Source organism: Misgurnus anguillicaudatus, chromosome 6 (genome assembly GCF_027580225.2).
Source record: "Misgurnus anguillicaudatus chromosome 6, ASM2758022v2, whole genome shotgun sequence".
Lineage (NCBI taxonomy): Eukaryota > Metazoa > Chordata > Actinopteri > Cypriniformes > Cobitidae > Misgurnus > Misgurnus anguillicaudatus.
In genome coordinates this window covers 16,248,036-16,364,000 of record NC_073342.2, presented here as the reverse complement: position 1 = coordinate 16,364,000, position 115,965 = coordinate 16,248,036, and the positions used below count along the sequence as shown (strand labels likewise).

General features: G+C 37.5%; 4 protein-coding genes across 5 annotated transcripts; 2 read left to right on the top strand and 2 right to left on the bottom strand.

Moving 5' to 3' along the window:
* The first annotated feature begins 5,044 nt into the window (after positions 1 to 5,044).
* ano10b (anoctamin 10b) lies at positions 5,045 to 23,960 on the top strand. The gene is made up of 13 exons (XM_073868583.1): positions 5,045 to 5,234; positions 5,729 to 5,937; positions 6,089 to 6,262; positions 7,528 to 7,668; positions 12,214 to 12,333; positions 13,643 to 14,269; positions 15,246 to 15,301; positions 15,980 to 16,054; positions 17,499 to 17,664; positions 18,114 to 18,304; positions 19,901 to 20,038; positions 20,111 to 20,227; positions 21,083 to 23,960. Exons 2-13 carry the CDS (start codon positions 5,736 to 5,738, stop codon positions 21,140 to 21,142), a joined length of 2,067 nt encoding a protein of 688 aa, XP_073724684.1. The 5' UTR covers positions 5,045 to 5,234; positions 5,729 to 5,735; the 3' UTR covers positions 21,143 to 23,960.
* On the bottom strand, positions 23,951 to 64,183 carry snrkb (SNF related kinase b). 2 transcript variants are annotated; one of them, XM_055192386.2, is made up of 6 exons: positions 64,041 to 64,183; positions 47,182 to 47,859; positions 32,266 to 32,407; positions 28,546 to 28,758; positions 28,152 to 28,262; positions 23,951 to 27,784 (listed from the first exon to the last, which is right to left on the bottom strand). In XM_055192386.2, the coding sequence occupies exons 2-6, from the start codon at positions 47,768 to 47,770 to the stop codon at positions 26,647 to 26,649; spliced, it is 2,193 nt and encodes a 730-aa protein (XP_055048361.2). In that variant the 5' UTR covers positions 47,771 to 47,859; positions 64,041 to 64,183; the 3' UTR covers positions 23,951 to 26,646. The 2 variants fall into 2 exon arrangements, with proteins under 2 accessions (XP_055048361.2, XP_055048360.2); XM_055192385.2 differs by lacking the exon at positions 64,041 to 64,183 and adding an exon at positions 58,042 to 58,380.
* On the top strand, positions 63,660 to 74,055 carry ldhd (lactate dehydrogenase D). Its single transcript, XM_073868584.1, has 11 exons — positions 63,660 to 63,849; positions 64,110 to 64,222; positions 65,858 to 66,005; positions 66,093 to 66,228; positions 66,354 to 66,513; positions 66,590 to 66,789; positions 68,541 to 68,669; positions 68,739 to 68,866; positions 69,338 to 69,428; positions 69,518 to 69,629; positions 71,927 to 74,055. The coding sequence occupies exons 1-11, from the start codon at positions 63,721 to 63,723 to the stop codon at positions 72,090 to 72,092; spliced, it is 1,512 nt and encodes a 503-aa protein (XP_073724685.1). The 5' UTR covers positions 63,660 to 63,720; the 3' UTR covers positions 72,093 to 74,055.
* znrf1 (zinc and ring finger 1) lies at positions 73,825 to 115,753 on the bottom strand. Its single transcript, XM_055192396.2, has 5 exons — positions 114,629 to 115,753; positions 91,642 to 91,737; positions 80,291 to 80,396; positions 77,140 to 77,231; positions 73,825 to 75,382 (listed from the first exon to the last, which is right to left on the bottom strand). The coding sequence occupies exons 1-4, from the start codon at positions 115,014 to 115,016 to the stop codon at positions 77,174 to 77,176; spliced, it is 648 nt and encodes a 215-aa protein (XP_055048371.1). The 5' UTR covers positions 115,017 to 115,753; the 3' UTR covers positions 73,825 to 75,382; positions 77,140 to 77,173.
* Between the last annotated feature and the right edge of the window lie 212 nt (positions 115,754 to 115,965).

Sequence of the window (115,965 nt, the reverse complement as noted above, 5' to 3'; positions counted from 1 at the left end):
CATATAAAAACTATTATATATATATATATATATATATATATATATATATATATATATATATATATATATATATATATATATATATATATATATATATTAGTCTACAAACCCCGGTTAAAATTGCAGGTTTTTGTGGTTTATAAAACAAAAACCAAGATGAATCATGTCAGAACCTGTTCCATCTTTATTGTGAAATTGCAACCTATTTATTAAAGTGAATAACGATAGGAATAATTTACATGATAAAATGAAAAAAATTTACAATAACCTGAGTGCATAAGTGTGCACACCCTTTTACAATAATGATTATGGCAGTGTTCAGAAGCAACCAATCACATTTAGACTTAAGTTAAATATAAAGTAGTACATATCTGTCCTCAATTAAAATTACTTTTTAAGTTTTAATGAAGTGTGTCTGGTCCTAAAGGAGTTTTTCTGAGTATCATCCAACTGAAAAAGGCATTGGCTGTATAGAGCTTACTCAACAGGTACATGGTCCCATTGTTGAAAAATATCAATTAACAGAGGGTTACAACTCATTTCCAAGACACTGAATATACCATGGAGTACTGTAAAAACAATTATCAACAAGTGGAGAAAATATGGCACAACATTGACATTACTAAGACCAGGGCATCCACCTAAAATTGATGAGAAAACCAGGAAAAAAATGGTAAGGGAGACTGCCAAAAGGCCTACAGCACCATTAATATAATTGTAACAATATCTGGCAAGTACTGGTTGCTCCATACATGTGACACAAATCTCCTGAATTATTCATGTTTGGGCTATTAGCATTTTTACCCAAAAATACCATCAAGTCCATCTAAAGTTTGTAAAAACAAATATTTCTATCCCAAATCCATGTGGAATAATGTATTATAGTCCATTGAGACCAAAGGTAAACTTGGGCTGTTTTACCATATATATATATATATATATATAGAGCAGGCACGTGCACACATAGACATCAAAGGGGGCTTGAGCACCTGCCCTTTTTATTCCTGGAGAGAAAGTGCCCTTTTTCTGGGGTGCTTTTTAAAAAATATATATATATGCTCTTTATTCATATAACAACTGATCTCTGTCTGTTTCTTGTGTTTTTTACTTGTTGCTTATAATTTAACATGAATTTATTCAGGAATCATTTAAATGAGATTTATACTCTTATAAAGAAAAATAGCGCTATTTGTGGCACACAAACGGTTAACAGATGAGTCCCGCCTCCAAAATTCACATCGCTAATATGATTGGCTTTACCTTTCCTTAGTCCCGCCTCTCTAACTTACTTCACTTTATGATTGGTTTGTCTACACTTGTGCTGCATCATTCGTGCTTCAAGCGCCAAAGCTCAGCCTGCCCTGTACTAGACGCGATCATGTGCATGATTATGCAGGCAGCTACCGGTAAGTGTGTGAGGAAGAAAGCATTCTTATAATAACAGTTTTATGCACAAAAATGGGACACGTTGTTACACATAACGATTCAGGGACATTGTTTTCCATGGCAATCCCATATTAGCCTGAAGAGTTGCAAACTTGTAACAGTGTACGTGGTTATAAAATAATAAAGCACAAATAATAAAATAATTGCTAACTACAGTAGTAAACGTCTTGGTTTGCGTTTTTTGTAATGGCTGTTAAATAAGTATAATGTGTTATACTGGAGTGCTGGAGTAGATTGGGAAGAAATCTGATGGTTCAGTATTTTACTTGCCCAGTCTGAATTTTCACTGACATCTCAAAAAAGTCAAATATAAAATACAAATAAAATAGGCCTAATCTATATTTGTTGTTTCTGACATGTGTAACCCTAATAAATATGAAACCTAAGATTAAAGGTGCCATAGGATGTGTTGTCATAATATCTTAAATTGTTCTTTGACAATTTCATAGAAGGTATGTTGCTTTATTAAGTGCAAAAATTATCCAGAAACGTTTTTACATGTCTATTTACAACCCTAGAATTTGTCATTTTAATTAAATGGTCTATTTTTGCCCTATTTGAAAGGGTCATGAATAATAATGTTGAGCTCTGCTCTGATTGCTCTGCTCTGAGGCTCATGCCAGAAGCTCACATTAGTAAACAGACCTTATATTTTGAGCCCTTATCAGACAAAAATACATTTTGAGTAACAACTAATCAGCTAAACGCTATGATAAGATATAGCATTTTTTGGCATGTAGCGCTAACTCAGCAGTCACAACTTTGTTTTTAGCATTTTAACAAATTGGCTTCCTTTTGCTGCTCTATAAACCTAGAATACTAAGGAGTCCATGGTGTCTGTGTGAACTGATTATTTTGTAGACATCTTTTGAAAATTAAACAATTGCGTGAGTTTGAGGAAGATAAAATTAATTCACTTTTGTAATAATTTTTTCAAAAAGGAAGTCAGAATTGTGTTAATAAATATACTTTTTGTTTAAGAAAAAAAGAAAAAAATATACATAATTATACATATGCCCTTTATTTCACTTGAGCCCCTGCCCCTCAAAATGTCTGTGCACGTCCCTGATATAGAGAGAGAGAAATTTGCACTAAATATGAAACACAACACGTGTAACATAAGTAAGTAGCCATTTGCAATAACGTTAAGTAAACCCTTCCACTTCCATTAATTTGCATAATGGTATTTCAAAAGGCCAAGCCAAATCCTCCACCCACAAGTGGTTACAGTATTCATGGACATGAGAAAAAAATCGTGGAAACAGGAAACATTTTATAAGGTCATAAACGCTATTATAACAACAATAACATTAAAGTTTTTGAATATTATACGTGATTACAGTGTTACATTAAAAAAAAAGTATTAAATATTGCATTTGGTCCAAAATTGACTAACGGTGCAATACAAACCAAATCCAATAGAGGGCGCCAAACGACTGCTGCCTTGTAAAATCAGTGAAAATGAGCGCGGAAAACTTTGTAAACTCTGCATAAAATGTCGCGTATTTAACGGTTACAGAATATATACTGCAAAATACTTCAACAGCATCAAGCCGGTATGTGTGGTTTACCAAGAAAGCATCGGTCTTTTTAAGGAACATGCTTTACTCGTTTGTTTTACATTTTTTATGGTGACACATAGGCTATGAAGTAATAATATTAGCAATGCACTTTATTCAGATAATTTGCTTCTACGAAAATGAACCATGATGTATAGTTTTCTATTTAATTTACCACAGTTAACACAAATTTATTATGGTCTCACCACAACAGTTAAACCATATTGTATTTTTAGTAAAACTATAACGTTACAAATGGTAATCAATCGGCTAAACATGGTAACGTTAACACTGTCTGTTGCAAATCATGGCCATAAATATCTTTTTAAATACATTTCAAAATATACAATAAATGGCTAAAAAATATATTTGCTGAAATATATTTTAAAAGTAAATAAATTGTAAGGCATTAAAAATATATTTAGCCCTCCATATAGACGGGTTGCACGGCGACGTCACTAACTGGTTGCACGCGCAACTGAGAGGCAGAAAGAAGAGAAGTGGATTGTGTTGTATGCTAGTAGCGGTGTCTGTAAGTCAAAATGCCAAGGAATTGTTGCGTGGAAAATAGTACCAACAGAGTCAGTGCTGGGTGCCTGATGTTAACATACCAATAGATGCGATTATTACGTTAGTAGCATTATAATTATAACATTATAATTCATACATGTATCACCGTAACACTGCAAAAATAAAGACAGAAAAACAGATCCAACTAAAATCAAGTCTTATTTATATACAAACATTAAAGAACGCTTCAATAATTAAGGTTGTTGCAGTAGCGGATCAGCTCACCAATCGGGCTTTCTGCCTCCTGGATGCGCGCGCACCCTGCAATGTTTGTAAACTTGCAACCCCTCTATATTTCAATCCAAGGAAATATATTCACGTGACGTCGTATTGGAAGAAAAACTTGTAACGAACCTAACAGTTTTAAAAAGGTTAAATTAAAGTTTTAAACTTCAAAAATATACTTTATAAAAATAATTTGTATTTAGCATATATTTAAAACATATTCAGGCAAAAAATACATTTTTGCCATATGGGATGTAAAATTAGAAATGTATTTGCTTCCCCTTGAAATCCCTGCTGAAAAAAACAATAAAACCATTACAGAAAATTCTAATGGTTTTATTGGTTTTATTGGCAATTTTATTGGTTCTAAAGGAATATGGCCCAAAACACACTACAGTTTAAAAAGGTTAAAATTAAAGTTTTAATCTTCAAAAATATACTTTATAAAAATAATTTGTATTTAGCATATATTTAAAACATATTCAGGCAAAAAAATACATTTGTTGCCATATGGGATGTAAAATTCGAAATGTATTTGCTTCCCCTTGAAATCCCTGCTGAAAAAAACAATAAAACCATTACAGAAAATTCTAATGGTTTTATTGGTTTTATTGGCAATTTTATTGGTTCTAATGGAATATGGCCCAAAACACACTACAGTGTATTGGTTTTTGTTGGTATCTGATGGTATGTATTGGTTCTATTGGTTCTATGAATTGGTTCTTATGGAATATGGCCCAAAACACGCTACAGTGTAGTGGTTTTAATGGTAAAAGCTAATGGTTCCTATTAGTATTTTAATGGAAACCATTAGAATTTTCTGTAATGGTTTTATTGTTTTTTTCAGCAGGGATACATTTTGAAATATATGTTCATATATTATGAAGGGTAAAACTAAATATATTTTCAAATTCAAAAATATATTCAATTAAGCATTACAAAATGTATTTAGCATATATTTAAAATATATTTTGGGGCCCCAGTTTTATGACATTTTATGAAATACATTAATTTATCATGAATTCTGTGTAATTAAACCTAAAAAAATAAGGCTACTAACCAAAAGCACTACTTTTTTGTATAATTTAATGTTTTTTTTTTTAATATTGAGTTTTAGAACAGTTTTTTGTCACAAATTGTCTTTGGGGGGGCCGCGAAGGAATGCACCGTACACAAGGGGGGCCGTACGCTGAAAAAGTTTGGGAACCACTGTCCTACAGGCTCTTTTCAGAGACAAACACGGCAGGCAGTAGGACCCAGATCTGCACAGACTGCAGAAGAGCTTTCACTTGTAAGAAAAAAATGAAAATGTGCCTCCACACCCTAAAGCCTGGGAGGAGAGATGTTTAACTGCATTCCTGTCCTCTAACAACAAACCAGCCAATGCGTCTGAACCCTGGATCGGCTCTGAAGAGTGATTCGTAACGTCTCTGTGTAAGTTTGAACATTTTGTTGCATTGTAACATCTGTGTGTCATTGTCAACAACACCAGGGCTCCAAGAGAAGATCTTCAGATTTTTTACATTCTGTTTATGTTTTTGCGAACGTACGCTCTCAAACTCTATACGCGAGTCTCTTCCAGTTTGTTTCAAGGTTAGACTACACTTTGAGCTGTATGTAAAAGTCTCTACGGTTTAGTCTACGAACTAAGTTGCATGTTGTGGTTTAGTGGTGATATCTATGCAGCATGTGTGTGAGAAGAACACGAGTGGGTGTTTGCTTGTCAACTGCCTTTTAGACTTGCAAATACACTAATAGCAAAGAGTCACGTGGGTTATAAGCGTGTATTTACGCTGGAATCGTAATCAAATACCATTTGTTTCCATAGCCTCTTTATTTTCATGTTTTATAACCGTTGTTAAGGGAAGAAGATACTGTACTGCAAAATAAAAATAAAGTTTGACACTCACATGTTTCTGTTTTTTCAGGGTCAACATGACGACCCAGAAAGAACCACAGAAGGAGCTTTCAGACCCGGGCAAATCGTCCGGGCCCAACTCCTGGTCTCGGGTCACCTGTCCCTGCTGTATTTCCAGTCACATAGAGCCTTTGGTTTTGATCCAACTGGCTGAAAATGTTCAACACATCACCAAACAGTGGATCATGTCAACGATATCGGCACCTGGGAAGAATGGAGGTGAGAAACGTTTTGGATTTCGAGGAATAACATCTACATTTATGCATTTGGCAGATGCTTTTATCCTATGACATTTACATTGCTAACCAAGTATCTATACATCTGAAATTGTTTTACTCAAGTTTTAACTTCAATTTTGTGTTTTCTGCAGGGGCGCAACTTTTAGTCCATCCAGGTGAGGACATGAAAGGGGACATGATAGTTGTGGCGGCCCCTCGCTGCACTCTTCTCAGGGTGACCGAAGACCTTGGGCTCTGTAAAACCTACCAGGATGGCAACATGACAACATTTTCCTATGATGACAAAGACAGCTTTCTTAACATTGGTACGGTTTCCCACGGGTCATTTTTGTGAATCTGGGGGGAAAATTCAAGGCCCAGGGAAGTTTTAGGAAATATACATACATAGATACAGGTCATTGAAAGTGCTTGAATCTATTTTATGCAAGAAGTTTTCTGGAAAAAAAATCCATATTATTCCCTGTATGATCTCATAAAAATTCTAGACTTTTTAAGCACACGTGCTAAACTGTTTGCTTTAAATGCTTATATCTTCTGTATGCGAATGTTAATTCAAACCAAAATGTTTTTTTGCATAGTCGTGTTTGACACATGAAAACATCTCTGGTTACGTATGTAACTGTTGTTTCCTGAGAAGGGAACGAGACGCTGCGTCTCCCTTGCTATACTTCCTGTGTCCCTGTAACGCTGTCTTTGGCAATATTTCAGGTAGCTCCCACGTCACCCTGTCTTTGTCGTTAAGCCTCACCATTGGTTGAATTTGATATACACATTCAGACGCACTTACCCCTGGAGGCGTCCCCAAAGTGTCACCGCAGTGACGCAGCGCAAGTTCCCTCAAAAGGGAACTGTAACAATGTATCTTAAAAGGTTACACGATGTAACCTTGCTCTCACTTGAAATGTCCCCACATTTAGTCCTTGAATTTGAGGGTTTTGGACCTGGAAATTCCTTGAAAGGTCCTTAAATTTGAAGTTAGCTAAGGTGTGGGATACATATGATACATACTGCCCTCCAAAGGCTAAGTGCAGTATCTACGCAAACACTGAAACTGAGAAAAATGGCTTTAAAGTTTTTTACACCAGCCAGTCAAACATGTTACTGCAATTTTGGCACACATGTTTCTCTGAAATGGGACAAAATTGAACCAGGAGACTTTGTCACAAGACTCAACAGATCTCCCAAAGCCCATTTTAACCCTTAACTCAATTTTGACCAAATGCGTAGTTACTGCGCTTTGGCTTTGTAGGGCAGCATACTATATGATGAAAATAATAAAGACAGAAATGTCATTTTGTGCAGGTAACACTTTATTTTGATAGTCCACTATATCCATTATACTAACGTCTTAACATGTAATATAATTGCAAAATTACTAATTAAGTATCTAATTTGGACTATCAAAATAAATTGTAACCTTTGTGGATTTTAAAATCCATATCTCGGCGTAATTCACAGATGCATTGATGCCATTTGTAAAGTGCAAACACTGTAACTCATTCATTATTCATTGTTATTTATACAGTAACAGGCATTTACGAGTATTTGCGTCTGTCCCATGTTTCTCCAGACAACATGCAGAAATTCTTGACGCTGGCAGAAAGGCAGTACATCGTCAAATATGAACTGGATTCAAAGAGAGCCTTGGAGGACCAGCGTATCCCAGGGATCCCGGCACCCAAAGGGAAGTTGAAAGCCAGAGAAAGCATTTGTAAGTGTGTTTACTATAATAATATTTATACTTTTTGCAGTAAGCACTGTGCAAACGGTGCACGATGTGCAAATTGTCTATATGCATAGAACACCCAGATGGCATACTAAAGTAAACAAAATGTATAGCGTGTGTATCTTTTACGGGCATCTTTTCATTTTCATGGTACCCAGTGAGCAGGAAGCTGTTTTAAAGCATCATCATATTCATGTGGCAACATGACAACTTGTTTGCTTGTAGTCATATTAGTTTCTTACATACTTAAATAGCTATAGTTTTACATTTTCTGTGTTCTAAGTTTTGTGCTCCTCTATAGCTCAGTGGTAGAGCATTGCATTAGCAGCGCAAAAGGTCATGGGTTCGAATATGTTAATACAATGTATACCTTGTAATGCACTGTAAGTCGCTTTGGATAAAAGCGTCTTCCAAATGCATAATCTAAGCATGAACACTAAGCACTTCCCTAAAAGTATATAACATATTTTGCAGATGCACTTAATTTAAAAACAATAGCATGCCACTGCTTCAAACCTGTATCACTGCATACTTTGCATGGAAAATAGTATGCTAGAAAGAGTGTGCAGTATGTTAGTATTGCTACTGTCAGAAAAAAAGGTACAATAAAGGTACAAAACTGTACCTTTATTGGGGTGTTACCCCCAAAGGTTCATTTTTGTACCTTTATGTGTATACAACACATTGAAATATAAAATATTTTACCATAAGGACCTATTGTGTACCTTAAGGAACAATTTTGTAACAGGTACATTTTAACTTACACAATAGGTACAATAATGTACGTAAAAGGGTACAATGTTGTATTATGTTTAGTATACCTGTAAAGGTACAAAACTGTACGACACCATATGTGACAATAAAATAGGGAAGTGGTTAACGCATGCAAATCTTGGTTTGAATCTTGCTTGCAATATGTAACAGTAATCTAGTAACCACTGTGTGAAAACTGTGTATCACTAAATATTAAAATTCACTTATGACTATATGACAGAAAAGCTTTTAATGAATTAAAAACTATAATACAGACCTAAAAGTCTATGTTTAAAAATAAAATAGGGTTACGACACCATACGTGACAATAAAATAGGAATGTTGTTAGCAGCTAACACATGCAAATCAGGGCTATGCAGGATTAAATCCTACAATAATGTAGCACACGTGTTTCACTGCAAACTGAAGTTCACTTGTGCTTGTTGTGTGCAAGTTCACAACTACTTCATGACAAACATATTACTTGTGGTAATTGTCAAACATAACAAACACTGTTAGCGATTTCTGTAAATTACACAGCATTTTACTGTAATATGAACTGTATTTTACTGTAGAACAATTATACAGTATTTTACTGTATTTTAAAGTTGCATCGTGAGAAATATCCTCTTTGCACCAATAAAATACAGTATTTTTAACCCTGGAGAACCAAAGGACCTTTTTATTAGCAGCAATTAACATTGGCCAAATTTGGGTTCTCCAAGGTAAAATTTACTGTTTAAAATTTTACAGTAAAAAATAAAATATAATTTTATATTTCTAGACAAATGGTATTAAATCTTCTCTACACTGTAAAAAAATTCAGTAGAAATTTGCAGCTGGGTTGCCGGTAACTTACCGTAGATTTAAATTTATGTTATTACTGGCAACATTTTGTTCAAAGTTAAATGAACATTAAACATTTACAAGTCTTTGTCGTTACAGAATAAAACTAGAAAAACAGCATCAAGCAAAACATTCTGGGAAACAAAATCTGAAGCAAAAAACAGAAAAAGTTTGATGATGATTTCTGGTTCCCAGAATGCTTTGCATGAGGCTGTTATTGTATAGGTTTGTTTTGTAAAGATAAAGACTTGTTAATATTTAAAATGTATTCAACTTTGAACAAACTCTTGCCAGTAAATAACATAAATTTTAATCTACGGTAAGTTACCGGCAACCCAGCTGCAATACCATTGTAATTTCTATGGATTTTTTTTACAGTGTATATTTTAGATTTACAGCAAGTTAAGTGGTGCTGTAAATAAGTAATACACAGTTTTTACTGTACGTTAATTTACAGTAAGTTACCGAAAACTGCCAGTAAGTTACTGTAAATTTTTACAGTTACGACACCATTAATGCCAATGAAATAGAAACATGAGCAGTTAACACATGCAGATGTATAATATGTAAGGAATAATTAACGTTGTGCTGCTTTACCACCTTGGGTGTGCATGTGTATGGTGTTTTTGCAGAATGATATACTACAATACATCTCATTCTTTTTGCAGTAAGCAATGTGCAAACGTTGCACGGTATGCAAATTGTCTATATGCATGGACCACCCAGATGGCATACTAAAGGAAACAAAATGTGTAGCGTGCATATCTTTTACTTGTATCTTTCATTCTCATCGTACCCAGTCAGCAGGAAGCTGTTTTAAAGCATCATCATAGTGGCAACATGACAACTTGTTTGCTTGTAGTCATATTAGTTTCTTACAATAGTTTTAAATTTTTTGCATTTTAAGTTTTGTGCTCCTGCATAGCTTAGTGGTAGAGCATTGCGTTAGCAGCGCAAAAGGTCATGGGTTCAAACATGTTAATAAAATGTATACCTTGTAATGCACTGTAAGTCGCTTAAAGTGTCTGCCGAATGCATAAGTGTATGTGTAGTCTAATCTAAGCATGAACACCAAGCATTAATAACAGGGATACTTGCTTCACTAAAAGTATATAGCATATTTTGCAGACACACTTAATTAAAAAAATAATTGCATGCCACTGCTTCAAACCTGTATCCCTGCATACTGTTCATGGAAAGTAGTATGCTGGAAAGTGTGTGCAGTATGTAAGTATTGCTACTGTCAGAAAGTAAGGTAAAATAAAGGTTCAAAAGGTAAAATAAAGGTACATACAATCACTTAAGTATGTATGTAAGTTATTTTTATTAAATTAAATACACGTATGACACTATATGTGACAATGAAATAGGGAAGTTTAAAGTGGTTAACGCAGCAAATCTTGGTTTGAATCTTGCTTGCAATGTAACAGTAATCTAGTAACCACTGTGTGAATTTCACACACTGTGAAATGTGTATTCACTAACTAATAAAATTCACTAATAACTATATGACAGACATAAAAGTTACTTTTAACAAATTAAATATGCATACAGCGTATTTGTCATATGTGACAATAAAATAGTAATGATGTAAGCAGCTAACACATGCAAATCGGAGCTGTGCACGTTTTAATCCTGCTTGCAACGTAACAATAATGTAGCACACATGTTTCACTTCATACTGAAGTTCACTTTTGCATGACTAGTTCATGACAAACATATTACTTGTGGTAGCTGTCAAACATAAAATACACTGTTAGCGATTTCTGCAAATTACACAGTATTTTACTGTAATATGAACTGTATTTTACCATAGAACAGTTATACAGTATTTTACTGTATTTTAAAGTTGAATCGTGGAGATTATACCCTTTGCATCAATTTAAAAACAGTATTTTTAAATTTACTGTAAAAAGTTTAACAGTAAAACATAAACTATACTGTAATATATTACTGGAAAAAGGGTAATAAAATTACTGTATATTTTACAGTAAACAATATACTATACTGTAAATACAATTACAGCAAGTTAAGTGGTGCTGTAAATAGTAATACACAGTTTTTACTGTAAGTTAATTTACAGTTAGTTACTAGCAAACTGCTGGCAGTAAGTTACTGTAAATCTTACAGGAAATTTTTCACAGTATACAGTTACAACAGCATAAATGCTAATGAAATAGAAACATGAGCGGTTAACACATGCAAATGTATAATATGTAAGGAATAATTAACGTTGTGCCACTTTACCACCTTGGGTGTGCATTATTTTCAAATAATTCAAAGGAGTCAATTTTTCTGCTTATACCACGGTTACCACAAACATTGCTCTGGTGCCTATTTTTAAGACATTTTAAAGGTTAAGTGTGCGGTTTACAGAAAAATTATTAACACCCATGGAACATTTCTTAGCCAATCAGAATAAAGTATTTAACAGGCCCGTGATATAAATATGTATGACTACAGTATATGACAGATATGAAAGTTACTTATTAAAAATAAATAAAGTTACAATACCATACTTGGTAATAAAATAGGATAGTTGCAAGATAACATATGGTTGGCTATGCGGGTTCGAATCCTGCTTGCAGCATGTGACAATAATATAGCAACCCCTGCTTCAAAACTGTAGATGGAAAATAGTATGCTGCACTGATATTCCAAAAATCTCTCTCTCTCTCTCTCTCTCTCTCTCTCTCTCTCTCGCTCTCTCTCTCTCTCTCTCTCTCTCTCTCTCTCTCTCTCTCTCTCTCTCTCTCTCGCTCTCTCTCTCTCTTGGAATTGCTTAGTCACTGCAGCCCCTCTCCACTGTAAACCTAATATGGTTTTGATGTTTTGTCCATCTCTCTCTCTTTCTCTCGCCCTCTCTCTCTCTCTCTCTCTCTCGCTCTCTCTCTCTCTCTCTCTCTCTCTCTCTCTCTCTCTGTGGTGCAGTACAGAGGCTGGAGAAAGTAGGTGTGATTCGGAACATCACACCACTACATGACCAGAAGACGCTGACAGCTTTAGGGAAAGAGTGGTACTCTCACAAGAGTCTCTGGGGTCAACCACTAGGTATACAGTACACGCATAAACTGCATATCCAAATTCACCAATAATACTATGTAAAAACATTATTCAAATATTTAACATTACAATGCACATAACTTGTATGACGTATTCATAACTATATGACTTACATTAAAGTTAATACATTTTTTTAATAATAAAATACAGTTATGACACTATATACGACTATAAAATAGAAACTAACATGGATAAAGGGTCTGCTAAATGTTAATGTTTCAGGTTATGCAGGTATGAAATCTGCTTGCAACATTTGAAGAGTTTGATTCCAAAATGCAATAAATCCATTTTGACTAATTTTGGTAAAAACGTGTTTTCTATACCAAGAAAGTGACAAGATGAAAACAACTATTTTCTGTTACAAACTTTCACATAGCATCTTTAGGTTATAATAACATAAAAAATTCAAATACAAAATTTGATTTTTAAAGATTTATTATAAATATAATATTTTTTTCTGCAAAATGCAATAAATCCACGACAATTTTTTTTTCAAAATGCTATACATCTGTTGACTCAATATAAATGTGCATTCATCTTTGCCATGTTATATTCATTAAGTTGACTAGCGGTATACACCGATTAATAAAAAATAAACATTAATAGCATTAATCAAAACACTTTGTCATATTATGAACACTGTCATTGCTGCTGTCATCTTTGGACGTCGTAGCTGAACTTTTTTGACAGCAATCAGCTGTAAGATGTTTTGGTCCTGCTCGATTTTCGTTGACTTTGAGTAAAATAATGGAAAGTTTTCATAAGATCCCCTGTGGTCAATGTGTTAGCATGACAGAAACTTGATGCTGTCGTTTGAGAACAAGCAACAGACGTGATTTTTCCATTTCCCGAGTGCCTCTTACGTAAATTATTCGAATTTGATGGCTTATGCTTCTTCCCCGCCACAGAAAACCACCACAGGTTTATCAATGCCATTTAAGTATTATTTTGTTTTTGTTTGTTTGTTGATCACGAAGTACAAAGTAGATGAGGAAAACTAGGATTCTGTGTGTATTAAGCGTGCCACCATTGTTGTTTACAATGCGTGGAATGGTGCGCTGTGATTGGTTAAGCAAATTGATTGCATTCTGCAGAGAAGGAGAACTGGCGTTTATTGCGGTTTGGAAAAAAAGGGTGAAAAGATGACAGAATAACACGGCGGATATCGGATTTTGTGTAAAATTAATAATATACTTTTTAATACTGACCAGATACAATACTGATTTTGGCGTTTTGGAACCAAACTCTTAATTTCTTCATAATAACAACAGCATGTAATTTTTATTTTTCTCTACAGATGGCATCCAGGCTTATTTCGGTGGCACTATCGCGTATTACTTCAGCTTCTTGGACTTCTACACATTATCGTTGTTTCCCCCAGCCATCCTTGGCCTGTTCATCACCTTCTTCCTCCCCAGCGCAAACTTTTCAGCTAACAACACGGCAGAGTCTGCGCAGTCAAATTATGATGACGATCCAGTGAGTTCCTACATGGTGCAGGCTGTATTCAGCATGATTTGGTCCACAGTATTTATGGAGCTTTGGAAAAGACGGAGCGCCACCTTAGCATATCGCTGGGGGACTTTTAATTTAGCCGAACAGTTCCAAGATCCCCGGCCGGGTTTTCGCGGAGAACTGGGCACCAATCCGGTCACGGGACGACTGGAGCCGCTGTTTCCCGATTGGAAGAGAAAGCTCAGGATGGGTTTGGTTTCGGTGCCTGTGGTCGGGGTGTTTTTAGGCCTGGTGGTCTTGGGAATGACGGGGTTCTACTTTTTCGAGCGACTGATGTCAGGCTGGCACAAAGCATATAATTCGTACTTCACAGCTGTCTTGTTGTATTTTCCCTCCATTGCCCATATAGTCTACACCAACATGCTGGGGAATGTATATCGTAATGTGGCCTTAAAGCTAACAGAAGCGGGTAAGAATGTTGGAAATTAAATGTGATGTTTGATTTCTTATGCTGGATTCACACCAAACGCTGTAGAGGCGGCAAAAACGAGCTATTCGCACTTAATTGGACGCTTGAACATTTTGAGTTTACCTGCTTCGTTCATGCGTGAAAGCCGCACGTAAAATTCTAGTCATTCGAGACATTCACGCAGAAATTCGCATCATGGGAGGGGCTTCTGTGACTCCGCTCGCTTCCTGTAATCACGTCATTACTAGAGCAAGTTCCTGATTGGTTAACGTAGCGCGATTTTCCGCCAAAGTTCAGATTTTTCAACTTGCGTGTTTTCAACTACGACATAGCTCAATTCGCGTCATTTGTGCGTCAATTCGCGTCATTCGAGCAAACTACATGCGCGAATAAGGCGGATTCGCATCTAATGCGCTGCACTAAACGCCATATTTGCGCAGCGAGACCTCCAGATGCACGTACAGTAAACACATATTTACAATGACTTACTACATACACACCAAACGCGGGGCATTGCGTTACTCGCTCAAGATTACTCGCGGGATTTAACTTCGTGTCATGCAAATTTTTCGCCTGAGTTGAACATTTTCAACTTGGGCGAAGACGCGTTTGAGGTGAATAGTGTGTGTTTTCGTGGCAAAAACACGCCCCCCATATCACGTAATTTGCATCGCCCCACGCGAGGACGCGTCTGATCGCATCTTTGCATTGACTTTGTATGTAATCTACGTTGAATTCACGTCTGGTGTGAACCCACAATAACATTGAAATCATTCGCGCCAGACGCTCTATTTGCATTTATTATCTTTAATATTAGTCAATATTAAAGATAGCAAGGTTATATTTTCACACAATGTTCTTTATATTATATAGGATGATTTTATGTAGAAAATACTAAATCACATAGGCACGGTCACAAATGAAAACCAATGAAATTGATAGAATTATACATTAATGTTTATGCATCTCTTTTCAGAAAATCATAGGGAGGAATCGGCCTTCGATTATCATCATACAACCAAAGTCCTCGTGGTGAGTTTTGTAAATTTCTAACAAGTTTAAATTTGACAAAATGTTAAATGCTCTCTCATTTGTACATGAATTTGCTTTGCTAAGTGTCTGTTAAACAAATAAATATAAACCCATTTGGCAAAAAAATAATAATTTTAAATATATTTCAAAATATACAAAAAAGGCAACAATATATATATACTGACATATATTTTGAAATATGTTTACAAAAATGTATTGTTCACCAAAATATTTGTGTTATATTTTTAAAACATTTATATTCACATTGCATTGGAAGAAAAACGTTGTATGTTACAAGAATGTTACAAGATTCAAATTTAATATATTTTATAATATTTAAAATGATAATTTTATATTTTACAAATACTTAAACATTTTATGCAAACGTTTATATTTTGGCCAGGAAATGTATATTTTTGCCATATGGGTTGTAAAATTAGAAATGTATTTAGCCCCTGAAATACATTTTCGAAATATGTTACCATATGAAAGTTAAAACTAAATATATTTTCAAATTCAAAAATATATTAATTAAGCTGTACTTTCTACATTTCACATATATTTAAAACATATTTTTGGTCAAAGAAATATGTGAATGGACTCATTTGCTTTGTTGAATAAAAATATGTCAGGGTCCTGATCTCTCACTCTCTTTCTCTCTCTCTTTTTCTCACTCAGTTTACCTTTTTTAATAATTTTGCTGTCCTCTTCCACATCGCTTTCTTCAAAGAGGACATTCCTCTACTGCGGAAGGTAAAAACATTTAATGACATATATATATATATATTTATACAACAGTCCTTTCTGGTTCTCGAATCTGAGGCGTGCAATATTCTACTGATAACGGCACAGTAACCGCTTCACCTTTCGTATCATTCCGCCACCTATTGAATGGAGGTCCTCTAAACAGGCTCATCTCTGAATCTCTGAATGGAAAAACTGCAGGCACACACAGACATACACAACCGTGCTGTTTTTAATCACTCTCTGTGTGTCTCATTAGTTCACTAGCTCGTAAATCAGTCTGTGAATCCCCAATCGGAAGTTATTATTCCGTCAAAGATCAGCGCTCTTGGATGTTACGTTAAAGTTAATGGGAGAAATGTCTTGTCACATCGTGTGGACGATTAACACTTGGAAAGAGGAATATAAACACTCGTTTTTTTCTGGAGCTATATCTTTTATCAGAACGCGAAAACACCGTGGAACTGCAGGTAAGCCCCGCAGCTTTTAAATGTGGACATTGATGATTTACTTTATCGTGACGTGACTATTAAAACATATTATGAGATATCGCCACTGGTATATTTATAAGCAGCATGCAAAAACATCTCTCTGACACTTATAAAAAACCGTTTTGTATAGTACTGACAAGAACAAAGTTTAATAATAATAATCGAGTGCTCGTATCACGTTAAGAATAAATGAGAAAGCAATAGTAACGTTTCACAAGTATAGTTTTATTAACTTTTACCTCGCGCCAAAACAATAACAACACAAAAGACACTAAATATGAATAAAAAAACAAGTACAAGTTTGATCATGACACCAAATACTGCTGATTTGATCTCATTTTGACGATCATAAACAAACAAGGCCAACATGAGAGCCAGGGAATCCCTGTCAGAGATGTAGCCCAGAGAGGGCGGTGGTCAGCGGGGCGAGTGAACACTGATGTCCGCTCATGCTTTGGTTCTCATTCGTACCGAATCTCACTAAGCAAACGTTCAAGCAGGTGCTATCTTTACTAATCGACTGTAGATTTAAATATAATACATATATATTCTCGACTGAACTAATCTTAAAACTACACTTTGTGACCAAGAAACGTTAATATAAAGAAACGCCTATCCGTCCATTGAGTTGTTATGAGCTTCAAAGCAGCCGAAAGTGTTACCTGTCATTCTGGCAGCCCTCAAATCCGTGGCGGAAGAAGTAGTTCTCAAACAAAGAGGCTTTTAAAATAACTGTTTTCTAGTTTTCGTTTTTCAAACGTGTGCCGTCGAACTGTTGTATAAAAGCAATATCGCTCTCAGAGTCGTGTGATATATAGCTCTATATCATCACGGCTCTATATCTAATCACAGCCGTGATGATATAGAGCTATATCACACTCCTACTCGAGCGATATTACAATATATATATATTGTAATAAAAAGATTTACATCCTTCACAAACGTCTCATTGTTCTCTACAGAGGTTATCCTCTCTGCTGATAGTGACTCAGCTGGTGGGTCAGTTCACAGAGGTGGTGGTCCCTTTCCTTGTGGACAGATTTGTAACATCTTCAGAGAGGAACCTGAAGGAAGACGATCCAGAAGTCGACCACCTTCAAGCTCAGGGAAATCTACCAACTTTCCCAGTAAGTAGTCATTATTACAGCTATTTAAAGGTGCATTGTGTAACTTTTGGTAGGATATTTGAAACGAAATGCAATATGCATGACTATATTATCAGTGATGAACTTAAATAATGAACTGTATTGTTTTAATTACCTTACAATGAGCCGTTTTTATCTCCATACACACGGGTCACTTTACATAGAAGCGGCTGTCATGTTTCTACAGTAGCCCTTAATGGACAAACTGCTCTATAGACTGCGTTTTGTCACTACGTTGTCTCAGATGACGACATGTTTATCGTGTGACAGCTATGTGTGAGCTGTGGACTGAGCCATTGGTTGCAATTCACAGACTTAACGCTAGATGTCGCTAAAACTCTACACAGTGGACCTTTAAACACAAAAAAACGTGTTGTATTTAACATGCATTAAAAATAAAAATAAATCACTTTTATATATGTTTGTCCCCAGGCCTTTTTGCCGAATACATTGAGCTTCTGGTTCAATTTGGGTATTTGAGTCTTTTCTCCTGTGTCTACCCTCTGACCGCCCCTTTGTTACTGCTCAACAACCTTACAGAGATTCGTACCGATGCCTATAAGCTTTGCAAGCTCTTCAATAAGCCCTTCTCCGCCCCTGTGGCCAACATGGGTGTATGGCAGGTCAGAAATTGTGTGCAACATTTTTCCTGTGGCTGTCAACTTAAAAATAAATTGTTCTTCACTGCAGTGCCATAGTAGAAACCATTTTTCTTTGGTACTCAAAGTACCTTTTATTCAGTCTGAGTTTTTACAGTGAGCCTTTTTTAAAGGAGACATATTATGACTTTTTTCATGTTTAAAGGATTAGTCCATTTTCTTAGATAAGAGATCCGGATGGTTTGCTTACCAGCATGTCATCCAGGATGTTGGTGTCTGTCTTTGTTCAGTCGAGAAGAAGTTGTTTTTTGAGAGAAGCATTTCGGGATTTTTCTCATTTTGATGGACTTTAGTGGACACCAACACTTGGCAGTTTGGTGCGGTTTGAAATTGCAGTTTCAAAGGACTCTAAGCGATCCCAAACGGGGCATGTGGGTTTTGTCTGGCGAAACGATTGTCGTTTTTGGCAGGAAAAATAAAAAATATGCACTTTTAAACCACATCTTCTCGTTTTCTTCCGGTCCTGTGATGCGCCAGCGACCTCACGTAATATGTCATCACGTCAAGAGGTCACGGATGACATATCGGAACTATGCCCCAGTGTTTACAAGTGTTGAGAAAGAGGAGCGTTTCGACGTTGTTGTATGTCGAATGATACTAATTAATGTCTTTGTGTTAGTTTATTGTTCAAAATGGTCCGCAAATGTGTGTTTTATATATGTAACACGTGACCTTTCCACGGCATCACGCAATTACGTGATGTCGCGCTGGCGCGTCACATAGCCGGAGGAGGAAGAGAGGTTGTTTTAAAATGCATATTTTTAATTTTTCTTGCCAAAAATAACAATCGTTTCACTAGATAAGACCCTTATGCCTTGTTTGGGATCGTTAGAGTAATTTGAAACTGCAATTTTGAACTGCATTGAACTGTTGAGTGTTGGGGTCTATTGAGGTCTATTGAAGTGGGGGGAATCCTGGAATGTTTTTCTCAAGGGGCAATTTCTTCTCGACTGAACGGGGAAGGACATCGGCATTTTGGATGGCATGGTGGTGAGTAGATTGTCTGGATTTTATTTTTAAGAAAATTGACTAATCCTTTAAGTGCTATATTTGGGTCCCCAGTGCTTCCATGAACCTTAAAAATGTGAAAAAGTTCAACCCAGTAATTTAGTTTTGGTAAACCATTCTCTGCAAGCACGTGAAAAAATAGGTCATTGAAATTTGGCTCCCCTTGTGATGTCAGAAGGGGATAAAACCACCACTCCATCTGCACTATCCAACCACAGTACTGCCATTTAGTGCAGAGATCAGCTCATTTGCATTTTGAAGGACACACCCAAAAACTGCACATTTTTGCTCACACCTACAAAGTGACAATTTTAACATGTTATAATAAATTATCTATATGGTATTTTGAGCTAAAACTTCACATATGTAAATACAAAGTCTGTTTTTGTTCAGATGTTAAAGTTTCTTTATGAAACCATACATCAACAAAAATGGTTCTTTTATAGGATTGTTTTCATTGTGGGTCTTTTATTTATAATAGAAATCTGAGTGCTACTCTACAGTATATATTGCTTTTATGTCGTTCTAACATGCAGTTGTATTTCTCTGCAGCCTGCGTTTGAGGTGTTAAGCTTCATATCGGTCATGTCTAACTGCTGGCTGTTGCTTCTGTCCCCGCGAGTGAGGGATCTCACACAGGATGCTGGTTTTAGCAGTGGACAAGTTCTTGTTATTGCTGTCATTGTGGAGGTAAGAATGTAGTTTTGCATCTATAGTGTTTAAATTTGGTACGGCTCATTTTTCATTCCCTGATTCCCTCAGCATGCTCTTATCGCACTGAAGATGATTCTGGCCTTCATCATTCCCGATGAACCGGATTGGGTCCAAATCAAGAGGGAACAAATCGAGTATAATTCTATGCAAGCACTCAAGAAGCAGGTACAGCACACTGCACCATCACTTAAAATACTTTCACTTGGGTTCAACTTCATTTTATTTACATATATTAAGTTTTTTAACTCTATATAAAGTTGAGGAAAATAGTCTGGTATAGGCTATGCTGCATGACAAAATAGCAAAAATGTAACCCGCTCATTTGCATTATAAAGGACACACCCCAAAATAGCACATTTTTGCTCACACCTACATAGTGGCAATTTAAACATGTTATAATAAATTATCTATATGGTATTTTGAGCTAAACTTCACATTCGTACTCTGGGGACACCCTACAAGACTTATTTTAAATCTCAAAAGTCTTGTGAAATGTCCCCTTTAATTTAAGCTGTTAGTTTATAGTGGGCAAATAAAGGCATAAAAAAGGAATAATTTAGAGTAATTTTGTTACATGAAAATGTTAACAGAGCACTATCTGTGAGGTCTCAATATGTTTATGCAGGGTGTATAAAATGTTATTTTTGTTACTTAAAGGGACAGTTGACCCAAAAATGAAAATTCTGTCAACATTTACTCACCCTCAAGTTGTTTCAAACCTGCATACATTTTATTGTTTTGCTGAATACAACGAAAGCAATCAAACACTAAACAGGAGCACCATTGGCTTCCATAGTAGGAAAGGAAATACTATGGAAGTCAATGGTGCTCAAAAATGATTTGATTACAAACATTGCTCCAAATATCTTCCTTTGTGTTCAGCAGAATAAAGAATGTTAATATTCTTGATAAATTGCATTTAATCATTTTAATCTGATAGACTTATTAAACAAATCAGCAAAATTGTTTAATTCAGTGTTGTAGACGTTACTGTACATTTAAAATGCTTTCTTTCCACAGAGGATTAAGCGAGTCAATGTGGGTGATGCTCTCCCGCTGAAGACCAAATCTGACCACTAACTTGCCAGAAGAGATGAAGAACGATTGATGTATTGCTGCTTAGCTGTAAAGCTATATGACTTAAACACTACTGTACTGTATATACTGAGCTTGCTGATGCACCTTATGACCTAGTTTACCAAAGACAGATTCGGTACCGTTCACTGGATTTTTAAACCTTGATAATTGTTTTTTCTTTATGGTGCCTTTTTTAAGTCTATGAGATTAAGGCCAAGGAAGATGATAGTGGGTCAACATGGATAATATTGGGGCAGTTACCCAGACAGGGTTAAGTCTAGTCCAAGACTAAAATCGTTGTTTAAAGGTGCCAAAGAATGCATTGGAAAAATCTGTTAAATTGTTCTTTGATATTAAGGTATGTAACTTTATTAAGTGCAAAAAATATCCAGAGACGGTTTTACATGTCCATTTACAACTTTAGGATTTGTCCTTTGAATGAAATGGTCTATTTTTGCCCTATTTGGAAGGGTCATGGATAATAATGTTGAGCTCTGCTCTGATTGCTCTGAGGCTCATTTCAGTAGCTCACATTAGTAAACCGACCTCATACGTTTGAGCCTGTATCAGACGAAAATACAGGTTTTGCGGAACGACTAATTGTTTGGAAATTATTAATAGACTTTTCTGAGTGGTAAGTTTATGTTTTTTTTCAGTATGGACTTGCAAAACGTAACTGTAAAGTCAATAGTAGAACTTTAGCTTAAACGTTAGCATATAGCACTAACTCAGCAGTCATAACTTTATTTTTAGAATTTTAACAACTTAGTACTTTAATTTTAATTTAATGTGTATTTTACTGTTATATATCTCGACTGTGACCTCACGTCTGTTTTATGTTGAGATTTCCCTGTTTTCCAGGGGCCTCATTTATAAAGCGTGCGTACGCACAGATTTGATTGTAAAGTCCCCGGCAAAGTCCATATTTATAAAAACTGTCTTTGACGTGGAAAAGTGCTTAACGCCACGTCAGGGTCTGAGCAGACGTACGCACTTTTGCTTGTCTGATTGCTGCAGGTTTTTGGAAAATAAGCCATTCTTGCTGCTCGAAATTGTGTTTAAACATTGACAAGCGCTCTTTTATATGTCTATGACATTAATTAGCATAGTTTAAAGGCGGAGATCTTAAACTGCTCAGCTGCGCAAAAGTTCAAGATCATTTGCGATTTATAAATTTCACATCTGAAAGAAAGGGGTACGTGCGTTTTCTACGCGTATGTTCGGTTTATGAATCACACATACGCATTTTTGATAAATTATCGTAAGATCAAATGTAGGATGGTTTTTAAGCATTTTATAAATGAGGCCCCAGAAGTCTTTTGCTTGCACGAGGTTTACATAAAAATGAGGAAACAATCGCATTTGAGGCTCAGGATATATCATTACCATGCACAGAGCTCTTATTATTCATCTATGCCTAAGTAAATACAGTTTTTATTCTATGGCACCTTTAAGCTTTCCTAACTGAAAACAGCTTGCACTTATATCTTAAAATATATCAGTGTCATTATTTTGTTTTTTTGTAAGGTTTGTTTGTAAAACCTAAATGTCCGAATAAAACTAATGCCTTGTCCTGGTTTAATCTAAACCCTGTCCAGGAAACTGCCCCATTATACTGCATTTTTAATCTTAAAAGGATTCAAAAATGAATATTGTGTCATTTACTCCTATGCCAAACAGCTATACTTCAAAAATACTGGGTTGTTTTTACCCAATGGATGAGTAAATATGGACACTTTCTACCATGGGTTTACACAACCCAGCACTTTTTGAAATGTAATGACAGTGGATTTTAAATTTTTAATTTACAAAAAAATCTAAATTAAAAATAAAATGCAAAACATATTTCTAGGTTAAAGGAAAACACCACAGATTTTCAATGTTTTGCTGTGTTCTTGCCTCAACTTGGACTGATGGATACATGCCTATCTTTTTTCAATGCGTGCACTTAATCTTTGTACAGCGCGTCGTGAATGTGTTGGCATTTGGCCTGGCCCCATTCATTCCTATGGCTCCAAACAGGGATGAATTTAAAAGCCACCAAACACTTCCATGTTTTCCCTATTTAAAGACTGTTACATGAGTAGTTACACGAGTAAGTATGGTGGCACAAAATCAAATTTAGTTTGGAGCCATGGGAATGAATGGGGCTGGGCTAAATGCTAACACATTCACGCTTTGCAAGGATTAAAAAAAGTGCATGCATTGAAAAGGGATGGGTGTGTGTTGATTGATCTGGGTTGAGGTGGAAACATAGTAAAATATTGAAAAACAGTGGTGTTTTCCTTTAAGGGTTAAGGGTCAGAAAATAAAGCTCTGTTAAAAGCTCTGAAAAGTATAAAATAGGCAGCAAAAAGCACTTTTTGTGCTATTTGATATGTGGAATCAAATGAGATTTCAAAGATAAAGGAGAAAGTGTCGAATTGTGACTTGGTCACTAAAAATGTTTGCTTTTTTGGATTTTGATGTTGTATGAAAGTGTAAATATTCTTGTGCATTCATTGGAGGAAAGAAAATCATACAGGTTGAAATGACATGAGAGAAAATTATACGTTTTTTTTATCCCATGTGGTTTTGTGTGAAATGATTTGATGATGATTTTGTCTTATGTTTTACATTTCATCTAAACTGAACTGTACAACTGTTTTTACCGATGTAAATAACTACCCACATGTGGCTTCAGTAAACATGCTATGCAAATGTCTATTGGTATATAATAGCCCTTGGTGTGCTGTAACATTGAATGCTGTCTATGTCATTGAAAAAGATGTACCAAAGTCTTTCATTAAAAAAAAAACACAATGACACACATTGCAGTTTAATCCGTTTTAATAAATAAATATAAAAATAAATTAATCTCATTGAGACAGTCATAGTTTTAGTTAAGGGTCAATGGGGCTACAGACAAACCCAAATCTGACTCTTGTCATGAAATGTGTACAGCTGTTGGTAAAATAAAGACCCATGTCAAATAAAAAAAAGAATAACAAAATGCTGATTATGAAAACATAAGAAATGCATGAATTTACATCACTCCATTGCTTTAAGTTCGGTCTGTATTAGAACAGTAATGCTGATCTGGGTTCTCAGACCTTTTGTTATTTTTGGCCAATACAGTATCTCGACAGCAATTTACTTACAATATGCATTTGGTCATCAATTTGGGAATATTCAGGTAATACCCGTCCATATTTCACTTATCTGTCCCCAAAGCACCTATACGTTTCGTGTTCTTGTGCTTTTGGTCAAGCTTATATGTGGTCCAACATAAAAATAAACGCACAACGTTTTCACTGACTATGTGACGTAACGTGCTATGTTACAAGCCGACGACATGAAATCTGTGACAGGTAGCTAAAAAAGCTAAATGCATGTGTGAATGTGATAAAACAGTACTGATGTTCTTTGGAGTACCAGATTTACAGTAGCCAGTAACATTTGTTATCTAAAGGTTTATAAGCTGTTCCTACGCTAAAAACGTTATAGCTTTAGTCATGCCATAGCAACATGAAGGCTGGATTTTTTCAATGTCAACTTTAAGCTCTATGTTAGCATACAACTCGGATGTATTTACAACAGCTATGACACTAAAAAAAGTTCATGAGTTTATGACACCGACTCGTTTTATGTAACTGGTGGTGTCAATCTATTCTTTGAGCGATATCTCGGTCGGGTTAAATAAATGCGTTGTATGCGATGTAAGAGTCGAAATACAACAACATACCAATAGCATACCACATTCAAAAGATATATACACACTGTACATGATGGAGCGTACCCCATTACAACGCATGTCGATGATGACGAAAGAAAAATATATGTGATGTCACCATGTTACCGAAAACCCTTTGCTCTCACGCTGATAGTTAAACGCTTCACATTTCTTAGATTTAACAGTTTTAAAACAAACTCTTTTATATCCATTTCTTAAAAAGTCTCTTAGTATAATCTCTGCTCAAGTTATCATCTGGCTTTTAAAATATATCACAGATATATTTAGCATCTTTCCCTGGTCAATCCCCAGCTAATGAAATGTTGACGCTATGCTAAGCTGTTCAGATTTAGCATGCTCCCGAGCCGTTCACTGTATCAAATGTTCTTCTTCTGGGTGTAAAGTTGCTAACATGCTAGCATGAGCTAACGTGCTAGCTGGCACATAAACAACTGTGACAGTGCCAAAACATGCAACCTCTCAAAAATTCGGTGAGTACCACGAACCACCTTGTGTCACGGCCCACAAAGCAACACACTACCAAACTGTATGCGGTGTACACACCAAAAGCATCGCGTTCGATGAGTTAAATATTTTCAATTTGGGCAGAAGCGGATTTGAGGAGATTTGCGCATGTTCGCCCAATTCGCATAACCTAGGGTGACCATACTTGGCATTCCTCCCGGACGCGTCCCGGCCAGGACCTCGGGTGCGTCCTCCGAAAGTCGTAATTGTCGACCGCATATGCCATAGAGGATTATTATTATTATTACAGAAAAGCAACCGTTAAATTTTAAGGTAAGAATAAAACTACGATTGTATGTTTTATGTTTAACTGAATGGCGTATGCGGTCAACAAATACGACTTCCGGACGACGCACCGAAATCCTGGCCAAGACGCGTCCGGGAAGAATGGCACGTATGATCACCCTACATAACCCCCGCGAATTCGCTTCTTTGCATTGACTTTGTATGTAAACTACTCGTGCAAATAATTTAATTCGCTTCTGGTATGTAGGCTACGCAGCATAATTTCAACGTTTAATTAACTATGAATTAATCTAACTTTAAACGCTCTCAGATTTGCTTGTTCACCATTGTTCATCGTTCTTGTGTAAGCTCACCCTGTCACGCTGCAAAAAAAGAATTCAAGGTTTTGCGCGACTAGATTATATCCAAAGTCAATGCAAAGCTGCGAATAAAGGCAAACTTGCGCGTGCAGATGCAAATAACGCGAACTGGGTGGCGCGATTTCCGTGAAAACATGCTATTCACCTCAAATGAGTCTTTGCGCAAGTTCAAAATATTCAACTCAAGCGAAAAATTTTACATCCCGCGAGTAATCTAGCGCAAAGAACGCAATGCTTCAAGTTTGGTGCGTATGCGGCATAAGGGGTGGTCCTCCCAGTTTAAGTAAACTTAAACTTAGTGATATTCAGTGTGATGAAGACATTACAGTGCAAAAATGTTATTGAAAGTTTAAAAGTTATTGAATTAAATCACCTACGGTGGCAAGACATACTCTAGATCTAGAAAGTCTCTGAGATAGCACAGAATATAGTGAGCAGTGTCAGTAGATACAGGTGCTCATATACACAGCATTGCTAGGAGGTTAATCGTCATACAGGGAAGCAGCAAGGAATGCTGGGTTAGGAAAGAAAATAAACATGTACAATTAGTAGATTTTGTCTCGGAGGTTACACTATGGGGTGTCCTTTACCCAACTCAGGGGACTTGAAGGGACCGGAGGGCTTTTGTTGATTTCAGTTTGAATCTCTTCTTCATCGTCTTTTCTCTATAACACATGACAGCAGTTATACTGCGCGAACGGAAGAAGCTTTTCTTTAGACGTAGGCTGGATGTTGAAAGACAAGGCCTTCTCGCAAAGCGGAAACTGCAAGAGACGTTCTCTCAAGTTCACGTTCTTGACCTTGACGGGGTCGGGCCGTATAGTAGGGTCTGTACTCGTTTCCTTAGATCCGTGGAGGCCTTTCTGAGGTTTGGGTTGTTCCTCCTCTGGTTTCTCAACTTCGGCCCCTGTTTTACGCATCTCCACGCCATCTGGACCTAGGTCTACGCAATGGTTCCTAGGTAAGGACCTTGGAGAACCACAAGGGGTTGATACGACCCCAACCTCAAGTAACTTGGATTTGGCTAGGGTGTTGTTGTTGTTTTCTAACATGTCCTTAGAAGGTTCACGCTGTCCCCAGCAGCACTGCACAACATCCAACTTAGGAGATGATGGTGGTGGTCCTTCTGTTTTCACATCTTGATTGTGTTTTTCATCATGTGCATCTAAAGAAACGCTAGGGTGGTCTCTTGCTCTACCAGGTTGCTCTGTGTGGTTGATCTCTTCTGTCTTTGTGGGCTTCTCTATTTCATGTTCGATGGATATTGTAATATAGTTCTTCTGCTTATCTACCTCTTCCGCCCCTTCCTCTTGTTCCTCCACCTCAGATAGTGTTTCGCAGTTTCCCATCACCTTACTTTTTGGCCTACTGGTTCTCCTACGAGTCTCTGATTGTAAAGATGTTCTAGAAGGCTTCGAAGAGAGATCTGTGGAAGGAAGCGGACCAAGCCTACTGGGGGGTACCACTGCAGGCTTCACCTCACCCTTGTTTTTCTCATCCTCCTCATCCTCTTCTTCCTCACAGATCTGCTGTAAGGCTCCGAGGCTCTTGACAGTAGGTTGGTCGGGAGGTAGAGGCCGCAAGCTAAAACTCAAACATGGAGCCGGGCTACAAAAATCACTGAAGGAATTATCATGACGGTTTGCTTTGGGAGCCATAAGGTCTCCGGATTCGCTCACGCCCTTTCGGGTATATCCAGAGGACAGAGAGCCGAGAGGGACCAAGGGACCCAAAGGGGCTCCTCTCAGTGTGTCGGCCCGGGGCATTTGGCTCACCAAGTCCAGGGGTTCCGACATGGGCCTCCTGTAGGGGGAACCAATAACAGTGCTCAGTAAAATATATAAGTCACACCTTGCTGTTGGTCTCAAAGAAGCATTTCTAGGTATTTATCCCAAAAAAAAGACACATATGAACATTAAGAAAGGGAATGTGGGTTCTTGATTGCATTCCCCCCAGTATGGTTTCGATCCCAATATGGGTAACTGGTGTCTCCAACAGGTTTTCTAACTTAATCAGCGATACTTCGCTGGGCCAGCCAGTTTCCCAAAAAGACCAAGCAGTGATGGCTAGTTTTGCTGAAGAAATGCTAAGCTGTGCACCAACCCAGAAGTTAATGCTGATCTCATCAACAGTGATACAAAGAAAGAGTATGCATATCCCAAAAAATTACCGTTTCTGTTCAGGTGTGAGACTGGACTGCTCCTGTTTTTCCCGGAGAAGTCGCTCTCCTAGAAGGTAGTATGTGGCCGTGATGTGGTTGTATCTGTCAGCCTCCAGGGCTCTAACATACACACACACACGCAATATAAATGAGTTAATTTATTTATTTCCACAGAGCATCTAAGCCAGGGGTGCCCAAACTTGGTCATGGAGGGGCAGTGTCCCGCAAAGTTTAGATCCAACTTCACACCTCAGCACACCTGCCTGGAAGTTTGTAGTGTGCTAAGTAAGACCTTAATAAGCTGCTTCAGGTTTGTTTAATTAGGGTTGAAGCTAAACTCCAGGACCAAGCTTGGGGACCACTGATCTAAGCGGATATCCAAAAAGAACAAGCAGGCACTCACTCCTGGATGGCCTCCCGATTGGCGATGTTGCCGCTGGTCATAGCCTGCAGTATGAACTCGTGCTCCTCGGGCAACAAACTGCGGTGAGAGTCGAGCGGGGCGGCCGTGTACCCGGCGGGTGAGGGGTCGACGCCCTGCAACCAAGGATGGCCCTCTATGTTAGTGAGAGACACCCGCTTGGCGGGATCCCTCTGCAGCATACGTGAAATCAAACTGAGAGAAAAATAAAGAGAGATTTTGTTACTGTCAATGTCTTTGTCTCACTCCATTTGCAATTTTCATACTTTCGTTTTTCGTGCAGTCATAAAAATATTCAGTGCCTGGCTGACAGGCGATTATTGCATAGCTGCTTCTTGCCGACAGAAGAGATGGAATGAAAAGGAAGTAGTTATTTTTCTGCTGATTAATATTCATGAGCACCTGCAGAGCATTGATGCCCAGTGAGACAAATGGAAGAACTGTTGCGATTTAAGCTTGTTTGTGTGTGAATGCAAATGCAACTGTAGCATGAAAAAGAAAGATGTCAATATTTAGTGGCTTAAATACCAATGCTAGTTGGAAACTGTTTTCAACGTCACACATTACATTCTGAATTTCATCCTTTATTCAAACAGTTGCCTTATTTGTGTCTTTCTTTTTATTCATAAAAAATGTAATACCTTTTTTGGAGAAAGCTGATACTTACTGTATATGAAACAAAATAAAGAGCTCTATTAAAGGCGGGTGCATGATTTTTGAAAAACGCTTTGGAAAAGGGAGTTGGGACGAGTACCAAAACACACTTGTAGCCAATCAGCAGTAAGGGGCGTGTCTACTAACCGACATCCAATTGCCTGGGTGTGGGGCGGGTCTTTCAAATGAAGGTCCAGATTCTATTGGGGTAGGGGCGTGTTTGTTTAGGTGACTTCAAATGTCAACATTGGCTTTCAGAGATCATGCACCCCGCCTTTAAGTCTTCTGAGCAACAAAAAAAATTCCTTTGTAGACAATATTTATATATATTTATCAGAGATGCACAGGAATATTGGCCAGTAATCGTATCTGTTGACAAAAGCAATTTTTCACACTATAGACAAATAATTTAAAAACAACCGATAGTTATGGCCGATATATCCTGTCAATCAAAAGAGAACAGGAAAATGCAATGAATTTAAGCTCTGTGTACAGAAAATCCAAAAGAAACATCACTCGTTTAATATTAATGGCCATTATATTTAACATAGAATTTAATCTTCAGAATTTAGTTAAGTTAATAATCGGCTATCGGTGGAAAATGTAATATTAGTGCATCTCTAATATTTGGGTCAATCACGTGTAGTTAATTATTTTGTGTCCGTATGGATCAATTTAATGTAAAAAATTTAAATTTCAAAACAAATTTGCAGATTACTTGCATACATTTCTTTTTTGAGAACCAAGTCTAAAATTTCTGGTTTTATTTCATTTTGAAAGAATATTTGGGGGATAATTGCAAAAATGTCAATGTGGTGTAACCGGTCTGTGTCAATTGGTGTAACTAGTTTTTTTAATGAAATATAAATATATTCATAAAAAATGTGGAATAAAATATAATCATCTAGTTTAGTGTAATATGATTTTTTTTAAATACATTTTTACATCATTTGTCAAAGATTATTTAGAAAACAAAGCTGTTTTCAGGAGGACAAATATTACAAAAACACATTAAAATTTACATTTAGAAATAACTAATAAAATTATATTTTAAAATGATTTTTTTATGATTACGCTTACATGCCATCAAGGTGGATAAAATATTTAATATTTCTCATTCTTTGGCACAATTGGTGGTTACACCATTTGACATTTTCAGGTCCATTCAGTCGTAACTTTCATAAAAATGGTGCAAATGTAATTTTTTATTGCATAAAATTAACATAAATACACTGTGCATTGAAATAAACCTGATGCATGCTTTTAAAACAAGTAAAAAAATTATCATCTTGCCAAACCGTTTTTGTCACTGACCCTTTTATCCAAAGTGACTTACGGCGCATTACAAGGTATACATGTTTTGTTAGCATGTGTGTTTTGCACGCAATGCTCATCAAACAATTTTTGCATGCGGCCCCCTTGTGTACCTTTGCGGCCCCCAAAGAAAATGTTTGACAAAACATTCTAAAACTTAAAATTTGAATTTAACAAAAAATATTAATTGATACCACATAGTGCTGTTGGTTAGTAGCCTTATGTTTTCTGAGGTTTAATTAATTCATGATAAAAAAAAATATTTTATAGGACTGTCAAAAGATTAATCGTGATTAATCAAATACAAAATAAAAGTTTGTGCATAATATATATGTGTGTGTACTGTGTGTATTTATTATGTTTATATAAATGTACAGATACATGTATGAATATAATAAAATGTTATTTAGCTATATTTTTTATTTATATTTATGAAATACAATTGATCAAAAATATATAAATATACATGTAAATGTTTTTAAATACAAACATTACTGTGTGTGTCTTTATATATATATATATATATATATATATATATATATATATATATATATATATATATATATATATATATATATATATACAGTGCACAAACATAAATTATGCAAAAAAACTTTTATTTTGTATGTAATCACAATTAATCTTTTGACAGCCCTAGTATTTTATAAAATGTCATAAAACTGGGGCACCATCTAGCGGCCCCTAGGTTGAGAACCACTGATGTAATGTTCCGATAGCAGCAATACGGCCAGCAGGAGGAGATATATCCTCTTGTTCATGCATGTGTAAATATGATCCCATATGCTCCGTTTCCCTGGAACATCAGTGGAATATCTCAGTGCATTTAACCTCAAGACCTTATATAACTGCAAAGAGGAGAAAAAAGCAACAGCTGAACATCCAGATCAACGTCTGCCTGAAGACACGAGCGTTCTGCTCCACCGAGAATAAATTATTCCTATAAAAAGAGGCTTTTCAATGTGATGCAGATCATGTGATCCAGACACTATGTGTCTCATTCGCACAGTCACGCTTGCACAATTGACCGATTCAGACCTAAACTGGAGCCTGTGAGCTGTCGCTTTAGGGACTTTCTAAAAATAACTCAGCTTTCGATTTGAGTCGATTTTATAAAAACTAATTCATCTTGACCTGTTAAACTCAATATGAGTCAAGCATTTGAGTCTGTGTGTCACGACATGCTCCTTAATTCAACCTCCAATAACCTTTCCTCAACCAAGCACCGCCTGATTGGCTTGCAAACTGTCACTCAAAAATCCACAGCATGTGATTGGCCAATGCAAACAAAAAGAGAACAGCATGTTCAGATGGGCTCCTGTCTGCATGTAGATATGAAGTTTAGCATGATAGTGTTAACAGACTGAGGGAGTGGCGTCTATTTTGAAATCGATCCATGAAAACATAATGTTCTGACCGCACACAGTTGTCACCAACAGTTTACACAAGCATGTCGAGTCAGAAAGAAAATGGGATTTGTGGGCATGGTGGTATTACGGCCAACGTAAACATTAGCTCATATCTGTAGCTCAAGTTGTGGAGCATTGCATTAGCAGCGCAAATGTCAAGGTGTTCGATCCCACATACTGATAAAAAATGTAAACCTTGAAAGCACGGGGTCACTTTGGATAAAAGCGTTTGACAAATGCATGAATAAAAAATAAGTTAATATTCATGTATGCAGGTAATGTAATACAGCACAGGTGATATACATACTCTTTGCATTCTGGAGATATGTGGTCGGGTACAGTGTAACAACAGTCCATAATCATGATGAGGGTCTCGCTGTCATTGGCCTCTTGAAAGGGTGGACGTCCACACACCAGCATGTAGAGAATCACACCCAGTGACCAGATATCTGAAACACAAACATATAGGTTTTATAATCAGGAGGATACGTTATTGAATAACAAACATGTGCATGCTCACTTAAAGGCGGGGTGCATGATCTCTAAAAGCCGATGTTGACATTTGAAATCACCTAAATGGACACACCCCTACCTACCCTAATAGAATCTGGACCTTCTTTTGATAGACCCGCCCCACATATACGCAACCCAGGCAACGATGTCGGTTAGTAGACGTGCCCCTTACTGCTGATTGGCTACAAGTGTGTTTTGGTACTTGGCCCGATTCCCTTTTCTAAAGTGTTTTTCAAAAAAAACAAATCATGCACCCTGTCTTGAATGAAATTAAAAAACAGTCCTAAAACGCTTCATCTGTGTTAACCCCTTATTAACCGACTACAGAATCTCACTAACACATCCCTAAGTGTTTCCACACCCAACTCTGAGTCATCTTGGGATCCCAGGAATTCTTGGTAACATCATGATCCAAGAACACAGTGAACGGTTCATACATAAAAAAAATCAAGGGATGTGGGATGAGGGATGTGTTTGACTTGGTGGCGTACTTTTCCATAGTGGCTTACCAACAAGACCGACTTCTTTTTTTTTAAAGTTTAGCGTGTGACACTCTCACCCAGATCTGTGAGGAGTTTTCACATGCTGTAGTCAAGATCTGTTTAGTGCAGGTTGCGTAAGATGCACAATTAAAGAATTGGACACAAGCCATTAGTTTGAATTTGAATTCAAATTGACACGCTACAGGAACTTGGAATAGGAAAAATAGAAAGTGGAAGTTACCGAATCAAAACTCAAAGTTAACAGGCCTTCTAGGCTTATATTTCTAGGTAGCAAGACTTGGAATATGTTTACGTGACAATGTTCCACTGCGTTTTTTTGCGTACGTATAACAACATTATTAAAGCAAACTTTGTTCACACTAATCCATGAAAATAACTAAAACTGTGTATTATGCATGCCAAGCAAGTAGCTGGTTCTGTTACATGATGTCTTTGTGAAAAAAAAAACAATCCAGGGTCGCCAAGTCCATGGTTTTCCCACAGAATTGGGCTACTTTAAAGAGCACCTATTTCATTGCTAAAAACAACGTTATTTGTGTATTTGGTATAATACAATGTGTTTGTGTTGTATATGGTTAAAAACACATTATTTTCCACATACCGTACATTTAGCTTATTCACCGTATCCCCCAGAGTTAGATAAGTCCATACATACCTTTCTCATCTCTGTGTGTGCTGTAACTCTGTCTGAAGCAGCCCCCGCTAGCTTAGCTTGGCACAGGGACTGGAGGTGGATGGCTCCAGCTGGCATGCTGCTCCCAATAAGTTACAAAATAACACAAACATTTTCCTATTTATGGGTTGTGATTTGTATTGTTGCACTGCTACTTGTGCGGAGCCCCCTGGGGAGGAGCAGAGAGTTTGCTAAGAGTTGCGCTACTCACTCCACCAAAGTAGCAGTGCTTCGCCTTCTGAGAATATAGTTCCCAGTATGTATACTGTTAAAAGATGGCTGTGTCTCATATGACCGTGTTATTTGTACACGGTGTGACTACAGTACACAAAATCACAACACATAAATGGGAAAATATTTGGGCTATTTTGTCACTTCTTGGGAGCAGTATGCTAGCTGGAGCCATTCACTTCCAGTCTTTGTGCTAAGCTAAGCTAGCGGGGGCTGCGTCAGACAGAGTTACAGCACGCACTGAGATGGGAAAGGTATGCATGGACCCATCCAACTCTGGGGGATACGGTGAACAAGCTAAATTCCCAAAATGTGGCGTGTTCCTTTAAAAAATAATATGGGAAAAAAGAACTATAGATTAGTTCATTTTTGGAACTGTGAACTTGTTCAAAATTTTAAAATATGAACTGAACTATTTCATTTTAAAATTTGTGAACTATACTTTGAACTAGTTCATGTAGAAAGTGAACTTTCCCAACACTGCAAATGAACAGCCAATACAATCAAAACCTTTTGTTTGCAATGTAATAAATAGCAATAAACGGACTTCATGTGTTTTTGCCGTTCACACTTGCTAAATATGATTGGATTTGAACTTTGCAACAAGGTCTTTGTGTGTTCGTGTGTGTGTGAAGAGCAACTACCGTGTGAAAGAGCAACTACTGTGTGAACCAAAGCAGAAGTAAAGTGTGATAAACAGTCCTTTGAGACAACGCTGTCCAAATGTCTCTAACTGTGCAAACAATAACTAGTCTCTTCTCTGCTCACTGTACACTCTGTTCCTACTGACTACTCAGAAACAGGCAGATACACAGACGCATGTGTGACAAAGGCCAAACATTACAGTTTCAATGGTATCTTTTAGCTCACGGACCAAACATTCATAATATACATATAAAGGAGACACCAATCTTTTGCAACCACTAAGCATTCTGTGTCCACTAAAATTATTTGATTTACAAATGAAGGCATTTTGGACTAAGTTTGCATAATAAATACTGTAGATGTGCACAGAAATATACAGAGTTACATAAAAATGAGATACATTCATTCTCTCTGAGGCCTAATATGCTGCCTATGGGTTCCATGTGACTGCAGTTTACACAACACAGATCGCACACAATGAATGCTAACATGGAGCCGGTGTGTATGAGCTTGTACGTGAGCCTGTGTTTAGGTTACATAAGTGACAATGTTTCTGTAAACTTATATCTGTTGACTTGAATTTAGTGTGAAAAAAATCGCATATCTTATCTGTGTGCCTTACTTTGTTGCCATGACAACATAATGCAGGTAAAGCAATATTCGATTTAATTTTACACGCAGGTTAGCAAGTGAGTTTATTACAATGCTATAGCTATACTTTTGAAGCATTAAAGGTGCAGTGTGTAATTTTTAGAAGGATCTCTTGACATAAATGCAAAATAATATACAAAACTATATTATCAGGGGTGTATAAAGACCTTTTTATAATGAACCGTTATGTGTTTATTGCCTTAAAATTAGACGTTTTATCTACATACACCGAGGGTCCCCTTACATGGAAGCCGCCATTTTGTGCAGCCATGTTTCTACAGAAGCCCTTAGCAGAAAATCTTTTTTACTAAGTTGTCTCCAACGATGACATGTTTGTCCGGTGGCGGCTACCGTAGCTTCTCTATATGTTTCAAAAGCAAGAGGTGAGCAGTGGACTGAGCCATTGTTTGCAATTCACAACCTCACCACTAGATGTCGCTAAAATGTACACACTGCACCTTTAAATGAAAATTTATGGACTTGCCCCACTTGCTTTTTAGCCTAAATGTCATTTTCAAATAACCACGAGGCGAGTTGCCACAATTGTTGTTGAATAAGCCCAAAAAAAATCACTGAAGTGCTTTAATGGGAAATATTCACGTAGGACGTCTCATCTTTCTCATCTCATTTCCACTATGCCTCTCGTACGCTAATCTAAGCGTCTTTACTTTTCTGTTATTGTATTCATTATCATTGGACTGTCCTTGCTCACGGCACACAAATCCTACTGTTAACACACATACAGTAAATGCCCATACACACACAGCTGACCTTCTGTATTTAACACAAGTGTGTGTCAGTCGGTGAAAGTATCTGTTATCAGTGGAGATGAAGCGGTGAGCTGTGAAGAAGCTCAATGTCATCAGGATCATGGCTGATCTGAGATGTTCTTATACTGATAAGCTGGGATACTGACTGATACCTCAAACATACACATACATAGAGGTTTATGGAGTAAATGTATCTGCCAATTTATACATTTGCAATGATTTTATTGTTTGCAAATTACAAACCAGCTTCAAGTAACTTAAATATGGAGGTCGCATTTATGGGCCACTGTGGTTTCATTTAAAGGCGCTCTAAGCGAATCTGTGTGACGTTACTTTTTGTTGATGTTTGAACTGTTTTCAAACAAACGGAGCGAAGCTAACTCCTCCCCCTCCCTTCACTTCCGTGCTTTCATGAAAGCACCTAACCCCCACCCCCAAATCCTTCTTGTCGTTTATTGTCTGGAACACAACATCGTTTCTGGTGCTAGGTTTGGCCACTTTGTTTTTATTGCAGTTTGTGGAGCCTATGCTGTCTACAGAGATTGCGTTTTTTTACAGTTTGATCAGCGGACAGGCAGCAAGCAGATAGTGAGGAGATGTTTGCCGTATGTAACAAAAAATGTTTTATGGTCTAAAACGCGTGAATTTGCTTAGAGCACCTTTAAGTGACCGTAATAAATTGTATGGAAGTTGTAAAATGTATTTTTCTATTTTGTAAAGTAATAGTATGGGGACAACAAATCAACCTCCTTAAGCCCAGAACACTGCTAACCCACACTAGGGAGCTAAATGTATTATTTTCCATGCACATTGCTCAACTAAACATTCATATCTGAATAGTAATAACCTAGCGTTCTCTCTCATTGCAGCTGTGCTTGTTATGAACTGGCAACCGGGCTGTCAAAAATAAGAATCACTTTAAATGTCCCTAAAAATAGGCCTTCAGCACATTAGTACATATTGGGGTGGTTCCCGAACAGGGATTAGCTTAAGCCAGGACTAGGTCTTATTAGTAAAAATTAGGGGTGTCACGATTCTTTAAATCCTCGACTCGATTACATTTTCGATTCTAAGGTCACGATTCGATTCCATTCTTGATTTTTACCTCTTTTTTTGAAAGCACAAAAATGCTATTCCATTTTTAGACTAGACTTTTATGAAATATAATATCTGACCTTGAACCCAGAGATGCCCTGCCATGTTAGTTATATAAAAAATATGGTACATGGCATGCACATACCTGATAAAACGAAACTTCCTGTCAGATGAACATTCCTGTCAGTACTTTGCACCTTGTCATTAAAACGTAAGCGGGACTATTGACAAGTTTAAATGGTTGCAAACTAATATTATGTCGGAGTCCGCTGCTTGTGTTGTAAGTAAATAATCAGACATCAAGTTGTTTTCATTTTGGACAGCTCTTACATTTATTTTAGTCCAGGACTAGTCTAATCCCTGTCTGGGAAACCGCCCCATTATCAAGGACATTCTTGAAATATTCACTCACAAATATAGCCAAGCCACCCACCCGCACGCAGGCACGCACGCACGCACGCACGCACGCACACACACACAAACAAAGGGGTTTCACGTGTTTAACTCTTTCAATGCCATTGAAGAGTTAACTCATCAATTAATAGAAAATGCTTCCCTGCCAATGACGAGTTTTTACGCCAATCCGTATTTCCGCTATTATCCACCTGGTGGTGCTCTTACCAACTTATAAAACCCAGAAGCAACCCTAGAGCAAACAGTAAGAACTCTGTGTATGTTTTGATCTTCGCTCTGAATCTGGTCTTTATCAAAAGTCCTTCACAAAAACACAATTATCTCAGCTTTTTGTTCAAAGTGGTATTTTTGAAGAAACCCATATTTGAGAGGTGGTAAAAAGAGAACAAATGAAGGTAGGATGAAACATCTTTTTTGTTTGAAAGCAGAGGGTCTGTTCTTTTATTTAAAGGATTAGTCCATTTTCTTAAAAGAAAAATCCAGATAATTTACTCACCACCATGTCATCCAAAATGTTGATGTCTTTCTTTGTTCAGTCGAGAAGAAATTATGTTTTTTGAAGAAAACATTGCAGAATTTTTCTAATTTTAATGGACTTTAATAGAACCCAACATTTAATACTTAATTCAATACTTAACAGTTTTTTTCAACGGAGTTTCAAAGGACTATAAATGATCCCAAACGAGGCATAAGGGTCTTATCTAGCGAAACGATTGTCATTTTTGACAATATACACTTTTAAAGCACAACTTCTCGTCGTGTAGATCCGGTCGTGATGCGCCAGCTGACCCCACTACGTCACCGCAATACGTCATGACGTCAAGAGGTCACAGAGGACGGACGCGAAACTCCGCCCCAGTGTTTACATGTGTTGAGAAAGAGGACCGTTCCTACGTTGTTGTATGCTAACTGATACTAATTAATATCTTTGTGGCAGTTTATTGTTTAAAATGGTCCGCAAATGTGCGTTTTATATATGTAACACGTGACCTCCCTACGTCACTACGCATTTAAGTTAGATCGGGCTGGACCGGACCTTGAGGAAAAATTGTGGTTTAAAAGTATATATTTTTTATTTTTCTTGTCAAAAATGACAATCGTTTCCCCAGACAAGACCCCAATGCCTCGTTTGGGACTGTCTATAGTCCCCTGAAACTCCGTTGAAAAAAACCGCCACGTGTTGAGTTAAGTATTAAATGTTGGGTTCTATTAAAGTCCATTAAAATTAGAAAAATTCTGCAATGTTTTCTTCAAAAAACATAATTTCTTCTGGACTGAACAAAGAAAGACATCAATATTTTGGATGACATGGTGGTGAGTAAATTATCTGGATTTTTCTTTTAAGAAAATGGAATATTCCTTTAATATACTGTATGTTTATATATTTAAAGAAGAATATTTTCTGGAAGGCATTAAACTTCTGTGAAAATCATAAAAAATTTTGCCGCTGACTAAAACGCTGGCAGAGAAAGAGTTAAAAGTAAAAAAGTAATTTATTCATCATAATTTTGTCCAAAGTGAGAACATGACCGAATGTCCCTGAATTTCCCAGTGGAAGGTTGTCTCTTAATTTAGCTCACATCTGGGAATAGTTTTGTTCCCAATTTATAGTTATGTAACCCCCCTCCCCAATTGGGTGATTCTCATGAAATCCAGACTTAAAAGGTGTCCAGCATCAGACTATTTTAGAAAGCCATTGAAGCCAATTCCTTTTGCAAATATAAGATTAAGGTCTGAACTTATTATAACCATTATTTTTAGAGAATTTAAAAATGATTTCCTATAGAATTATTTAAATTTTTTAGATTATCATTATAAAAATGATCATTACCGCAACATGATATTACAAAAAATATATTTATTTACAAACTCATGTTTCGGTAATGAGAACTAAAAAGTTGTCTAGGTACTATGACAAACAACATTTTTACTTTTATCTGTAGAGAGAAAAATAAGAACTGCTTACCTGGTAGCCATCTTGAGTGTCACAGTCAATTATGTCCCTTCCAACTATTTTTTTTGTGAAAATGTTAGTTCCTTGGAGCTTAAACAATAATTGAAAATTGTTGTGGAGGATGAGAATTTTATTTGGGGGGGGCACATTTATATTCCTTATTTTTGTCTCTACATTTACCAATGATCACCAAATACCACATGTTTTTTTACTGTAAATGTTTATAGTATAACATGCACTGAAGCTTTTTATTTTTTAGATTTTTTAATTATAAATATTTCCATGTCAAAAAAACAAAATCCAGTCATGGACACATTGCGGTAATGAAAATTTTCCCCTTAAATGTAAAAAAATTGGTTTGCATGATGTCATTTGAAATCATGTGCAAAATAGTACATGAAGAGATGTTTAAAACTGTATGCTTCTTATTTTGATATAATCTTAATTTGCATTTACTTTTTTTATCAAAATGTTTCATGACACCTCATAAGTCTAATTTCGCGAGAATCACCCAATTGTGATCTAAAAGTACACACACAAACATTTAGCCCTAAACCACACTGGGTTCATTTGTGTTCTATTGCTTGTGAATATAGTGGCATTTAGAGCTTTAATAAGCGTATGTGTGTGAGCTTGACTGTTGTGAGTGGATTAGAGTCACCGGCTGATTACCAGCAATAAATAAAACCACACACACACACCACCGACACACATTCAAACACATATCGGCTTTACAGCAAAGGAAAACCGATTTGAATGGAAAGACATCCTATCTCTCTCTACTGAGGTTAATGGCATCAACCTGACCTAAAACTACTAGACAGAAAGGCTGTACAGACACCCTAACAGATGCCAGCCTGTGCCCAACAAACTTTAGAAACTGATAAAACCACTAGGACCGGGCAGTGTGCCATTGGGCCATGCGAAATAAACAGATGCATCTGTACAATCACATGTAACAAAACACGTCGGGTACACAAAGCAAAGCCTGATTTCTGTGCAAATAAGAAACACTTATTACATGTAATGCATTTGGCGGACACTTTAATCCGAAGTGATTTACAGCGCATTACAAAATATACATTTTATCATTATGTCTGCTCCTTTGGATCGAACCCACAACGTTTTGTGCAGCTAATGCAAAGCTCTAGCATTGAGCCAGAGGAAAACTTACTGATCTTAATAAGTAGACATTGGACACCCTACTGTATCACTCACTTTTCAGGCCTTATCTGCTTTAGATCTACAGAGTGGGTTGATTTCGGGAGAAGTGAGGCGCACCCTCGGGTCTGTGCGCTCCTGGCGTCCGTATGCCACAAACCTGTGTGCATGCGCAGCCTCCTTTACACGCTTTGCTGGGTCTCAGAGGAGGCTGACCCACTTTGTGTGTTTCTAATCCTGGCACATGCAACCTCAGTGAGGATTACCGTCCCATCGTCACATGACGCTTAAAGAGGAAAACATCAGGCAAATATAATATTAATAAGTGTGCCAGCACACGTCTGCGCTAGCAAGTCTGATTGTGATAAATAGAGAAGCATTGCTCTTCATTTTTCAGTTTGTCACAATGTTAAGCTCAATTGTCTACTAAAGCCTCTCTCTCTCTCACACTGGATCCATGTCTCTTTACCTATTCATCTCTCTCTCTCTCTTTCAGAGCTTATTAGGGGACTTGGTTTGAACAATAGAAAGGAAGATGAATTGGAGGAACGTGACTCTACGAGTCTGCACATTCATTCTAAACATTTTTCATAGACAAGCTATTACAGCAAATACTAGCCAACAAAGCACTTTCTGAAACAATGGAAATATGTATTGCACGGTAGCACCCAACACATACCACTGTAACTGAGGGTTAAAAAATATGGATCGATATCGATGCTGGGATCTACAAAACACAATTTGTGTTGACATTAGGGCTGTCACAATGATTAAATAATCATCTCATCGTAATTGTTTGACCTCATTGCGATGATTTCAGATCACCGCAGTGATTGCACATCTCTCTAAAAAACACAAGGGGGAGCAGCAGTGCCTGTATAAACAAGACAGTATCAGATGGCGCTCCTTAACTGACAGTGTAACGCGATACATTGCAAAGCTGTTCAATACAGTGGAAAAAACTCCATAAAGAAATGCTGCACAAAACTTTGAAAAGCAGTATGAACTGCCAAGTAAAACATACATTTCCAAAACAGCAATTCCAAATTTAGGGAAGTTAAAGATGCTATTCTTAAGGATCTGTAAGGAATTGATTTATTGCAGCTATTACAGACATGTGGTCCAGTACTAATATGACCTTTAGTAGGATTGGCTACTATTTAAGGCCTGTTCTGGTATAGTCAGTTTATTTTGATTGCATTTTTATTTTCAGTTATTTTTCAGATACTTTATTGTGTTTATTTCTTATGAAGAATTTCCAGGTTTTTAAAGATTTTCAATTAAATAAATACTTTGAAATATGTGTTGTGTATTAATATTTACTGTCATTAATATTTAACTTGCAAAATATTTAATTTAAATAATCACAATGTGTGAAAATAGTTTCATGAACAAAAAAAATGTATGAGAATTAAAGCCGCTCTATGCATTTTTGGCGTTTTTGTCAAACAGCGACCCCACTGGAGAATACTTGCAACTGTTGTAATTTCCCACTCTAGTTCTCCGAAGATAATGACCAGGTAATGTTTCACAATTTCATTCAAATATTAGGCTACTGCATACTCTACTAAACTATAGATGATGGTAGTTTATTTCAAGTGTAGAGTGCATATAATAATAAAGTACCGCGTTTGCTAGCTTATAGCGTTTTTACATGATTGCAGCTAAATCACAAGTAAACATTACAAAATGCCATGACAAAGTTAATTGTGTATGTTGCATTATTTCATAATGTTGTTCGTTATAATGTCACTATACATGATTATTGCTATTTATCATAATAGTTTGCAAATTGTGCATGTTTACACTATTTACAACCTCGAGGCTTATTTATGTTCTGATAATTATGTGAGATATTGACAACTGTTGTCATGATAATCGCATGACATACTACAAGCAAGCGCAACAACATACAACATAGACCACAAACAAGTTTACAAATGAGAGATTTAATTACTAGTCCATCAACAAGATCGCCAGATCAGCATCCCATCCAGTGCTGTCTTTTAGCTCACGCCAACGAGTAAAAACCTGACCGAGTGGGACTCTTGTTCGGTTCCTAACGCGGTCAGATTCTCTTTTCCTTTTCCTACTCTCTCCGAACGTGCTTTCTTAACTTTTAAATCGTTTAGCTTCACGTCTCAAATTCGCGCGTGCAGTTGTTGTTATAGGCTTGATCGACTTCATGTGGCGCTGCAAGAACCGACAGCCGGATGACGTCAAAGTGCCGTCTCGTATCATTCTCGCGGTACTTTGACGTCATCCGGCGGTCGGTTCTTGTAGCGCCACACGAAGTCGAACAAGCCTAACGTATGTGACGTCGTTGACGTAAAGCAAGTCGTGATCTTCGCGAGATTTGTCAGGGGCGGTTCTCTCAAGCTTACATTGGTGGTTTTGCTAGCGGCGTCCTCCCCGAGCTTCAACAGGAGGATGATTCGCCCTACTATGACTTTGTTTACCACTGAAATACCTTTGAAGCTGTTATATTAAGGTAAAATAACTGCATAGTGTGTCTTTAAATGTCAAAGCAATAAAACAAGCAATTAATCGTCATAACAGTCACAATTTATTAGGCAATTAATCGGCAGCCAATTTCATAACCGTGACAGCCCTAGTAGACATTTAACCCACCATCATGATTTATGGGAATTTATAGAAGGAGAATATTTAAATGAATCACGCAACCGCAGTTACTAAGAATTGCGCTCGTGAGTTTACTGGTATTTGTTTAACATTGGACTTGAGATTTTTGTGCCTCTGTTCTTTAACATGCACATTTGTTAGTAAATCGCCCGCAGAAATCGGCACTTTATTGAAGTTGCGCTCTCACGCTAAATTGCCATTAAGTATATCCGGCCCTTAGTGAGTGTACATACAGCAGAGCGTTTAAACGTGTCTGAAAACGCCAGGCAGACACCAACTGTGGACGCCTGCCAGCATTTCTTCAGCCAATTGTTTTGGTTTTCTGTGATACTTCTGTTTTGTTTATCAGTCGTTGTGCGATGTGCCGGTTGGTGGTTGTTGCTGTATTTGTCCTGTCTCTCTTTCACTGTGAATACAACTGAGTGAAAAATGACATTGAGGAGCTGAGAGCTTTACCCAAAGTTGAACACATATTTCTGGCCCCTCAGCAATGAATGCGGAAAATATGCTGGGCGCTAGGGCTGTAACGATTTATCGTGCAAATGTGCGTTTTCTCAATGAATGAATTTGAATGAATTACGGTGAAATTCCGCCACATCCAAAAGCCAGGGGGCGCACTCGTGCAGAAACGCCACTTGTGCAACAGAAGAAGTAGCACTACAAACCCTATTCCAGGAAATGTCTACAGGAATGTATATCGCTGTTCTTCAAATGGTTTCAGGTATTTTCATGATAATAAAGAATATTTAGAATGATTTTGTTTAACGAGTGTTGCTTTTTTAAATGCACGTTATTAACGACTCAGACTCATAATGATTTTAAAATAATAACGGACTTCTTACTGACCAAAACGCCATAGTACACGCACAAGCTGCGCATGAAACACAGAATCGCGATGCAGCGATGGAGATTCGATTTTAGACAGGCCTTTTTAATGGGACAGGCGATATATCGTTACAGCCCTACTGGGCGCCAAGCGCGGGCAAAACCCGTCAGCTGCTGACTTTTTGGAAAGTACGGCACTTCCATGGAAAACATACGTTGGCCTTAAGTCCAATTTATAGTCGTGCATAAGGTAGGTTATCCGTAGCCTCTGCATAGCCTGACGTGCACCTCATTTTTAACAGTGCTTCAGTTCTATGTGGACCGCAAGCCCTGTGATTGGTCCGCTAGAACCCCTTCCATCAGGTAAAAAAACTGCGTATTTCTGTTTGCGACCGTACTGCCTACCAGTGGTCTTCATGTGTGTTTGCACGTTGATGACAACGCAGAAGTATATATGAAAACTGACGCGTATCCTACGCCGTCGCGGCTACGCCATAGGACATACGCACAACTATAATAAGCTGAAACTTGAACATTTTACCCCACTAGCAAATTCGGTTACCCGTTTTAAACTCAATTTTCATTTATTTTGTTTCCAATAAAACAGCACTCACTCTCTTTGATCATTTTGCAAGTAAATATATCTTGATTTAATTTCAAATTTTAGATATTAAAACAATACAAAAGTACAACTTTTATTTTTTGCAGTGTCACTAATATACTGTAAGTGAACCATCAAGAACCTCGTTGTCTTTCAATCTAGAAAATAGAGACCAAAACATAGCATTTGCCCATTGGGCGCACGTGAACGTAGCTGGATTTGAATCGTGTAGGTATCTTTCACACTCGAACCCCTGCCGGAGCAAAGATTTACTGTTTAGGTTTACGCTCCGAAAACGGTATCCATAAAAACCAGAAAGAGGGGAGGACGAGAACGAGGGGGGCATATTAAGTGCACGAGGACAGCAATAAGCTCCAGCATTCTAGTGGCTTGTGCAACTTAATCCCCGGGTGGATTAATTTAACTGTGCCGCATATAAATTGGATGTACGACTGAGCAGAATTCACTACTGAAATTTGATTTACTGACACAAAAACAGACTGGAAATGGGTCACTATGGTTGGGAAGTCACCCATTTACAAGTCTTTGGCCATGTTTACATTAGAGCATTTGCGTTTTAAAACGGCATTTTAAAATGAAAACGATCCTCGTTTATACTGGCATTTTTAAAAGAATCTTCATCCACACTATACACCACCATAAACGCATGAAACATGACCAATCACGTAACTGGGCATGCGCATATAAGTGTAAAATAACTTATTACTCTAATAATAGCTTACCTTTGCCCGTTTACGCAGCCTAGGGGTGTGCGATATTGACAAAAAGTCATACATGGGTCCTTTGCTGGCAACTATAACAGACACTATTTTTGAACCTATAAAAATGTGTTTGGGAAAGTCTTATACTGTTCTACTTCCCCCCTACAACATATTAATATGATTAATAGGTTAATTTTTATTTTATAACTAAACAGAAAGGTCTTTATGATTTAAAAAGAAATCATTCAAGTGAACAGTACTAAACAGTAGCGAACTTAAAGCAAAAATAAATGTCAGCAAATGCAAACTTTAATCAAACATAGTAAGAGGTGAAGTATTGCTTTAGCCTACCAGAAATGCTTATTGCATTAATTTTTAAAAGTGTGCGAGGTCCGTGCACGTCCTCCGCTAGCAACACACAAATAGCTAAAAGCGCAAGCGCCTAAACGAGCATCATATTAATGACGTTGAGTTTATTGTTTTTATTAATTTATATTCACAAAACTTATCAACAAAACATCGATTAAAATTAAGAGACAAATTATCTGAAACGAAATTCATTTTAAAGTAGCAAACAAAACTTACATTAAACTGGAAAATAATGTCTGACCCATTATAATTCTCCCTTCATATTGGCCTTTACAACGCCTATATGGCGTTTAAAATTACAGTCTATCTTTCGTAAGCTAACTAAATTTAAACAAAACATAAACACTTATACTGTTCTAGCTCCCCCTACAACATATTAATATGATTAATAGGTTAATTTTGATTTTATAACTAAACAGAAAGGTCTTGATGATTTATAAAGAAAGCATTCTAAACAGTCGCGAACTTTAAGCAAAAATAAATTTTAGCAAATGCAAACTTCAATCAAAATATAGTAAGAAGTGAAGTATTGCTTTAGCCTACCAGAAATGCTTAATGCATTAATTTTTAAAAGTGTGCGAGGTCCGTGCACGTCCTCCGCTAGCAACACACAAATAGCTAAAAGCCAAGCGCCTAAACGAGCATTATATTAATGACGTTGAGTTTATTGTTTTTATTAATTTATATTCAACAAACTTATCAACAAAACATCGATTAAAATTAAGAGACAAATTATCTGAAACGAAATTCATTTTAAAGTAGCAAACAAAACTTACATTAAACTGGAAAATAATGTCTGACCCATTACAATTCTCCCTTCATATTGGCCTTTGCAACGCCTATATGGCGTATAAAATTACAGTCTATCTTTCGTAAGCTAACTAAATTTAAACAAAACATAAACACATTAAACCCAACAATATTCAAACATTAATATAAAACAGACATTATCTATAAGGATACATGTTAAAACAATCCGATAGCTGGTTGGTAGATGTTTACTATTTTTGGCAAAACCTCCATTGCAAACCAACATTTACATCAATAAAATAATTTTTACTTTGAAAATGATGCGCTGTCACGTTAATATCAGCTGTTCGTTTACATAAGACTCCGTATACGTTCATTTACACTCAGAACAACGTCTGAGTTCTCAAACTAAAACAGGGTCTTCAGCGTTTGCGAACGAATCCGTTTATGAGGGTCGAAAACGGTGATGTAGTGTAGATGAAAGGCGTAAACGTAGCAAAAGTAACGCGTTTTAAAGCATAAACGCATTAATGTAAACATAGCCTTTTACTTGTAAACATCCCTCTAAGAAATGTGTGTTAAGGCTGATTAGCTCATCAGGTATTTCGGCAACCAACTAGTACATTTTTGCGCATATGTTGCACATCCCTAAAACAAACCAAATAAAGAAACAGGAATAGAAAGAAATGCAGAAAGTTCTTACCCACAGCAGGAGCGTCATATTCTTCACCCAATAGTATTTCTGGGGCGGAGTACGCCAGCGAACCACAGCTGGTCATCAACATGGTCCCGGGCTTAAAGTGGTTACTAAAGCCGAAATCCGTTAGCTTCACTGTCCCTTGCTGCCTGAAGAAAACCACGTTCTCAGGTTTCAGATCTCTGTGTACGACATGCAGTCGGTGACAGTAGGCAATGGCTCGGACGATCTGCGCGAAATGCACTTTAGCCGTGTCTTCGGCCACCCCGCCCTCGTGACGCAAGATATAATCGTACATGTCGCCTCCGTCGCCTAGCTCCAGGATGAGGTAGAGCTTGGTTTGCGTATCGATGACTTCGTAAAGGCGCACCACGTTGGGATGCTGGACCAGTTTCATGCAGCGGACTTCTTGAAGCAGGTGGCCGGTAGCCAGGTCGTCAAGCTTGGTCTTGTCAATGACTTTGACCGCCACTAGTTGTCCCGTAAATACGTGGCGGGCTAGTTTGACCACGGCGAAATGGCCTTTGCCCAGTGTGCGGTCCAGGTCGTATAAGCCGGCTATCTTGCCCTCGTAACCGCTTTTGGCGGCAGCCATTTTGGATCAAGCAGTAGAGGTACAGTTGCAGGGCTGGGCTCTGTTACCAGAGATTGCTGATGGAAACTAGGGATTTAATGAGACATCACCTGCATAAACACAAAGAGAATACATAGTAAATACAAAACAGCTGACTCTTCATTTTATACCTTGTTTTACCTTTAAACTGTAAAAATGCTGGGATGAACTCATGGTTGGTAAAATATGGACGAACCCATCCATTAGTTTAATTTATCCTTGAAAATGTTTGTATTTGAACCTTATATGAGTTGAAACAACCCAACATGGGTTAATTTAAACCCAGAGTTTTGTTTAGTCCATATAGTATGCTACCGAGTCACCATAGGTTTGAAACAACCCAACATTTTTAAAGTGTGGTGATCTCTAAAAGGTTTTCTTTTGGCATCAGGTTAGATAACCCTTTTAAGAAACCTTTCATTTTAAAAGTGTTCTTAGTGATGAAAAACACGGTGCTACATTTAGATATGAACCCACTTGACTTTCACATACCCGCACATAGTGTTATTGAATAGATGAAGGTGAATGTATGTGTGGGAGTGAAAGGTAAGCCGTCTAGCAGGTTTATGTACTCCTCTTATACAACCACTTAAAACAATGTACAGTATTGTGAGACTTTTCCTTGTCAAACTCCTAGAAGCAGATCTTACAATCTTTCAAAGAACCACACTAACAATATTTTTAGTTATAGTATTTCTATAACAATATTTTTCTGTATACTAGTTACCATTACTAACAAATTACAAACAAAACATCCTGTTGCCTAACAGTGTACTATTCAACTATTAAAAATTAAAAGGGAGTGACAATACATGCGTGAACATGAATATGACTGTCTATTGCGAACATGGAAGTGACATAAGTTACCAAAGCATGCTAATAAAGTAACTCATCTATAGTGACATTTGTTTGATTTTTTTGGCTTGTTTGTTTAAAATGTTAAGACAAATAATCATTTTAAAATATAAAGTAACTTAAATGAGAATTAATTCCTCACATAAAAAGAGATATAATCTGTTTTTAAACAGTCAGCCGATAGCGTGAAAATTGCTTTTATTGATTGATACCGATTATTGGCCGATATTAGGGATGGGCATTCGATTAAGTTTTCTTTGTCGATCGTCGGGAGAATTAACGATCGACTATCGATTAATCATTAATATTTTTATAATAAAATTTGTTATTTAACTTTTATACTGAAAAAATGCAATGAATACAAATATACAGCGTGTTTTTCCTCAATGAGACCTTTATTACAAGATCAACTTGTGGCAGACAGTTAAACTATGTTTCAAACATATATGTGCGTGCATGTGCAGTGCTCTAAAGCAGCGGAACCTAAAGCTGTGAGCCAGCGTTCTTAAACAGAGACCTCATTAGTTCCAAAATAAATAAAAAAAACAGATTCATGTTTAAAATTAAATTAAACAAAAAAAATAATACTTAGATCTGAAAGGTTTTGTCAAAATGTAACTCAAAATTATTCAAGCCAGAAGAAAGTGCAAGATATTAGCCTTCCTAACATTAGGCTATAACAAATTAGGCATTAAAGCCTCGTGAAAAATAACTAACTTTAGTAACTCGCATAAAACTTCTGCACCAGTCTACTGATTTTTTTTTATGAGAAATAAAAACATGTTTTGGGGTCAGACGCGACCGCAACCCATGGTGACCGTCAGTCCAGCCGCCGCCGAAAACAGCCGCTCTGAGGAGACTGACTGGGATGCACAGGTACCTCAGCGCTAACTTGGCTTATTCCGCATACAGAGTATGTGTGAAACAGCGTGCGTTTTGTGAGCCCCATAGTCTTTTAGTTTTTATTTGTTGTAAAACAACAGTAGACACAAATTTACTATGGTCTCCAACTCCACAATATAGCCTACCATAACCATTGTATTTGTAGTAAAATTGCGGAAATACAAATCATTTTTTATCTGCAAAAAAAAAAAAACATTTTCACAATGATAAAATCATGGCTAATTTTCCTAAGGTAGTAATTACAAAATTATATATGTTTGAAAGACGGAGATGCGCACCTGTCAATCTATTACATAACAGAGCGAGGCCAGAGACAAATGTGCTCCTAAACGGGAGTAATATGGAATAATGTGTGCATATTTAAAAGTATACATTACTTTTAAATATATTTTGTCATATAAAGTTTTGAGACATGGCCTAATAATGCTTTTTTCACTGTTATTGCTCATTTAGACTTATTGTGCGGGTAACAGCGTTTTTGATGCATTTACCTCAGAGATTATTTTAGCAATATTGCTTTTTTCCCGGTAATAATAATACAATTTATATTTCAATCCTGTTTCATTGTCTATTTATTTATTTCATTATGCTGTTTTGTTAATGTGAGGATATTTATTTGCCATATGAAACGTGCCGTTAAATGAATACTTTTATATAATATTCAAATTATATGCGGAATAATGTCTGCATCTTTGAATAACTGTAGGAATACAGTTGCTTATTTTTGTCATAAAGTTTTGAGAAATAATAATATTGTGAGGATTTATTTCCATATGAGACGCTTTTTGTCGTTGAATACTCTCGTTTATTATTTGGAAATCATATACATACATAGTAGGACATATATAATGTGGAAGTGTAGACTTGCAAAGTTACTCTGCTTATTTTTATTTATGATATATGTGGAGATAAATAAAGCATTGCAAAACTGCTGATTTGATCCATTCAGATCCTGACCACCAGGCTAGAGATTTTAAACATCCTTAATCCACACTTACTAGTCTGTCAAATAATATCTAAAATATATTGTTTTGTGAAAAAAAATGATGCTTTGTTCTATTGTTTATGCGGAAAAGTGTTCACAGAAAGTGTCAATCACATGAACGTTTTATATGCAGAATAAGCGGTCAGCAGTGCACTGCAATGGGTGCTTGACGGATTCGCCGCACACATACGCAAACGCACAGCATACGCAAACGCACTGCATACTGAGTATTTGTGCAGGAGTTAGATAAAAAAATGCATTCGATTAATTGATAACAAATTAATGTTATCCACGAAATTCTTAACAATCAATTATCTATCGTCGATTAATTATGCCCATCCCTAGCCGATATATCGGTGCATCTCTAGTATACACACATACATGAGATGCCTCGACCACTCCATAGATGCGAGCCGTTAATGGGGCATCTATGTATGTTTATGTCTATGGTTAACGCACAACATCATTCATGCACTGCTTTCGTGTAATATATGGGGGCTCAGAAAGCTTTTGAATTTCATAAAAAATATTTTAACTTATGTTTCAAAGATGAACGTAATGCCAATGCAACATTTACGAATGAGGAAAGAAGCAGATTTTGTTCAAACATTTCGTTTTCATACACCCTAACGAAATGGATGGTCTCATTCTCGTTTCTTTTTTGTTTTAATTTTTTGGCTTGTTTGTTTAAAATAATAAATAAATAATAAGGCAAATAATCATTTTAAAATATAAAGTAACTTAAATGAGAATTAATTCCTCACACAGATAGAGATGTAACCTGTTTTTAAACTGTCAGCCGATAACGTGAAAAATGCTTTTATTGATCGATACCGATTATTGGCCGATATATCGGTGCATCTCTAGTATACACACATACGTATGCCAATGCAACATTTACGAATGAGAAAAGAAGCAGATTTTGTTCAAACATTTAGTTTTCATACACCTAAACAAAATGGATGTACTCATTCTTGTTTCGTTTTCGTATGATTTTTTGGCTTGTTTGTTTAAAATGTTAAGACAAATAATCATTTTAAAATATAAAGTAACTTAAATAAGAATGAATTCCTCATACAGATAGAGATATAATCTGTTTCTGATCTGTCAGCCGTTAGATGAAAAATGGCTTTTACTTTAATCGACCGATACTGATTATTGGCCCATATATCGTGCATATTTAGTATGCACACCTACATAAGACGCCTCAACCACTCCATTGATGCGAGCCGTTAATGGGGCATCTATGTATGTTTATGTCTATGGTTAACGCACAACATCATTCATGCACTGATTTCGTGCAATATATGAAGGCTCAGAAAGCTTTTGAATTTCATTAAAAATATTTTAACTTATGTTTCAAAGATGAACGTATGCCAATGCAACATTTACGAATGAGGAAAGAAGCAGATTTTGTTCAAACATTTCGTTTTCATACACCCTAACGAAATGGATGGTCTCATTCTCGTTTCGTTTTTGTTTTAATTTTTTGGCTTGTTTGTTTAAAATAATAAATAAATAATAAGACAAATAATCATTTTAAAATATAAAGTAACTTAAATGAAAATTAATTCCTCACACAGATAGAGATGTAACCTGTTTTTAAACTGTCAGCCGATAGCGTGAAAATTGCTTTTATTGATCGATACCGATTATTGGCCGATATATCGGTGCATCTCTAGTATACACACATACGTATGCCAATGCAACATTTACGAATGAGGAAAGAAGCAGATTTTGTTCAAACATTTAGTTTTCATACACCTAAACAAAATGGATGTACTCATTCTTGTTTCGTTTTTGTATGATTTTTTGGCTTGTTTGTTTAAAATGTTAAGACAAATAATAATTTTAAAATATAAAGTAACTTAAATGAGAATTAATTCCTCATACAGATAGAGATATAATCTGTTTCTGATCTGTCAGCCGTTAGATAAAAAATGGCTTTTACGTTTATCGACCGATATTGATTATTGGCCCATATATCGTGCATATTTAGTATGCACACATACATAAGACGCCTCGATCACTCCATAGATGCGAGCCGTTAATGGGGCATATATGTATATTTATGTCTATGGTTAACGCACAACATCATGCATGCGCTGCTTTCGTGCAATCTATGAAGGCTCAGAAAGCTTTTGAATTTCATTAAAAATATCGTAACATATGTTTTGAAGATGAACGTATGCCAATGCAACATTTACGAATGAGGAAAGAAGCAGATTTTGTTCAAACATTTAGTTTTTTTCATACACCTAAACGAAATGGATGTACTAATTCTCGTTTCATTTTTGTTTACATTTTTTTGGCTAGTTTGTTTAAAAATTTAAAACAAATAAAGGCGGTTTCCCTGACAGGGATTAGACTAGTCCTAGACTAAAATAAATGTAAGAGTTATCCAAACGTAAAATGTAAGAGTTATCCAAACGTAAAACAACTTGCACTAACCGATAGCATGAAAATTGGCTTTTATTGACCGATACTGATTATTGCCCGATATATCGGTTTATCTCTAGAATACACACATACATGAGATGCTTCGACCACTCCATGCGAGCCTTTAATGGGGCGTCTATGTATATTTATGTCTATGATTAATGCACAACATCATGCATGCGCTGCTTTCGTGCAATCTATGGGGGCTCAGAAAGCTCTTAAATTTCATTAAAAATATCTTAACTCAAGTTTTGAAGATAAACGTATGCCAATGCAACATTTACGAATGAGGAAAGAAGCAGATTTTCAAACATTTCGTTTTCATACACCCATACAAAATGGATGGACTCATTCTCGTTTTCTTTTTTGTTTGATTTTTTGGCTTGTTTGTTTAAAATGTTAAGACAAATAATCATTTTAAAATATAAAGTAACTTAAATGAGAATTAATTCCTCATACAGATAGAGATATAACCTCTGTTTGAACTGTCAGCCGATAGCGTGAAAAATGGCTTTTATCAACCGATACTGATTATTGGCCGATATATCGGTGCATCTCTAGTATACACACATACATGAGATGCCTCGACCACTCCATAGATGCAAGCCGTTAATGGGGCATCTTTGTATATTTATGTCTATGGTTAACGCACAACATCATGCATGCGCTGCTTTAGTGCAATCTATGGGGGCTCAGAAAGCTCTCGAATTTCATTAAAAATATCTCTGTTTGGATTTTTTGGCTTGTTTGTTTAAAATGTTAAGACAAATAATCATTTTAAATATAACGTAACTTAAATGAGAATTAATTCCCCACACTGATCGAGATATAAAGCCTAGTAAAAAAATATGAACAGAAAAAATTGATAAGTGGAAAAACTAAAGTGCATTTTGGGACCTGCACCAGAGGAGTCGGGTGACGGGGCGTAGCACAAATGGTGTAGATCAATACCTGTAATGGGATATCATTATTAGTGTGTGGTGTGATGGAAGAAGCTGAATAGTTAATGACCAACGCTAGAGGTTGAACAGAACACTAATGCTATTATAGCAGTCTAAAGACACTCACACACATGTGCTTGATAACACACACACACACCAAATGGACTCGGAGATTTTCTTGTCTCAATCAATGCTGCTAATTATGACCTGCCCTTTGTCTGATGGTTTGAGTGTTTGTGACAGACTGGCATGCACACACGCAAACAAACAAACACAAAGACTCAATGTTATTGTCTATACATACTGTAACACATTCACCCAATATTAATGCATTGACACATACAGTGAATGATACATTGTGTTTTATAGGTATAGTACACCGTTATTGTTATTCTGTCTGATCCTTTCCTGCACTACATAAAGTATTTATAGTCTTCATGCAAGCATTGTATAAGAAAAAAAATTGATATTGCTGAAAATGTACTTTTATTAAATGATTTTGTGTTACATATAAGAAGGTTGGTTTTATTTTTGGGTAAACTATCCTTACTGTTAACCGAAACTCTGCTACTGTTTAACTGGAAAACAAAACTTTGATGTTTGAAAGGCTTTTGTGAAATGTATTTATTTAGTGGTAAGCCAACGAGATAGATTGCAAATAAAAAGCTTGGTAAGGAAAGAAAAACAGAGTACAAGGAAACACAAAACACATAACAAAGACCGGCTGGCCTTCATTTTGAGGAAGGATAGGGCTTCCCACCCTTTCCATGCTCAGCTCCACCGTTTGCAAAGCAAAACTTGCCCGGGTATTTCCTACTGGGAGCACGGAGCACACACCATGCTTCCTCTAGATAGCGTTCCTCAGCATCCGCAGTTCGGAGGGACTTTCGCAGTTACACAGACGGTGCATTTCCCCTACATCTTTCCTTCGCTCGTCGAAGCGACGGGAAACCAGCAGGCTCAGCATTTCTGAACACCATGAGAAAATGTCCGCTGCCTGAACGAGAGATGCCAGGGCCTTCGTCACTCTCCGTGCGAGCATCTCAAGCAAAACAACAGACCCCGACTCATTTGCACGCAGATACACAACACACAAACTCATTCGCAGGGCTGTCAGAAGGCTTGCGCTTTGACAGGATGTACCGGGGAGAGGTGTGAAAGGATGAGTCATCCTCTCTTTTTTAGAGGAGGGTGGGCTATGAAAGAGACGCGGAGTTAGGGAGGTTAAAATGGGGTTTTCCTTTCAATATGATCTCATCGCCCCATGTTCCCATCATGCAACATTCATGCTGGTGAGGTCAGCATGGTGCAGTGGGAGCTGCGTGCCTACTGTTCAGAGTGCATTAACGTGTACACCACTTACAGTCTCAAGCACATAAATCATTTGCCATAACTGCCAACATAAAGCAAATGTATAGGAGTGTGTATACTATAGCAATGTGTAACTTTTAAAAGGATCTCTCGACAGAAATGCAATATAATATACATAACTATATTATCAGTGGTGTATTACGACCTTACATAATAAACTGTATTGTTTTTGCTACTTTAGAATGAGCCGTTTTTATCAACAAACGCTGCAGGTCCCATTTCATGGAAGTCACCGCCATGTTTCTACAGGAGCCCTAAATAGACAAACTGCACTACAAAGTGCATTTTATCACTACGTTGTAGAGATAGACCAATTAATCGGTTTTGCCGATTAATCGGCACCGATAGTTCATTGGTGGAGCGATCGGCTATCGGCAAAAATCCATGCAATAGTTTTTCCGAGTTGCGTCCATTGCTTCATATCATGAAAAAATGTTGTTGACTAGATGCCCCATTAGCAGAGAAACAACAGCAGGAATCTAAGTTTGTCGTCAAAGCTGACACGACGTTAATATTAGTAGTACCTCAAACAAAAATACACGTAGATAAATCCAACCCAAATGTTTAATGTCATGATTATCACCATCCATTTGCATTAGTTTATATACAGCTGGTTACTTTTATTCATGATTTAGCAGGCTAAGCTGCATATTTTAAGTTTCCATTTTAAAAACTATCGGTCGATTAATCGGCAAGTACGGACCAACCTTGTTATCGGTATCGGTAAAATCCACAATCGGTCGACCTCTACTACGTTGTCTCACCGTGGGTTCACACCAGCCGTGTTTGAGGTGTCAAAATCATGTCTACCGCGTCTAGTTTGCCGCTTGAACATTTTGAGTTTACTCGCTTCATTCGTGCGTGAAAGCCGCGCATGAAATTCTAGTCATTGAGACATTCGCTCATAAATTCGCGTCATGGGAGGGGCTTCTGCGACTCCACTGAGACTCCGCTCGCTTTCTGTAATCACGTCACTACTAGAGCAAGCTCCTGATTGGTTAACGCAGCGCGTTTTTCCGCCAAAATTCAAATTTTTCAACTTGCGCGTTTGCCACGGCAATGCTCAATTCGCGCCATTCGCACGAACTAGACGTGCAATTAGGAGGAATCGCGTCTACCCCGCCGCACTAAACACCTCATTCGCGCCGCGATACCTACAGACGCGCATCAACGCGTCTTCACATTGACTTTACATTAAACAATGACATGTTTGTCCTGTGGCAGCTACCATAGCTTCCCATTGCGTTTCGAAATTGAGGTTGGTTGCATTTCGCAATTTCACTGCTAGATGCCGCTAAAACCCACATTGCATCTTTAATTCTAGTATGTTGGTTTTGCAGAATAACTGATGGGCAATGTGAAACACATAAATGCACATTTGTTTTTCGTTGTAATATTTTCTCTAATTGTAACCATGTCTAAGTATAAGTGATGCAACTTGTGTATCCGAATTAAATGCGAAATTCCAATTGTAAGATATTTTATGTTTAATGTACTGTTTCAAAAAGGATTTCACAGTGGGCGGAGCTACCAAACAACAAAAAACAAGCAACCGAAAAAATGTCCTGCCGCTACTTTTGGTCTGTGCTTGGTTAGGACACAAACTTTGGAAAGATTTACAATTTAACATTGCAAAAGCTACAAAAGCACACTGGAACTGTACCCTTTTTAAAAGGTCCCCAATATGTACCATTTAGGTACAGATATATAACTTTAAGGTACTAATATGCACCTTTTAGGTACAAAGGTGTACTTTTTGAAAGGGTATTGCCCCAGTGACAGCTTTTGTACCTTTATTCTAAGAGTGTATAAGATATCCTCTCTTGTTCTAGATCTTGTGATGATGCCAATGTGTCTCACAATACTGCTGCAATAACACAATGACCTGACACATGAGCACACACACACACAGCATTTCAATTGTAAGCATAAAAGGACCACTGTCTGCCACAAACTTGGTAATCTGCCAGCATGCACAAATGCACTTATAGACATGTATGCACATACAACGCTGAGTCTAGGACTTTGGGAGCATGATATATATATACACTCAATATGCATCTGTGCAGTAATGCAGAGCACAGAGGTCATACCTGTATAAAGATTTGCCTTACGGTACATTACACGTCACACCTAATCTATTGCATTGGTGCATAATGTATTAGCAACAACTTGAACAATAACTAGCTCTTTCATCAGCTTTTATTTTCAGTTTTATTGTCCTTCAGTGGCACGACAAACCTTTTTCACTTTAACTATGTGGACGCTTTATTTATGCATGCATGGCCCTATCTGTCTGTCCTGTCTTTATTTAACATTGCTAAAAATTAAGCAGTGGATTTCCCCACAGAGCTGGGTCTATATAGAGAGAGGGATAGGGTGACATCCATACTGAGTGAGTGAGTGTGTCTGTGTGTGGAGGAGAGAGACTGGAAAGAAACAAGATGCAGGCCAGCATCTGACCCAGCGTGAGCTACATATAAGCCAGACTCAGATGGGAATATAAAGCATATTTAGACCATTAAAGTTACCAATACAAATGTTATTCTAACCATTGCATCCATTAGAATTTCTGCTTTTGTTTCCTACACTTGAATCACTGCTGGTTCACTTCAGCAGCATGAACTTCAGCTGCGCAGTCTTGAGTTCAATGACGCACAACACGGACACAAACACACACACACCTGCGCTGCCGATATGCATTCGATTGGACAAACACATAAACACACAAAACGCTTTTCATCTCTATAATAACTTACCATATGAAGTGATGTGAGGCGATTCAGGCGTCTTTACGCAACAACATCCGCTGTGAATAGTATTATCAGCTTCGCGTCTGTGTTTCTTTTGGGTGGTTAAATAAAAATATTCGCTTCCAAATATCTGCAAACGCACGATATGTTTCCGTTATTATTGCTTATTTATGAATGATGATGCCAGTTGTCCGATAAGGACGAGGCAAGTAGCGGCCAGCGCGTCTCAGCTCTTTTTCTCCAATGTGCGCGACGCTCCGCAGTGCTCGCGCGCTCACTTCTGCTCTCGCGCTCTACCTCCTCTGACGTCAATGCATTCCAGCTTACCCGGACTTGAGTGAGAGAAACAGACACAGAGAGAGACAGACATAGAAAGAAAAAGAGAGAGAGAGAGAGAGAGAGAGAGAGAGAGAGAGAGAGCGCTCTGAGGCAAGGCAGGGCCACATGAAGAAATATTTCTGAAGTCTAAAGAACACTCTTATGCAACATGGCTATAATTAGGCAAGGGAGTGAATGGAAAAACTGCTTAAAATTACATTCTTCTCATTTTGTGTGTGTGGTTTAGATCAATTTATTGTCAAATTGTGCTAAGTGGAGGGACAAGTTAACTTGAGCAACTTAAATATCCAAGCAAAGCTAAACTGAGTAGGCTATAGGAGGATACTGGCAGTGGCAAAGGAAACGCTTTGAAGTTAGCTGACCTCAGGAATAAACCTAGAACTTTTGTTGAGAATGGAGTATAAACAACTGATAACACATCGCCTGTCCTGAAATGTTATGGTTGGGGTCAATAACTGCTAAATAGTTTACAATATAAATTATATTTATAAAAATGTTATATTAGGAAGTAGGAACATATTATATCAATAATGCTGAACACTGAAAATATTAATGACCGCAGAGATCTGGGGCACCATTCACTTCCATAATAGAAAAATAATATGGAAGTGAATAGTGCCCCAGATCTGCTTGGTTACGAACATTCTTCCTTTGTATTTTGCAGAACAAAATAATTTACACAGATTTGAAACACCTTAAAGATGAGTAAATGATTACAAAATGTTCATATTTAAGTGAACTATCCCTTTAAAATATTATTGACCACACAGATCTGGGGCACCATTCACTTCCATAATAGAAAAATATTATGGAAGTGAATGGTGCCCCAGATCTGCTTGGTTACGAACATTCTTCCTTTGTATTTTGCAGAACAAAATAACTTACACAGATTTGAAACAACTTAAAGATGAGTAAAAGATTACAAAATGTTCATATTTTAGTGAACTATCCTATTAAAATATTATTGACCACACAGATCCGGGGCACCATTCCCCCCCACAATAGAAAAATAATATGGAAGCGAATGGCGCCCCAGATCTGTAAAAGATTACAAAATTTGTATATTTTAGTGAACTATCCCTTTAAAATATTATTGACCACACAGATCTGGGGCACCATTCACTTCCATAATAGAAAAATAATATGGAAGTGAATGGTGCCCCAGATCTGCTTGGTTACAAACATTCTTCCTTTGTATTTTTCAGAACAAAATAATTCACACAGATTTGAAACAACTTGAAGATGAGTAAAAGATTACAAAATGTTCATATTTTAGTAAACTATCCCTTTAAAATATTATTGACCACACAGATCTGGGGCACCATTCACTTCCATAATAGAAAAATTATATGGAAGTGAATGGTGCCCCAGATCTGCTTGGTTACAAACATTCTTCCTTTGTATTTTTCAGAACAAAATAATTTACACAGATTTGAAACAACTTGAAGATGAGTAAAAGATTACAAAATGTTCATATTTTAGTAAACTATCCCTTTAAAATATTATTGACCACACAGATCTGGGGCACCATTCACTTCCATAATAGAAAAATTATATGGAAGTGAATGGTGCCCCAGATCTGCTTGGTTACAAACATTCTTCCTTTGTATTTTTCAGAACAAAATAATTTACACAGATTTGAAACATCTTGAAGATGAGTAAAAGATTACAAAATGTTCATATTTTAGTAAACTATCCCTTTAAAATATTATTGACCACACAGATCTGGGGCACCATTCACTTCCATAATAGAAAAATAATATGGAAGTGAATGGTGCCCCAGATCTGCTTGGTTACAATCATTCTTCCTTTGTATTTTTCAGAACAAAATAATTCACACAGATTTGAAACAACTTGAAGATGAGTAAATTATTACAAAATGTTCATATTTTAGTGAACTATCCCTTTAAAATATTATTGACCACACAGATCTGGGGCACCATTCACTTCCATAATAGAAAAATAATATGGAGGTGAATGGTTCCCCAGATCTGCTTGGTTACAAACATTCTTCCTTTGTATTTTGCAGAACAAAATCATTTACACAGATTTGAAACAACTTGAAGATGAGTAAAAGATTACAAAATGTTCATATTTTAGTGAACTATCCCATTAAAATATTATTGACCACACAGATCTGGGGCACCATTCACTTCCATAATAGAAAAATATTATGGAAGTGAATGGTGCCCCAGATCTGCTTGGTTACGAACATTCTTCCTTTGTATTTTGCAGAACAAAATAACTTACACAGATTTGAAACAACTTAAAGATGAGTAAATTATTACAAAATGTTCATATTTTATTGAACTATCCTTTTACAATATTATTGACGACACAGATCAGGGGCACCATTCACTTCCATAATAGAAAAATAATATGGTAGTGAATGGTGCCCCAGATCTGTAAAAGATTACAACATTTTTATATTTTAGTGAACTATCCCTTTAAAATATTATTGACCATACAGATCTGGGGCACCATTCACTTCCATAATAGAAAAATAATATGGAAGTGAATGGTGCCCCAGATCTGCTTAGTTACAAACATTCTTCCTTTGTATTTTGGAGAACAAAATAATTTACACAGATTTGAAACAACTTGAAGATGAGTAAAAGATTACAAAATGTTCATATTTTAGTAAACTATCCCTTTAAAATATTATTGACCACACAGATCTGGGGCACCATTCGCTTCCATAATAGAAAAATAATATGGAGGTGAATGGTGCCCCAGATCTGCTTGGTTACAAACATTCTTTCTTTGTATTTTGCAGAGCAAAATAATTTACACAAATTTGAAACAACTTGAAGATGAGTAAAAGATTATGAAATGTTAGTGAACTATCCCTTTAAAATACTTTAAAAGGAATTTAAAAACTTAAAGGGAGTTTACCCCCAAATGAAAATTCTTTCATTATTTACTCACCTTCAAGTCATTCCAAACCTGTGTGGCTTTCTTTTTTATGCAGGGAACAAAGGATATTTTGAATGTTGGTGACTAAACCACAATGACCCCTATTGACTTCCTTTGTTAAGACATAAAACATTTCTCAAAATATCTTCTTTTGTGTTTCACAGAGAAAAGAGCCACACGCAGTCAAACACAATAACAGAATGTGTTTGATTTTTGGGTGAACTATCCTTTTTTGGGTAACACCCCTATATTATGAGTCCTATTAAAGTGAGTTCACCCAAAAACGAAAATACTGTCATTATTTACTCACTCCCATATTGTTATGAGCCTGTATTAATTTCTTTGTTCTGATGAACACAAAGGAAGATATTTTAAGAAATATTTTTCCGTGGCTCCCCATTTACTTTCATAGTATTCATTTTTCCTCCGCGAAAGGTTTCGTTACAAACATCTTCCTTCGTGTTTATTGGAACAAAGAAATGAATGCGGGTTTGTAACAACACGAGAGTGAGTAAATGATGACAAAATTTTCATTTTTGGGTGAACTATCCCTTTAATTATTAGGAACCAGAGATTAGGAATCAGAGATAAAGGAAGAAAGTCACTTAGAAGAGACATGAGAGTGATGGATGTACAAGTCAGAACAGAGGACGTTCTTCACATTCCAGAAAACAGGAGGAAACGATCAGGATTCTGGGCACACACTTCCCCTTGTGGTGTTACTGACTGACATCCTGAATCAAAACATGGGAGCCAAGGAGACAGTGATGTCATCAAAATACATCACCTCGCCAAATCGGAAATGCTTTTGTCACAAGAGGCTTGTGTTCCACGCTCTCTTGCTCTCTACTCTTTTCCAGTCTCTTAAAATAAAACAATTCAACAATCACGCACACTTATAAACCTTGAATAACCCAAGTGACTGAAACAAGTAAAATACTTGCATTGTTTCTCTCTCTTTATAACACCAAGCCTTGTTCAAACATCTGTTTGATTTCAAATATGTGGGTGGGTTTTATTAAAAACAGGTTTGGTCAATGAACAAGTTTGAACTCCTTTGCAAAACTACACGCTTTCGTCTGTCTTAGTCAGTATGGACATAATGTAACTATTTAGAGGAGTAAATGACTCTCCCAATGGGAAACAAATGACGCTCATACATGGTAGAGAACGCAATGGTTACTATGGGAACCAATGCTGTACAACTATGTGAATCATTATCTAGACTTCCATATGAATCTACAAAGAAATGCACCCCATAAGTGTGCTAACAATCTAATAAAGGTCACAATTAAAGGTCAACTGATGCACTTAGCTAGGTGTGTTAGAGAAACACACCTCATAATACCCGGGCGACCTTTGTGCATTGAGATATATTGTTACACTATTATCACGCAATCATAGATTTATATGACTTGACCTGCCAGTTCAAACAATGACAGTAGTGTCCTGTGTGACTTATTTCTGTATCCTGATTGTGTGTGGGTAAAGTAAAAAAACCTAAACTGTCATGAAGTGTCCTATAGCTTAGTTGGTAAAGCACTTTGTTAGCAACACAAAGGTCTTGGGTTTGAACCCCATTTAGCACACATACTGATAAAAAAGGTATAGATTGAATGCATTGCAGGTTGCTTTGGATATTAATAGTCTCTGTTAAATGCATTAAAGCAAGTGCAATAAAGTCTTTGGATATTAAACATTTAAATAAGAGTATTAGTGATGGAAAACCAGCTGGTCACACACATACAGACAAAAACTCAAAAAGTGTGGGTCTGTGTTGATGTCTACTGAACTGTAGGCCAGTACAGAGAACTACAGTAACTGTGTATGGCAATATCGCCACCTTGTGTCTATTTTATAGCCTAATAATCATAATGCATTAATATTTCTCACAATTTAAACTATGGTTTGTTGTAGTAATGTCGCATTGTAGTCTATAGTCATAAAATTATACTTTATCTGATCTAAAAACATACTAGAACTTAAGTTAAACCAGTAAATATACTCAAAATCAATCCATGTAATTCTTAATAATTTTCCTATTTTACTGTGGTGTTTGTTTTTTCTTCGCCTTTCTTATAAAGCTGCTTTGAAATAAAAAACAACAACACATTGTTAAAAAAGCTACATCGAAATCTGCTTTTAGTGCTCGAACACGAGAAACGAAACTATACGATTCCTACTACGCTAAAGGTATACATTTATTAATATTAATTGAGTAACTGTACGGCTCTGTTCTGTAAAGTGCAGTCGTGCTACTTAATATTCATTAGTCAAACGTCTTCGGCATTTTGAACCAATCAGTTTGGCGAACGTCACTTCGTTAATTTATATTCATGAGCTATCCTTGACCGTAGTAGAATAGCGGGCGGGACTTGACGTTGATCCGGAAGGATATTTAAATACACTTTAACAACAGCACTGGCGTCTATGCATGAAAGATTGATTATTGCAACACATTTATTTGTAAGCAATAAAATGACCTTTTTAAGACAAAGCTTACGTTTTTCGCGGTTGCCGTTTATGTGCTGGAGGTGCAGGAGATATTCATCTGCTCATGTAAGCGTTTACTGTTACATAATTGCCTTATCTTATAAATAAATGAAAGACATAAGGACTTATGCTACATTCGCTTAATTAACCAAACATATTTAATTTTTCTTCCACGAGAAATGATTGTAGCATATTCAACAGACGCATACATTATTCAATTATTAATCAATAAAGTTATTTTTTGTTTGAAGACTTACCTTTAGCCAGCGAGTCATACAGGTAAACTTTTAGTGTATTTCTTGGTTTGTTTTAACGTGTTGGTTTAGACTGGATCGGTGGAGCGCGTCATTGCGGCGTTTCGCGCGGTCATTGGAGATGAAGGCTTGTCTGTTGGTTTAGCTGTGAGAGAACAGCACGGGAGAGATGAGTCCGTGCACAGGTAAGCTTTGACTGACATCAGGCATTAGGTTTGTTCAAATTCATGCGGCACTGCAAGAACCAACAGGCAGATGACGTCAGAGTTCCGCGAGAGCGACTTCTACGTGTGATTTCCGAGGGGCAACCTTCCGATGTCTCTTAAACTGCAATTCATCGACTGGCCTCTAGAGGCTGGCTCCAAAAGGGAGTCAATTCCCATAGACCCCCATGTTAAAATGGCCAACTTTACAGTAGAAAAGGATATGTTTACAGCCTGGTACAAAAATTGTTTTTGGTCTGTATAGCTAAGTTTGCCCTTCATGACAACTGTGAGGGGGGTGAATTTTTTGTTACTCATCTGTTTAAATTATATTAAACCTTAAAGCAACACCAAAGAGTTTTTTTTTACCTTAAAATAACGTTTCCAAAAAAAGTTTCAGTCGTTCATCCACTCGAAACAGGGTAAACGGCACTTTCACATTCGCTTTGCAGCCCTCTATCGGCCAAAACCGCACTAAAGAAGTTTCCAACCGTCAGGTCGCGGTCCTGTAGTTCCAGTTAAAACTACAAAAACTTGCTTTACGGCAGACCTACAATCCAATCAGAGCCAGCTTTGCTGCAGTAGGCTAAATTATTTACGACAGTGGTAATGGACAATTCCGCTTCCAACCTGTAGTGGGGAGCAAAGAGCAAAAACTCTTTAGTGTTGCTTTAAAGTTCAGCATAATTAAGGGCGTAGCCACTTGAGTGATGGTTGAACAGCCACTGCTGTAACTAGAGTCGAGCTAGGCGGCATGGTTTCAGCAACCAGTCACCTCAGCTTTACCCACATCCCGCCTTTTAACCCATTTTTGGATTTCCGCGAGTGATGCGCGGCCAAGATGGCGAAGGCAGGCACCGCCTACTTTATGCTTCAAAAACGATCTTCACAAACCTATGGGTGACATCATGGACACAACGTCCATCTTTTTTTACAGTCTATGGTGATTTCTCGACTCGCTCTCGCGGTACTTTGAGGTCGTCCGCCTGTCCGTTCTTGCAGCGCCGTTTGAAGTCGAACAAGCATATATAGGCGGCGTCAAGCCTTTTGCTAAGGTGTTTCGGTGCCGCCATATTGGGGAGGGCAAGACTGCCTTATAAACACAAAATGAAGAAGTAAACAGGGAACTCTGGTTTTTCGAGAGAAAAGCACACTAGCGTTTACAAAACCACGTTGATTTTCACGTTTACATTTATTTTATTTTTTTACAATTTTGTATGACAAAAGTATTGTCTGGCAATAAATAGGTAAATAAAGACATTTTGTACTCCAAAAAGTTGTAAACCATTATAATTGATTTTCTTATCCAGAACAATCACAGGTGCCCTCTGTTTATTGTATATCTATGGTGAGTGCCATAGCTCTCTTCACTACCCAATAGCATTCACAGGTCTCTTAAAGGAACAGTTCACCTAAAACAATTGTTCCATGTTGACTTCTTATTATAAGCCATTGCGAGCCGTGGTAAGCTATGTAGATGTTTTGGAACCTATTTCTTTATGTACTTTCTCAATAACAGTTTTTTTGTTTTGTTTATATTAACCCCAAAAAGTTACAGATCGCAGCTTTACCATTTTTTTAAATTTGTGTTTTACATTGCTTATGTTTGCTTTTCAGATGTCAACCACCAGATGTGGTGGTATTTCCCCGGTCTGTGGAGGAGGTCAGCGCTCTCGCCAAAATTTGTCACCACCATCGATTACCCATCATCCCCTTTGGCACTGGAACGGGCTTGGAGGGAGGAGTTGGTGCTCTGAAGGGTGGTCAAAGCTTTTTTGAGAGTGTAAAATGTGCATGCCATCACAAAGGTACAGATTCAACTTTAACCATACAGTGTACTTGTTAGGGTGGTGTGTGTTTTAGCCTGAGGAAGATGGACCAAGTGCTTGATCTTCACCAGGAAGACTTTGATGTAACTGTGGAGCCAGGCGTGACACGCAAAGGCTTGAATGCATATCTGCGTGACACTGGCCTCTGGTTTCCTGTTGGTCAGTTAAATTTCATTGTACTGTATATTATATACAGTTAGTAGGTTACATAAAACTAAATCTTGATTTTTTTTATACACACACTTGGAAACGTGTTAAATACTTAAACATTGTTGTCTTTACAGATCCAGGTGCCGATGCTTCTCTCTGTGGCATGGCTGCAACAAGTGCGTCAGGCACCAACGCGGTCCGCTACGGTACAATGCGTGAAAATGTCCTGAACCTGGAGGTGGTGCTGGCAGATGGTAGAGTCCTCCATACAGCAGGAAAGGGGCGTCGCCCAAGGTAATACAAAACTTAATTCTCATCAAGTAATCAGCTAAATTTTTAAAAAGGAAATGTTAAATGTATACCTTTTCAGAAAGACTTCAGCCGGTTACAACTTGACAAACCTATTTGTGGGATCAGAGGGAACTCTGGGTATTATTACTAAAGCCACACTCCGGCTATATGGTATTCCCGAGAGCATGGTGTCAGCTGTTTGCTCTTTTCCATCTGTCCAGTCAGCGGTGGACAGCACTGTACAGATCCTGCAGGCTGGAGTGCCCATTGCCCGCATAGGTGAGTGATATCTGAGGAACGCAAAGGTTAAAAGACGATAGATCTTATTCACTAACCATTAATACATACATACAGCTGGGAAAATAAGTATTTAACATTTTTGACATCAGCATTTTTATCAGTAAGGGGATTTCTAAGTGGGCTATTGACAAAAAATTTCCACCAGATGTAGCCATCAAGCCAAATTGAATTCATACAAAGAAATCAGAACATTTAAGTATACAAGTTGAGTCATAATAAATAAAGTGAAAATGAAGCTCTGGTTTAATAGGGAATATTGTAGGGTGGCTGTGTTCACACAATGCCAACACATTTATATCCAAACACCTTGTAAAAGGGAATTTTGCATAACATTTTTGCAAAATTAACAGTTTGGATTTACACAATGATGTTTTGGGAGTCTGAAACACACTTTTGAAAACTTTAACGTGTTTTGTCTACAACTTCTAGCCTATTAGTAATTACTTCTAGTTGGTTTTATGGATCATGTAAACAGGGATTGTTTTAACAAGAACGTTGTTGTCTGTACGTAAAAAATACAAAGATAAAATGTTTTAGTACTTTGTTGTTGTATAAACGTACCCTTAAATGTATGCAAATGTGAGATTACGGATTTGGCAGATGCTTTTATCCAAAGCAACAGTAGCTGGGTTTCCATCACACTGCTTTCATTTTATAGTATCGCATAAGAAACAAGTGATGAAAACGGGAAATTTTGAATAAAAACTTCAAAAAAAAGTTTTTACGCTCGCTTGAGGTAGTTTTTCCCATATGTCAAAAAGAGTAAATGCGAATAATGGGAAATGGAAACGCAGCTTCCGAATAAATTCTGGTGTAGCAAACATTAAACCCACTTGACTGATCGTCTAGCTGTTTCAGCTGACGTTAGGCTTGTTCGACCTTATGTGGCGCCACAAGAACCGACAGGACAGGCGGATGACATCATAGTACCGCGAGAGTTATTTGACAGTAGACTCCGTATGATTTCCCGAATCGCTCTCACGGTACTGTGATGTCATCCGCTTGTCGATTCTTGCGGCGCCACATGAAGTCGAACAAACCTGTTGTCTTTCCCATATACGGGGCTCAACAACATTGCAGTGCCTTTGCTGCTAGTGCCTGCATCAAAAATTCTGCATAGTATATTTATAAATTTCAAAATCGTAACTAAATGCAGTTCTGTCTCCATTTTGTAAGCATGCCTTGTTTTATTTACTGTTATGCCATTCGCTCGAACAACTTAATTTGCATTTGCTTGTTTTTCTTTTTGTTTTTCACTTCACGTTTCGATGGAAACCCAGCTAGTGTAGTCAGGTTATATATTTTACGAGTTAATGCATTCCTTTAAAATGAAACCCTTTGCCTTGATGTATACCCAGCACTAGCAAATTATTCTTTTGAAGTAAAATCAAAAGGATTGTGGCACTCGTCTTGAAACATAACATGCTCTGAGTTCAAAACCGTTTGTTTTATTCAAGTTTATTCATTGCAGCTTTTTGCAATAGCATAAACATTTATTCACAAGCCATCACGGCCCATATGCATAGTGAAGTCTGAGTGCATCCAAGGGTTTAATGAATCGCTTAGTTCTCAGAACAACAAAAGTGTTTTTCCCATTGCAGTTCACTCAGGGAAAATATTCCACCCGTAGCTCCATCCAATTTATGAGTAATCAGGCATGACTGGTCTCTTAAAGATCTTTAAATCGAGACTTCTGAGATCTGAATCATTGCTGGTGCGTTTCATCATAGAGTTTTTGGACGACGTGATGATAAACGCCTGCAATCGCTTCAACAACCTGTCCTACGCTGTAGCACCAACTCTCTTCCTGGAGTTTCATGGAAGTTCAAAGAGCATGGAGGAGCAGGTGTCTATCACAGGTATATATGAACCCATATTATGATTAATTTAGTTGAGCAACTAAAGAATGTCACATGGTTTCCGTTCAGAGGAGATCACGCGGGAAAACGGGGGCTCGGATTTTGCCTGGGCGGAGGATGAGGAGACTCGTGTCCGACTGTGGAAAGCCCGTCATGACGCGTGGTACGCTGCCCAGGCCCTGAGGCCAGGCTGTAAGGTCAGATTTTTCACTTTGCATGTGATCCTGACTCAGACAACTTCTTTTTATCTGCTTATAACTCCGACCGTGTCCTTGTTCAACAATATTTTTATTATAACTTGGCACTGACTGCACGAGGGAGGATTTTTGAGTACTTTTCGGGTGATCACATGATTTTATTCTTGTGGTTGCAGCCACATAACCCATGTTTACAGATTGTTCCAGTTGGTTATTTATAATGTCTGAGAAATCAAAAGCATGTGCAACCCAACAACCCATCACGTATTGACTTAATGACATCTGTTTATTATATCAAATATTTAAATTTATGTGACCCTGTCTGTGAAAACCCATTTCAAGTCATTTTAGAGACTACATAAAATCATCTTATGTGATTTAAAGAACATATAACCTTGACTTTAGTCTGGATTTCACAATATATTTTACGACCGTATTAAACGGTGTATAACTGTATTGATTTTCTTACAGGCGTACTCTACAGACGTCTGTGTACCGATTTCTCAGCTACCACAGATTATAGTGGAAACCAAAGAAGATTTAATCAGGAACAATCTTACGGGTCTGTTGGTTTTATTGCCTGGTTTTTATCAGAGTTTCTGTTGTTAATGTTATGTGTTAGGGTTATACTGTAGTGTGTTTTCCTATAAGGTCCGATCGCAGGACATGTGGGTGATGGGAACTTTCATTGTCTAATGGTGCTGGATCCCAATGACCCAGATGAGGTGCAGAAGGTTCATGACTTTACACAGAGACTGGCCAGGTACTTTACATCACATTCCTGGTATCACTATTGCTTTCAGTGATCTCATATGTGACTGCGATACGACAGCAGATTTAAATGTGTATGTGTGTTATTTATAGAGCCCTTTGTGGGACTTGAACCGACAGCCTTTTGTTTACTAGCAAGATTATTAATCTCTATACCTTTGCTATTAACAATACTATATTATGAATTGACTCTCTTTGTCTTTTATTTCTTCTCTGCACTGTCACTTCTTCACTTACAGCAAAAAAAATATTTCTGAATATACAAAAATATATTCGCTGAAATATACTTTGAAATATTTTTACAAAAATATATTTTTCAGCAATATATTTTTTAGCCAATTTTGAAATATATTTTAAAGTAAATAAATTGTAAAGCATTAAAAAATATATTTAGCCCTCCATATATTTCAATTCAAGGAAATATATTTACATCGTATTGGAATAAAAACTTTGTTTATGTTACGAACCTGTAAACATAACAGTTTTAGCATATATTTAAAAAAATATTCCGGCAAAAAATACATTTTTGCATTATGGGATGTAAAATAAAAAATATATTTGCTTCCCCTTGAATTACATTTTGAAATACACACCTAAAGGATTATTAGGAACACCATAATAATACTGTGTTTGAACTGCCTTAATTCTACGTGGCATTGATTCAACAAGGTGCTGAAAGCATTCTTTAGAAATGTTGGCCCATATTGATAAGATAGCATGTTGCAGTTGATGGAGATTTGTGGGATGCACATCCAGGGTTCCACCACATCCCAAAGATGCTCTATTGGATTGAGATCTGGTGACTGTGGGGGACATTTTAGAACAGTGAACTCATTGTCATGTTCAAGAAACCAATTTGAAATGATTCGAGCTTTGTGACATGGTGCATTATCCTACATGGTGGTCATAAAGCAGGGGTGGGCATTGAGGGCCACGGTCCTGCAGAGTTTGGCTTTAACCTTAGTCGAACACACCTGAATGTCATTTCCAAACAGTCCTGAAGACTTCAATTAGATTTTTCAGCTGTGTTTGATTAGGGTTGGAGCTAAACTCTGCATGGCTGTGGCCCTCAGGACCAGGAATTGCCCACCCCTGTCATAAAAGGATGGACATGGTCAGAAACAGTGCTCAGGTAGGCCATTGCATTTAAATGAATCCCAATTGGCACTAAGCGGCCTAAAGTGTGCAAAGAAAACATCCTCCACACTATTACACCACCACCACCACAGGCCTGCACAGTGGTAACAAGGCATGATAGATCCATGTTCTCATTCTGTTTACGCCAAATTCTGACTCTACAATCTGAATGTCTCAACAGTAATCGAGACTCATCAGACCAGGCAACATTTTTCCAGTCTTCAACTGTCCAGTTTTGGTGCGCTTGTGCAAATTGTAGCCTCTTTTTCCGATTTGTAGTAAAGATGAGTGGTACCCAGTGGGGTCTTCTGCTGTTGTAGCCCATCTTCCTCAAGGTTGTGCGTGTTGTGGCTTCACAAATGCTTTGCTGCATACCTCGGTTGTAACAAGTGATTATTTCAGTCAAAGTTGCTCTTCTATCAGCTTGAATCAGTCGGCCCATTCTCCTCTGACCTCTAGCATCAACAAGGCATTTTTGACCACAGGACTGCCGAATACTGGATGTTTTTCCCTTTTCACACCATTCTTTGTAAACCCTAGAAATGGTTGTGCGTGAAAATCCCAGTAACTGAGCAGAATGTGAAATAAGACAGGCCCGTCTGGCACCAACAACCATGCCATGCTCAAAATTGCTTAAATCACTTTTCATTCCCATTCTGAGATGCAGTTTGCAGTTCAGGAGATTTTCTTGACCAGAACCACACCCCTAAATGCATTGAAGCAACTGCCATATGATTGATTAGATAATTTAATTAATGAGAAATTGAACAGGTGTTCCTAATAATCCTTTAGGTGAGTGTATGCTATATGAAGGTTAAATCTAAATATATTTTCAAATTCAAAAATATATTCAATTTAGCATTACTTTCTATAAAATGTATTTAGCATATATTTAAAATATATTTTTGGCCAAGGAAATTTATTTTTTTGCCGTATGGGTTAAGTTGCCAAATAATGAGATGATCAATCCTTTCCCTCGATGAGCCCGAGTGTCTGAATACCGCAGTTCTATAAAGGTGTATTCAAATAGATTTTGACATTTGCATTTTTTGTGATATATGCCTTGTACTTTAAACCTTAATGAAGGTTTTAATCACTTTTGCCATGCTTCTTTTTCTCCCCTTCTCTTTTGTTTTTCTCATTTTCTCATAGGAGGGCATTGGAAATGGATGGAACTTGTACCGGTGAACACGGAGTAGGTCTAGGAAAGCGGACCCTTCTCCAGGAAGAGGTCGGACCCCTGGCTATAGAAGTCATGCAGGGTTTGAAGGCAACCTTGGACCCTAATGACCTCATGAATCCTGGCAAGGTGTTATAGGTGTAGATACTCTGCACTGCAGTTTATGCACACTAGATGTCAGAAATATATGAGGTTTGTTTTTTAGTTAGATGTTATAAGATGGGGTGTTGATTCTGGGCAGAAACTGGGATATAAAACATGGTTTCAATCAGAACACAATTTGCACATAGAACAAATGGTGACTCATCACGTCTATGTATTAATTTTTGCACGATTAAAGCCACAATATGTAAAATTTTTGTAATAATATATCCAAAAAACACTTGCACAGTGTGATATATAATTTAATGGGGTTGTGTACTTGCATTATCCCAAAAGTTGCCAAGGATTTGTAAATCCAGAGAAATTCCTATTTTAAATAACAGACCACCCCTTTTAGTGACTTTATATTTGTGCTATCCTCAGCTTCCGGTTGTTGTCCGGTTGTAGTGGTGGTTATACAGCATCTAACACGCAGCTGTTGTGCCTTGCAGTTAATTAATTATGATGGCATAAAATGATTATCAAACATGCAGGTAAAATTCTCTGGATGGTATAAACAACATCTCCCAACCGTTCCACTCCTTCATAACATCATTAAAGGAAAACACCACTGTTTTTTTAATGTGTTGCTGTGTTCTTGCCTCAGCTTGGACGAATTGATGCGTGCCTGTCTTTGTTCAGTGCGTGCACTTAGTATTTGTGCAGCGCGTCGTGAATGTGTTGGCGTTTGGCCTGGCCCCATTTGTTCCGTGGGATCCAGGCAGGGATGAATTTGGAGGCCACCAAATACTTTCATGTTTTTCCTATTTGGGGACTGTAGGATGATTGGTTGCACGAGTGGGTGTGGTGGCGCAGGGTGGAACGTGGCGATTTAAAAAAAAGAGAGAACTATATTGTATGGCAGAAGAGCACTTAGTTTGCAGCACTTCGACCTTAGGGGCAGTAATATTGATGGAAGTTTGAGCGAGAGGGGGAGTAGTCAGGGGTGATGATGTTACTGTGCGCCGAGGTCGAAGTCCTCTTCTGCCATACAATATAGTTCTCATTTTATATCCGCTTAAAAATCGCCACGTTTTGTTTTGTGCCGCCGTGCTTGCTCGTGTGGCTACTCATGTAGCAGTCTTTGAATGGGAAAAAAAACATGTGGGTGTTTGGTGGCTTCTGGGTTCATCCCTGTTTGGATCCTGGGGAGTGAATGGTGCTGGGCTAGATGCTGGCACATTCACAACGCGCTGTACAAAGATGAAGTGCACGCATTGAAGAAAAATAGGTATGCATTAATTCGTCTGAGTTGACGTAAAGGCATAGTAAATTATTGAAAAATGGTGGTGTTTTCCTTTAAGCTTCGCCTTGGTTATTATAATTGTGAAATAGCGACCTCTAGTGGTGCAAATCCTACATATTGTGTCTTTAAATCATTTCTTTGGTATTATAACGAATACGCAGTATTAATGTACAGGGTTTTTCTTATTGAAAGATAACAAAGGTGTACTTTGATTTTCTCACTATAATAAGTACTGTGTTGTTTTAAACCATAATTGGGTAGAATATGTAACTTTCTAGGATAATTACGTACCCAACCATGGGTTGAAACCATCCAATAATGTTTGCAGTGCTAAATGACTTTTAATACCTCACACAATATTAAAATATGAATTTAGCCTTTAAATGCATCTGTATGTGAATGAATGTAAAGGGTGATGTTATACCCATTAATTTGATGTCACGCTGTTGCAGTGGAATGATGAATTAAAGCAAGAAACATCTAGATTTTTTCATCTTGTTTTAATTATATGTATGATCATTGTCATTATTACTCGCCCCACAGATTGCACATCAAAACCATTATACAATGAGTTTGTACCTCCTAAAAACAGTCATCCGTTCATGTCCTCTGAGAAAAAGCATACAAAAATGTGAAAATGAATGAATGAAAAAATAAAACAATTTTTTGACAATGCCTTACCGCATAGTGCAACACTATCCAACTCCATTTCAGTATTCGTTTGATTTGCTTTGCACACCGAGGTGAAATTATCCATTGTTTTGATGGATGGCGTGTGCATACGCCCTCGTTTACAGGCACAAAGCAGAAAAACGTTCAAAACGCTATTTCTATTTCACACAAAATGAATAGGTTGTCGAAATTTTTCCTCGCGGTTATTTTTCTACCTTTTTACAATTTCGCCAACATTATTTTCTAACAGTGATTGCTGTTTATACAGTAGACAGAGAGGCATCCTGAAGATTAAATAGTTTTCTTGTGAGGTCTCCCACGGGTTTTCAAAAATAAAAAGTACACGCAGATCACACAAATGATCTCGTAATAGATTCAACACCAGTGTATCTGGGCTTTATGTACAGTAGTGAAGCAACATTACCTTACCGGACCATCGGCTGGTCGGTCACATACAGAAACGTGAAGGACAGAAGCTTTTCACACACACGTACACATACACACACACACACACACTGAACACATACTTGTAAAGGCTTTTACAGGGAAATTGTCTGAATATTACGGTCAACTGCCCAAAAAGTGCAGTAAAACAAAGAAAATAGCTTTTAGCCTATTTTCATTTGAATCCAAGGGGGAAAGACGCCTACTGTGAACTGTAAACATTTGAAAGACAAACCTTATTTCTCTCCATTTTTGGCCGAAAACCCCCGACCCTTTTGGCGCTAACATGAAACACAATTTATACATTTCCCTATCTGTGTACACATGATCACACGCACATGCATGCACAGAATAAGTAAATCTACATCCACCGGCCGCCCAACAACAACCCGCTGATCGAACACACGTTAGCACCTCAAACCCCGCCCCACACCCACAACTCCTCATTGGACGATTTGAAGCTCCAGCGACGCCCCCTCTAATCAGCATATTTTGACGGAAAGGACAAATATGGCCTCTGGAACGGCCGCAAAGCATCAGCTACTTCCTACTTGTTACGCTGCCTGTGCCTATGCCCCGCCCATATATGCCCCGCCCCTCTCCCGCCTTCCATTTAAAAATTCGTCTGAGCATGAATGCAGACTGAAAACGCATGTCTAGAAGAACACAGATGATACAGAGGGGGCAACAAACCAAAGATCTGGTGATCATGGTTGGCCTGTTAGCATTTAAGCAGTCTCTTAACACAGCAGGTAGGAGTTTCTGGGGAGTGGCAATGACAGTGTTGACTGGATGAACTCTTCTTTTTGGTTCAGTTCGCGACGACACGTTTCCGCTTCCTGTAGGTTTGATCAAATTGGTTTGTAGATTGTTGCGTTTGGTTATTTTGGTGTCAGGATATCCAGGATTAGGTCCATAAAGTGCCCTAAAGTAAGTTGGGAGAGAGGAAAACAATGAGATATTGAGTTTTCACAATATATCAGCAAAAGAGTCTTCAAGGGTCTAATGCTGCGTTCACACCAGCCGCGATAGAGGCGTCAAGCCTAGTGATTTCTATGTTAAGTCAATGTAAAGACGCGTCTGAAGGTCTTGCGGTGCGAATAAGGTGTTTAGCATGGCGCGGTACACACGAATCCGCCTCATGTGCGAGTTGAATAATCTAAACTTTGGCGGAAAATCGCTCCGCGCTAATCAATCAGGAGCTTGCTCTAGCAGTGACGTGTTTAAAGGAAGCGAGCTGAGTCGCAGAAGCCCCTCCCATGACGCGAATTTCTGCGTGAATCTAGAGAGTAAACTCAAAATGTTAAAGTGTCCGAATACATGTGAATAGCGTGTTTTTGTCGCCTCTACCGCGTTTGGCATGAATCCAGCATAAAAATTGACTCGAATTACTAGAATTTCACGCGCGAATGAAGCGAGTAAACTCAAAATGTTAAAGTGTCCAACTACACGTGAATAGCGTTTTTTTCGCCTTGTTTTTGTCGGTATGGTTTAGCATGCATATAATTTCACGAAACTATAATAGGTGACAAAACCAAGGTAATGATGTCAGAATAAGCAGCATAACATAAACATTATCAAGCATCTTTTTTGACAGCTTTTAAAGGTGCAATGTGGGACTTTTAGAAGGATCTCTTGACAAAAATGCAATATAAGAGATACATAACTATATTATCAGTGGTGACCTTACATAATGAACTGTATTGTTTTTATTAGCTTAGAATGAGACGTTTTACCTACTAACACAGCGAGTCCCCTTACATGGAAGTCGCCGACATGTTTCTACAGTAGCCCTAAATGGACAAAACTGCTCACAGAGCTCATTTCGTCTCTACGTTCCTGTTGCAGCTACCGTATCTTCTCTTTGCGTTTTGAAATTGAGGTTGGCTGCAATTTGCAATCTCACCTCTAGATGTCGCTAAAAAACCCACACTGGACCTTTAATGCTGCTCAAAATGAAGAAATTTAGAAAAAGAAAAAAAAGTACAATAGCATAAATGAAGGTTCCTTCTGTGGGAGATCTGAATAAATTATTTTGAAATGTTTCATTACGTTATTTTTATTTTGTACCGTACTTTCCAGACTATAAGCCGAACCCGAGTATAAGCCGCATCATTCAAAAATGCGTCATTAAGACGAAATAACATGTATAAGTCACAGTGGACTATACGTCACGTTTATTTAGAAAATTATTTCACAAAATCCAAGCCGAAGAACAGACATTTAATCTGGAAAGGCAAGTTATTCAACTAAACAATAGCAGACAGATAAACAGGCTGAATAGATACCTGTACAAATTTAAATGATAAACCATAGCATACAGAACTTACCTGGAAGGCTGAATAGACTAAATTAACCAAACAAGCCAACTAGCGTGAAGTTCGCATACTCGTCATTCCACATCACTGAATCCATTGAATTACATAAATACAGAAGCAGCATATGGGGGACTCTCGCGGCTGTAGACAGTAATGTTGTCTCTTGCCTCATAAATGTCAGAATTAATTCATACTGACTTACAAGGCGCACTTAACTATAAGACGCAGCACCAGCCAAGATATGAAAAAAACGCGGCTTATAGACCGAAAGATTCGGTATTTGGATCAATATGCTCATTTCTATTTGATAAAGTTTGACAGTCTCAAAGACTGCTGTTTAATGAAAATGTGTGTGTGTGTTTACCTTTCTCAGTGGTAGCATAAGTAGATGATGACAGTCAGTCTGAGGGATGTTCAGGGCAGGAGCGGTTGATCTCAAACCAGGAGTCTATACAGCTAATGAAAAGATGATACAAATTTCATTACAATGTCAATTGTCTCTGAAAAATACGAACCTTTCAACAGCTTAAAGTCTTTAATAAATTAAAGTGCACCCATTTCATTGCTAAAAAACAACGTTATTTTGTGTATTTTGTATAATACAATGTGTTTTCGGGTGGTTTAAACATTATTTTCCACATAACGTACATTTTTGTAGCTTCAGATTTCCAGCTCTTCCTAAAATGCTCTGAATTTGTACAAAACTCATCTGTGCTGTGTCCCTGATTGGCCAGCTAATCTGTACGTTGTAATTGGCCTGAACACCTCTGACGTCAGCCAGAAATGTGACGCTCCTTACCATGTTTAAAAGATTGGCGTTCGAAGCAGGGTGAATTATGATAATGTCGGTCTTGTCTACATCACCAATCCCAGGAAGTAAACTGTTGCCTACAATCCGTGTGTTGGTTGTAGTCCAAGAAAAAAGATTTACGTTGGAGACGATAACTCGCATCATTGTTTACTTTGGAGTTTGAATCTGAAAATAGGTGCTCTTTAAAATATTATGTTGAAATGATTACCACATGCCCTAGCAAAATTTTATGAAATAATTGTTACTATTAACATTTAATTTCTATTGAAATACTGTCAACACAATTGCAACAAATCACAACTTTAAGTTAGTGGTTATTCTGAGCCAGAATCAGGTTTCACGGTAGGTGGAGATATTTCAAATGGCGTGACAATAGAAACTAATCAACTGACAAAATGTCTTGTTGCCTGTCATGGCTGCAGCCGGTTTAGACAAGCAATCAAAAGTACATGGATATGATTTATCACCAGAGATGCATAGATGTGATTTTTCACTGCAAGGTTTATTGTGTTGCACCTAGTAAAGACACAATGGCTGTTTCTCAATTCCAAGAACGCAAAGAACGGACTTGCGTCCTCGTGGAGATCGGTCTTGCCAGGCGACCTTGGAAGAACGAACTCGGAAGTTTTGCCGCAATGACTTCTGGGGCGTAAAGCGATTTCAGCAAGTCTGCACTCGATGCATCCTCGATATCAAGAACACATCCGGGTATTTTCATGCGTCCTCTGTCCTTGCGTTCTTGAGAATTGGAATGAACTTCGACCGTTAATGATGACGTAGAGCGAGGACAGGAGGACGCAAGATCGCTGAAGAACGCATATTGAGAAACAGCCAATGTGCATCCTAATTCAGGGTCTGGGTCCTTTTAAGGCTGCGGACTTTGAAGGAAAGGCTTGATATTTGAAGCGAACCGAAATGAGACAGTCTAGCCCACAGGGGGGAGTTGCGTCACCTGCTGTCCCGCCCACTACGCTTGTCAGCAGGACACAATTGCTGAGATCTATCAGACTTTTAAAAACAAATATGGAGCCAGATATGTTTTTTATTTTATTTTAGAAAATATAACATGATGCAGATTAAACTATACACTGCAAAATTTTTCGTTGTGAATTCACAGTAAATAAATGGATAAATTTTGCATGACTTTCACAGCAAGGATTACAGAAATATACTGTGAAAATACTCACAGCAATTTACTGTGATGTTATATCTGTGATATTACAATGCATTGATGTAAAAGCACAACTGTATACTGTAACTTCACAGCTTCAATGGCAAAGCAATTACTGTATTACAATACATTACTGGGGAATTACAATCTTTTGCTGTTCATCATTACAACAAGGCCATGTACTATTACAGTGTGTACTGTGAAAGTACATGTTGACAATAATTTATTGTGAAAAGAAACGTTTGATTAGTAAAGGAATTAGGTGATGATTTTTTACCATTATGTACCAACCACCAGAATTACAATATTAACTTTACGTTAATGTTCATAACAAATGTGGTGTGGTGTGTTAACACAAAGTTAACACAACCAGGAAAAAAACTAGCAAGCAAAGAGACAAGGGTCAAGAGTCCAACTAAAACAACCACTAATCACAAAAATGGTGACTTAAAATGAAACAAAATATCAACATCTAAACCTAATAAGTGAATTGTGTTACAGCAATATATTTACTGAACATTCATGTTTTATAAAATAATAAAATGCAATGTTTCTCTATCATTTACATAACAATCAAACAATTCAATATAATAAACAGTTGTTGTTTTAAACATTGTGTGAACATTAAAACATGACATTGTCATAACGTTTAAAAATGGTAAAATGTAACATTCCTTTAACGTTCAGACAACACAAAAATGTTCTTAGAACGTCAAGAAAACTGGACACTTTTTACGTTGGCAAAACGTTTTTGGGAACCTTGGGAACTTTCAGGGAACGTTCTTAGAACTTTTTTCTATTAGCTGGGTTCATCTACATCAACGTGCCATATTTATTTTAATAAGTCAGACTACGTCCATGTTTTTATACAGTCTATGGTTCAAAACAGTTTGGTTATGTCATGTGACTTCCCAGGGCATATTTCAATACAATATTTCACTGTAATAATACAGTTTAATGCTGTGAAATGCTTAATTTTTTTACTGTGTTGCTGTGATATTACAGACCTTTTTGTGATATAACAGCAGGTTTTAGATTGCAAGATTTTACTGTAAAATAAGAGTTAAATGCTGTAAAATCCAAGGATACTATAGTTTTCACAGGTATTCATTGGGATATTACAGGGAAACTTAATTACAACAAGTTATGGTAAACGGCACTTATTTTGACAAGACACGTGACGCACACATGATCTCTCGATCCGAAGAACACATATTTTGAAAAAAAGGAACCACACACATGACGGGCTACATACATGTTGTGACGAACTTCGCATCGAGCGCCCTCGAAAAAAGAAGTCAACGGCCGCCACTGGTACTGCCCCAGTGACAGCTGGGGTACATATTTTGACATAATGGGTACATAATGAACCTTTTTTAACTACAATTTTTACTACATATTAAAAGCATTTGGTTTATGTGTTGGCTCAACTTAAAAAAATCATAATCATTTGCACAATTAAACAAAGCATAAATTGCACAATTAAAAACGACTGGCGATTTGATGGCCTGGTACGAATAAACTCCAGCTTACCTTTTGTGATAAATACAGAGGCACGGCAGTCTAGCAATGGTGTCGCCTTGCTGTAGTTCCTCAAGACATATTACACACTCCCCGGCGTCTCTTGACAATACATCGTCTGTAACAAACACACACACATACTCAGACCGCAGTGACCGCAAAACACATTCGGCTTCATGCATTACAACACACAGTTATGTAACACGGCGCAGTCAATCAATTGAACATATTACATGATGATATGCTGAGTTATTCATCAAATTGATGGCATATGCTAAAACAAAGCCTACGAATAGACAATTAAAATTTATATTACATTAATGAATTGCATTGACAATACAAATAGTTTCTTTAGAAGTCAATATACGGTTTATTTTATATCAATCATTAAAAATAACTCTATCATGGTGCGATCTATTTGACAATTGAGTCTAAGGTCGAATTTATTGGCCTTTTTTGTTTGACAAGCCTAATATTTATATATGCATGCACATACATACTGATAAAACGTATAGCTTGAATGCACTGCCAATTGCTTTGAATAAAAGCACCTAAATTAAACTCATACTTTTGTCTGTAATATTCATATGTATGTGCACATGCAGTACGACATGTCACAACGCATTTCTGATTTCTGGATGAGATGTTTGGCATTGCAGAATAACTCAAAGCAGTGTTTTTGCAATAGTGACCTGTTTGCCAGCAGGGGGCAGCAGCGAGCGAATGATGCAAATCCATTTAAATGTTTTGCTCACTCAACACAGAAGACAACTGGTCAAGTGAGACGGTTTAGCGGTTAAGGTAACTATTCGTTAAAGACTGTTATTCATGGTGCTGTGAGCGTTATAGCAGACAGACAAGGTGTGAACTCATCTTCTCCAAACAGCTTAAGGGGAAAATACAGCATGATCAGACTTGCAGGCCCGTAATGACTCAAACACACACATACACGAAACTATATCAGTATAAACCTCTCATAAACAGATTTTCATGATGTGTTTCTGTAGATTAACTGGTAAAGGATTGTGTTAGCAGGTCAAAGGTCACATACTGATAGAAAAATAAATATACCGTAGATCGAATGCACTGTGGATTAACGCATCTGCCAAATGCATAAATGTAAATTATATTTCCTACAGTATATCCCAACCCGAACCCTTACTCTTACCACCCAAAACATGACTCCAGGGCAGGCCGTGGCATAGGCGACAAAGGCGGTTGCGCCTAGGGCGCCTTACAAAAGTTTTTTTTTTTTGACGGAAGTGCACCCTCTCCTAAACAATGAATGATTTATGACCTCACAAGTTGGTTTTGACGCAATTACTCACTATATTCGTGAGGACGTGATGCTCACAAAGTTTCCAGTAAAACATCTTTGTCAAGTTTTCAGAGGAAATGTGCTAGAAAGCGAAACAGGGTCACATCCTCTTCTGTAAGCTTCAGCTTCCCCTGGAAACACCTGTATAGTGTATACGTGTCTGAGCGTGTGCGTATGTGTGTGTAAAGGTGAGAAATGTGCTACATACTGACAGAAGGTTCAAGAATCATGGAAAGATAATGGAGTGCGAGCTCAGGGTCTTTATTGAGGGTTAACCCACTTACCCATGATGCTTTAGGATAAATGTCAAATTGCAGATGTGAATAACAGCTAAAAAGATGGTCTAAAAGATTTTGCATGTGCTGTTTTTTTTCATAATTCTTTATTTAAGGGATTAGTCCATTTTCTTAAGAAAAAATCTAGATAATTTACTCACCACCATGTCATCCAAAATGTTGATGTCTTTCTTTGTGCGGTCAAGAAGAAATTATGTTTTTGAGGAAAACATTCTAGGATTTTTCTCATTTTAATGGACCCCAACACTTAAAATTGCAGTTTCAAAGGAGTTTCAAAGGACTCTAAACGATCCCAAAGAAACATTGTCAATTTTGACCAAAAAAATTCACTTTTAAACCACAACATATCTCCGGTCCTGTGATGCGCCAGCGCGACCTCACGTAATTGCGTAATGCCGTGGAAAGGTCACGTGTTACATATATGAAACGCACATTTGCGGACCATTTTGAACAATAAAATGACACAAAGACATTAATTAGTATCATTCCACATACAATAACGCCGGAACGGTCCTCTTTCTCCACACTTGTAAACACTGGGGCATAGTTTCGCATACGTCATCCGTGACCTGTTGACATGATGGCGTATTGCGTGAGGTCACGCTGGCGCGTCGCATGACCGGAGATGGACGGGAAGTTGTGGTTTAAAAGTGCATATTTTTAATTTGTCTTATCAAAAATGACAATCGTTTCGCTAGATAGGACCCTTGTGCCTCGTTTGGGATCGTTTAGAGTCCTTTGAAACTGCAATTTTAAACTGCATTAAAACTGTTAAGTGTTGGGGTCCATTAAAGTCCATTAAAATGAGAAAAATCCTGGAATGTTTTCCTCAAAAAACATAATTTCTTCTTAACTTAACAAAGAAAGTAATCAATATTTTGGATGACATGGTGGTGAGTAAATTATCTGGATTTTTTTTTAATAAATTGACTTTAAAAGTTTAATGTCAGAATAATCATTTGTTTTTTTTGTTGTTTTTTACTATTTTTTTTTTCCCATAACAGCAAATGCACAGTTACAATTAGGAATGCACCGTTTTGCTTTTTACTCCTTGTTTCAAATGATAATGTCATTTGAAACAAGGATGAAGGTCGTGAGACCGAAACGTTGTTGAATAAATAATTATTGTAAATTGCAAGTATATGATAGTGTGCAGGAGTTTTTTCCTTTCTTTTAAATGATAATGTCATAAAATCTTATAAACTGCAATTCTGTTGTCATTGTCACCCAATTCAAAATGCGTTTTCCCTCTTTTGATTGCCAGGATATAATCGGCCCTGATCATAAACTGCTTTCAAACAATCTTCCGTTCGTGGGAAAATTTGCTTTTATCTGTCGATAGCGATTATAAGCCAATATATTGGTGCATCCCTACTCAAAATAATGTTTAAATAAAATGATTCATAACACAGCTGCAGTCAGAAAAAAGGTACAAAACTGTTCCTGTGAACGTACAAATATGAACCTTTGAGAGTACCACCCCAGCGACAGAAAGCTCACAGTTTTGTATCTTTTTTTCTGACAGTGTGGGCAATAAACTGTGCTTTTGCTGCTCCATTTACCAGTGCATTGTAACAAGCATCAATCTGGCAACCCAGAGCATTTATGATCCCGCTCAGATCTCAAACCTCTGGATGCACACAAGTCTGCATGATCACCGTGCGATGAGGGTGTAAACAAAAGAAAACAGACACACGTCAATTTAAAGAGGATGCGAACATGAGGTGAAAAGCAAGATGAGGTGAGCTGGGGAAAACGGGGGAGAACAGACGGCAAACATATGCTTTAAATACAAATCAGCTTAGTTGAACGACACAAACGGCCCACGTATTCAACCCCCAAAAACAAATCCTCACGCGCCGCTGCGATTTTCCAGACGGCGGTCCCGGCAAACATCTCTAGACAACAGCAGGATACAGGCCATCCCATACTTGAGCCTGTTTTATCCTCTTACGGGCAATGACTTCAGCAGCTAAGAGGAGTTATACTAGTTTACTTGACAGGTGTGTTTGTCATTGGCTGGTTAGGGTTTTTAGTTTGTAACTATTTTTTGTATGGATTTTTTTGTATGGTGCCAAAATTGACAACAATATTACTTTGATAGCAGTTTTGTGTTGTGTATGGTCCTCTGAAATGGCCCACTGAGCTGACCAGTGTCTGTTTCATGCCAGGACTATGCATGATGATATTTCAATACCTGCTGTTAAATTTAGCTCTCAGATAGGGTGGGGGTGGATAAGAGAGAGAGAGAGAAACAGGAGATATGAATGTACGAGGCCAGAATAACACTGCAACACAATTTATTTTCAGTGCCTAAGGGGAAAGGTTTTTATTCAGATTGGACTAAAAATATTTTCATATTTTACATATAAATTCTTTAATATATAAACTGGAAATGAACATATGTGGGAGAGATATTTTAGATTAAAAACGTGTTTGTGTGTTTGTTTGTGTCTGTGTGTGTGTGTAATAAATTCTCACCAAGCACGTAAACAACTGAGCATAACAACTTTCTACACTACAACCATTTCTGTTTATTTGCGACATATGTGTTGTGTTCCTGTAGCTACATTGGTAAAGTATTGCGTTAGCAGCAGTTGAATTGAGGGGGGGCTTGGGTGGTCCCGGACCTCCTATAAGCATTGAGGGACTCATTAAAGCAACACTATGTAGTTTCCATGTAAAATTGACTTACAGCTCCCCCATGTGGTTGAAAAGCGGAACAGTGCCTGGTATCAGACACTCTTCTGCAGGCAGGGGGAGGGGCGGGGCTGTGTGCTCTACCCTCCACCGCCACTTTCAGAGTGTGCTTGTAGCAGCTAGGAGGCTGCTCAGGTTGGAGCAACAGTACAATTTGTCCAGTTAAGAGTTTTTCTATCACTGAAATCATTTTAGAGACATTATTTAAAGGTAAAAAAAACTACATAGTGTTGCTTTAAGTGACATATATGACATATATCCATTATTTGTCCCAATTTCGCAATAAAGTAATCCAAAAGATTTCTGTCTGAAATAAATGTAAACTCTCAAGTACGCCTCACGCTGTTTTCTGGAGGAAGTGACGGATTGTTCGATTTAGAATAGGGTTAGGGGCTTTACAAAAATTGTTCTCAAACTATTATTTCACATTAATTTGAGGGGTATAAAATGGTTAGGGTTTGAGTTAAGGATAATTTGAGGTTTCTTTGATTAAAGGATCACATCTTACGGTACATTCACACGGGGCGTAACTGTACGTTCACACAGCCGCCGACTTGAGCTTCCAAAGTTACCAGAAGTCATTCATTTACAATAGAAGCTGGCTTCTCTCAGCTACAAGGAGCGTCAAATCCATCTGCGTCGCATTTTGAGTCAATCAGAAAGTTGAAAAAAGCTCCACTTTATGGTAATGAGCTATGACGCTGTTATGCGGCAAGCAGCGGCAAAACGCCAGCAACCAATCGGAATATAGCGTAGACGCTCTTTGCTGGCTGATTCTGGAGAAACATATGATGTGTACTTTCGTACCAAAACATTAGTTCAGAGCATCCATATACTTTTTGACAAGCGTCCTTGATCAGGCGGCCTGAGCTGCTTTGGAAGCGCAAGTTGGCTGCGGTGTGAACGTACAGTAAGGGTTAACGCTTCTCATTTACTTTTAATGGGTGACGTCATGCGTTGCCGAACTGAATTGTGGATCCATCAATGTCTCGTCACTGCCGTTGCTCATTAGCCTGGCTCTGCCCTCCTACGTGCTTCCGCTTAATTTTCATTTCGCTTCAGTACTACGTCTCGGACTGCTGTATAGAGTTTCGTTGTTTTCCTGCAAAAATCTGCAGGTCCAATCAGCGAACAGAGGGGGGTGGCTAAGAACGATGACGTTGAGGTCGTGCGTCAGTTTGAGTTGTAGTTTAGTAATGGCAGCAGAGAAAGACGTGAGAAAAGCTATTCGGTCCGTTGTTGCAAAACTGCAGAATATACAGAAGTAAAAGCAGGAGCAAAAACCAGGTTTGCTAAGTTTTGTTGGTCTGAGTATTCGGACTTGTTGTTTCTGGACGGTTTCGGCGCATGATATACGTCACGACCACACGTTAGCGATCGCCTATGGCAGATCCTGAGTGACTCTGGGCAGATCCAATAGTTTTAAACTTCAACAGAGGATTCTCCTTAACGGAAGTAACGCTTTGCAATGGAGCGTGGCCAGACTCCATGTACAAATGAAATGAATGTACGAGAGTCTGGTTGTACCAGGCTAGTTGCTCATGGCAGAAGTTGAACATTTCTCAACTTTTCAAGCGGCAACGCGTGCGTCAGCCAATCAGATCGCCTTATGCCAATAACCTAGTGCGAGCCAGCCGATTACGCTTCAGACAAGCCTTCCATCAAGCGTTAAAGCTTTCGGCCTGTGTGAATACTTTGTGAAATCACGGCGACCTTATAATAATGGGGGGGGGGCTTTGACAAAATTCGAACACTGGTTAGCATGGCAACCAGTTCTATTACCCAGTTCTATTACCCAGTTCTATAGGTTCTATTACCAGAAAACACACGTACTTGTATAGCTTGATTACACGGTATGCCACTTTGGACAAAATGCATAAATGTAATAAAATACCAAAATGAATATATGTACCCTTAAAGGTGTAATGTGTTTTAGTGGCAACTAGTGGTGAGATTGTGAACTGCAACCAACCTCAATTTCGAAACGCAATGAAAAGCTACAGTAGCTCCCATAGGACAAACATGTGTCGTTTGAGACAACGTAGGGACGAAACTCGCTCGGTAGAGCAGTTTGCCCGTTTAGGGCTACTGTAGAAACATGACGGTGACTTTCATATAAAGGAACATGCAGTGTATGCAGATAAAAACGGTTCATTCTGAGGTAATAAAAACATACAGTTCATTATGTGCGGCCTTTATACACCTCTGATAATATAGTTATGTATCTTATAATGCATTTCTGCCAAGAGATCCTTCTAAAAGTCCCACATTGCACCTTTAAATACCATACAATGTGAACCGTCAAAGCATACACATTTTAACCATTACATACCATTTTTACTCTTTCCCCGCTATTGACGAGTTATCTTATGTCAATTAAGAGAAAACATTTGCATAAAAAAATTTCCTGATGAATTTTTATGTTAACCTGCAATACTGCGATTATGCACTTACCCAATTTATGAAAAACTGAAGCCAAAACGTTATTTACTAATTTTAAACTCTGTGTATGTTTTGATATCATTCTGAATCTGATCTCTAACAACATTCCTTCACAAAAATGCTATTATTTCAGCTTTTTGCTAAAAAATAGTAGTTTTACAGAAAAATACCCATATTTAAGAGTTTATAAGCAGAGAAAAAAAATATAGATAGGATGAAAAAAAATTTCCCATTTTGTTTGTTTGTTTATTGTTTGTTTGAAAGCAGAGGGTCTGATCTTTCATTTGATATATTTGTATGTTTATATATTTTTAGAAGAAATTTTCCTGGAAGGCATTTTGTTAAACTTTTGTCAAAATTACAAATAATGCTGGCGGGGAATGTGTTAAATAGTACAAATATGTTTAGTATAGTCTGTACATTGAGAGGGTACAAATATTTCTAATTTCTCTTTTATTACAAGTACAGTTAAAAAACCCTTAATGTATATTTCTGTATTAACATCTTTTAATGTAAAACATTTGTTAGTGAGTTAGTGTTAGTTAAAAAGAGCATTAGTGCTGGGATTTTTGGCCTGCCTAGATCTACAAAACGGTTGGATCAGAGTTCAACAGAAGTTGGATGGCCGATGGGAACAAATCGGAGAGTGAAAAGGCCAGCAAAGTTTACATACTGGATTCACACGCAGCAGTTTTTACAGTGAGCAGTTCTGCTGACGTGTGACTGTCACTGGTCTCGCCTCACAATGGGACAGAGTGCATTGTGGGAAATAAGATTAGCTGCAGTGTGTTCTGGAGTTTCAGCTGGGTCACTGACTTGAAGAGGAAACAGGCAGGAAAAATTAGAAAACAGTAATGAGATGTTTGCGAGAAGCTTCTTTTCCTTGTTCCTTTAAACACCAGTAGATATTTACATACTTTATATTTGTATATATATATATATATATATATATATATATGATAATATTTTGGTCATACTGTTTACTCTCGATAACTATGTTGCAGAATGCAGATACAGTATACGCGTATGTGCGTCACCAGGGGTCACCTTTAGCACAAGCAGGGTTCGACAGCTGTCTTTCAGTCAGGTATCTGTCAGTAAGCCACGAGCAGCCGACCTCTATTCACCCCACAGCTGTTACAGGGAAAAACTTACACTCACTACAACTATCATATGTGCTGTCAGTCCGTGAAGCGTGCCCGGATTTAATGCTGCATGTCAAGGGGTCAACATCAGTTCACTTGAATTTTTTTGTAAAGTTTAAACATTTTCAGATGCATGCATAAGTACTTATATGAAGGGGCAACCTTCCAATCTCGTGAAGCCAACACGGAAGTGACTTAAACTGCAATTCACTGACTGGCCACCAAAGCTGGCTCCAAAAGAGAGTTAATCCCCATAGACCCCCATGTTAAAATGCCCAACTTTACAGTAGAAATAAATTTGTTTACATCCTGGTACAAAAAGTGTTGGGTGATTCTCGCGAAATTAGACTTATGAGGTGTCATGAAACATTTTGGTAAAAAAAGTGAATGCAAAGTAAGAGTATCAACATAAGAAGCACACAGTTATAAACATCTCTTCACGTACTATTTTGCACATGATTTCAAATGACATCATACAAACCAATTTTGTTGTTTTTTACATTTAAGGGGAAAATTTCATTACCGCAACGTGTCCATGGCTGGATTTGGGTTCTTTGACATGGAAAATTTATAATTAAAAAATCTAAAAAATAAAAAGCTTCAGTGCATGTTACAGTTGTGTTCAAAATTATTCAACCCCAACTGAAATTGATTGTTTTGGCCGGTTTGACATTGATTTTGATCATTCAGTCATCCTGCTTACAATTACATCAAAGAGGCATGTGTAGGTCAGACAAATATAACATAACATTTATAATGAAATAACCACAAATGTCTTTTCTGTGCTCACATCATTATCAGTTTTATTCAACCCCCAAGTGACATTCAATCTTAGTACTTAGTACAACATCCTTTTACAGTTAAAACAGCTTTTAAACGTGAAGCATAGCTTGACACAAGTGTCTTGCAGCGATCTACGGGTATCTTCGCCCATTCATCATGGGCAAAAGCCTCCACTTCAGTCACATTCTTAGGCTTGCGCACTGCAACTGCTTTCTTTAAGTCCCACCAGAGGTTCTCAATCGGATTTAAGTGTGGTGACTGCGATGGCCACTTCAAAATGTTTCAGCCTTTTTTTTTGCAACCATGCTCTAGTGGATTTGGAGGTATGCTTGGGATCATTGTCCTGTTGAAAGGTCCAACGTCTCCCAAGCCTCAGGTTTGTGACGGACTGCAACACATTGTCATCCAATATCTCCTGGTACTGAAGAGAATTCATGGTACCTTGCACACGCTGAAGTTTCCCTGTACCTGCAGAAGCAAAACAGCCCCAAAGCATGATTGACCCCCCACCATGCTTCACAGTAGGCAAGGTGTTCTTTTCTTCATAGGCCTTGTTTTTCCTCCTCCAAACATAGCGTTGATCCATGGGCCCAAACAGTTCTAATTTTCCACAGAACACTATCCCAAAACTTCTGTGGTTTGTCCACATGACTTTTGGCATACTGCAGTCGACTCTTCTTAGTCTTTGGAGACAGCAAGGGGGTGCGCCTGGGAGTTCTGGCATGGAGGCCTTCAGTACGCAGGGTGCGCCGTATTGTCTGAGCAGAAACTTCAGTACCCACATCTGACAAATCTTTTCTCAGTTCCTCAGCAGTCACACAGGGACTTTTTTCCCCTCTACGCTTCAGATAGCGCACAGCAGTCGCAGTTAGCATCTTTTTTCTGCCACGACCAGGAAGCGTTTCAACAGTGCCCTTTGCCTTCAATTTGCGAATGATGCTTCCTATGGTGTCTCTTGGTATGTTTAACATCTTTGCAATCTTCTTATAGCCATTGCCCTTCCTGTGAAGATTAATCACCTCTTCTCTTGTCTTCCTGGACCATTCTTTTGACTTCACCATGTTTGTAACCACACCAGTAAATGTTTAGAAGGAGTTGAGTATCACAGTCATTTTAAAGCTGCCTAATTGGTGCTTATTAGGCTTTATTGCTGTTCCCTGACATCCACAGGTGTTTTCAATACCTGATTGAAAACACTTCAATGAACCTCTGTTCTTCAGAGTGGTAGTTCTTTAAGGGGTTGAATAATTGTGTCAATGAAGAATTCACAAAAGAAACATTTACTACTATATTACAAAACCAATTGATGTCATTTTAGTTGCATATGGTTCTTTAAGAAGTCATTGTAGGATTTCATTCTGAATACAATTACAAATGTACACTAAATTCCCTAAAACCCTTAACAGCATTGGGGGGTTGAATAATTTTGAACACAACTGTATATTATAAACATTTACAGTAAAGAAACATGTGGTATTTGGTGATCATTGGTAAATGTATAGACAATAATAAGGAATATAAATGTGTCCAAGAAAAATTTTATCATCCTCTGCAACAATTTTGAATCATTGTTTAAGCCCTCAAGGAACAAAAAATTGTTTTTGGAAGGGACATAATTGACTAGTCTGTGACACTCAAGGAAAGCAGTTCTTATTTTTTCTCTCCCAATAAAAGTTGAAATTTTGTTTGTCATAGTGCCTAGACAACCTTTTAGTTCTCATTACCGAAACATGAGTTTGTAAATGCATATATTTAATGTAATATTGTGTTGCGGTAATGATAATTTTTGATAATGATAATCTAAAAAATGTAAATAATTCTATAGGAAATATTTTTTAAATCCTCTAAAAATAATGGTTATAGTAAGTTCAGACCTTAATCTTATATGTGCAAAAAAAAATTGGCTTCAAGGGCTTTTTAAAAATCTGATGCTGGACACCTTCTAAGTCTGGATTTCGTGAGAATCACCCACATAGCTAACTGTGAGGGGGGTTAAATTTTATTAATTTAAATTATATAAAGCCTTCAAGTTCTGCATAATTAAGGGCGTGGCCACTTGACAGGTGAACTGCCACTGCTGTCACTACCGTCAAGCTAGGTGGGCGTGGTTTCCGCAACCAGCCACTTCAGCATCACCCACGTCCCATTTTGATTCTTTACCCAGACTAGTGTGCTCCCCTAGGATCGAAACCCATGACCTTTGACTATAACACAATGCTCTACCAGTTCAGCTACATGCATATTTACTGTATCCATGTAAAATCATAGCCAAACATTTTACTTGATAAATGATCAATTCGAATCTGTGTAGATAAAATCCACACATTATTTTCCACTAAATATTCCCAATAAAATCACAACATGGAAGTGAATGCTTTATAGATAACTAGAAAAAATCAGTACAAAAATGAAACAACGAGAAAGAAAGTGTCAAATACAGATGACCTTGGTTTTTATGTTAAACAGACTATAACAGAGATGGATTTGGGGGTTAGCTGGAGTTCACTTTTCCATAAAAACTGAAAAAAGTAAAGATAAACTGATTCAGTGACGCAAAAGAAAGATAGAGGCACTGATAGTTTTACATAGCAGTAAATGACCAAACATACTCCACAAGGTTGAAGTGGAAAATTGGGCGTGTGCTGTATTACATGTGTGTCTGAAAAAGGGATGGCTTACCGTTATAGGAGAGGCGTGGCTTGCTCAGACACATGATGAAGTGAACTTCCATCTCATTGGATGCCACTGATTTGGAGCATACAGGACACTTAAATCCTATAGGGAAATAGAAACCTGTCGTTAGATCTGGTTACCCACTAGCAAGCAACAACCCATTCACGCAGTGATGTAGCAGTCTGAATACTGCCAATCCCATAATCCTTTGCATCATAATGTGTTCCTATTGTAAATGCACTGTTTTAGCTGTTAATCACTTTGATGACACACAAAAAATATTTTAATGAATGTTTTTGTCTATATATCACTTTGCATACATGTTTTTTTAAATACATGTTGTGACGAACTTCGCATCGAGCGCCCTCGAAAAAAGAAGTCACCGGCCGCCACTGTCAGTAGGCCAAACTTTATGTTATGTTTAGCCTTTGCTCTACAATGCAGTGAAATATGAATTCACCTTCACAAGTGATCTTGCCACATCAGCATGGCTATATAGAAAGCTGATGAGGTCGGAGACTTAAGGTGGTACAAGTGTGGTTGTAAAATACTACATGAGCCAAAAGCCAAACAAATGATAGTCCTGCACTTCAACAGCTTTTGGTTTCCACCAAGTTTAGAAACGAGTACTCATATTGAAAAAGGGGCTGTTTCACAATTGCCTGGAGGGTAAATTACCAGACATTGTAAACATATGGAAAAAACCTGTTTCCATCCAGACAAGCTTTGTGCCCATGATGCAGAACCCCGGTTCGGAGGGGAATTGTAAAATCTAATTAACAACACTTCTGAGACACTTTAACACAGTTTTGGTGCTTATGTTGATAATTATTTAGGGTGAAGACAGGTTGTTTGCCCTGTGGGAGCTGCCGGAAACATAAGTTACACAAGACTGTTTAATAACATTTTTGCCTTAAGAAACATAAAAAACGAAAATGAATTAAACATGAAGTTTCCAAGTTTGGTTTTTATTTTATTAGTATTTTAATAATTAGTTTTGTTTTTATATTTTTAGCTTTTATGTTAATTTTAGTATTTATTTTTAGTATTTTTGCTATGAGCATTTGTCATTCTATTAGCATAGCAGGAATTTGTGGGGGACAGAGCCATTTATGATTTTGTCTGAGCTAGAAATATGAGAATTCATATTTTATTTATCTAATCTTAATATTTTAATGGGTGGACTGAGTAACATGAGGCAAAAATAGTTTTAATTCATTTAAATCATGTGTAAAAACGAGGAAGCGAAGTTGCTAATCTCAAAAGGGTATTGCAGTACTCTTGTTTGCCGGTAGGTGCCCCCCAAGCCCAAATTCGAAAATCCGCTTATGTTTATTTTTTTTATTATTATTTTTTAGTTATATTTTTTGGCCATTTTGCCTTTATTTGAACAGTGAGTGAGGAGAGGACCGGAAAGTACAGGGAGGAGAGGGGGGTATGGGATCACCAAATGACCACGAGCCGGGAATCGAACTCGGGTCACCAAAGTGCGAAAGCACCACATGTCGGAGCGCTGCCCACTACACCATCGGCTCCGACGTTTATTCATTTTTTAAATTAGTTTTCTTACTAGTTTATTTCTTAACAAATGTAATATTTGGGGCGTTTTCCCAGACAGAGATTAGACTAGTCCTAGACTAAAATAAATGTAAGAGTTGTCCAAACTGAAAACAATTTGCACTGACATATCTTAAAATACATCAGTGCCCTTTGTACTGTCTCAAAACGCACACTAGTAATGTTTTTAGTAAGGCATGTTTGTTCAAACTAGTTATATTTCCTAGTCCTGGCTTAAGCTATAAGGCCTAGTCCTGGCTTAAGCTAATCCCTTTCTGGGAAACCACCCCATAAAGTTTAATATATTTTAGTTTAGTTTAATGTTGTTTTATTTACAAATATTTTATTTATTTTATAAATATAAATTTTATTTTAGCTTAAATTTTGTTATTTTTATTGTATTTTATTTTTTTCAGTTAATAATTTTAGTGTTTCTCGACTAATATTTAGGCCTGGATTTTATTTTATTTTAGTTTACAGGCATGTTTTTGAGTTTAGTTAGCTTTTGTTGTAGTTTTTGGTAACATTAATAATCTGTTATTTATTTACCCACCCTCAAAAAAAAAGATATATATTTTCTATGTATTGATAGTTTATGACAGGGGTCGACAAGTAGGTTTCGGATTAAAAAAAAGACTGTAATTTAACAAAATTACAATATGAATACATTAAAGTGCACCTATTTCATTGCTAAAAACAATGTTATTTTGTGTATTTGGTAAAATACAATGTGTTCACATGGTTTATGGTTAACAAAACGCATTATTTTCCACATATCGTACATTTTTGTAGCTCCAGATTTCACTCTCTTCCTAAAACACACAGATTTGAAAAGCTCTGTGTCTCTGATTGGCCAGCTAATCTGTACGTTGTGATTGGCCTGAATACCTCTGACGTCAGCTGAAAATGTGATGCTCCTTACCATGTTTGAAAGATTCACAATGCAATGCTGACAGGAGTTAACTTACAGGCTGTGAGTCTGAAGCGGGAGGAATTATGATAATGTCGGTCTTTACTACATCATCAATCCCAGGAAGTAAATAAATGCCTACAATCCGTGCGTTTGTTGTAGTCCAAGAAAATAGATTTACATTGGAGATGATAACTTACGTCATCGTTTACATTGGGGTTTGTACCTTTTGCATATCGTTAACATGTACTAATACACACCTACACACCAAAGGAATTTAAAAACACGAATCGGACAATAGGTGCTCTTTAAAGATTGGCATTATGGTTGGATTTGCAGCTGATCAAACAAGACTTTTGTTTTAACATAAATTACCTGTTCCGACCTAAACATCCTCATCCCATGTTGTCAATATTTGACGCACTTGACCATGCGTCAATATGTTACGCGGAGGGTATACCTTTCGCGTCATTTTTTGACGAACTGGGGACTTCAATACTATTACGTCCGTTGCATTCTCTTTCCTATTTTCTTAACATTTTCGCGTCGGTTTAGGGTTAGATTACGCAAAATTAAACAGTGTACGCGAGATTAAACAGTTGTCACCTGGCGTTGGGGTTAGAGTTAGGTTTGGGTAGGGATGTCATTATGTAAATCTAACCCTAAACCGACGCGAAAATGGTAAGAAAATAGGAAAGAGAATGCAACGGACGTAATAGTATTGAAGTCCCCAGTTCGTCAAAAAATGACGCGAAAGGTATACCCTCCGCGTAACGCTATTGACGCATGGTCAAGTGCGTCAAATATTGACGCCATGGGGATGAGGATGGGTTGGTTCCGACATATATTAAAACGTGTCTTCTCTGGATTGTCTGGACACAGATTGTGGAATAAAAGATAATGCGTGTCATTGATTTAATCAAACAACTAACGGTGCTTAGACACAGTCATTGTCCCACCCCAAAGTATCAAAAGTCATCTTGATCGAGCGAGTGCGTGTTGTCCGGCTTAGCTCAGTGCTCGCTCGAATATCTATGCTCTTGCAGTTGGACCCGTCCCAAACGTTGCTTGCGTATTGGAGACGGGCCAGTTTTGGCCCACGGGCCGCCTGTTGCTGACCCCTGGTTTATAGTTTAAACAAACGTATATTGCTCGTTTAATTATAAGCTTACAGGTCGGCAGAGATATGGCCACAAAGTTATTATATTATTTGGCTTAAAAAAAAACATCAATGACAGAAAGTGGGTTTAGTCATTCTAATGAACGGAGGCAGCCATACAAGAAAGTAAGACAAAGATAAATTGATTACAAAATGCAGAGTCGACAAAATAAACGAAATAAATCTAGTTGCAAAGACAGTCCCATTTGTCAATACAACCCGGGCTCGATAGTCTCCGCCCCCTTTTCACTTCGCAAACACCCCAACCTCTAAAACACACCCCAGGAACCCATGATGATGCCTGACCCACTTTTTCCCGGCTGCTATTTTGAGGCATTCCTAAGGGACAGACGGAAAAAGAGAGAGAGGACGAGAGAAGGAAAGAAGACTGAAGTGGAAAATGAAGGTGTGGAATTCTCTATCAGGGATGTCCCATCTCTTAAGAGGTGTGATTTACCAAAACAAAGCTACTAAGGGGGGGCCATAGGGTTCCATCTGTCAGCACGCAGAACTCGAGTCACACATGCGAGATAGGCCAACTGCTTCCACTACCACGAGTAGCACATGGGACAAAAATATCAACACAAGCTCACCACAGCAGTTCACAGGCTACAGCCGTCTATGCTGTCTACAGTGACAATGCGATAATCAGATCAGGTAATTTGGCTTAAAGTTATTTGTAAATTACCTACGCTGACCTCGTCCCAGTGGTTTGCTGCGTCACCTAAGGATATCTAAGGGGCGGGTTACATTTCGCATCTAAGGCATAGTCCTAGAGTTTAATCCACCTTTGTTAAAAAAATCTCTGCGTCCGCACAAACACACAAAAACCGGATAGGCTATGTTAATAGAAAGCCAAATCAACAGATGCTGATGTATCCCTAAAGTAAAGTCATTTTGGCCAATCAGAAGCCATTGCAGTTTTCCCTCAGCACATCACAGGCCAAAAACTTAGTTTTCACCGGCTACACGACAACGCCGAGTTTCCAAAAATCTTCACACTGGCAAGACTTTTAATAAAAATTGCCAAATTGCATAGAAAAAGGTACGGTTCCTGAAATACTGTGTATGTGTGGACAGGGCCTAAACCGAGCAGAAAACGTGACTGTGCCGCTTTCCTCTTTATTTCCAACGTGCTATCTGACACAGCGTTCAGAAAACATATCGCACCGTGTGTATGGCTCTCGAATTGAGCATGCGTCTACAAAATAATGTAAAGTAAAAAGTAGAATAAAGTATAAAAATAAAGTATAAATGTGAATACAATTGTCTGTCTGTTTGATCCCCAGGAAACACATCTACTAATAAAATTCTCATCTTGTAATGCCATGTAAGTCGTTTTTTTGTTTGCAAAATGCATAATTGTAATGTAAATTATGATGTACAGTACTGTGCAAAAGTCTTAGGCCACCACCACCATCTTGTTGTTTTAGCAAAGTTTTAATGTCCATCCATATTTATTTTCACTCTTTTTTTAATTAAAGGTGCAGTGTGTAAATTTTAGCGGCATCTAGTGGTGAGGTTGTGAATTGCAACCAACGGCTCAGTCCACTGCTCAGCCCTCACTTTGGAAACGCATAGAGAAGCTACGTTAGCTGCCACCGAAAAAAACATGTCATCGTCTGAGACAACTTAGTAAAAAAAGTTTGTACGTTAAGGGCTTCTGTAGAAACATGGCGGCACAAAATGGCGACTTCCACGTAAGGGACCCTCGGTGTATGTAGATAAAAAGTCTCATTCTAAGGTAATAAAAACATAATGACTAATTATAAGAAGGTCTTTACACACCCTTTATGATATAGTTTTTTATTTTGCATTTCTGTCAAGAGATCTTTCTAAAAATTAGAAACAACACACTGCACCTTTAAGATACAAACAGAAAATACAAATACAATATTTTACAAAATATTAACATCCTTTTTTATAATATTATATTTGTTGTCGTTAGTACTATTACTATTAATAATAATAATAATTATTATAATAATAATAATAATTATTATTTATTATTATGTTATTATTATGGGCATTAAAAATATTCCTGTAATTATAACAAACCTTAGAATTATTATTGCTATTACTACATTATTGTACATACTATTATTACATAATATACATATTATAATTATTATTATCACATAAATATGTATTATTATCTGTTTATTATTATTTTATTTGATTATTTTTACTATTATTTTGCTTATTATCATTACTTCATAACAATGTAATCATCTGTATTATTATCAGTTTAATTTATTAGTATTATTAGTATTATTTAGCTTATTATCATTGCTCCATAACAATACCATAATCACAATACTGTTTTGTTTTTGTTGTCTGTTTTGTTTTGTTGTTTAGTGTTCTGCTTAACTGTATACTATATGAAGAGTTTCGTTGCAAAACGAGATAACCACCGTTTTGTTAATTGTCCAGAAATCACGTTTTTTGGTTCTGCATTCCAATTAATTTCAATGCAACAGCAGTTGGTTTGTTTTGATTTAAACCTTCATAACTTAAAAAATACAGCTAAGTAGCACAATAAAACAAAATAATAACATGATAACATAATAATAAACATGTTTTGACAAAAATGTTAAAATATGGATTTATCTCGTTTTGCAACGAAACTCTTCATATATATATATATATATATATATATATATATATATATATATATATATATATATATATATATATATATATATATATATATATATATATATATATATATATATATATATATATATACTGTATATATATATATATATATATATATATATATTTTTTTTTTTGAGAAAGTCATTTGATTATAAGAAGAATTTAATTTCATTTATGTTTAAGAGATCCTGCAGCTGCCTGCTATTGGTTAAAGGTGCAGTGTGTAATTTTTAGAAGGATCTCTTGACAGAAATGCTAAATAATATACAAAACTATATTATCAGGGGTGTATAAAGACCTTTTTTATAATGAATTGTTATTCTTTTATTACCTTAGAATGAGACGTTTTTATCTACATACACAGAGTGTCCCCTTACGTGGAAGTCGCCACTTTGTGCCGCCATGTTTCTACAGAAGCCCTTAACGGACAAACTTTTTTTACTAAGTTGTCTCCGACGATAACACGTTTTTCCGGTGGCGGCTACCGTAGCTTCTCTATGTGTTTCAAAAGCAAGGGGTACGCAGTGGACTGAGCCATTGGTTGCAATTCGCAACCTCGCCACTAGATGCTGCTGAAATGTACACACTGCACCTTTAAGTGGAAGGGGAGTTTCCCCTAAATACTTGACACTTCAGCTTATACTTTTATACTGTTTTTAATACTACATACAATTTTGTCTGTATTTTCTGGTTGTATTCTAATAAAGAGGCTGAGAAATAATTATATATGATCACTATATTATTGCAAAAACAACTAATCTAATGGTGGCATGGTGGCTTTTGCACAGTACTGTATGTAAATGGCAGAATATCAAATATCAGGCAAAATACATTGAACCTTTATATACAGGGCTGGGGCTCTGATAAGGGGAAGAGTTCAAAATAAAGTGATGGACCCTTCCGACCAGATGCTTGCTCTCACAGTGCATGGTTTAATTAGAGCCTCTATTGGTCTTAATGAGATCTGGTTCGAACCACGGCACTAATGGGAGATTGAGTGTTTTGAGTTCTGTATGTGTGTTTGTGTGACTTGCTGTTGTTGTGTATTTCAGTGGTCAGGGGGGGCGGCTAATGGTCAATAAGACATTTTAACTTAAATGTGACCTAAATTGACACCTTAAAAATAAAGGGTTTATTAAAAAGAGTTTTACAGCCCGATGATAAGAAGAACCTTTAAATTTAAATTAAACCACAACAAGATATTTTAAACACTTATTTTACCACGGGTATTCTGATGTGACATCTAATGTGTTGTCCTTAACTTAACACATATCTGTGTTATTTTTGGAATAGCACACTTTGTTTCATTTATTTGAACTCAAAATCAACACAAAATGACACATAATGTGTTAAAATAACACATAATGTGTTAAATAGTTTAACACAAAACAATGTGTTAAAATTAACACATGCTTAAGAGTGTAGGCAAGACACAAAATGATAAAAACACTGCAACCCACCTTGCTTATTGGTTTTATGCTGATGCTAAGTTATTAACTTCGATATCTTTTAAACCATTTCATAAAATCACATTAAACTTTTCTTACAGATTTGGTTAATATAATGGTCAATAAATAGTCCCAAGCTGTCCTGGGGTGAGGAGGTGCGGGATACACTTTAAAAAGGTCCTAATTTGTACCATTTAAGTAATATGTATTTGGAACCAATATGTACCTTTAAGGTAATAATATGCACTCTTTGGTACCAATATATACCTCTGAGGTACTAATATTAACTTTTCAGGTGCAATGGTGCACTTTTTATTAGGTGTCAGCTAGAGACAATTGTTGGACCATTTTGAAATGATGAGAGCCTCAGATCAGATTTTAGATTTAAAGGGATAGTTCACCCAAAAATGAAAATTCTGGCATCAATTAATCACTTATTTACACACAATGTTGTTTCAAACATGTATTAATTTCTTTGTTGTGATGAACACAAAGGAAGATATTTTGAGGAATGTTTGTAAGCCACGGTTTGGTTTGGGTCAGGTCCGGTCAGCTCACCTCACTTTGGCTTGGTTAGCTTTTCCATCGAGTTTAGTAACACTTCGGAGTGGGAGGGATTATAGGCGTGTTGTTATATTTGCACTGCCTACTGCTGTGACATCATACACATGAGAGCGTCGTTGTACATTCCCTTACATTCATTTATTTCTCAGTCCGCCACAAAATTAAAATTGACCACCACAAATAGATGTTTGCACATCATGTTTATCACTACATCCGTCTAACATGACAGTTTCTGTACAAACACCGTTGCGTCGTGGCTGAGCATCATTTAAGTTGCATTTAAGCATATATGCAGACGTGCGCGTCGCGAATGTGCCACAACAAATTGCAAATCTGGAAAAAAACTGTTTTGCTGTTCCTGATTCTCAACCTGTGGATGTTTTTCATCGCTAAAAGGGAGTTTGGGAATTTATAGCAAAGCACAGATGACAACATGTTTGCTCGAGACAGCGCATGCTAGCATGAAGGTAAAGCTAATCCTTTACATTATAGCGATGACACTGGTAGTGACGATTCTCAGACTAATCAATGATCTACAATGTTTTCGTGTCACGTTTTGGTACCAGCTCGGGTCGCTTGGAACCCTGACCGAGGTGGTACTAAAAAAGTATTGGGTACTACGTACTGCACCCAGTGGACAAGCTCCCAAAAGTAAGCTGACCCGACCCAAACCAAACCGTGGGGTACTATGCAATGGAAAAGCACCATTTTACTCTGTTATCAAATAATCAACAAAAAACAGCCTTGATTTATTATAACTAAATTTAAGGTGTTTTAATGAAACAGAGTTTATGTAAATCACTCATATTACTTCTCAATTTCAATTAAAAATCTTTGGTGTCTCTGAACCATTGCACGCTACACCTCAGCAAACACTTTTTCATGGTTTTGTCAGCCCTGTACAGTCAGATTTGTTCGCTAAAGTGTCAAAGGCCCTTCACTTTGTCAACTTGATGAAAATGCTTATTAAAAACCATGTAATTCAGCTCCAATCCGCATCAGTTCCACCTCGTAAAAACAATCAAGGCTCGTGACTGGTAAAGCATCTCTTCGCTTTGTGTCTCCGCACAGATGTGTAATAGAGCCATCACGCACGGCATCGGTTAAAGTGTCCCCTGGCTCTCGTCCTCCTGGCTGACGTTATCCTCGAGCAAAGCTGACTGCTCCGACTGATCCCCATGCATTTTTTATGAGACCCCCACATATAGGTTTTGCTCTGTTGCCGGTTGAAGACGAACAAGTCAAATGCCAGTTCTGTTATAAAAATTCCCAAGACTCATCAACAATGTTAAACTTGGGGCCTTATTCAGCTAAATTTAAGCCTAAGCAAAGTAAGCAAATGCAAAATAAAGAACAGCAATTTAAAAACAAATGCAATGCTAATGAAATTATACTGTAGTGTACTGCTGGTTAGATTTATATTGCACTACATATTCCCTGCTTTATTTTTGCATGTAATGTAAAAGTTTGCACTGATAACCTAATTACTGAATTCTGACCAATCAGAATCGAGTATTCTAGCGAGTCATTCAATAACGTGTCTTGTATGACAGCCTCTTTCGTGGTTGAAAAGAATGAAAGTATTGATCATTGTCTCCCACAGAGAAACCTGAAAGGATCAGTGTTTCTTAAACAGTATTCAAACAAACCGATTGATTCGAACAAGCGAGGTTACAGACAGCAGCGATGCTTAATCAATTGTCAACAGCGTGACTTTGTAAAGGACTCAGTAGTTTGGTTCCTTAACCCAGTGAGATACTTTTCTGTCTATGCCTATGTAGATGACGTCTTGTCATAACACTTTATGGAGGCAGTGACATACTCGATTCACAGCTGATTCAATGAACGTTTGTGAAGCTTTACGATTGCTACTCATCATAGTAGCATATAAATAGACCGTACATATAGATATTGGGTGAGATAATCAATAATTTTCATTACACTTTTTATTATTGACACAAAGAAAACATGAATCATATCACGATCTGTGTACTGAAAACACCTGAATTGGAGCATAAATGACATCCCAGGAGACTTAAAACAGCCAAGAGAGATTTACGTTGCGACCTGTTTTGTCACTGATGCGGAAGTGAGAGACAAGCTGTTGCTTAAAGCGACAGCGGCTATTTTAGTTCAGGCAGCATGACATCGCTATTAATCCAATCATTACTGTTGTGACACCACAAATATGCAAATGAAAACGGTAACCTAGGGTTAAGTGTGAACAGTGTGAAACTGAAACAGATAACCCAGGATTCTGTTAACCTGAGGTTTAAAAATACCCGGGGTTGTCACGATTATGAAATTTGGCTGTGAGTTAATTGTCTAATAAATTGTGGCGGTTATGACTATCAATTGCCTGTTTTAGGACTTTGATTAATTCTCATACATTTTTTTGTTTGTTCATGAAATCATTTTTACACGTTGTGATTATGATTAAATATTAATACACATAACACATATTTAAAAGTAATGTTTTAATGAATATAATATTTAAGGAGCACCATCTGATACGGTGCATTTATACAGGTGCTGCAGCTCCCCCTTGTGTTTTTTAAAGAGATGTGCAATCATTGAGGTGATCTGAAATCAACGCAATGAGATGATTATTTAATTATTGTGACAGCCCTAGGGATAACTATAAGTGTGACAATCCCTGATGTAATATAAGTCTCAGGTGTGCCTGGAATGTTTATGTGAAGTTTCAACCCCAAATACCCCACAGATGATTTGTTATAGCATGTCCAAAATGCCCCTATTTGAGTGGGAGCAAAAAAGCGCTGTTTTCGTGTGTGTACCTTTACATGCAAATAAGCTACTGCCGTCACTCCTTTACCAACAGACAGTGAATGCATTTGGTAAAAATATATCTGATTTCTGTGAATACAGTCTGACAATCGTATCTTTAGCTGCATTAGCGCTACAATGTGCTAACAAATAAGGCTGGGCGAAATAACGATATTAATATGTACCGCCAACACACCTTTTTCGATAAAGATAGGAAAAAACTTTGAATATGGCGCCTGTTAATGCATTGCTAAAACTGCATTGGACTACATTACATCGCTGTTCCTAGATCTTAATCGCCTATTATATGCCCTAATAAAAGACAGCCAATAACACGTGTTGCTGTGGGGTTCGGTTGCGCCATCGCCATGTAACAGGAAAAGCACAAAAACATGTAAAAATGAGTGCTGTGGCCGAGGAGATTGTCAATAATTAAAGGAAATGTCTGACCAGCATCGCAAAAATGTTGTTGTGTGTAGGCTGTGCATACTTGTGGGTGGGAAATAAACCCCGCACTATCCATTTAAATGAAAAAAAATATTTACACTTCCAATAAAAGTTTCCAAAAGATGGTTTTGGTCCTTCCAGGTAGTTGTTATCACGCTGATATGTGTTCAAGTGTTCATTTTTGAGATAAGTTTCATTTTAGCTAGTAATTTAATGTTATAGAAACGGGGCGTGTCGTTATTATTGGCGTGGTTGAATTGGGTGCGCGAGTGTTTGCGCGAAAGTTTGATAACGCGGCTCCGCCTCTGGCTCCACGGACGATTCCTTCTGCGCATGCCTTGGCTACAAACTGACATTTTTACGTAACATGGCGGCAACCATGGTCGGACATTTTTGGCTTCAATGCAATGGAGGGAGGCGACATCGCGTCGTCCATCTTTTTTAACAATCTATGGTGCGCACGCTCCAGCACAGCTTTCAAAGTGGATGGCAGTGTTCGTTCGACACATACGCAATACAAATGATTTCTTATTCAAATTATTACTCTACCAGGCCGTACTGATTTGCCGACATTTACAGTACATAAAAAATGTAGGTGAAGAAAAAAGCCGATCCAGTTTAGAAAAAACAACAAGAAACAAAGAACAGGAATCAAACATTATGGTGACGAAAATGCTCCAGAGAAAGCATTTATAGAGTTTGTTTAACACCAATTTCATCTTAATTTAAGATATACACATTTTTTGTACTGCTAAACTAAAATTGTTTATTGTTTGCCTTAATAAAGTGTGTAAATAAAACATACTTCAATCTACTTTTTTAATTTTTAAAAAGCTTAATAAAATGTATTAATAATTAGTGCTATTGAATGATATAACACGTTATATCGATGATAAACAATTTAGCTATATCGCCCATCAGCCCTACTAACAAACATATTAAGAAAAGGTTTTGGGAAAAATTTATCTGTCTGTCAGTGGCTTTATCAGTGTGATGTCACATTAACAAGAAAACCAAAACAGAATGTCTAGTGACACTTTGTTTTTTTTCATTGTGTTCACTGCGAACACACATTTATGTCCAAACACCTTGTAAAAGTGGATTTTGCATAACATGTGCCCTTTAAGACATGACATTTCTTTCTTCTTTGTCCTCTATTTCTCCAATGAAACAATAAAAGCTTACTTGAGTTTATTGCCATGCATTCTGGGATTGTTACTCTACAATAGCTGAGAGGCAGCGTAATTATGCAGCAACGAATACTTTTGTAGCCAGCACATCAGGATATAAAACAAAGCAACTGATTACATCACAGAACTACATATTTTTGAGTCTATTCATACACACAGCATTTACATAAATCCACTCTGTAAGCTACATCTTCAGTTGTTTTCTAAACTGCTGTTAATGTGACATTCAAAACACAAATTTAAATCTTACGACATGCGTCGTGACATCGAGCGGACACGAAAACGCCATGATCATTTCAAATAAACGCGATTAAATTAATGATGGCCACTTGGAAGGAGACAGACAAAGAAGCTGATGTACAGACAGGAAGCACTGCATGACTCAGCACAAAACCACAAACAAAAACAGGTCAAACCATTAAAGGGTGTTAAGCGCTGCAGGACTATCTACAAACCATGACTGCCCAGACAACAATGACTTCCTGCGACCATTCATTTGTCATAACACACCACAGCTTACCGCCGTATATATCCAACACGGCATGCAGTACCTTCAGAGCTCGGTTTTATTCGCCAGGCTCTTTTATTGCAAAATATTGATCTGTATTGACGGATCAGGGGTCATAACAGTGAGGCATATTTAATGCTAAAGCCTGAAACACTGAGACTGAAACCTTGCTGTTTTACAGTGAGGAGTAACTAAATAACATTAGCGACACTGCTAGCTTAACAGCACTTTATAATAGCGTAAAAGTAGCTACAGCTATTATTTTTTGGTAACAAGCTACTTATTCCATTAACTAGAAGTGGAGCTGTATTGATTGATTGTTCATCATAATTTAAATGCACACAGACCGCAGATTTACAACAGAGGAAGATGAAGCGGTATTTAAACATACACATCTCATGCTGTATGTAGCATTGGGAATTCCAATTCATTTTAGTGAATAGCTTCATTCTCATTAAAAATGTATTGAAATGAATAACACACTATTTAACAGTTAATTACATATTACAGTTATCTACTGTAGTTTTGGAGTTATTGTAAAATTAAGTTAAATTTCTGCGCAATTTTGGCATGCAAAATTACATCGTTTTACTCAACCTAACGTTAAGCTAATTTTGCTAATTTACTTTTTTGAAAATTTTAAGTTGGAAAAAGACCTTACATTTTTAGGTGGTACCAATTATAGTAAGTTTAAAAAAATCACCTTAAATTTTTGATTCATTTGAAGTGAATTTTTTTTATTATTACTACTTTAAGTAATTGTTTTAAAGAGCACCTATTGTCTGATTCACATTTTTTCATTTCCTGTTCGTATGTTAACGCTATGCAAAATGTACATACCCCAAAGTAAATTAAGTCAGTGGTAGTCAGGCCAATCACAATTTACAGGTTAGCTGGCCAATCAGGTACACAGAGCTTTTTAAATCCGTGCGTTTTAGGAAGAGAGTAAAATCTGGAGCTACAAAAATGTACGGTATGTGAAAAATAATGTGATTTTTGACTGTAAACCACACAAATACATTGTATTATACCAAATACACAAAAAATAACAGAACTTTAAGTGTTACTGATTGAAGTAAGTTTTAAAGTAGATCCAACTTTCACTTTTTGCAACATTAAAATTTATTTCAATTAATATTAGCCTGCAGCTTAACTCTTTCCCCGCCATTGACGAGTTATCTCGTCAATCTGCAATACCGCTATTATCCACCAGGCTATTCCGCAACTTATAAAACCCGGAAGTATTGCCCTAGGGCAAACAGCTGTATGTCCGTGTATGTTTTAAAGATCGCTCTGAATCTGATCTCTATCAAAAGTCCATCACAAAAATGGAATTATCTCAGCTTTTTGATAAAAATTTGTGTTTTTGTAGAAACCTACACATATTTGAGAGGTGATAAAAACAGAACACGTGAAGGTAGGATGAAACAGATTTTTAGTTTGAAAGCAGGGGGTCTGTTCTTTTAATTCATATATTGTATGTTTATATATTTAAAAAGGAGCATTTTCTGGAAGCCATTAAACTTTTGTGAAAATCATGAAAAATGCTGGCGGGGAAAGATTTAACAGGCTTAAAGGGACTGTAAGTAGGATTTTAAGTGTTTTATTTATCAAAATCAATGTCTTTATTCATAAATATGTCCTCTTGGTGTCAAATGACATCTGCCAGTGATCTGACTTTTCTTTGTAAGCTTAGAATTTCTTCTCTTTACTTACATTGAACGGGTAAGTTCAAGGAGGCTTTCATGTCGTTCCGCCATATTGATAAACTATAATAGCAGAGAGGGACAAAAAGCACTAGCCTACCAACGCGTTTCCAAAACGCGTTTTCATTCAGAACACGTGAACCAGCTGCAACGGACAAGGAGATCAGCGATTACATAACGGCTACCGTAGTTGCAACACGCATTTGGAAAAGCGAGACGTTAGAGAGCACTGTTTGTTTGAATGCAAAATACAATTTCACCACTAGTTGGGGGTAAATCCTACTTATTGCCCCTTTAACAATTAGCTTATTATGATTTAGCTAAATATTTAACACTACTAAATTCTCTAAGCTGACATTTGAGTTCACAAAACTGACACAACTGATTAATGTACATTTGTCACTATTCCATTGTCTGTTGTACTTGGGTGACGTTTCTGTACACAGTTTACATTTGTACAAATCATACATTGACTTTATCAGCAAACAAACATAAAGAATAACTAAATATAGACATCACTGAACAGAGGCTCTTTAACCTGCTACAGGTTAATGTTCACAGAAAACATCCACCAAGAATACATTTCTCTCCAACCAATATATATATAGTCATTCATTCAAACAATATTAGGCTGGCAATAAAAGTAAATATGATGCCCATTGTTGGCATGGTGCAAATGATGGTGCAAACAACAGAAGCTGTATTTAAAAATAGCCGTATGAGGTAATGTTTACAGCGGGATTAGCAAGCGTACAATAATGTAGGTTTCACATTTCACCTCATATACTGTGCAAAAGTCTTAGGCCACCACCACCACCAGACTTGTTGTTTTAGAAGTTTTAATGCCCATCCATATTTATTTTTCAATCTATTTTATTAAGATGCAAACAGAAAATACAGGAAATATGTACCAAAAAATGCAAAGTCATTACATTAAAATGTACAATACATTAAAAAACTTGCTTGCATTTAGTCCTGGAAAATCAACTAAGTAGACAATTAATTGTTAAAGGTTTTATTTGACTGTCACATTGACCTCACCCACCTTGTTTTACTGTGTTTTACATCAATGCTGTTAATCTTGTACCTGCCTAGTCTGTCATCAATCTACATTCATTACTCTTATAAAAATGAGGATAGATGAAAGGGGGGATCCTTAAGGAACAGTGAGACGAAGATGTAAACATGGTGACACAGCACTGCTGAAGGGAGAAAGAGAGAGCGAGAGAGCAAGACGACAGCATGACAGCTTTCTTTAAAGCAGTTCCCATCAGGACAGTATTCCTGCATTACCATACAGCCTCACAACAAGCAGTTTTGCCTCAGATTTCAAGGACAGAAGAATGAAGGCCATTTCCTGTCATTATTTCTAAGATGTTACATTTGCTTTTTCAGCACACACATGTGCATATTACATTGTGGGTGGTACACAAACAGATACATTTATATATTCACGCTATACGGTAACATTAAAGGGCACCTTTTATGCAAAAGCCAGTGTTTGGACATAATGTGTGTTGGCAGTTTGTGAACACAACCAACCTACGAAGAAAAAAAATCCTCCTGCTCCTTGTCTTTTTTTAAATCAATGTGAGGTCACATTGATAAAGCCCCGCCCAATTACAGTCATGCATTACCATAGTTTCCACCCTAAGTGAGTTGTACTCTGTTCACTAGGTAGATACTATTGTCTCAGACTGTATTCATCAAATCTATTTTATCTGAAAGTGCTCACTGTCTGTTTGTAAGGAATTGAGGAGATGTAGCTCATTTGCATTTAAAGGTGCAGTGTGTAATTTTTAGAAGGATCTCTTGACAGAAATGCAAAATTATATACAAAACTATATATCAGCGGTGTATAATGACCTTTTATAATGAACCGTTATGTTTTTATGACCTTAGAATAAGATGTTTTTATCTACATATGCAGAGGGTCCCCTTACATGGAAGTCGCCATTTTGTTTCTACAGAAGCCCTTAATGGACAAACTTTGTTTACTAAGTTGTCTCCATCGATGACATGTTTTTCCGGCGGCGGCTACCATAGCTTCTCTGTGCGTTTCAAATGCGAGGGGTAAGCAGTGGACTAAGCCGTTGGTTGCAATTCTCAATCTCATCACTAGAAGCCGCTAAAATTTACACACTGCACCTTTAAAGGTACAGACATTAAAACAGCAAGTCACACATAGGGGCATTTTGGACATGCTATAATAAATGATCTGCGAGGTAAAACTTAAAAAACACATTCTGGGCACACCTGAGACTTATATTACATCTTGTAAAATGGCCATAATAGGTGCATTTTAAGAGTTAAGCTGTTGCTTTTGCAAAGCTCAGGAATCTTAATGGAATCATCATGTTTATGGTATTAATAAAAAGAAAGAATAAAAATAGAAGCAAATTAGTTATTAAGAAATACATTAATATTTAAATATGCTAAGTGTTCCTATAGCTCACTTAGTAAAGCATTAGCAATGCAAAAGTGGCTTTGGATAAAAGCATCTGCCAAATGCATAAATGTAAATTATATAATAATAATTTAACGATAGAACTGCTGAATAGATGGATTGTTGAAATAAAAAATGACCAAACAAAACCAATTAACTGTCCATTAGTTTACCAATCTCAATGTAATAATATGAGTTCAATGCTGATATGTATACATTAAAATGCAAAGTGTAGTGAGATACAGTGCTCTCGGATTAGGAGTCCTAAAAACGAATTAATATTGCATGCTGTTTTCACCATAAAAAAAATACTGTGAAACCCGGCCATCGGTGGATGTCTGAATCGGTGCCTCTGAATGGAAAGTTCAGGATGCCCATACATGGTCTTACCCATGTTCAGATGACATCAGAACGAACTCTTCTCAACTAGTTTCAACTTATTACCTCCAGTCGGAAAAGAACAGGTGTTTCCATGGCAACAGTGGGACGAGAAGGCGGTAATGACATGGAGAGGGAGACGAGTGTCTGTGCGTGTGTTTATATGTGTTTTTCGTCTCTATATGTGAATATGTGTTTGGAGTGGGGAGTGAAGGGGGGGAGATGCCGACCTACTGTTTTCCTCCGTAAACTTCCTGGTTACAGGATGTTGTTTTGGCACAATGTGTAAGTAACAACAAGCTCAATGGCAAAAAGCGAAGCCATTGTAAAACAACAATGCAAAGGTCCCTAGGGCACACAAGGCGCCCTTGTGTTTGTCAGAGGTTTATCTTTAACTGGTCTCAACTGTATAACGGCAAGGTTCGGTCCCCGCTCCATGGAAACAGTTGTCATGGCCTCTCGCCGTCTGCTAGGTGCTGCTAATTGCCCAGTCATTTGCACGAGCCACCCCTACTTCATTGAAGGGCCCCGTCAGCTGTCATCCACAGGGGCCGCTAGATGCGAAACGCGGCACGCAGGAAGTGATGGAGCGATGGGAACTCGCTCTTTTTCCCATGATGAACCAAGTATGCCAGTGTTGTGGGGGTGGCAGGCTTGCATGCAGAACTGCAGCATGTGAAACAGTGGTGGCAAGCGACAAGGTTGTCACAGCAACAGCCGACCTCTTGTCGACTGATGCTGTGTTTGGAACTTTGTGTAAAGACGCTAGCGTGTGCGTTTCTGTGAATGTGCGTGTTTGCATAAATGCATTACAACCTAAGCTACAGTAAGAGAGAGAGAGACCAGCGAGGCGAAGAAAAACTGAAATAATTTCGAGAGAGTGACCTATATTCTTGAATCCTGCTGCCAGACAGATCAGCACAGATGTTACACAATCCCAACATTCCTAAAACACTTTTCACCCTATTTTGGCCGAAATTAAAGAAACAGTTCACCCAAAATTACCTCAACAGACTAATATTTGTGTTGTTATTCATTTCCACTCCAACTGATGAGGTTAAACTCAAACTGGATCAGTAAGATTCGTGAACAAATCATTCAAATCAGCTCATTGAACTGATTCAAAAAAATGATTCATTCATGAATCAGGCATTGAACATGAAACTCACCTAATGTAAGTTGAGCTAGAATTGACTATTTAGGTTCTTATCATATTTACATACATGTTTATGCATTTGCCATATACTTTCAAACTAGTAGTATGGAGCACTTTTACCACTTTTAAAAATAAAGGTGCTTTAGTGTGAACCCTTGATCTCTAGAGTGTTATCATGAAGACGTCCATTGTGATATCACCTTGGTTACAAATGTATATGGTGGATAGTTTAAAAGCAGAAAGTAAACAGCGAAGTAAATGATTACTCTGTTTTCTACTGGGTGAGCAATAACGATTAAACAGGGCGCTTTAAACAAAGTGATTATTTCGTTTTTAATCTGCTTTCTTTCAGCAAACAGGTGAGAGACTGCCTCAATGAATCGACCAAACTGCAACAGTTCAATTGTGAACTGAACCGACTGTCTTAGGAAACAAGCAAAGTTAACTTTATGACAATGCAGAATGAGTTAAACTGAACAACTTCCTCTTTATAAACAAATGTCAACTTCAAATCAAATGAAAGAGTCATTGATGTCAAGTCTTTTGACTTGGTGGTCAAGATGTTTTGACTTGTGAGCAACCATCTACTGTAGCAATCCACTCACAACCGATAGAGAAAGAAAGAAAGAAAGAAAGAAAGAAAGAAAGAACACTGTCATAAAAAAGGTACAAAACTGTATTGTATCTTTACAGGTACATATACAGGCATACATAGCATAATAGGGGAGAACCGAGTAACGTTAAACGAAGGTATCAAAGTGATTTTCTTCGAGCCTACATTTTGACTAAATTTTTAATCCAAACTATGACAGCATCTTTAACACGCAACCCTTGACAGAACTGACAAATATCACGTTATTTCGTCATCGTTTTGCGCGTGTGGGTCCAGAAAGCTGTTTTTGTTCCATGATAAGTCAAATCATTTTTTTCTTACAAGGCTTTTTGTTTCTGGTTTCATGTGTTACAGTACTGATCAATCTACAGGTTATTTAGTGCTGTAACACATCTCGACGTTTGCCTTTTCAGAGTTTTTCAAAATGAAAGTAAATCGGGATTAAATGTCAGGAGTTCCTGTCGGGACGAAAGTAACACTTGTTAGTTTTGTCCCGCTGCTAATACTGTTGCAAAATTATGTTGAAAATCTATATTATTCCTGTTTGATTTAATTTAATTTTATAGTGTTCATACAGTTTTATTTTCAACAATTCCTGTTTGTACTCTTGAGTTGCTTTTGAAACATTTGATGAAACTGAAATTTAAAACAAAAATGTAAAGTTAAACGACAAAATATGTTTGCAGTTACATATTAACAAGGTCATAGTCGTGCATATTAACTATTTTTCTGTTGTGTTACTTTTGACCAACCTGTGTGTTACTTGGTGATGGCGCAGTGGATAAGACACACGCCTTTGGTGTGAGAGACCCGGGTTCGAAATCTACTGGCTCAAACTGGTTTTGCCAAGTGGTTGATGTCCTCAGGACAACATATTGTGTTGACCCAAGGACAAAATTTTTCTAAATGAAACTTAAACCTACCCCAAACCCCAACCCTAACCATAACCAAAACCTAAAATCAGAGGGACATGATAAGTACAAAACAATGGTCTAGAAACAGCTAATCTTGGTTGTAAGCTTAAACTTAAAACAAACTATAATCTTATTTTTGAAATCTGATTGGTTGGTTGAAATGTTGTTCCAGGGTCAACATAATGTTGGCCTGAGGACATCAACCACTTGGCAAACCGTTGTGTCCCTGAGCAAGACACTTAACCCCTAGTTGCTCCAGAGGCGTGTGACCTCTGACATATATAGCAATTGTAAGTCGCTTTGGATAAAAGCGTCAGCTAAATGAATAAATGTTATGTTACTTTTGTCCTAGCTGACAGGGTCGAAAGTAACAATGCGGTACTTATGTTCAAAGTGAAATTATACTGAAGTCGTTTTACATTTGTTAAAAATTCCACCTGGTATTTATACCACACTTGTGAGTTAATGACCACAGCAAAAATACATCTCTGTCTAAAACATTACGTTTTAAAATGATTTTTTTCTGAAAAATTGTACTTTCGCCCCTGCTCTCCCCTACAATGTTATACATTTTGGGGTACATTACTGTACCTTAAGTACCCATTTTGTACTTTTAAAGGTACAATTAAATGTTTTGCACCCCTAACATTTCACTGGTAAAAATTGTGTACCTTTAACACTCTAAAAATGTCTGGGTTATTTTTGACCCATAATGGGTAAATATTGGACAGAACACACCACTGGGTTAAATGTGACCCAATGCTGAGTTGTTTTTACCCAACTGCTGGGTTATTATACCCATGGTTGCATAACAACAACCCAGCATTGGGTCAATTTTAGCCCAGCATATGTTCTTGTCCAATATTTACCCATTATGGGTCAAAAATAACCCAGCCATTTTTCGAGTGTTAAAGGTACACAATTGGTCCTTAGGGTATACTATTGTAACCCAAAAGGTACAACATTTTAATGTGTTGTATACCCATAAAGGTACAAAAAGGAACCTTTGAGGGTACCACCCCAGCGACAGAAAATTTAGTTTTCTACCTTTTTTCTGATAGTGAAGAAAGAAAGAAAGAAAGAAAGAAAGAAAGAAAGAAAGAAAGAAACTTAAGACTTAAATTATCAAGAGTGGATCTCCATGTCACCAAAGATGGCCAGTGTTAAAGCAGCTATTGCAAATATCATAAATGAAGTTTGACACATGAGACAAATGAATAAAACGAGCTGACTTGCAGGTCTCAAAAATATGTTGCAAGTAGGCCAGCTACTCGTGTAAACAGTACTTCTGTTTGCCGGGTGAGAATAAACAGAATAAACGTGTAGGACACTGATTGAATCCAGAAACATTTACTGTATGGATGTGGAGCCTGTAGGGATTTGATAGATCTGGATAACAAAAGCTAACAGGTTTTATATCAAATTAATATTTTTGGGGAAAATCTGGAATGCTATTTGATCTGACCCTCTTGTCACTGATGTATTTTTATTTTTCCACTTTATTTTTTATTTTAGTTTTCCACTAGTTATATTACAAATTAAACTTGAATTGGTTAATTTCACTCTTAATAGGCCTACAGTAAGTACATTCAAGGTTCTCATTAAACATTTTTGCATTGGTCTTGAGGCCAATTATATTTACATGTATGCATTGAATTCTAGACAAACTGGTCTGATATGTGTGTGCATGAGAAAGGCAATGTTCCAGATGCATTGTATCCGGTTAATTAAGTACTTGACATGACAAAAAATCTATTTGTTAGGACTGAATTTAAACACAAGGGAACAAGCAGTAATGTATATGTAGCTCAATTGGTAAAGCCCTGCAAAGGTCATGGGTTTGATTTCCTGGGAACGCACATAATGATAAAATGTATATGCCTATCTTGATACACTGTATAGGTCGCTTTGGATAAAAATGTCTGGCATATGTATAAATGTGAACTGTTCCCAGAACAAATCCCCCTTCTAGACAGTCCCCACCCTTTAGAAAGGCACCTGACCTCTCCTGTGTTCAGTGTGACATTCATTAACTCACAGTTGCAACCTGTGGGTGATCTCTGTTTAGAGCCAAATTACGCACCATGACATTCATAGCTGAATGCCTGAGTTGTTAACATGAGGCTTGTTTTCTCACAATAAGGGGTAATCTCATTTGGTGTCAGTGAAATAACCTTTAAGAGAAAAACAGAATCAATTGTTTACAGCTTTCGCACATTTTTTTTTTTTTAATGAGCACCGAGGGACCGTGAGGTAACAGCGCTGCGGCCCGGGCCTCTAACGAGCCAGGTCGTGGAGACATATTGTGGCTCGAGCTAATCGGATGATAACCACCGAGTCCCCCCCCCTCCCTCTGTAATCACTGCTTTATTATCGCCAATTCAGTGGCTGCAGACGCGACGCGTCCAGCCGCCAGTCAGACAGGTCTCGTACGTAGTCCCTCTTCAGCGGGCGCGCGCGCACACCCTCTAAAGTTCAACGGGCGTCCATATTCCGTACTGTAGTTTGGTGCCCCCGCGCCCTGTTTATGCGGAGTTTCGGTTATCACTTACCGCTGTGCGCGCTAAACCACCGGGGCGCGATGTGCAGGGGTAACGTGTCCGCCAACGACGCGCGGGGTCCCAGGTAAAGCATGCCGTCTGTGTGGTGCCCGCCGCCCGGTTCCTGGAACCCGTTTCCGTTATGGGCCGAATCCGAGCCAGAACCCCCTCCAGCCCTGTCCGAGTCTGTTCCCCTAGGGGTGTAAAAGCCGAAGGGCACCGTGGCGCTGTGATCTATGCCCATGCCAGCCACAGAGCTCACCGAGCGACTACGCAGTCCCATCGTGCCACCTGGCCGGTAGTGCCCGAAGTGGGCCGATGGTGGCACCGCACTATCATCCGTCGATACACCGGGAAAAGCACCCCGGGGACGCCCCGCCGTACTCTGCTTGCCCCCCATCAAAAAGTATCCTCCGAAATGGGCGGGGGTGTCGCGGGGAAGGGTGTCACGGATGCGCTTGTCTGCGGCGCTTTTCGAGCCTCCTTCAAGCAAGCGACCAAAACAAGCGCTAAAATTCGAGGTTGTCAAGTCTGACTACAACAGCTGGGTCTCGCAGACGCAACAGCCCATTTTCTCGGCCGAACCATGGACCTAAAGTGTCAATCCCCTTGACTCACAAGAGATGATGATGATGATGATAAAGCCAAAGGCACGATGTCGCGTATTTCAATCAAGCAAAAAACGCAACACGTTCCCTTTTAACCAACTGACAGGACGGGCTGCCCAAAATCACCCGAGACGAGCGCAACAACAGATCCGCAGTACTTTAAATATCTCTCTCTTGCTCAAAAAGCAATGACTCGATATATATCAGCCATGATGTCCGTCCAGTGTGCACGTCTGGGTCCGCTTGTCCTCCCTTCGTCTGCCCGGAGATTCGGGTCAATGTGTGCCGCTCCCCTGCAAGCGCAGATCCGTCGGTGCGCGCCGCTCACTCGCTCTCCGCTGCTGGGAGACAATAGAGGCGTTTACTGCGCATTCGCGGATTAACAGTGGTGTGAACGCTTACACAGATTTACAATTTCTAGCCCAAACAATCAATCATTGAGACGGATCGTTTCGTTTTGTTGCCTTCGTGGACTGGCCATGCATTTAAAATGCGTAGTCGGCAACAACCGCACAATGATATGAATATTGTGTTTAAAGGGGGCAGAGATGTGACCCAGTAAAGGTGCCATAACTAAGTTAACAACACAGAGGCGGCATGCATGATTGCGTGATATTATTTACTCCTGTTTATATTTTCAACATTTTTTATTCAATTGCAATCCTAGTAAATGTTTGCATAGTCTTTCATCTCCATAATGGGGGCAAACATGTGGGGTATTAGGTTAACAGTCCATAATAT

Bases quoted from the DNA above. Each gene is read 5' to 3' on its own strand.
- ano10b (XM_073868583.1), top strand. From the start codon at position 5,736: ATGACGACCCAGAAAGAACCACAGAAGGAGCTTTCAGACCCGGGCAAA. The intron at 6,263-7,527 runs GTACGGTTTCCC...ATGTTTCTCCAG, and splicing joins AGACAGCTTTCTTAACATTG to ACAACATGCAGAAATTCTTG. The intron at 7,669-12,213 runs GTAAGTGTGTTT...TCTGTGGTGCAG, and splicing joins GAAAGCCAGAGAAAGCATTT to TACAGAGGCTGGAGAAAGTA.
- snrkb (XM_055192386.2), bottom strand. From the start codon at position 47,770: ATGGCTGCCGCCAAAAGCGGTTACGAGGGCAAGATAGCCGGCTTATAC. The intron at 28,759-32,265 runs GTATGTATATCA...TTTTTCTCTCAG, and splicing joins ATATCTCCAGAATGCAAAGA to TTTGATTTCACGTATGCTGC. The intron at 27,785-28,151 runs GTAATTTTTTGG...TTCCCCCTACAG, and splicing joins CTCACACCTGAACAGAAACG to GAGGCCCATGTCGGAACCCC.
- ldhd (XM_073868584.1), top strand. From the start codon at position 63,721: ATGCATGAAAGATTGATTATTGCAACACATTTATTTGTAAGCAATAAA. The intron at 64,223-65,857 runs GTAAGCTTTGAC...TTTGCTTTTCAG, and splicing joins AGAGATGAGTCCGTGCACAG to ATGTCAACCACCAGATGTGG. The intron at 68,867-69,337 runs GTCAGATTTTTC...ATTTTCTTACAG, and splicing joins CCCTGAGGCCAGGCTGTAAG to GCGTACTCTACAGACGTCTG.
- znrf1 (XM_055192396.2), bottom strand. From the start codon at position 115,016: ATGGGGGGCAAGCAGAGTACGGCGGGGCGTCCCCGGGGTGCTTTTCCC. The intron at 80,397-91,641 runs GTAAGCCATCCC...TGTTTGTTACAG, and splicing joins GCCACGCCTCTCCTATAACG to ACGATGTATTGTCAAGAGAC. The intron at 77,232-80,290 runs GTAAGCTGGAGT...TCTTTTCATTAG, and splicing joins CTCTGTATTTATCACAAAAG to CTGTATAGACTCCTGGTTTG.